Source organism: Macrosteles quadrilineatus, unplaced genomic scaffold (assembly GCF_028750875.1).
Source record: "Macrosteles quadrilineatus isolate MER2022 unplaced genomic scaffold, UCM_ALF_1.0 Scaffold_1__1_contigs__length_201487025, whole genome shotgun sequence".
In the NCBI taxonomy this organism is placed as follows: Eukaryota; Metazoa; Arthropoda; class Insecta; order Hemiptera; family Cicadellidae; genus Macrosteles; species Macrosteles quadrilineatus.
Window position 1 is genome coordinate 129,895,136 of NW_026542594.1, and position 122,346 is coordinate 130,017,481.

The window sequence follows — 122,346 nt, forward strand, 5'->3', positions numbered from 1 at the left end:
GTATAATTTATATTACATTTCAATTACGTTATTTTAAGAATAGATTTTTTAATCGTAAAAAAATAGATTTTATGTAGGAATAGCACAAAACTGTAGCGTCTTGCACAAGCCCAAAACAAATTAAACATATCCAAGAAATACCCAGTTTTTAGGTATTTACCCGGGCCTGGGGTAAATACCCGGGTAAAAACCCAATTTATATTTACCTACCCACTGGGTATTTACCCGGCCCACATCACTATATCCAAGCATCCCCCAGGTACTTATTTTAATTAATAACTTCAACAGTTTTAACTTAGGTAATAAAACCGGTTGAAAATAACAGTCCTCATGGTATTCAGAATGTATTTAATAAAAAATGTGATATGATTACAGCACAACAAAGTCAAAGAAAACTAAAAAATTAAACAAAGAGTTTGATTCAAGCTACAAATATTATCAGTATAGCTAGAATTTCATTAGAAAAGCCAGATGATTTCACTTCTCAAGATACATGAATGATTTACTTATTGATGTTAATTTCATAAAGATAGTCCAGAATATCTCACAGCAAAACAATTCTGCAATATCTCTTGTTGGTTAGTTTTAAATGATAGGATGAATGCTTGTAGATCGTAGAGAAATAAATATTCTGGTTTGTGAAGCTAGTTTTACAAAGAAAAGTGATTGAAGTTTAATATAATGAAGAGAGCATACCTCAATTTCTTTATGTATTATACAAACATGTTAGTTAATTGAATAAAAAAAAAAAAAAAAAAAATAATTACAACAAATGGGGTTATGACGAATGAGACGCTCTTTATTCAGTACTGTAAAGTGAAACATAGTACAGTTGCAAGCTAGAAGTTAATGTTGTAGGCTACTGTTGTTCTGGCTAGGTGTTCTGTGTCTTTACCTGCAAATTTATTGTGTCCCCATCTCTTAATATTCATATGAGGGGTGGACAAATTGCACATTTTAAAGGTTTTTGATTCCGAAGCAAAACAAATAATGCAATACCCTTTTACTTTTTGAAGACTGAATATGTTTGAGACTGTTGTTAGGTGAATAAAACTACTAATTTACAAAAATTCAGAATTACTTATACACATTTTAAGGGCTTTTATGAGAATTATTTAGAATATATTTTTAGATAGAATTTTCAACATTTTGGTATTTTTTTTAATCGTGTCTGACAATTTCTAAAAGGGTATAGCCAATATGGTAAGTTTTCGAAAGTTTGAACTAGAATGTTAAAACTGCTAGCCTTTATGTTTTAAACTACAGTATCAGTAAAATATTTACAATATTTACAAATATTAATTTAGGCGTGCTTATGTTAACAATGCTATTGAAAAAATCTAGGAGGAATTTTACTCGAAAACTTTTGTCTGGACCACTCCTCACTTAATATCAAACTACTGAATTAGAAACATGTTTTGCAAGACTAGAGTCTTTAAAAACACATTTTGAAGTTTAGTGCTACAACCCATAGACTTCAAACTCTGGTGATGTTTAACAGTGTGAAATGCAGAGTTCTTTCTGCATCACGAGCAAAATTATTAAACTAAGAGTCATGTTTCCCGTCAAGAAACTGTCAATTCCAGAGGATGATGTAACTGTTTGAAGGTTGGAGTTGTTTTGTTGATTTTTTTAGACAAATTAAACTTTTCTTTTAACTCGACTGAAAACACACATCTTATTTTCATTAGTAGGGACTAGAAACTTTTAAGGCGAAGTAAGAGAATAATTTTAATGCAAGCTTGTCGTGTAGCGGTAGCGTAAAAGTAAGCAGGAAGCAGACAAGGAGCTAGCAGAGACAGTCAGTCAAGTCATGCTGGGTTAATTGTTACCAAGTCTTTAACATTAAACACAAAATTTAATCCAAAAAGAGGAAACAAAACTTCTACATAAGATATTATTACACTGACACAATATTTTTAATTAGTTTCCAGTAACATTCTCATTCTGGGAGTTAAAGCCACTATGCGTGCAGAAATAACTTTTAGTTTTTTTGTTGTTGAAAAAGTCAAAATCCCAGACATTTAAAGTTTTGCCAAATATACCCCCCCCCTGGAAGTTTTTTATTTACCCAAAAAGAGGGAAAAAAGGGGAAATAAGGACGTCTGGGATCCCTAGTAGAGTGGGACGGCTGAAAAAGGATGTAACAGGGAAAACCCTTATTGTATTAAGTAGATGTTTGGTAAAGCTTCCATGTACTAGAAAACTTAATAAAAAAAAAATTTAAAAAAAAATTAAGGGAATGTAATTAAACAACCTACCATATAATAATAATATTTACTAGTATTTATATTTTATATTCCTTAGATAACCTGTTTGTGACAACCACTTAAATACATAGGGTAATCTCGCTTCTCTCATTTGTTTTACTGTTTTACCTGACCTGATAAAAACTACTTCTAACTGTTATAGTGATTATTGTAGGCTATACAGAACTGAATTTATATTGAGGAAAATGCCGTACCAAACCGACGGTGGTAATACCGATGGCTAGAACCGTACCTTACAATTTTTTTTGGTGCACTGCAGAACTCTACCCAGAACACAGTAACACAAAGCTTAACAAAATTTATATTAATTATAATAGTAAAGACAAATTTTAATAAAAGAGCTTCTTAGTTTACAAACTGCTAAATATTTAACTTAACAGCTGGGATAATATTCATATCCGTTTAAGTCCTCAAAACACTTCTAGTCCAATCTCATCACATAATAAACAAACAAAATGCTTAGATGTAATTTTTAATGAAGGTGGTTAAAAATCATTGTTTATGATAATAAGCACTTATAAAACAACTTATCTATAATCAATTATGTTCTAACTATAAGGAAAAAAGATTATGTAACATCATCATTAAATTATTCTCACTGGTTAAAACAAGAAGAGTGAATAGATCACTTAACAACCTGTCTCGCTTTCTTGATCAGTAACCTTGAATGTGGATGAAAAATTCATTAATAAGTGTCTACTTATACAATCTCTTATAATACTGCTTGAGTTGCAGTCTTGGGTCTGCATGTTACTTGAAGGTAAGTTTCTTCTTGGTGTTTGGTGGTTTAAGGTCTATTCCCTTGTGCTCTGGAATGTGCAGGTTAAAGCACTTGCCTCCGTAAGAACAGCCCATTGTTCTCCAGTAGAAACACTCTTCTGTCTTGGGAGGTGGTCGGGGTTTCCCAGGACTTGGTTTCTCCACCACTGGTATCTTCTTAACAGACGCTGAAGGTCTTACAGATGTAGGAGCTTGTGTTCCCCAGTGTTTAAGAATTAGTTCCGGGTTTTCCCTAAAGCAAAGTGAAAATTTAAGAAAATACAAATATTTTACATTTTGATTCCTATAGTTTTGGTATTAGAATATGGGACATAGTCAGATAATATAGATATATTTTATGCTCTGTGTGGTAATTATTGAAAAGAATAGTTATTTGTGCAACTAGTGAGAAAAGTGAGCAATTGACTCACTCGAGAGAAATCCTTACTCACGAGCCGTTGGCGAGTGAGGAATGGTTTCTCGAGTGAGGCAATTGTACTTTGAGCTCGAGTTGCACATTATACTTTTCCTACAGTTACCATAAAACAAATAAATTGGTGAAGAAACATAACCTATTTTTACACAGACAGAAGTGAACTTTTAATATAACATTTAATGTGAAGTGACAAATACAACAGTACAACAGCTGACCAGCTGATTTACAGCCAGTGCTGCCAACGTATTTCGCGCGCATAACGTGCTCACTATTTCGAGCCTTCACGTTGCAAATCTGGGGCCCTATTTTTGAAATGGTTGACTGTTGAGTTGAGTGTCGAGTCATTCTATTTCCAATCGTTTCGTATTTTTGAAACGGTTGACGGTGGACTTATACAACCAAAACTACTCAACACCTATCGAGCTGTTGAGTGAAGGTTGAGTGCACTTTCTTCTTCCTCTCTTTCGGCAAAAAATTACTCTTTTTGAGACGACGCCATATTGTTTTGTTATTGCTTTAATTTACTAATTGCGATTTAGAGGTTATGTATTTGTTGTCAATGTATTAGCACCCAATTATGCGATTGTTTTCTGTAGATTAATCACATTTTAATTTTATTTACTGTGTCAATACTAGACTATTTAATCAAGGGTTTTATTCTTGTTGGAATGTTTGAAATAGACTAGGCATACTAATTGAACTTATTATAAGATAATTATTGTTATTAGACCTATGATTTAAGGTATTAAAGATTGTGGTAGAGAGAAACAATATCATAGTTTGTTTCAATACCATTCACCTAATAAAGGGATCAAATTAATTTAAGTTACGATATGCTTTCAGTGCAATGGCAAATAGCCGCTTTAACCTAAATAAAAAACAATTAAAAATAACATAAAACAAACCGATGAAGGAAACTAAAATAAGGTGATGTGTTCCAAAATAGAGACGAAGAAAGCAAATAATAATGTATTTAGGATGAGTGTAGGACCTAAAGTAAAGTGCAGCCTATGCCTAAACTTATAATTAGCTACACCCTAAAACAAACATCCATAGTAAATTTTATTTTTTATACTTAAGTTTATTACTTTATTTAGTTTACTTTAGTTTATTACTTAAGTTAAGGTACTTTGCAATCACTAAGATTAAGCAAGACATAACCTCAATCTCAATCTCTCAAGAACGGAGTTGACAGTTTACCTCAGTGTCTCGAAATATGGCAGATTGAGATTAGCTGCCAGATTTTAGAGTAAGAAGAGGTTAAATTGAAGTCCACAAGAACTCTGCATTGTGATTGGTTCAAAATGACGTCATCTGAATTTTTGACGGTCGTATGCTCTACATTTCCACCACGAGTCTCTCAACTAGCGATTCCCAACTCGCTTCCCAACTGTTGGGTTTCAAAAATACCAAATCATGTTGTTGGTTGAGTTGAGTGCTGACGATTGACTCAACAGTCAACCATTTCAAAAATAGGGCCCCCGGAGTGAGACAAAGTAATTAGATTGAGACAATGTTAACATTGTCTCACTGATGAGCGAATTGGCCACTTTGCTTTCTCAAATCAGTGAGAGAACATGTACATTGTTTGGTAACTGTAGGAAAAAGTTTAATTTAACAATTTCTATAATTACTTGGCATTACCACTGGCCAGTAGCCACAATAATAAACATTTCAGTGCAACTCAACTATGACCTTAACCTTAGACAGTGGATCCTCAATAACAAGTGGCTCTTGATTGCAAGAGTTATTTTTATAAACCCTTGATTTTTTATATTACCCTTAATTACATTTCATTGCAAACCTTAATAACAAATCTTGATGATCTCCATGAGAGACTTGTTATCGAGGTTCTACTTTGCAACATCTTTCTGAGAGCTGGTGGCATTTTTGAAAAAAAAAAAAGTTTTTCATTTGATTTTACTTTATTAACTGCAAATTTATTTATTCGATATGTATGTTTCAATAACTTTTATCATGGGATGTTTGTTTCATTACTAATATTAGTTAAGGCGCATTAAAACTAATTGAAACAACTTCACATGAGAAGTTCTGTACTTACAATGTAGGTATCATCATTCTGACGACTTTGATGGGATATTTAACAATGAGTGGCATTGTACTTAGAAACCATCTTGATGACTGCAGCGCTTCCATAGCCTGTCCTGCCGCAGAAGCTTCTTCATAGTTTACAAAAGCAAAGCAACTCGGTTTAGTTGTGAGCTTTATACTCTTTATATCACCGAATCTGAAAAATTTAATGATTGCAGCATTCGTTATATCACCGAATCTAAAAAATGTAATGATTGCAGAATTCAGGGCATTATAAATATTAGAATAAAAATCTTACTAAAACATACATAACGTTTAATGCTTTCAAAGGGATTTTTTTTTTAAACAGGTTACACATATTATTAATATGAACTATTGAAAAAAATCTCCTTTTCTTCTCCCCTTCGATGAAATCTTGTAAACAAGATGGCCCCTAATATTCAACGGTAAAATTCATCTATAATTCATATATATTTTTAACTTAATTTAGAGGTTAATGTTAAATGGCACTTTTTTAATAACTAACCAGATATCCTTAGAAGGGTTGCAGCTTATCCTCATCAAGAATTTGTATTGATTAAAAACATTGTTGTTTCTAGTTTAGAGCAATTATTCTTGTAACTTATTGAATAACTTGGTGTATCATCGTTTACAGTTTTTTATATTTTAAGTTTTCAAATAAAAATAAAACGACAGGGTTTGATTATTCTTCTTGTAATATTACATTTTATGAGTAGTAATACCATAGACTAAGCAACACAAGTAGACTTCTCATCCCATTGTAAATTTTGAAGCTTGTTTTTCGTGTCTAGTTCATGTACGTCGATACTGATCGCTAGTGTAGACAAAATTTTGTTTCTATTATTTTAGTGTGTTTTTAATGATTTGTGCTTTACTATTGTTTATATAACTAGAAGACCTGTTATTGTTTATGATTAGATTGTTTTATTTGGTTAAACAAGGTTTTAAATTACTAAAATAACAAGAAACAAATTGTAAACAAAATACGACCCCTACAGTGCGACGTACAGAACTAACAATAAAATTGGCTTCAGCTGTTCCATTAGGATGACAAATCCACTAAGGGAGTATGTTTTATCTATGGTAATAGATCTAAATCAATAAATTAGGTTCATTTAAATGTTAGTTTACTTTATTTAGTGTTTAATTTTATTATTTGTATCCATGTTAGTAATCAATGCCAATAGTTTTTAGCAGTCGTAGGTTTACAAACTTTTTTCCAATATAAAGTGAATTAGGTGAAATTATTTCTCATTGAAACTGATAAGATCCTCGTGCTCATTTAAGCGGCCCACACACTACACGTACATGGCATGCCGTGCCAGAAATAGACAAATCGTGCAAAGTTTGTGGGGAACACTGTGCAAGCACCGCAATCATTGGCATGGTTCGGTGGAGATCAACGAGTTTAATTTTTGGTGCGCTGTGCCAATGCCCGCCATGCTGATTTGCTAGTGTGTAGGCAGTCCCGTGTCACGTGCTAGTAGTTCAACAACTTTAGTTGTTCTGAGCTCTGAATAACCGAGACTATCAACACTGAGGCTATCCTAATTACTATCGACTCCTGGAAAATCCCAGCAACCTGACTCATGCGATTCCTGGAACTTTGTCGATTGTTAAGGTGGTGGAATTTCCTGCATTACCATACGTGTTTTCGCCTGCAGGAAATGAACTGTTTTATGCCAAACTTTCAACTTTGATAGCTGTACAACTTCTCAAATTAAGCATAAAAAAAAAAAAAATGCTAAAACCTTGGATGAATGCTGGTTTGCTCAAGGCTTTTACTGTTAGAGATAAATTATACAAGTTACACAAAAGAAATCCATCCCCAAAAAATAGAGATAAATTTGTTAGTTATCAGAACAAAATAAGAGATTGGATTAAGGCCTCTTGCCCACTATACGATTTTGGTCGTACGACACTGTGTCGTAGGATATTTTTATCGTATGTGTGGTCCTCGCCCACTATACGACACTTTATCGGATAAATGACCAGTTGCTCGGTAGCCGAGGAGGAGTGAGTGTGTTGCGCAATATCTTAACAGTGGTTTTTGTATCAAACAATGAATCCGTTACGTGTTGTTGCTATGTGGCTGCTATGGCGCAGAATTAAGCGTCGTATGATTAAGCGGAAGTATTGGATTCACCCTATTAATCAAAGTAGGGAACACACAGGATCATTTCAAACTCTTTTTGATGACTTCGGCGTGATGATAACAAATTTTCAACTACTTCAAAATATATGCTGCGTCCTTTGATGAATTACAATAAAAGTTACAATTGCTTAACAAAATACTAAACTGAGGAACTGTATCACTTCTAAAGAAAGGCTAGCTATTACGGTGAGGTTAGTAAGATTATATTGTATATTTGATACGTTTCGTTGGAAGTGGTCAATGTGGGGCTACATCATTAAAAAAGTAATTATCTTTCATGTGTGAATTATTTCTTAAGTTAATGTAGGTTAATGTTAAGTTAATGTTCCTATTTAAAGACGTTTTAAAATTATACGAGTCCGTGCCATTTAACAAGTTTTTAACTTTACCAATGTTTGTTATATAACTTTCATAGGTTTTGGGATAGTCTTGGTCAAAGGTTTGTATGTTCGAACATGTTTTGTATTGTTTTTAAATATTAATGCTATTTGTCACTATCACTCAGAAGTCAAAACAAACGCATGTGAAGTGAACGGCGAGAAGGCTCAGCGCGAACTAGGACTAGGAGGACTTGGGGAGAACACACGACATCTGACAAAAAAGGGAGCGTTGCACGACGTCCAATAATATTTTTTCAGTGCCACGACGTCCAAAACATCATTTTTGAGTTGTTGCACGACGTCCAAGTACCACGACGTCCAAAAGTACAGTAACTGCCAAAAATATAGTCTTTCTACAAGCTTTGGACGTCGTGAAACAGCGCACTGTAGAATTGTAAAAAAGTATCATTTGCACCACGTCCAAAGCCTCTGCCAGTTGCACGACGTCCAATCAATATTTGACTGTTGCACGACGTCCAAGTGCCAAGACGTCCAAAGTGCCTGCACACTGTGAACACTGTTTGCCGACCTCAGTGCATACAGTTCACATTGTTTAAGGCAACTAACATTTAATTATTGAAGGCAACTAGGCCTAGTCAACTGTTTGAAAGTTGTCAACCGCTTCGTCTTCGATTAATGTTTAAATTATTCAATATTCAATGGTTCTAATTGAACTAATTATTGCATTAACTTAAATTTTTTATATGTAAAATAAATACTATGTCACCGTAAAATATAATGATGTAGTATTTCTGTTGTTATAATTGCATAATTTATTTCTACAAAATAGAGCTATGTCATAGAAACGAGATAAATAAATGACTACACTATTCACTATACTGTATGACTAGCTGTTTGCCCGTTCTACGTACGGGAATCTTGTAGTAAGTTAAAACCTTATATTCAGAACAGGAGTTGGTTTGCATATTTAGTGTGCATTTTAGCGAATTTCCCTATAGGGAAGTAGCTATTACCGTAGGTGGCACGGTAAGACCTAGACCCGGGACCGATTTACTTTTTCATTTTGATGTCCCCAGAGGCCAAAAACACCATTCGTTCAAATTTTTATATATGTATATATATATATATATATATATATATATAGACTTATATATATATATATATATATATACGTCCGTGAACGCGATAACTTGAGTAATTTTTGTCCGATTTTGATGAAATTTGGTTTAAAGGTGTAAAGCAGGATAAACTTGAATGAGTTCGCGAACCAGCACGATCGGACCATGGGAACGGGGCTTTACGGGGGGTTTTATAGGGTAAAAATTGGTTTTTCTCACTTTTGACCCTCAAAACACAAAATTTCCCGATTTCTCTTTAGACCTTTTTAAAGAGCTTAAAAAAACAAATAATTTAGTATATAAAAGTATTTTTGTTCGATTATTAGTAACGGAGAAAATTAAAAAAATTGTAAATTTAAAATTCCCATGTTATTCTTATGGAGAATATTGTCAAATGTTGTAGTTTGCTTGTTTATGGATATATTTTGATCAAACTTGGCAAATTTATTTATTTTGTACTAAGCTATCAATATTTTACTCAAAAACACACTTTATTAGTTTCCTTGTAGCAGCAAACCTAGGTACTCGTTAAACCTAATGTTATTAAAATATATTTCACTGAAAATCAATTCAGACAAATGGAAATTCGCTTAGTCGGCAGGTTTGCTGCGGCGGGGGTATTTCCAGATATGATGGCAAAACTATAACTGTTTAGGAATACATATAAACCTTCTCAAATACAATATCTGACAGTTTCAAAGCCAAAACAAATGCTTCGCAATTAAATGTCACCCAATCGTGTTAGTCCATACTTTATATCTAACGATGAAAGGAATTGCTTTACAGTATAGATCTATGAGGCATAGCCCTAAGGTAGGCCTGTAATTGAAAGTTACTTTTCACACTGGTTAAAAGTAGTTAAAACACTACCTCAACCTCACTACTGCACACTTTATTCGGGTTGAAATTTGTATTAACAATGGTGCTATTGTCTTTTCCACGAAAAATAAGGACACTAATGCATTACCAATAGACATACACACACAAATACAGAATTGAGTCCACACAACATTTTGGAGTCCAGACAGAAAACGCTAAAAATTATACAGTAAGACGTCAATTAAATTTAATAAGCAATAAGGTGCAGTGTTTATAAATAAATAGTGAAAATAGTGATGTGTTTGTATGTAAAAATTATTCTTTTCCTACTGTTCTGTTTTGCTACTTTTCCTTAGAACTAGTGGTAGCAGTACCGGTACCAAAAACCAACGTTTACATTTGAGAAAAGAACTGTAGTACTTACGACTAATTCAAACTGTCCTTCTAATCAAACTTTATTATAGGTGTTAATCAGTTGGCAATTATATAAATAAATAAATACACACAGACCACAAAACATGTAACATGTAACGTAAACAACGTAAAGCTTTGAAAACTCACTATGGTTTGCTAAAAAAAAAAAACTTTCACTTGATGTGGTGCTGTAGTACCGGTACCGAAGTTATTAATCTCATTTGGTTTTATTTATTTATTTTTATTTTTTTTTTCGAAAATCAATGTTATTTCCTATTAATAGCATTATTTGTAAGCAGCTTTTAATGTTAACATATTAATGACAGTTTGAAGAAACCACCTTTATCCAAACAAAGGTTTCTTAAGATTACGTAATCTCTAAACGATAATCGGTACATATATCTAGCAAACATTCGGAGGAAATGTGACAAAAAACGCACAAATCTGGGGTTTTGTACGTTTGTAGTTTTATTTCCTAAGTAGGAAAAGTACCGATATCGTTGTCGAAATGTAAGTAAGTAGAAACCAAAAGTGACACATTGGAAAAGCGAGTTTAGCTACATCTGTTAAGTTAAACCTCTGTTACGGTACGATCACAGCGAAATCAGAAAGATCTTCCAAGATCGCAGCAACATCCACGATCACTCACTGCAGTCGTGATTTTTTACTTTGCACTTTACACAACTGTCCTTGAAGCGCCGTCAATGAGTGGAAACCTTTGTAAGCTACGGTATTGGTGACGATGATTAAAAAAATGTAAGTTTCCTTGCACTAATACAACACTGATTCACGGTATTTTCCCCGGTTATCAAAACTCAAGAACAATCGTTGCACTTGCGATTAATTAAACCGGTTAAGTAAGGCACAACGATTTTAATCTCACTTGGTTTGGATGTGCTGACAAAACTTGATCGGAAATGGTTGCGGTATTTGTAAACAACTTTTAACGTAAACACATCGGTGACAGCTATAAGTGAGAACTAATCCAACAGCTGATCGTTATTTCATAAAATGTAATGTAATAGTAAACATTGGGAGAAAATTTGACAAAAATCGAACAAAATTGGGTTTTTGGTGGTTCGTTATTTTGTTTTCGAAGCAGCGAGGCCATGTTTTTATAGCCAAAGACACTCTCACCAATCCAGTAAATACAGAAAGATGATTAAAACCTTGATTGGTACTCTAGTTTTCTAGGAGTAGGCCGCGTAAAATGACATTTTGGCGTTACAGACGGAGTCACAGAACGGACAGACAAACAGACAGAAATTGAGATAAGACTCGTTTCGGCTTTCTTAGGCTATGAAACGTAAAAATAACCAAAAACCGCATGATTCTAAGCAATGTACAGACAAAACTATAATTTTATTATATAGATTAATACAATAAATTAATCACTAGCCCAAAAGTAAATATGGTAGGTTTAATGTGAGTAGTGGTAGAATTTTAAGTACTGCAGTAGAATAGAATTGCCGTACTATATCAATTGGTAGCGAATTTACTCGCAAGATAAAATGTATACACAGTTTTATAACAGCTGTAAGACTTCCCATTTAAGTACCGGTATCATTGAAATTGCATAACTTCCATTGAACAGAAATGAGATAAGTAGATATTGATACACAGATATATGAATGTTCATACACTTATAATATGACGAATTCAAAAAAGGTTTATCTGTCAAATGTGCTAAATATTATGTGAACTATCACTTATCAACTTTTTAAGCTATAATGGTGTTACTACAATGGTTAAAATTGTTTCCTGTGAAACATGTATTTTTTAAACTAAAAGAAGGTTTTCTTTTAGTACAAACCTTGCTCTATTAGTGTATACGAAAAATAATTTCACTATTTTATGAGATCAATGTTTGACAACAAAATGGTTGAAGCAGATATTCAGAGAGTGTCTCCAGCTGATGCAGTAATAAAAACGTATTTTAGCCATAGCACAGGCAATATATAATACTATAATAATCTATCTATCTATCTATACTATTATAAAGAAGAGGTGGTGTCTGTGTGTATGTGTGTCTGTGTGTTTGTATGAGATAATCTCAAAAAGTACTGAACCGACTGGGCTCAAATTGCACGCAAATGAAGCTACAGCTCCGAGGATATATATTATACAACTATTCCCTCTTCGTTATTGTCCTAGGGCTCTGCCCTGTGGGCTTTCAAAAATTTTGGGTGAGAGATTTTAAAATATTGATTGATGGTATCCATGGTAACAAGAGCAAACCTACAAAATTTAATTTTTTTTAACAAGTATTTATTTACAATCTATTCTATACTAGAACAATAAGTAAATTTCATGACCATTTTAACATGGGTTAGATACACTCCATCAAGTGCACTAACATACAAAAAAATTTAAAAAATTGAACTAAAAACGATTTGGAAGGTCTATTGGATTAACTCTTTTGAGCCTATAGCCCAGTCAATAAATGTTTTTTATCGCAACTAAATGGTGGAAAGCTGGATTTTTTATATGTGGTAGAACCAGATGAGAGGTGTATTTTCCCAAAAGTCCCCACTTCTACCCCTTGAGCTTTCCCCCCCGGCCCCCTCCAAACATAGAAATTGCAATGATTTACTTAATTGATTATAATTCGAATGTTATGTAAGCTATCGAGCTGCAATTTGTTTTGTTTTATTTCTGATTAGTTTTCCTACAACTTTTGTATTTATAACATTTTTCTAAAACCAATACTTAGGGAGATATAAAATTTAAACTTCGTTAAAAGCTTTGTTTCAGAGTGCAAAATCTTGTTTTTCTCTATGTATACTTTTAAATATAAATAATACGCAAATATGGTTCAAACAAAAGTTTTAGTACGTTTTTCAAGGTTTACAAATATATTATTGGTTAGTCATCTAGGTGACCGGGTGATGAGCTGAGCGTCGGCAAAGTCATCGCATCTAGCCCAGCCAATAAACGCACCAACTGCCTTTTTTCGTAGCTAAATAGTGGAAAGCTGAGATTGTTATATGTAATGGAACGACTTAAGATGTGTATTTTCTAAAAGTTCCTGATTCTCTCCCCCCCAACCACCCCTCTCAACCCCCCCTCAAAACCTGGAAATTACAGTCGCTCACTGTACTGGATATAATTCAAATTCTACGCATGCCATCGTAGTGTAATTTGGTTTGTATTTTTTATAATTAGTTTATCTACAACTGTTGTACTAAAGATTTTCTTATAAAACTATATCCACAGAGATATAATGATTATTTTTTTTTTAATAATGTTTATGTTTATGAGTACACAATTTTGTTTTACCCTCTATAAATTTTTTTCCAAATAAAATACGCAAAATTTTACAAACAAAAATTTTAGTATGTTTCTTAAGCTTTATAAATATATATTTGATTAGTCATCAGCATCCGCGCAGCCCCGCCCGTCAATACATAGCCTAATAAGGACCGGCACCGGTAAGTTCTCAACTGTTTTATATAAATCCTAAGACTTCCTAATTTGTAGCCTACATTACTACCAAAACAATCTGTTTCAAAGCTAAACCGTGACTAAATGAATCACCTCACGGTCAGTAAAAATGTTTCGTCGACTCACTAATCCTTGATACAAAACTGCGTCCTATCGTTGATATGTCCCTCTCTTCACGCTTCCCGCTAGCAAATAAAATATGGCTGCTCTGCCATGAGTTGTAAGCCTGTGTTTAAATAATATCACGAACAACGTAGAAAACTGTCGGTAGTATTTATAAGCCATTTTTAATCATGGTAAGGAACACAAATTAAAACCAGTCAATGTTAAAACTAACTTTTTTATTAAGTCTATATAGAGGAGATTTTAAAACACTTGATAAGCGCCTTCATCTTTATTAGCGATGTTAAACGTTTGCATAATATCTACCAAAAACCAATAAAGAACTATTATGCTGACTAATTTTTTAGATAACATGAAAACAATAAAATATTAGAGAACAGAACCTCACCAAGATTCACAGTATAGAGTCTCTAAAAATGATTGATCTGGACCACGTATTAGTGCCGTAAAGCAGATTCGTAATACATTGCTGCCAATTTTTACGAAAAAAACCTCAATTTGATTGACACATCTACACAATATGTTAAGAAATTTGAATAATCTGCCTGTATGTATCCCGTAAATAGTCTTGCCTGCATGTATGGGGACACAAATAGTTTTTTACTTACTTATTTATAAATTTTGGATATATGCCTTATTACATTAATTAATTGGAAAGTAAATAAAAGAAAATACGTCTAATAGTCTAACACATAAATTATAAATTTACACTTATAATGTTACAGACAATACTGTAAATATACATAAAAGATGGTAAGTGGTCGTCGATTTCGATTCGACACTCCAATCATCCTCAGACCCATAGGCGAATTGGATCATCTCATCATTGGGTTCAGTATGTTTCTTACCCAGCTTCATGCAATGTAATATACAGGGTGTCCCGGAACTCTCTACCAATATTTTAGGGCATTGTTCCTGGGTAAGAAACATATCTAAATATCATATTTAAATTGTCCGGAAGTCCTTAGTTACTCAGATAGCCGCCATTTTGTTTTTTTCACTTATTAATTTTTTTCTGAAAATTTGTTAAACATACTAATTTGAAACTTTGCACAAACATTTATGACAACTAGACAAAACTACAAAAATATTATGACGATTTTTCAAATTCATAAAACAAAATGGCGGCTGTTTAAAATTTTGTTTCTTAAATTACTCGAAAACCGTTGATTTTACAAAAATTTTACAAGGATAACTTTTTTAAGGCAATTTTATTAACAATCGATCGACACCTTAATCTTTAAGATCGGACGAGTATTAACTGAGATATGGTAGTTTTAGTGATACGTGACCGCTTTCAGCATGCGCTGCAACTAATATCCGGCGGTCACTTATCACTAAAACTACCATATCTCAGTTAATACTCGTCCGATCTTAAAGATTAAGGTGTCGATCGATTGTTAATAAAATTGCCTTAAAAAAGTTATTCTTGTAAAATTTTTGTAAAATCAACGGTTTTCGAGTAATTTAAGAAACAAAATTTCAAACAGCCGCCATTTTGTTTTATGAATTTGAAAAATCGTCATAATTTTTTTGTAGCTTTGTATAGTTGTCATAAATGTTTGTGCAAAGTTTCAACTTCGTATGTTTAACCAATTTTCAGAAAAAAATTAATAAGTAAAAAAAACAAAATGGTGGCTATCTGAGTATCTAAGGACTTCCGGACAATTTAAATATGATATTTAGATATGTTTCTTACCCATGAACAATGCCCTAAAATATTGGTAGAGAGTTCCGGGACACCCTGTATGTATCCATGTATATTATTGTCAATAAGTTTAGCCATTGACAGAAATTATTGAATAAATTATTATTTTAAATTATAAACGAGTTAAAACCAACAATAAATTTAAGCAATGTACAAATGATTAGGTTTCATCTAATTAGTATTTTTTTCAGTTTACTATTTAGATCTTTACTGACCGCGAGGCGCAGTTAGTATAAATCTTGTGGGGAACAAAGCGAGTCCCATTGGTGGTAGATAATGGAAAGCACATTGTAACGTAAGGAAAAGCAAAGAGTATGTTTATAGTGATTTTTAAAGTGTTTATTAGGCCTAGTGTTCCATACCTCAATCTATCAAACTTTCGTTGGTCAAATATGAAGACATCAAGTATTAAAAGTATTGCAAGTATAACAAGTAAGTAGGTAGAGATTAATTTACCTGAACCAAAACTGGTTATAAAAAAATTATTGGGTTCCATCTAAATAATAATTGTTTTTACTGTTAACGGTTAAGCTTGGATACAGATTGTTTTGGTAGTGAACTAAAAAGTACAAGGCCATAGCATTTGTAATAAACCTTTGAGAACTTTAGCGATGTCGGTGCCTATGACGCGACGCATCGACGGGCGGTGCTGCGCTGCGCGGAAGCCTGCACCCGGTGTCTTTGCCGACAATGCCGACGCCCCACACTACATCAGTTTTTTTCAGATGACTAATCAAATATATATTTATAAAGCTTAAGAAACATACTAAAGTTTTTGTTTGAAACATTTTGCGTATTTTATTTGGGAAAAAATATATAGAGGGTAAAACAAAATTGTGTACTCTTAAACATGAACATTGTAAAACAAAGTTTAAATGTTTTATCTCTGTGGATATAGTTTTATAAGAAAATCTTTAGTACAACAGTTGTAGATAAACTAATTATAAAAAATACAAACCAAATTACACTACGATGGCATGCGTAGAATTTGAATTATATCCAGTACAGTGAGCGACTGTAATTTCCAGGTTTTGAGGGGGGGTTGGGAGGGGGGTTGGGGGGGGAGAATCGGGAACTTTTAGAAAATACACGTCTTAAGTGGTTCCATCACATATAACAATCTCAGCTTTCCACTATTTAGCTACGAAAAAAGGCAGTTGGTGCGTTTATTGGCTGGGCTAGATGCGCTCACTTTGCCGACGCTCAGCTCATCACCCGGTCACCTAGATGACTAACCAATAATATATTTGTAAACCTTGAAAAACGTACTAAAACTTTTGTTTGAACCATATTTGCGTATTATTTATATTTAAAAGTATACATAGAGAAAAACAAGATTTTGCACTCTGAAACAAAGCTTTTAACGAAGTTTAAATTTTATATCTCCCTAAGTATTGGTTTTAGAAAAATGTTATGAATATAAAAGTTGTAGGAAAACTAATCAGAAATAAAACAAAACAAATTGCAGCTCGATAGCTTTCATAACATTCGAAATATGATCAACTAAGTAAATCACTGCAATTTCTATGTTTGGAGGGGTGGTGGGGGGGAAAGCTCAAGGGGTAGAAGTGGGGACTTTTGGGAAAATACACCTCTCATGTGGTTCTATTACATATAAAAAATCCAGCTTTCCACCATTTAGTTGCGAAAAAGGGTGTTTTATTGCATTCATTGACTGGGCTACTATATGTAGCTTCACTATTATCGAGGAGGTTAACTGCCAGGAAATTTGGATGGATTTCTAATTTTCTTTGATATTTTTCACTTCGTTTTTTTATTTCTTCTCTAACATAGGGTAATTTTGTATCTTGATGAATAACTTTATTTGTGACAAACCAAGGTGCTTGTAAAATCTTTCTTAGTGTTTTAGATTGAAATCGTTGAACTATTTCTATGTTCGAGTTTGAAGTGGTTCCCCAGAGTTGGATACCGTAGATCCGAATAGGTTTCAATATAATTTTGAATTTTGACCAATAAGCCAATTTAGTTTGTTTGTTTTTAAATTTAAATGAAGTCGTTTGTTCTAAATGTGTGAATGCCATGTAAGCCGTCTGTCGAGATGCGTACCAAGGTACTTAACTTCGTTGGATTGTGGAAGCATTACATTATTCAATGTTACTGGGGGGCAAGTTCTTGTAGACATAGTAAATGTAACTCGAACGGATTTTGTTTCATTTACTTTAATTTTCCAATTCTGTAGCCACTGAGACAAATCGTCTAATGCAGCCGAAAGGTTTGATGATGCTAGAATAGGATCCTGATTTGATGACAAAAAAGCAGTGTCGTCTGCAAATGTTGCAACTGTAATACCCTGAGTACTTGGAAGGTCATACGTGAACAAAATATACAAAATAGGTCCAAGAACACTGCCTTGTGGTACACCTGATTCAATTTCATGCACATCTGTAACTACATCTTGATATTTAATTTGAAAAAAGCGTTTGACAAATACGATTTCAACACTCCATAGTGTGTATGGGGCAGCAAAGTTTTAATTTTGAACAATAGTACTGTGTGCCAGACTTTATCAAACGCCTGGGCTACGTCCAAAAAGCAGATGAACAAAAACGTTTATTTTCAAGATCTTTTTTGATTACATTCACTATTCTATGCACTTGCTCAATGGTGTAATGCTTTCGGCGGAATCCAAACTGATGGGAAGGCAACAATTCTTTTTCGTCAATTATAATTTGGAGATATAGGCCGATACGAGGATGCTTGATTTAAAGGTTTACCAGGTTTCGGAATAACAACAATTTGTGAAACCTTCCACTGTATTGGGAAGTATTCGAGGCATAAAACTGCATTGAAAAGTACTGTAAAGAATACTATTCCTTTTCTAGGCAGCTCATTCAACACTTTACCTGTTATCAGATCATAACCGGGGGCTTTTTTGCCGTTTAAATCGTCTTTTATTACTTTAGCTACTTCGGATGGTGTAAACAATTTGATCAGTAAATCAAGTTGATTTGGTGAATCGAGGAATTCCAAAATTTCTTGTTCAACGTTTGAATTTATATTATATGGTTTGAACACTTCTTTGAAGTATGAAGCAAAGACATCTGCTTTCTCTATGTTGTTTTTGGCCCAAGAACCGTCTTCTTTTAGAATAGGTGGAATGCAAATTTGTGGACGTTTTAAGTTTTTTGTAACTTTCCAAAGGGAGTAGTCACTAGCTTCAGATGGAGAAAGGTTTGATGTGAAATCTTGAAATCGGTCATTGTTTAATTTAAACAGTAACCTTTTTAGTTGTTGAATGGCCTTGTTTAGATTTCTTTTATCCGTCTGATCTTTAGAGTTTTGCCATATTCTACGGAGTCGGCGTTTTTCGGCAATTTTCCTATTAATTTCAATTGGATAGCTTATTTCTGATTTTATATTACAGTAGACTCCCTCTTATCTGGATACCTTTTAACCGGACATCGGTTTGACCGGACTACACTCGGCGGAAATGATATCTCTTTAACCGGACAATTTTTATCAGCACATTGTTAACCGGACTAGATCGGCAGGAAGTGGACAGTACTGAAACGACTGTTCTCGTGGGAAAGACTTGAGACTAGTGATCACGTGTTTAAATACAATGCTCTCCTAAATTTAAGTTGAATATCACAGTAAACAGTCCGTTTTAACGTGTTTTGGGGGACGTCGGTTTAAGTGGAAAACCCGTTGTCCGGACTGGCCTCGGTCCCGAGGAGTCTTGAATTGTTTTGTTGAAATGTTCAACAGCAAGATTCAAATCTTCTTCCCTCTTCAAACACACAGAAATCTTTAAATTTTGATCCATTAATTCACGAAAATAATTCCAATCTGTATTTTTGTTACATAAATGTGGTGAAATAGGTTTGAATATAACAGTTGAAGCGATCGTTAAAATTACAGGTGAGTGGTCTGAGGAAAGGTCCAGAGATTGCTCGATTGTCACACAATCTCGGGATACACCTTTCGTAACGAAAAAATTAAGAAGGTCTGGTATTTTTTGACGATCAGAGGGCCAATATGTCGGTTCACCTAATTTAAATTTAAAAATGTAAACAACCAGAACTAACTGTCAAATGAATTTTGATTTCACAATTCCACACAGCTGGTTCAAACATATTAAATAATGCACGAATATTAGAGCAGAGAGGGTAAGGATTATAAATTTAAAATAATGATGTTACTAGCCCGAATGTAAACATTATTTTACATTACTTAAATGTAGCTGTCAAACCATACGTTAATGTAATTTAATTAGTATATGATTCTTTCAGTTACTTCATTTGTTTATGTTTATGATCTATTATACTGAGTCTGTTCTATTTTTGTGAAATGCTGTAATAATATTTTACTGAGAATAATTTGTTTTAAAAGAAATCATTCATCATGGATATAGGAAATAATTAAGATTCTATAATCGTTGCCCTATCAACCTAGGCCCTTTTCCTGAGTGTTATGAGGTTTGTTTTGATTTATTTTTGTGTAAACCGTAATATAATCCCCCTGCCACAGCAAATCTGTAGACTGAATTTCCATTTGCTTGATTATATAATTTCACTAAAATATGTTAGAAAATTACCCTATTTTCCATATTTATTCATATTTTCCTATTTTTCCATTTGTCGGTTTGGAACTATTGTGATAGCTTTATGTTTACAGTGCAAACCATGGATGTATGGATGGATGGATGGATGTTTGTGACAAGCAAACGCGAAAAATACTAAACCGACAAGGTTGAAATTTGGTATGATGATAGATGACATCCCCGATTAACATATTCTTACCTCAAAAATTCTTTTAGTCTCCGCCCCGGTGGCTCTGGCTCTGGAATTTCTCATGTTAACCTTATGAGTAGGGATGGTCAAGTCTCGAAATTTCGGGAAATTTTCGGGAAATTTTAAATCTCGTTACATGAGACAAGATTTCTTTTTGGCCGAGATTTTTATCGAGACAAGAATTAAAAAAAAAAAAAAAAAAAAAATTAAAAACGCCTGCAGAAAGTCAATGCAATACCCGCAATACAGGAGCGTGTTGTAGTTGCGTTTCCTTTGCGAAGGCGTTCTTATTTTATTAATTCTTCAAATGTAAATATTACTTTAATTATTTTAATAACATTTGAGAAGTTTTGCTAAGTGTTAGCAGTGTGAGGAATGTTTTATTACTATAAAAAAGTCAAAACAAGTAACTATTTTATAAAAATTAATATTTTATTTTATGATTTATTTTATTTTAGGATAAGTTGAACTCTATCCTAACTGATATCACTATGTTTCCTAATAAGTTAGCATTTTTAATAAGTTAGGCGTGATTAATAAAAAAATGTTATGCTGATGTTTTTTAATAAAAGATTGTTAATATTCTTGCCTATTATCATTATTTTTGTATTTAAACAGTCATCTAACAATGTTACAAAATCAGGTAAAAATTCCAAACGTGCATTTCCCGTTGTGTATGAGAAGGGAAATCCCGTCTCGATCTCGTCTCAAAATTTTATGAGAAATAAAAAATCTCGTCTCGTCTCGTCTCAAACTAAAAATCCAATCTCGTCCATCCCTACTTATGAGTATTCATATTTAAAGAAATTAAAGAATTTTGTCAGCCGTTTCAACTGTACAAGTTGGTTCTATGATATTAAACAGCATTAAAAAGTGATAAGGCTTGCCAAACAGGGTGCAGCACTATTATGTTGTTTGTTTGCATTAATGACCACAGCTAATTTGAACCAACTAGCAAAAAAAAAGTTGTGGTACACAATGAGAACTTTACTTTTTTCCATGGTTTAGGTGCAGTGGTAGAACATCAGGACTATGGTAGATGTGTGCTACACTATAGGATACCGTATAAATTAAAAGACCAATTTTTTTTTTAAATCGTGTCCTCTCCCATAACTGCAATAAGTATTTATACTTATATGCCAACCCCGTACGAAGGACGGGTACTCTGCTAGTAACATAATAATACAAATACAGTATACTAATACAATAATACTGTAGGTTTCCGTAGTCTGTGGCCATAGGTTCGTTTGAACTGTCAATCAACTCTGAGAAATTCACAGTTGTAAATTCTTACTAGTCTTTTTCTAAGTTCACGTTGCACTCGCAATTAGTTAGGATATTTTATCTAGGAAAGCAGGCACCCCCTAAGTCATACCCTAAGTCATAGCATTTGTAGGTTAAGTATAATAATAACAAACATGCTTATCGTAGGTTTGTAGGCATACTTGTTCAAGAATATGCCGTGGTAGGTTTTGTTTATAAATTTTATTTTTTAATTCTTGTCTAATGACGATATTGATTTGTATTTGTGCGAAAATGTTAATTTATTTGTCAAGGGCATGAGCGGCCCTCTAGTCTATGTATGTTACATGAAGCACAAAATGAAAAAGATTAAAGGAAGGTAAAAAACGGATCAGTTGCTGAAGGTCTAAATCTCGGAAGGTCTAATCAGACCTTCGACACACATTTTGCAGTTTGTATGTGGTTTGTACTTTATGCTGAGGATCCCATGAATCCTGTTGTTAAGGCCCAATTGATATAATCCCAATATATATAATCAACCCTAATAAACTTTCATATTATACTGTAAAAAGCAGAATTAGAAACATATGTTAAAAAGAACCAAAACAAATAGTACAAGAATTAGACTATATTGTAAAAATAAAGAATTGAATGAAGTGAGTGTTACATTTATGTCTAACAAAAGTGTATTTAAAAATCAATTTATCAAAAACATTATGGTCCTTCGAGCCGGATTCATTGTGCACAGCATCTATTGTAAGTCCATTTTTATCAATTTCTACAGTTTGAAGATTACTGTTTTCTACCAAGGAATCAACAGATTCACATTGTGCTGTTTTCCCATCCAGGAATCAACAAGTTACACAATCCTCTAAGCTTTGGGATATTGGACCTGAATTTACATCTCTTATTCATTTTCTGTTCTTTTGGCCCTTTTCAATTACTTTACCTTGTATGTACAGCCACAATTGGTACCATTGTTAGACTACAACAATTCATGCTAGTTTCTTCTAACCCACTTCTAGTAACATGACGGATGAAGTAGTTAAGAAACTTAAAAGCCAACTTGATGCAGTCCAGTTTCGTAGAAATTGTGCTTTAAAGAAAATAGACAAAGTTTATAATCTAGGCTTAAGCTTAGGAATAACCACCGAGTCTGAAGATTGTGAATCCTTTAAAATTCGTAGTGCATCCATTCATGAGTTATTTGAGGAATTTAACACACTCCAATCAGAAATAATTGCTTTGAAAAGTCAATTAGAAGAATCAGATTATAGTAAAGTAGAAGAGCTTTCTGATAGTGTTAGTGACAAATATTACTACATTTTAACTATTATGTCAAAGATTGTCCCTCCCAAAATTGAACAAGTACAACCACCTAGTTCTAGATCTGAAACTAACCATTTGCCCGTACAAAGCCAAGCAAAGTTACCTAAAATTAGTTTGCCTACATTTTCTGGCAACTTCAAAGAATGGCCTACCTTTTATGATTTATTTAGACAACTAGTGCATGAAAATAAATCATTGTCAAACATTGAACGGTTCATGTACCTTATTGGCTCATGTACAAATGATGCATTGAGGTTAGCAAAGAATCTCCCCATAACTGATGTCAATTATACCATTACTTGGAAAAGTTTTGTATCTAGATTCCAAAATAAGCGTAAACTTGCTACATGTTACTTGGATGAAATACAAAACATATCTTCAGTAACTTCAAAATCTCCAAAGGCTTTGAGAAACTTCATTGATACCTTGTCTGAAAATACAAGTGCTTTAAAAACACTAGGCCTACCTGTTGAGCAATGGAGCTTTCTCTTGCTTCACAGTGTTGTTTGCAAAATCGATCATAAGATGCGCAATGATTTTGAACTTAAACATTCTGACATTGAATTGCCTACTTTTGACCAATTTTTGAGTTTTCTAGATGAACAGTGTAAAGCTCTTGAAACTGTTCACACTTTTGTGACTGAAGTTTCTAGAAATAAACCGTATAATCAATACACTAATAATAAGCCTTATTTTCATCAAAGAGCCTGTGTATCTAATCTCAATGCAGTTAAGTGCTTATTTTGCAAGGAAGCTCACACAATTTATAAATGCGAAAGTTTTGGACGACAAACTCCTGCTCAGCGTAGGGATTGGATTAAAACACAAAATTCTTGTTTTAATTGTTTACGGACCTCGCATAAACTAAATGAGTGTACTTAAAAAAATAGCTGTTTTAAATGTGGAGCAAGACACAACAGTTTACTACATAATGATGACATTGGCCTAACCAACAAGGCTCAGGTTAGGATAGGGCAGAATAATAAAGTAGGTCCTAATGAAAATTCCATTCAACCAGCTGAAAAACTTAAGTCAAGTCCCTTGCATGCATGCAGCAGTGTTAGGTCTTCTTTAGTTTTGTTAGGAACTGCTTTAATTCATATAAAGGAATAAGGATGGATCAGGTCAATTCCAACCAGTTAGAACTTTGATTGATTCTGGATCTCAGACTTCCTTTATAACTGAAGATTGTTGTCAGCGCCTGTGCCTTCCTCGAAAGAAATTCAATGAACATGAATCTGGTATTGCAGAATCTACTGTTTTATCTACAAAAGGAGTTGTATCGTGCACTCTGAAACCTCGTTTTGATTCTGAATTTCGCCTTCAGACTAATGCTGTGATTCTGAAGAAAATTACATCTCAAATGTATCAAAGACGGATACAAACATTTAGAACTTGCAGATCCTACTTTTGACGTACCAGGAAAAATTGAATTTTTGTTGGGTGCAGACTTGTACCCTGAGGTAATAGATGGCGGGCGGATGCCTGCTCCCAAAGGTTACCCCGTTCCTTACCAAAGTAGTTTCGGATATATTTTGATGGGTCCAATCAATTTTAACGGCAAAATACAGCCATATGAACAGCTTTCATCTATTGTTTCCAATTTTGTAACCATTGAACATTCTCTAGATGATCAACTTAGACGTTTTTGTGAATTAGAAGAAGTCCCAGACCATACATCAGTTAACCCTGAAGAGGAAAAATGTGGGATTAACTTCTATCTTTGTTTATAATATAACTTGATAATAAAATATGAAAAAAAAAACAATATTTATGTATATTATTTCATTTTTATATTTCATTTTTCATTTACAGGGTGGGAATAGCCTCAACTGTAAGAAAGAAGAAAATACAATTGTTTTTTATCAAGACATTCTTTCCCATTTTTATAACTATTGAAATGACTATAAATAGCTAAATTACAAAAAGTGTTGAATGGAACTTAATATAAAAAGATTATAAACAAATCAATTAACATACATATCACAATTTTAGAGCCTGTTGACTGGCTTAAAAACTGCAAGAAAGAAGAAAATAAAAATTCTATGTTTCCACAATGCAATATGTATCATTCATTCCCTCCCTCCTAACCTCCTAAGTACAAAACCTCACACTTGCAATAGCATTATTAGTTACAGCATCATAAATGCATAAATCTATTATTGGCACTAGTAGGCCTACAGCTTTACATAAGAATTATTTTTATAGGGCCTAAAATTGTAAAAGGCTAAGGCACGGGTCACACTAGGCTGGCATCAGCGGCGAATTGAAAGAGGCCGCGACTGTCAGCTTAATGTGACCACAAAATTCGCAGCTGACACTGAGCTGCTGATCACCAGCGGCTGGCGAACACCCTAGTGTGACCCATGGCTTAAGCAACATGACAACTCATTGAAGAAATATTCATATTCATATTCTTTATTCATATTTTTTGTACAAAGGTGGTACAATGAATAGCGTCAATAAAAAGAAATACAATTACAATGATATTAGTAAGTATTAACAAGTAAAACAATAACAACAAGTCTTTAGTTAATTAAGAATGAAATACAAAATTAAAATAACTTATAGTCTGGCAGAAGCTCGAAGGACTCCAGCGGATTAGGCGACCCTCACTCACACACTCTCACCAGCGGCGGCCCAGCAGTACCTGCCCCTCCCTCCCCCGGCGGCCGGCAACTCACCACTGGCTTGCGCCAGTAAATAAGATGACAATGAAATTTTTTAATATTTTTCATTTCAGTTGCAATTATTTGTTTTCACAATAAAATTGTGAGTTTATCAAGCTAAAATTCGACTTGATCCCACGACTTCAAGCTTTCAAAAACACTATTTTTATTTCTAGGTTGTATGAAAAGTGTGTTGCATAATATTTAGTTGTGATGAGTAAGCTTTTGATACGCACTAATCAAAGGTCTTTAAAATAAATTTAAGTTCCTTGAAAAAATCTTTTATTAATCTCTAATATTATGATACGCAATAAGGTAGAGGACTTAGAAAAATACAAATGTACAATATATACATTTGTAATAAGCTATAATACTCAGTACAACGTAAGAACCAGTTTGATAGATATTTTTAAACATAGCTATTATACGACTTACGACGGGTTTTCCTCGGTGTACGGATGATGGTCCGGCTTTTCTTTGAAACAGGTGTTTCTTCATCTTCGAAGTCATTTGTAGCACTTTCGACCCGGCTTAAAGAGCCACATTCACTTCCGACGTCCTTCGTTACTTCTTTCAGTTCAGCAAATAATATTCCATTTTGCGAACGCAAAGCTACAACCTCCACCGTTAGGGGTTACAGAGCAAACCCAAACTCTAAAAAGGGATAACTTAATCAAATCTCTATTTAACCATTACGTTTAAAAAAATAAATATTAAGTAGTAAGTACAGATTATTTTAATGAATCTTTTTATTCTAAGTTTTTTAAAGTTTAAGTTGGTTGCCAATTAGGAAATATTTGACCTACAACATTAACTGTACATAGCTATACATAGTACTTATCAAAGCTAACTCACATTAATAATATATTATGCAAAAACCTATACCCCAGAAATCAAAATACTGTAGCCTACTGAAAAATACTGAAGCGTTATAATTCAAAGCTTAAAGTCGTGGGATCAAGTCAAATTTTAGCTTATTAAACTCACAACTTTATTGTCAATTCAAATAATTGCAATTCTATAACAAAAAATGTTAAAAATTTTAATTTTCATATTTGTTATGGCCGCAAGCCAGTGGTGAGTCACCTGCCGGGCGGGCGAGGGATGGGGCAGGTATTGAGCAGCCGCTGGTGAGTGCGCGTGCGTGGGCGAAGGGTCGCCTAATCCGCTGGAGTCCTTCGAGCTTCTGCCAGACTATAATGCTACCTATGCCAGGGAGGTGGAGAACTCTTCCATAGAATAAATAGCTAAATTTAATATATAATCTTTGAGTAATTTTTTAAACTTATTAAAATCTGTTTCTTTTTTTATATTTTTGGGGATAAATTTTAAAAATCTTTGGCCTGCATTGGACGGTTATTTTCATAAAACTTGAGTCTATGAGGTTCAACAACCCCACTTTTAGCGAATTTCCCATATAGGGAATAAGCTATTACCGTAGTACTCATGGTAAGACCTGGACTCGGGACCGATTTTTTTTTCGTTTTGAGGTCCCTAGAGGCCAAAAACACCATCCGTTCAAATTCATATATATATATTATATATATATTATATATTATATATATTATATATATATTATATATATATATTATATATATATATATATATATAGTAGACCCCCTCTTAACCGACCCTAATGGGACCGGACCTAGGTCGGATAACTCAAAAGGTCGGTTATAACGGGCAATCCCTAAAATCATAATATAATGAAGTGCTATTCATTTGGAATTATATAATCATTATTTTGAAGTCATACTTACATTATTTATAAAATAAACTACTCTTATCTCCTTTTTCGTATTGACAGAAAAGTCACAAATAAACACAAAACACGGTTAAGTCAAATAGGCCTACTTTCAGTGGAATATATTATAGTACTAGGCAAGAGTCAATAAAAATTTATCAATAAAAATATTTCAATAACAGTACTGTAATGTATTAATTGATACAGTACAGAACCTTATGTCAAAATTAAAGATGCATGCAACCATTTTGTTACAAGACAGGATGTTTATAACCTCTCAATGGAGGCTCCAGGCAAAAAAACTATCTTGACCTTGGAGTTGTAAACCCCCTTTCCCTGCCCTGCCTACAAGTTCTGTTGTTTCTGTTTGTTTACTCCAGTGATAAGATAATCAGGTAACACACTTTATGATGTTATAAATTTGCCATACAGATAACAAATCAGATCAGATGTGCTCGCGCTAAGAACGATGATGACAAACTGACAATAGGCTATGCTATAATTTTTGTGATCAATACAAAATAATTTATTCTTAGTCATATCCTGTGGCGATAAGCGTATGGTTCAGTTCTCATCGCCCAGCGTGGGAGCGGAAATGCCGAGATTCCTAGAAAGCGGCAGTTAAACCGAACTGCTCTCAAAGCAAGGTCGGTTAAAACAAACTGTATTATTTTACGATCGAAGGCGGATAATCCAATTATCGGTTAATACGAGGTCGGTTAAGAGGGGGTCTACTGTATATATATGTGTCTGTTAGCACGATAACTCGAGCAAAAATGATCCGATTTTGATGAAATTTGGTATAAACATGTAAACCTACATTTATTCGAACGAGTTCGCGAACCAGCATGATCAGACAACGGGAAAGCTGTTTTATGGGGTAAAAATAGGTTTTTCCCATTTTTTACCCAAAAAACATAAAATTTTGCAATTTCTTTCCAAACCATTTTGTAGAGCTTAAAAAAACAAATAATTTAGTATATTAAAGCGTTATTATGCGCCTAATGGTTACGGAGAAAATATAAAAAAATGTAAATTTAAAATTGCCATGTTATTCTTATGGAGAATAAGTAAACTGTTGTAGTTTGCTTGTTTAATTTTGATTAAATGTGGAAAATGTTATTAACATTTTACAAAAAAAATACCCCCGCCGCAGCAAACCTGCCGACTAAGCGAATTTCCATTTGTCTGAATTGATTTTCAGTTAAATATATTTTAATAACATTAGGTTTAACGAGTACCTAGGTTTGCTGCTACAAGGAAACTAATAAAGTGTGTTTTTGAGTAAAATATTGATAGCTTAGTACAAAATAAATAAATTTGGCAAGTTTGATCAAAATATATCCATAAACAAGCAAACTACAACATTTGACATTATTCTACATAAGAATACATGGGAATTTTAAATTTACATTTTTTTTAAATTTTCTCCGTTACTAATAATTGAACAAAAATACTTTTATATACTAAATAATTGTTTTTTTAAGCTCTTTAAAAAGGTCTAAAGAGAAATCGGGAAATTTTGTGTTTTGAAGGTCAAAAGTGAGAAAAACCAATTTTTACCCCATAAAACCCCCCCCGTAAAGCCCCGTTCTCATGGTCCGATCGTGCTGGTTCGCGAACTCATTCAAGTTTATCCCGCTTTACACCTTTAAACCAAATTTCAACAAAATCGGACAACAATTACTCAAGTTATCGCGTTCACGGACGTATATATATATAAGTCTATATATATATACATATATAAAAATTTGAACGAATGGTGTTTTTGGCCTCTGGGGACATCAAAATGAAAAAGTAAATCGGTCCCGGGTCTAGGTCTTACCGTGCCACCTACGGTAATAGCTACTTCCCTATAGGGAAATTCGCTAACAACAAAAAAACAGTTTTACCCTCCCTGATGCAGCAAACCTAAATACTTGTTAAACTAATTCTATTTAAATAGGAAATAAATGTTATATTTTTAAGTAGACATTTTAGTGTAAATCCAATCATGCAAATGGAAATTGGCTTAGTCTGCAGGTTTGCTGCGGCGGGGTATTTTTCCTAAGCTTATAGTTGTGGCTGGTCATCGGTTTTTCACGGAAATCTTTTTCTAGCAATAAGAATAACTTCATATATATATATTGTCCATAAACTGTAAAATTGTTTAGATGTGCAAAGTGTTGTTTGGCTGAATCATCCCCCTTTAGCTTGAGCATTATCCTGATAGCTTTTTTTTGTTGTTTTAAAATAGAGTCCATATTTCTTTGTTTTGTTGAACTGTATAATGCTATACCGAATTGGATATGGGAATGTACATGAGCAAAATATATATTCTTTAAAGTGTTTATATTGCAATAAAAAGACATTTTTGATAGAGCATAAACTCCAGAATTAATCTTTAGCAGGATCTTTTTAACATGCTTATCCCAATTTAGGTACTCATCTATCGTTAAACCTAGAAAAATTATACTACTTTCCCTATTGATGTTTTGTGATTTATATTCTAGTGTTGGATCTGAAGATTTTCGGTTTTGTTGTGTTTTAAACGTTATGAACTTAGTTTTTTCAGAATTTAAAATAAGGTTATGATCATGTAAGTAGTCTCCAATGTTATTAAGTTCTTTAGAAGAAAAAAATTTGTATCTCCTCCAATGAGTCAGCTGATAAAATTAAATTTGAGTCATCAGCGTAGAGACATAATTTTGAATTTTGTTTATGAATTATCATATTTTCCATGCCCCTCAAGTAACACAAAAAGAAAAAAAGGCCCCAGAATAGAACCTTGAGGCACCCCAAATTTGACTGGTCTATAAGCTGAGTTTGATTTCATTACTTTATTTTTATCCGTTAGATGAGATATTTCTACATATTGAGACCTATTTGTTAAATATGAAGTGAACCAATCAAGAGATCTTCTTGATACTCCCAGAATTTTAAGCCTTTCTAGAAGTTTAGAGTGTTTGACACTATCAACAGCTTTTGAAAGGTCCATGAATATACCTGTTGTACACTTACTGTGGTCAACTGAGTTGATCACGGTTTCAACAAAAGATACAGCTGCACTGACAACAGATCTCCCCCTTCGGAAGCCATGTTGATTTTCATCCAGCATTTTAAAACTCCCCAAATATTCATAAAATTGTAGATACACAGCTTTTTCATATATTTTGGAAATGGACGGAAGTATAGACAACGGTCGATAATTTGATACATTTGATGTATCGTTCTTTTTATGTAATGGAATTAATTTTGCTTGCTTTAAATTTTCTGGGAATATTCCTGATACAAATGAAGAATTTATCAAATGGCACAGAATTTTATTAATGTTATTTTTAACACCCTTAATCACTGTGACTGGGATTTCGTCATGGCCACAAGAATACTTGTTTTTTAACGAATTTATGATTCCTTCCACCTCCCTCTCACTTATTGGTTTAAGTTCAAATTTTTGCTTAATGTACAAGTCATCGCTAAAACTATATGTGGGTACATCACAATTCACAGAATTATTATTACCAGTCAGATCAGTTATAATATTACTGAAATGCTCATTGAACATGTTTGCAATTATATTTGGATCAGACACAATACCAGAATCTTGCTTTAAAGTTATATTTTGTGATTGCCTCTCATTTTGACCAACTTCAGAGTTAATTATAGACCAAACTGTTCTTTGAATATTAGTGGAATTTTTAATCTTTTTCTGAAAATAATTATGCTTGATTTAGTTCAGTTTTATATAATTTTTTTTCTTTGTCTAGATAACATTTTAAGCCCCTACTCTTTTTACTCCGATACTCCTTAGTTGTTTCTATTATCTGCTTTTGTTTATCCTTCAGCTCTTTAGATATCCAGGTACATTTCTTCTTTCTTTTTGTAACCAGTAATTTTGGAAAAGCCTGATCAAAATAGAAGGCAAATAATTAGTAGAATACATCATATTTATTTTCAACCTTTACACATCAGCCCATGTTTCCTGGGAAAGTAGCTTTAAAAAAGATTTATATTTTCTAATGAGAATTTACGTATTTCTTGTTTTATTGGTAAATTTAAATTTTTTATCTAATTTTGACATTTTATTTTTAGTAACTGGCCATCGTGATCAGATAAAAAAGTAATCAGACCCTCTACAAAAAGATATTGTGTAAACTGATTTACTATAAAACTCTAAAATAGTATTTGACACACACATTGTTTACGGTATAATTACTAAGGACTGTACAAATTGCATATCATGTCATACAGTAGCATAGATAGACCTACAGCACAGCAAAAGATTGAAACCTAAAAATAACTGAATTTTGATAACTAATAAATTAAAAGAACTAAAAATCCATAAGCTCAAGTCAAGATATTGTTTATATCACAATTAATTAGGTGCCCTAAAAGGAACTTTTAACTAATTAATATATAGAAGATTATATTAAATCGATAGAAAAGAAAATTAAATGCCAACTTGGCAACATAATGCAGATACACTAGTGCCCTAATTAGCAACACAGGTCAATGTTTCTAAACTGTAAGTCAATGTTTTTGAAACTGTAAGGGCCTTTTTCTTGGAAGGAAGGGTAGCAGGATGTAAACAAACCATAAATCACTCTCACCAGCGAGGCAGGGGGCACTCAAGGTCATAGACCCTCCCCCTCCCATCTTGCACCACCATTTGCTCCAATTGCTAACAAAATTGTGTAACAAAACAAGGAAGTAGTGGACAAAAATATATATTTCTTTATTAAAAAACATGACTGTTATAAATAAATGTTATAGATAATAATGTTACAGATTATTTTCAAAGAAAGTAATTCATGGTAGTTTGTGTCTTGTAAACTTTTTTTTAGAAAAAAGCCATTTCACAATTGTAAAATACGAAAATACTGACTAGAGTTACAGATTAAATTTAACAGCTATTATACAAACTATTATTTTTATGATAAACTAGAATTTGGATATCAAAACAATTACTACCTAGTAATAAATGAAAGTGATAAAATATTAATGAATTTGGGACTGCTGATGGCTTTTTTATTGCATCACTACCCTAGTAATAAATTATGAAGATCTTAAACAAACATCTGATAAGCCTTTTATGTGCTCGGAAAACTGCCTGAAAGTAGTTGATTATTAAAATAGGTTGTAAACTGAAAGTAGTTTATTATTAAAATAGGTTTTATTTGGCAAATTCTGTATGATTTTTATAATTTCCTTAATTTTCACTTCTCTGAAATTAAAATTTAACCTATCTGGAACTAATACTTTTTTACAGCATTCCACTGCTCTTTCTGGCAAACTTTGAATATTTAATTTTTGTTTGATGTTAATATAGTTCTGATTAAAATAGTTTAGAATAACTTTGGGGTTATTGATAATGGTTCCATCAACTAATACTTCAGTACACAGATATTTAAATGCTGACTTTCTACATAAGACAACACCATCCATTGTATAAGGAAAGTTTACAATAGTTTGGCTAGTTTTCCTTGTTTAAGTCATAATAGCACATTTTTTAACATTAAATAATATATCATCTTTACTCCAAGCAATTAGTTCATCAATATAAGTTTGTAGCTGTTGAGAATCAAAGATTGTGTCAATATTTAAAAAAAATTTAAAATCGTCAGCCTACATTAAAATTTTACTATGTTTTACACATCTGGTTATGAATATTGACTGCTAAATGTTCTAATTAATCTAATATCCCTGTTTATGTTTATGTTGGTGTTAGGGGTTTAATTTATTTTAATGTTGGTTGTAAAAAAAAGTTGTATTCAAGTTAATAATATTCAGATAAATATTTATGTTATGTCAGTGTCAGGAGTAGATCTCTTTCGGTTTTGATTGCATACTTAACATTTTATTATTACCTATATTTTTTGTAACCTTGACCTATTTAACCAGCTAAGTAAAAAAGATTCGCGTTTAGGTTTTGAGATTCGAGATTTGATTTTTAAAAGTTTCGGTTTCGGTTTTGAGATTCAAAATTTCTGATTTTGACCATCAATAACCTCTATGGTTAGGCAATGTCACAGTATAGTGTATATTACGACATCAATAAACCTTTATGGTTAAAGCAATGTCACAGCATATGCCTTATAATTCTATTTAAAAAAATCATTTTATTTTTATTTTTGAATTTTGTTAATCGAATCTCGAATCCGAATCTTTTCTTAAAATTTGGTGGATTCGAGATTCAAATTCGACACATCCCTATCGCAATTATTTCATGTTTAAGTTCAATGTTCTTGTTATTTGACGCAGGTTACAAAAATTACGTTATTTATTGTACACTTGAAGGTTTTTGAAATTCAAAAATTTTACCAACTATGCATTGAGCCCAGTAGGCGACTCATGGCCAAAACCCAGAGCGGCCGAGCGTAACAGTCCTAATCCCTCAGCCGCCTCGAATATTTCCGCGGAGTAGAGATTAGTTCTTACTTGTAATTCAAAATGAGTGATTGACGGCATCTTTGTCACCACATTTCTTGCCAGTATTTATTGATGCATACCGCTATCATCCTTGTTTGTGGAGAGTAAAGACTAAGGAATATGAAAAAATAAAAAAAAAACCCCTCCGAGTGTCCCTTGTTTTGGCCTTAATGTCTGCCTATGTTTTGCTCATTTGCAAGGTTTTATTAAAACGGATCTGAGAAACTTGAAAACAATGTTAATTATACTGTTCTATATACCATTTTGTTTGAAAAATCATGGGCTTCAATATTATACATAGAACATAAGGAACATTTGTTTCAAAAAAATTTTTTAGGTAAAAAAAAATATTTTGGAAAATAAAAATTTTGTTCTAAATTTTATGAGGATTACAAATATATAATAATATAAGGAAGTAGATTTGCAAATAAATAAGTTATGGGCAAAAAACTGATTTCAGTACATACCGGTAACGTTTAGCTAAGAATGCATAGCCTAACCATAGCTAGGAATCTGGCTGATAATTTACATCAATATCACTACTTACACACTATATACACCTACTTCTTCAGGATCATCAACCAGCCCTTCAAAATCACTTAAATCTTCTTATAATGCACCACGTATATCACTACTTTTGATTTTTAACACTAAAACAATGATAAACGTAATAAAACACATCAGTCATCGGTCCGAGGTTAACAAAGCTGTTTACAAATACGCACGTCAGCTGTCTGCTACAATATTTTCGGAACTAAAATGAATAGCGCTTAGAGACAGACCTCCGGAGAAAGCTCTGAATCTCTCAAATAAAACGATACCTAACTCGATCCAGTTCAATCCGATTTTGTCAGTCATAGAGCCTTCGCCGTAAACAGTGTTTGTGAGTCGCTGCAGCGACACAAAACACTCGGAGGGTTAAAACAAAGTGCCAACCAACACCTCAACCTTTGGTCCATGTTAACCTCCTCTTGCGGGTTTTCTTCTTTTCTTCATGAATCACACTTATCGCTATAAGTGGCAGAGCTTGCTTTAACTTGTTTAATAGCAAAACACTATCAAAATAAAAGCACAGGCACTGATTATTGTGGAAAAAGCATGTCGCAAGCTACACTGAAGCTCAAGTGTGTGGGCAACAACGTGCTAAGTCAGAGAACAACGTGCTAAGTCAGAGCACAGCGTGCCAATGCCAGCCAATATAAAAAATGGCACAGAGTAGTATTGTAGTATTGTATAGTAGTATTGTAAAAAGCACGTGTAGTGTTTGTTTGGGCCGCTTTAGGAATTAACTCATAAGTACTTACGTTAATTTATCATATTTTTATCAAAAAATCCTCAAGAATTAGAATTAGAATTTTCTATTTTTACTAAAAAATTAAGTTAAGAGACATTGTTGCAGTTGTAAGAAAATAGGCTATAACAAATAAATACACATAAGAAAATGAGCCGCAATTACAGAACTGAAATATTTAGATACCCAGAATAGATATGTATATTGCCTTCATGGCAAACTTACTTGATAAAAACATTGTGGACTTCCTGATAAGTTATGTCTTTCTTTAAATTTCCAACAAACAAAGAACTGCATCCGATTGGGTTTTTAGGGCTGTAACACAAAACAAATTAATAACAGTGTGGTACAAATACTACAGTAAAAAAAAAACTATGCTATTTTACATTAACAGTAGAACCTCAAATATCTGGGGTCTAGGCAACTGGGCGGTGGAACAACCGTGCCCTCTAAAATTACGTTACATAACCATAGTAGGCTATTTCAAGAAAAATTCAAAGAATATTTTTAATGTTTTACTTCTTAATTGTAGTGTGTAAAATAATTGAGAAAAAATTACTGGCTAATAAATTACATGCCTACAAGATCAGGCAAATACAATTGTTGATATTAATTAACATTGGGGAAAACACAGAGACGACAAAAGAATAAACCATGGTTTAGTAGCAGCTGTGAAGATTTAATGCTATCATACAACTCAGGAAAGTAAAGAAGAAATCCCTTTTGAGTAGTTAACAGCAATGAAGAAAGAGAACAACTTTACAGAACTTAATAAACAGATAGAAAAACAAATTGAGCAAAAAAAACCATTAGGCCTATTACTATATTTATAAATATTTATTTTATTTATTTCTCACCCTACATTTAAATAATATCCAGCCTTGTCTAACCCTCAACTGCCTTTCCAGTTATTGCACAAATCTCAACATGAGTACCTAACTTATTTAGCATTTCTGTGTTTTCATTAAATTAATTACTTTCAAAATTATCTTTGTCATAAGGTATTGAATAGTATTGAATGATAGTAGTAAATGAGTTTATTACTTTTCCAATACTAATTTAGCTGATATGTTACAGTAAACCTTCAATAGTTCGACACTCCTTGTAGTTCGACACAGACTGAGGCTACCTGTCTAAACATTAGCGATTAATGTTTTGTTTTGACACGTGCGCCGGTTAATGACCAGGACCAGTTCTTTCCAGTTATAAGAGTGAAAAACAATCGAAGATCACAAAATATTTTTTCAAGTGATATTTAATGGTTACTATTGTGTGATGTAAGTTGACTTGAACATTAATTTGTCATTTATTGTTGACTTGAGACTAATGAACAGTGAAATTGTTAAGCTTTTTGTATTTAATAAATTTGGGTGATTTCGATATAAAACTTGTATTTTTACTTTCCTGTATATTAAACTCCATTTACTCCCTATAATTCGACATTTCGATAGTTCGACACCTCCTAATTCCACAAAGTGTCGGACTATCGAGGTTCTACTGTAATTGGTTTTGCTCCTCCAATTATTCAACATTATTTATGTTGGAACCACGGAGTCAAGGAGTTGTGATGTTCTATAGTTAACCCTCCAACTGGCAATGGGCGAACTCTGTAGTAGCAAGGCATTTTAGGCGATTTTGCAGTCATATTTTCAAAAATTCATATAAACTAAACCAACAGAGCAAACCTATTGAACCGTATAGGCCTACTTGAATTGTTCGTAATGAAATGAAGAATTTGAAAATGGCAACAGAATAAATATTAAGGCAGTAAGTATTGTACATATGTAGAATTAGTAGAAATATAGAATATAGGTAGTACATTATGTAGAAATAATATAAATTTTTTTTATTTTGAAATTTTAAAAGTAAAACTTTGATTTGAAGATTTCAATCACCATTTTGTTTTAGAAAGGTATGACCTAAACACAAAAAATGGCAAATTTCACAATTTTGCACTAAAAATTTCTAACAAAAACCAAATAAATGTTTTCTCAAGAAATGTAGTAAAGTACACATTTTTGTAAAGGCAATAAATAACATTGGAGATCAAAAGAAGTAAGATTTCTTAATGGAAGATCATCATTACTATTTAAATCTTTATGGAAGATAAGATTTAAGAGAACTCGTTCCTCACGCACAGGCTTTACCTATGTGGGGACCATCCATTATTTTTTAGCATTATTGTAATTTTTTGAAACAATTTTTATTTTCATGGAATAAATTAGTCTATATTTGATTTTTAATTTTTTTAATTTTTGATATGGCTTTTAATACCTTAATACTTTTTTAGAAAAACGTTTTGTTAAACACATACCCAAATACCAATTATATCAATAAAAGTAAACTTATTCCCCTACATAAAAATATATAGTTATAAAGGCAAATATAATGAAATAAATGTTTTATAGTGTCTTATATAAAATTCTGCTGCGCCTTTTTCATGAGGCGATCAAATTGTTTATTCACTATGACAAAATATTTCAAAAACAGGCTAAATGTAATGTCCCAAACTTCAAATTTAGTAAAAAGTCCATACACAAGAAAAAGTTTACAAACTAAATACAAATTTACATTTAATAAATATGATTCAAAGTGATGAAGTCACAGCCACACCCATGACATTCGTTGTTGGTAAACAGGCAATAATGTTCACAAAAACCGGGAAAAAAAGAGTGTCTCAAGTTTCTAAAAGTAATGTCACATTTCAGTCAAGGCACAAAAATATTATCCAAACAAAACATTTACAAATTTACAGCTTATAATCACGATGTAAACTGATAAAGTAAAATCACACCAAAACTCAACTTGTTAGTAGATGGTCAATAGAGATGGAGGTCAGACAAATAGTCAAGAAAAATAACGGCTGATAACTTCAGCACCAGTTGTGCAATCTAAAACAATTAAATACCACAAAGCACAGAATTTCATGGACTTTCTAATGAGATATTTTATCATATGAATAATTACATATTTCAGTGAATAAAACGGTTTTTTAACGTGTTTTTACGACTGTGTCTATTATAGTCGCTCTGCCACTTCACGAGCATGTAAAAATTGATTGATATGTTTTTAGCGAATTTCCCATATAGGGAATAAGCTACAGTAGACTCTTGATAATTCGAAATTGGTGGGCCAAGCATTTAAATTTGAATTATCAAGAGTTTTGAATTATCAAGAGTTCGATTTATCGGGAGAAAAATAAACCATTCGAATTACAGAGAGTTCATTTTTTAATACATACAAAGGTACAGCACGTTACAATAAAACATCATACTGTACCGTATTTTAGTACACTTTTAAACAATCAACGGCTTATTTTTCAGTTACTTTAGTTGCAAAGAAGTCTGTTATTTAGCGCTATATATTTCGCCAATAGCTGAACTATCAGCTGTCGACAACTACGTTTGTGCTCAAGGAGATGTCGCGCAATCTAGAGATGGGATTGCCAACTTAGAAAAACAAGTCAGTGAACTAACTCAGACTACTGCTCTAACTAAACAAACATCAAAAAGTCCAACAGTAGCCTACCAAAGAAACAGGATGTACTGTACTGTATAGTTTCCTGTTATAACAGGAAGAGATCACTTCGAATTATAGAGTGTTTTGCCGACTAAACTTCGAATTACTGCGTGACTTTAATTTATAGAGTGTTTTTTCGACGAAACTTCGAATTACAGCATGACTTCGAATTATAGAGTGTTAACTGACGAAACTTCGAATTACTGAGTTACTTAGAATTATAGAGTGTTTTTCCGACGAAACTTCGAATTGCTGCGTGTTACAAATTGACCTGCCCTCTATTTAGACTTTGAAATACCGAGTGTATCAAAATTAGGGGTCTGCGGGTCAGACTTTTTTGGTTCGGGTCGGGTCGGGTCGGGCCAATAATTTTGGTCCTTGGGTTTCGGGCCAAAATCGGGTCGGGCCAAAAATTATTAATTACCGGATTTTTTTTCTTTTTTTAACTCCTATCTGTGTTTATAATATTACTTGAAAATAACATATGGAAAAAGATTGTATTTATGTATATTATTTCATGTTCATAACTTATATACAGCTAACTTAAGATTAGGAGTTGCCTCAACTGCAAGAAAGAAGAAAATAATTTTTTTTATCAAGCCATTCTTTCCCATTTTCATAACTGTTGAAATATCTAAACAGCTATATTACAACAAGTTTGTAATGGAACTTAATATAAATGGATCATAATCAAATCAATTAACCTTATCACAAGTTTAGGGCCTGTGGCTTCAAGACTGCAAGCAAGAAGAAAATAAAAATTCTATGTTTCCACCATGCAATATGAATCATTCATTCCCTGCCTCCTAACCTCCTCTCACACTTACAATAGCATTATTAGTTACATCATCATAAATAAAGAATTATCTATTATTGGCATTAGTATGCCTACAGCTTTATATAGGAATTATTTTTTATAGGGCCTAAAATAGTAATAGACTAAGCAACATAACAAGTGGAGAACTCATTGAAGAAAAGATATTGTGTAAACTAATTTACTATAAAACTCTAAAACAATAAATAACACACATTATTAAGGAAATTGACAGGAAAGCAGGCTTACCTTTAAATAAGTCCATAGAGACACATAAAACATCACAAAATTAAAAGTAGAAATTTTCGTGGTCACTAACCACTTTTTCAACCACTGGAGATTGGAAGCCTGCTTTCCTGTCAATTTCCTTAATAATTCCTGGCAAATGCCCTATCTTTTTATAAAATAACACACATACATTGTTTATGGTATAGTTATAGTAAAGACTGTAAAAATTGCATATCATGTCATACACAGTTATAGATACACAGTTATAGGCACAGTTATAGGTATTGCAAGAGATTAAAATCCTAAAACAACTGATTTTAGCTAATAAATGAAAAGAATTAAAAATCCATAAACTCAAGTCAAACAATATCACAATTATTAGGTACCCGAAAAGGAACTCCTAATATATAGAAAATTATATTAAATCAAGAGAAAAGAAAGTTAAATGCTAATTTGGCAACATAAGTAGACAGCAGAGACATTATAGTGCCCTAATTAGCAACACAACTCAATGTTTTTATACTGTAAGTCAATGTTTTTGAAACTGTAGGGTCTTTTTCTCGGAAGGAAGGGTAGTAGAATGTAAACAAAAAACCATGAATCACTCTCACAGCCGGGCCCCGGGACACTCAAGGTTACAGACCCTCCCCCTCCCCTCCCCTCCCATCTTACACAACCCGAGCCAGGCCCGGGGACACTCAAGGTCATAGACCCTCCCCCTCCCCCGCCCCTATTACACCACCCGGTTGTTCCAATTGCTGACAAAATACAAGTAACAAAACAAGGAAGTAGAGACAAAAAGATATATTTTCTTTATTCAAAAATATAAAACTGTTACAGGTAATTTCCAAAGAAATTAATTCATGGTAGTTTGTGTCTTGTAAATATTGTATTGGATCTTAGAAATATCTTTTTTGAAACTCAATCTAACTTAAGAAAAAAATAATTTTACTGATGAAAACTTTCATAAAATTATAAAATATTTAGGCCTAACCTCTTTGTAGACTTGTTGATACTTGATACTTAAAAAAAAAAATTAAATGGTGACCATAAAATGCCGAACCAGACGATCAGAAGTGTTGTTTTGTTTTGTTACTGAATGACAAAAAGGACAATAGGAAAATAAAAGAACAAGATACAGATCTGTACACTATATCAGATATTTCTTTTGTTTATAATTTATTATGTAAATAAAATACTAAAATGTAATTTAAACTAGGTATGGAATAAACAATAAATAATTAAACTGGTACCTCTGGATAAATAGTCTTTCTTTTGACTTTGTTTTCTTTGCACTGTTGCGTCACGGCTTTTGTTTTATCAGTAGACGACTGGCTCTGGCTAGTGACAGTAAGGCAATAAATTGCTCTGTTGTGTCTTTGTTCTTAAACGTGAGCAAACCTAATATTTAATTCTAATTTTAACATTTTAATTCCTCTGTATTAATGTATATAAGAGTGTTTCTTTGAAAATTACTTATTATAACTTTAAAAATAGCCTAATAATTATTTTTTTTTGGCCCGACCCGATCTTGGCCCGAACAAATCTCTGACCCGACCCGGTCTCTCGGGCCTTCCGCTGGCCCGACCCGACCCGAAAAAATCGGGGACCCGCAGACCCCTAATCAAAATGCATGGTAAAAATTTGAAATATTGAGAGATTCTCTAGGGACTGAGCCTTCATTTTGAATTATCGAAAGTTTTGAATTATCAAGTGTTTGAATTACCAAGAGTTGACTGTATTACCGTAGTACTCATGGTAAGACCTGGACGCGGGACCGATTTTTTTTTTCGTTTTGAGGTCCCTAGAGGCCAAAAACACCATCCGTTCAAATTCATATATATATATATATACATATTTATATATTTATATATATATATGTGTCCGTTAGCACGATAACTCGAGCAAAAATGATCCGATTTTGATGAAATTTGGTACAAACGTGTAAACCTACGTTTATTCGAACGAGTTCGCAATCCAGCATGATCGGACCATGGGAACGGGGGTTTACGGGGGGTTTTATGGGGTAAAAATAGGTTTTTCCTATTTTTTACCCAAAAAACATAAAATTTAGCAATTTCTTTTCAAACCATTTTGTAGAGCTTAAAAAAACAAATAATTTAGTATATTGAAGCGTTATTATGCGCCTAATGGTTACGGAGAAAATTCCAAAAAATTGTAAATTTAAAATTCCAATGTTATTCTTATGGAGAATAAGTAAACTGTTGTAGTTTGCTTGTTTATGAACATATTTTGATCAAATTTGAAAAATATTTTTATTTCTTACTAACTATTAACATTTTACAAAAAAAGAACAGTTTTACCCTCCCTGATGCAGCAAACCTAAGTACTTGTTAAACTAATTCTATTTAAATAGGGAATAAATGTTATATTTTTAAGTAGACATTTCAGTGTAAATCCAATCAGTCAAATGGAAATTCGCTTAGTCTGCAGGTTTGCTGCGGCGGGGGTATTGTAAGATAATATGTAATTATATCAAAATAATTTTTGCACCATAATGTAGGAAATTTCTTCGTTTATTGCAGTGGTGCAACCCGTTTTTTTTTTAGACGAAAAATATCCCTTGTTACAATTTTTTGAAAACACTGTATTTGGTATTTGGATCGATTTTACAATCGTACAATTTATTTGGAGTTAACCAAAACCTTGCAAAACGCGACTATTATAGTCGCTGCCACTACAGAAACCACCTACCGCGACTATTATAGTCGCTGCCACTACAGAAACCACCTACTGCGACTATTATAGTCACGCTGCCTGTTGGAGGGTTAAAATACACTGCTGTTAGAACAGCTCATAACCATCTAAGTCATAGCCTATTACTTCCTTATCCAAAGACTATTCTTTTACTACTTGTAACTCCCAACACATCAACCGATTAGGGGTGTGCGATGCAGCATATTTTTTTCGATTCAATGCATTCAAAGAATTCCAATTCAAATCTATGTGATTCGATTCGATGCAGCACGGCATGATTTTCTTTAAAAACTAAATACAACATGTGTTTCTGTAATGGATTGTTTACCTTAAAAAGTACAAAAATGTACTAAATAAAATTATGAACAAGAGGATAGTTCTAACCTAACCTCACTAATGGACTCTGCTAATTTAATGGTTGGCCTAAGGAAATTCACCCTTCACTAACAATTAGAATAAGCCCATATATCAATAAAGCAATCGTTAAGTTTATTATTATTGACCTGTATTAAATAAAATAGTTTATTTTATGATGTAGTATTGTAACTTAATTTATACATTTATATTTGTTGGCTTTCAATACTTCTGGTTCATTCTTAAAATCAGGACGAACCAAAAAAGTTGATCAGTTAATCAGTTAAGGTAATCAGTGTTTACTGACTATTTGATACATTATTGCATGCTATGAATAAATAGATGTGAAATTAAAAATAAAGATTGAAATTAATAAAAGTGTGTGTAACTAAAAGGTTCAAAGAGATCACTGAGTAGGCCTACAAAAAGATAATTGTGTTATTAATTAGAACTTAAATCAACATTTGTTAAACTATGAAAATAAGTCACTAAGTCTAGCTGAAAACACATTAATAAATTACGATATCTTTTAAATACAGAATAATAAAACAAACCACATTTTTAAAATTTTTATTTCTTAACTTTTTCCCTTGAACAGGGTGAGGAGGCCAACATTTTTTTACTGATTATCAACCAAAATTATCAATTATAATTTCACGAAAGACGCTGATGAGTTAGCTGTAAAGAGCAGACAGTAATAGAATGACGTCACTACCACAGCAACTCAACTCTACTGCGAGCGTTTAGTGTGAAGTGAAGCACCACCTCCCCTGTCTAACGGGACAAGGGGTAGGAAAAGAGAAAGTTTGTCAGAATGGCAGACTTGCCCTTTGTAAAGTCTGGTTCACATGCCCTCCCTCACCCTCAGTTGCTTGCATAATTCTACTAAACAAAAGTTTCTGAGTGTTAATTTTAAAATAAATGTTTGAATTCAATGACTAAAGCATGATATCTGATAAACTCTACTCTAATTTATAAATGGGCTTATCAGATTTTATCAGCCATTTGTCCGTTTTTTTTTTTATTTCTTTACTTTTATATGTATAAAGATATCTTTTAATTTAGCCTACAAGAAAAGAAAGATTATGTTTTGTTTGGGACTTAAATCTCCTTAAAAAATAGAAAGGCTGCACATTTGATACAATTAATTTCAATAAGTTAATGTGCAACTAGGCGACGATTTTTTCTTAAAATAAATAACAGCCTCAGTGGTAAAAGAATCGTGTGCACTGTGCAGCAAAATATGTTTCTTTGGGTGCTTTTAACAAACATTCCATAGTTTTAATTAGTAACAAAAGTGTTTATGTTCCCGATGATACCAAGAGCAAGGCTGGGCAGAGTGGATTCACTGTGAACCAGCCGGGTACGACGTAACTACAACCATAGATAAAACATACTCCCTTGTGTTGGTTAGTCTATGCTACAACTTCAACTTCCTCCCGTGCGTGAAGGGGTGGCAACGATCGATTGGAACAATCGATGTTTTGACCCAAAATTATTCATATTGATATAATAGAAAATACCCCCGCCGCAGCAAACCTGCCGACTAAGCGAATTTCCATTTGTCTTAATCGATTTTCAGTTAAATATATTTTAATAACATTAGGTTTAACGAGTACCTAGGTTTGCTGCTACAAGGAAACTAATAAAGTGTGTTTTTGAGTAAAATATTGATAGCTTAGTACAAAATAAATAAATTTGCCAAGTTTGATCAAAATATATTCATAAACAAGCAAACTACAACATTTGACAATATTCTCCATAAGAATAACATGGGAATTTTAAATTTACAATTTTTTTAATTTTCTCCGTTACTAATAATCAAACAAAAATACTTTTATTTGTTTTTTTAAGCTCTTTAAAAAGGTCTAAAGAGAAATTGGGAAATTTTGTGTTTTGAGGGTCAAAAGTGAGAAAAACCAATTTTTACCCCATAAAACCCCCCGTAAAGCCCCGTTCCCATGGTCCGATCGTGCTGGTTCGCGAACTCATTCAAGTTTATCCCGCTTTACACCTTTAAACCAAATTTCATCAAAATCGGACAAAAATTACTCAAGTTATCGCGTTCACGGACGTATATATATATATATATATATGTCTATATATATATATATATACATATATAAAAATTTGAACGAATAGTGTTTTTGGCCTCTGGGGACATCAAAATGAAAAAGTAAATCGGTCCCGGGTCTAGGTCTTACCGTGCCACCTACGGTAATAGCTACTTCCCTATAGGGAAATTCGCTAAAATGTATGTTTTATTATAATACCTATTATATAAAGCCATAGGTCAATATTTAGTTAACTGACATAATTGAACGTCAAATCTAGGTCTTTGTGAGACAAAAAAAATCACACTGTTTTAAACTTGTAACCTAAATTTCTAATTTTATACTCTTTATAAACAAACACGTCCTACATATCGGTTCTCGATAGGCCTATTTATCAATTTATCTAAACCCTTCCCACAATAATAGACTCACAAAAAACGACGTCTAAGCAATCGTCATTTGCTCCATTGAAACACGAACGTCGATTGGCTGACATGACAGTGCAGCGTCGCCTGTCGACCAATGAGAACTCTTGTTACATACTTTGATTTGTCTTAGATTGTCAACATTCACCATTCATTTTAATATTACAAAATCGACATAGACTATTTGTATGATGTTTTTCAATCAATACTTTGTTACAGTAGCACTTAAAACTTCACATAAACTCTTAAACTCTAGGTAGATAGTACAGATATAATATGGATATTTTCTCTAGATAGTGATGATGAACATTACAGTGTTCTACTGTCCTACATGATCCCCTTGAAATCCCCATGGATCAAAATGTGAAAAGTACCTCTATAAGTCAAAGGTTTAAACTATTCCACCCCAATAAGTAGAATTTTAATGATTTTCGATCAGTAATACCCAACCTCAATAAATCAAAGTTTATGAATCGAAGTTTAAACCATGTGCCTCAATCACTCAAAGTTTCCCGATACAGTGCAAGTCAGTTGAGTTTTGATTCCTGTAGAAACATGAAAATCCAACTTTTTTTGTTTGTTTGGCAATGGCTATTAAAATAAGCCTGCCAGTTATTAGGATTATTTTGTGAGGGTCGGACAACATGTCTATAAACGTTTAAGTGTAAAACGACGACAAAGGACGAAAAAGGAAGAATAATTAATGCAGTTGATAATGGGTTAAAGAAAAAAGGTGAAACCGCCAGGGAATTCGGAATTTCCCCTACACCTTATCGACAATTTTGAAAAACCGGATTAATCAATAAGAAAAGATGTAAGAACAGTGAGTTTAAAGACGTGGACCAATGTGTTTTAACATGGTTAAAAGTGTCGAGATAAAAACATTCCTGTATCAAAAGCGATTGTGCAAGAGAAGGCCATACAGTATGCAATTTGTATGCATAATTTGTTTTATTTTGCTTCCACGGTTACTCTTCAGTGCATATAAAAGAGCTTTAGCTCAATTTATAAATGGATTGTGCATACAAATTGAGCTATAAAGGTCGTGACGAAACATCATTGTTAGAATCCAACACTTTGGTTTCTCGAATTTCAGGTAGGCTACAGCATCTTCATAACTCGAACCTCGCTAACTCGAAAAATGAAATTTTTATCATACCTCCTTCAGATTCGGGATATGGAGTTTTATGTTTGAAGTAAATACATAAATTGTTAGGTAAATTAGTTTTATAAAATAGAACTGAACTTATTTCATGAGTCAAAATGTAGAAACAAAAACAATAACAAAAACAAGTTGAAAGTCAGCAGCTGCAATTTAAACAATGTTCAAACCAAACATATCACTTCTTTACGGTGGCCCTGAAGGGTCATTCCAGTTTCTTTTTGTCTTTCATTCACTTTGACTTTTATCTCAAAGTACTTCGACTTTTATCTCGAAGTACTTCGACTTTATTCTCGAAGTACTTTGACTTTATTCTCGAAGTACTTCGACATTATTCTCAAAGTACTTCGACTTTATTCTCGAAGTACTTCGACTTTAATCTCGAAGTACTTCGACTTTATTCTCGAATGTGCTTATTATAGTTTGTTATAATTTTACGGCAACCACAACCCAACTAACTGTTGATGTAGGGGTGTTTCTGATGTAGACATATTTTTGATAAGAATTGACAGATAGAAAGGGGTTTGAGCTTTAGGACACATAATGGAATATGACATCAATGAACTGATTGAACAATATTTTAGTTTAGGCCTTCAACAGCCTGAAATACTTGCAATTCTTTTATTGAAGCATAACATTTGCATAAGTGAGCGAACACTTAAAAGGTATACCAAGAAGCTCGGACTTCATAGAAGGAAACACTTTTCTGATATTGACTCTGTCAAGGATTTTATTAGGTCTGAGTGCGACAGAGACGAGAGACAGTGAGACAGCAGACAGAGAAAGAATCAGAAACAGAATAGAATGAACGTATTCGTATTGAAGTTGAGTTGAAGCAAAACTAGACTAGATAGAAATGTCGAAGTACTTTGAGAAAAAAGTCGAAGTTAAATGAAAGAAAAAAGAAACTGAGTGTCCCTTCAGGAACGTCGTACTTCTTTCCACCAAGTTTAGGCTTCTTCAATTAACCTCCTCTGTGGCCTGAAGGTCCTTGTTGATCTTCGCAGTTGAGGAAGTACATTCGGGTGTCATGAAGCTTCTGCAGGGGATGTTCTAGGTCGTAGCTGAGGAGGGACATTCGGATGTTGTGAAGCTACTGCAGGGAATGTTCTAGGGCTAGGAAGTACAGCTGGTGATCCATGGTTTTCTGAACTCCGAACATGTACTAATGGATTTAGTACTTTGAAATCTGACGAAGACAGTAGAGGTATTTTTTTAATGCAAGGGTCGTCTTCCTTTTCCGATTCATTGTCTTGGTAGCATTTCCGAATTTGACTTGTATGTCTTTTAGTGTGTCCATTAGAAACAATTAATTTACTACTTACTTTCCGTGTCCGGAAATCAGACTTCGCTTTTCCAAAAATTAGCTACCGATATGGCTTTGTCATTCGCATGTAAAAGATCATCTAATGTGCAAGACTGGTCTAGGCGTGGGCAGATCAGCACGGCGATGGCCAGGATCCTGAACAACACCACACGCGCACAAGAAGTTTCCTTCGTCTGGTAAGAGACCCCACTTCTGCATGTTTGTCTTGCATTTTGGTACCTCGACCCTAATTCGATTTAGGGTCTTCCACACCGTGTAATGAATCCACCAGGAGCCAGTTCCTCCCTGGCTGGTATGGGAGGGTTAGTCAACGTGGCCTCCCTCCTTGCCACCCGATTGCTTGAGAGTGATCCATCCAGGACTTGTGTTCGTGATAAAAAGCTCTTTCTGGACCGAAGCCGTCGCTCTGCAGGTTGGTGGCCGTGTAATGGGTGTCGAGGGTCTGTCTCTTGCTTAGTCCTTTCAGCGTCGGCAGCGACATCACGTCAGATTGATGGAGGGGCGATCCCTATGATAGGATAGAGTTTGTGTACTGGGGTTGGTTTCAAACACCCAGTTACAATCCGAGCCATGTCATTGACTGCAATGTCAACCTTTTTTGCATGTGACGATGCATTCCATACTGGTGCAGCGTACTCCGCAGCCGACACACTGAGCACTAAAGCTGAGGTTCTGAGGACATTAGGGTTAGCACCCCAGCATCTGCTGGTGAGCTTCCTGATGATATTATTCCTCGCTGAGACTTTAATTAATTTACTTAAGCTCATTCTTGGAAGTGAACTTTGGAATCCTGACCTTGAAATGTCATCAACTTCCTTGGAAACCCATAAAGAATCACTTTGTAATGAATTAAGTGGCAATTCGTAGATTTTAAGCTCCTCGATCCAGTCTCTACCTCAGGGACGTATTTAACTATCTGCCGCCTCTAGGCAGGGAATAATTAAGGGCGCCCCCTCCCCCCACCATCGTCAGTGCGCTCACCGACCACAATAAAATTACCCCAAATACATGCCCTGCCAGCTGTTTTTGTAGAAAAGTAATCGGCAATCAATTGCATGCTGCATCGATAAATCTAATAAAATTTTGAACCCTCTTTTACAGACATTTTTGTTTCCCCGTTTTTATGCAAAACGCGATTCTGTTTTGCATACATGAAATGCAATATTGTTGTATCCAATCTGGAAAGTCATAATCGCTACATCTACATTTGGACAGATTGATTAATGATCTTCTTCTTTAATTTCTTCTAAAAGCCTTTAGTGGAGGGATTTTATTAGTTTTTTTTTTTTTTGACATTTGGACATCAAGTTCGAGTTTAATATAATTTTTGTTCTAATCTTAGCTGGGGGTTTCTTTATTTTTCAAGTCTTGCCTTGACACTTTCAATATAGGATTTATGGTGTAGACCTACAAGCTCGTCAACGAAGCTATCTTCAACATTACATCTGATAAGTGATCAGATCCATCACTAGCTTCCCTTAGTTTATGTCCATATTACATATGTCATACGCGCTGCTGCTGCGTAGTAACGAACGATAGCAGGGGGAGGTAGGCCTACACTATGCGTATGCACACAGTGGCTGGCAGCCCACGCCCGGGAGCCGCGACGTGTCCGCCAGATCGACAGGGCAGCACGGAAAAGAAGGCAAAGCCATATAATAAATTATCGACTTTGACTTGAATGTGTTCTGAAATCATTTTATACTCAGTCAAAGTATAAAAAATATAATTTTTGCAGTTCTAAAAATTAATTTCTCAACATTCAGTATTTTTTTTTTAGATTAAAACCTCCTTATTGATAATTTATCTTTCAAAATTTTTGAAAAGAATTTTACTCTTTCGTGCAGCTTTAAACTTTACTGGCTTGAAATACTTTATCATAAGTTCATAAAGTTGTTTGTAAGTGAATTCACTAATCACTTTTGGCTTGCAAATAGTTACCACTGTTTTAAGAACTGTACTATCCAGGCAGTCAATGAATAAACATCTTTTAATATCATAATTTGTAATATTGCACAAACATAAATTTGCCTTGAATTTAATATTCCAAACATCAATGTCGCATGAATTAGGGTTAAATTTTTCACATCTAGGTTGACTTACCAACATAGGATTATCAAGAGTTGCTGGTAATGTATCTTTAGATATTATAATGAGTTAGACTGTGGAATTGAATAAACTATCTTGCATTCTAAGATTTCCATAAAATAATCCTTATTGCCAGTTTTATGTTTGAAGTAAATACATAAATTGTTAGGTAAATTAGTTTAATAAAATAGAACTGAACTTTTCCAAAATTAGAAACAAAAACAAGTTGAAAGTCGCCTACTATTTAAACAATGATCAAAAACATCAGAGATCCTACTGTATCACTTCACTTAGAAAAAACTTAAGCTTAGATAGTAAAACATTCCACCAAAAACTCTTTTGAGGTCCAATAGACAACCAAGCATTAAATACTTTATCAAAGAAGAAAACTTGGCAGATTAACTGAATCTTCTAAATGTGTGCATATTTTAATGTTCAAGATGGTACTTACTCTGTAAGTATTGGACTCTTGTTACTGATTTCAATAGGTGTGTGATGTTTGTTTCCTGATGAGTATGAAGATTGACCACTGGCACTCTCATTACTTTCATCTTCCTCACAATCTTCATCTTCTTCACTTTCATCTTCATCAGAATAATATAGTTCTTCGGTGTGTTTACCCTCTTCAAGTTCATTTAAAAATGTGATTGCTTCATCAAGCTAAAATAATATTATCATAAGTTAAAGAGAATGTTCAGTAACATGATTGTTTGTATCATAGGTACATGTTTTACAGTTGGGTCTGGGTGTGTCTTGAGAGACCCCACCCCATTCACTGTGATTCCTGTCAGGAATAATTGTATAGGCTACTAGCAGAATACCCGTCCTTCGTACGGGGTTCGCATAAAAGTTAACAAAGAAAAATAAATTATGAAAAATTTGCAAAAAATTATAAATTATTCATGACATTAAAATTAATACCCCCGCCGCAGCAAACCTGCAGAATAAGCGAATTTCCATTTGCCTGATTTGATTTTCAATTAAATCTATTCAAATAACATTAGTTTTAACGAGCACCTAGGTTTGCTGCCTACAGGGTAATAAAGTGTGTGTTTTTAGTAAAATATATGCATAAACAAGCAAACTACAACAGTTTACTTATTCCCATAAGAATAACATGGGAATTTTTAATTTACAATTTTCTCCGTAACCAATAACCATACAAAAACACTTCAATATACTGAATTATTTGTTTTTTTAAGCTCTTCAAAATGGTTTAGAGGAAATTTTTATTTTGAGGGTCAAAAATGAGAAAAACCAATTTTTACCCCATAAATCCGCCGTAAAACCCCGTTCCCATGGTCCGATCATGTTGGTTCACGAACTCGTTCGAATAAACTTGGGTTTACACGTTTGTACCAAATTTCATCGAAATCGGATCATTTTTGCTCGAGTTATCGTGCGGACACATATATATAAATATGAACGGATGGTGTTTTTGGCTTCTAGGGACATCAAAATGACAAAGTAAATCGGTCCCTGGACTAAGTCTTACCATGAGACCTACGGTAATAGCTTATTCCCTATAGGGAAATTCGCTAAAACATAACTGTAAACAATCCTACTTTGACAGTTCTCCTTGAGCATCACAGTTTTTTGTTGCTGCTTGGTTAAAATTAGCTGTTTACATAAATGCAAAAAAATATTAGTGCTAGTTCTGCACCCTGTTCGAAAATCTTATAGCTTTTTAATGCTTTTGTATATTATAGAACCAACTTTTTTAGTTGAAACAGCTGACTAAATTCTTTAATTCCCTTTAAATATGAACTAGTGTACCTGTTGCTCGAATTCGAGCAATTACGAAGCATTACAGGCGTTATTTTCAAACGAATAACAGTCATAACTTCCGATGACTTTATAAGAGTTGACTCAAAGATTATGAAAATACTCACGATGTACACGACAGTTAGATATAATCAAAAGAGTTGATGTTTGTAAATATCTTATCTTTTTTCAAAAGCTGATCTTGTTTTTTAGTGTTTTCTATAAATGATTCCTACTCATAGCCGCATCACGTTGGCTATAATAACGATTATAAATGAAAAAAGAAAAAAACAAACATTATTTCTATTTCTTCTACTTGGTTGTGTTCTATGACTTTCCTATGTTTCCATTGTTTGCAAATCGGCTCTTTCAATGATTGCTCAAGAACTGTAGCACAGTGTTAATTCAGTTTTATTTGTAGTATATAAAATTGTCCAGGCTTTCTCACTTTTTCCATTGTAATAACTACACCCACCTAAGTATCGTCTACAGATGCAATACGCCAAAGAATATTGTCTACGTGCAACACGCCTACGTACAATCTCTAAGAAGTGGTAAAAAGAGCAGAAACCAACCCATAAAATAGATATAAGTTAACTCCATAAGAAATAACTTTAACAGTTACTGTGGTATTAGGATTGTCCACTGATTTGGTAATATAACGTTACATTGCAAAACATGACATGATGCAGAAGAAAATCAATTTTAAAATCAGAAAAAGTCATTGCAAATACTTCATTTTGACAAATTCAGTAAATCGCAATTAATTTAAATATTAACAGCTGTTCATTAAAAAGTAGTGTAAAATTACGCATATGGTCGTAATGTAAACAAATCTGAAGAGGGAACTTAAAATGCCTCTGAGGCAGAGCCCCAAAGGAATTTACCTTGTTTCTCTTTTGATGGCTCATCTACAGACCAAGACCTTTCTTTAGAGACCCCTACCAAGTTTCTACACCCAGCCGTTCTCTGAAATTAACTGTGCCAAAAACTCGTTTTTCTCCCATAAGAATAACATGGGATGGGAATTTATAGGCCACTGGGGCAGAGCCCCAAGGGAATTAACCACGTTTTTCTTTTGATGGCTCATCTACAGACCAAGCCCTTTCTTTAGACACATCTACCGAGTTTCTACGCCACGCCGTTCTCTCAAAATAGCTATGACAAAGAAAAACAGTTTCAAATTAATATATAGATACTCATAAGGTTAACATGGGGAACCACAGAGCCACTGGGGCGGAGCCCGAAAGGATTTTTGAGATAAGAATATGCCTGTGTGTTAATCAGGAATGTGAGCTATCATCATGCCAAATTTCAGTCCAATCCGTCCAGTGGTTTGTGCGTGATTGAACTTCAAACAAACAAACACACAAACTTTCACATTTTTTATAATATTAGTAAGATTGAGGTCAAATATCACTCCCAGAGATAACCACAACTATTTAAGTGAAAGTTGTTCAATACAACATTCATATGTTTTCATGTCCTATACTTAAAACTCAAACAAATATTGGAATTAATAAAACATATTTGAAGGCTACAATTAAGTTGTTTATCCAATTAAATTTGGTGTTATTCTAATGTAATGTTTAAAAATAAATAACCAATACAAACATAGGGAAATATATTTCAAAATTATTAGGCCTACTTCACCAAAAATTTACCTATAGTGGGTTTCCTCAAAATTAACTTTGGGAAAAACAAAAAAATGTGGAATGTTTTTTTTTAATATTTACCGCAAAAAAACAAATATTTAGGCTAGAAATTACTCTTAATTAAGGTGATAAGAAATTGAGTTCACTCAATTTCAAATTGGGTTAAATATGTGGTGTCATGATGATAAAATTATGTGTCGTTTTGTGTTGTAGGTTCACACAGATGTAAAAAATTTCATCAAAATCAGATAATTTTTACTCGAGTTAAAAAATGGACACATACGGACACGGAATAAGAGACACATCGCGCTAACGGACACATAAATATATATATATGAATTTGAACGAAAGGTGTTTTTGGCCTCTACGGACCTCAAAACGAAAAAGTATATCGGTCACGGATCCAGGTCTTACCACAAGTACTATGGTAATAGCTTATTCCCTATATGGGAAATTAGCTAATATAACCAATTAACTTGGTCAGTGATAAGAGCCTGTGGGCCCCCTCTCCAAAAAACATTACCAGTTATTATCACTGTAGAATCTTAACAGCTGTTTCAATTAAACAAGTTGGTTCTGTTCTATGATGTTCAATAGCATTTAAGTTACAAGGATTACCAACAGGGTGCAGCACTATTATTTTTTTTAAATTTATGACAACAGCTAATTTGCAACCAAAAGGTGAGTGAGCGTAGCGAACAAACTTCAAACTGGAGGCGAGTTAGCGTAGCGAACGAGCTAACCTGAAGGCAAGTGAGCGTAGCGAACGAGCTCCAACCTAAAGGTGAGTGAGCGTAGCGATCGAACTTCAACCAGGACGTGATTGAGCCATGCGAACGAGATCATCTTGAAAATTAAGAAGTTAAACGGGACAAAGCCCGCAGGTACAGCTATTTGTTTATATTACTGTTTTGTTTATTTCAGCTTAACTTAACCAATCAAATACTTTAATACTTTTCAATGAAATGGCGACCATACAAAGTAGGTATTTTAAGCCAAGTATGAATGGAGATGAGTGTAGAAAACAGTATTATTAATACTTATGAAGTCAAACGGGGTGAAGCCCGTGGGTAACAGCTAGTATCTTATCTTACTAATATTATAAATGTGAAAGTTTGTGTGTTTGTTTGTTTGTTTGTTTGTTTGTTTGAAGTTCAATCACGCTTTAACTACTGGACGAATTGGGCTGAAATTTGGGATGATGATAGCTCACATTTTCGATTAACATATAAGCATATTCTTATCTCAAAAATCGTTTCGGGCTCCGCCCCAGTGGCTCCGGTGTTTCCCATGTTAACATGAGTACTCATATTTAAATGGAATTAAAGAATTTAGTCAGCTGTTGCAACTAAAAAGGTTGGTTCTATGGTATGCAAAAGCATTAAAAGTTATAAGATTCACCAACAGGGTGCAGCATTATTATTTTTTTAATTTATGAAAACAGCTAATTTGAATTAAGCAGCAACAAAAACTGTGATACGCAATGAGAACAGCGCCTGGTACACACAAACGCCTGGTCTGTACGCCTGGTTACAGTTTTGTTCATGTTTTTAATTTCACAAATAATTTGTGATGTTTTATGAATCTTTAACAATTTATTTTTTTCTATTGTTTAGGTGCAGTGGTATCAACGATCACATAAGACCAATAGATGGAGCATGTTGGCCGCGACGTGAAGCCAGTATTTTTCACTAATCTTAACTAAGATGGCGGCTGCCGGCTGTGATGAGCCCTAGTACCGCGCGCAACTAATTAAATGTTAGTCGATAGCAATGGTATCCATGACAATACGCCTTTGTATTACAAATATTTCTGTTACTAACACAATGACCTTCAAAATACGCTTTTGATTTTTCTTCTAGCGTTTACCGTTTCTTAGAAAAAGTTAGTTTACATAATTAACAACAAAAACTTTTTGGGCGAAAGGAAAATTCTGAAAAGCTACAAATCTGTTTATAATATATGTATCTACATCGCAATAAAGTTTGATAAAGTTCTGATGTTTGGTTTACAATCTACGAATTTTCAAAGTGACAAGATAGTTTCTGAAACTCTTTATACAACTCTCCTTTATATTCAGACTGTAATATTAATTTTTATGAAAGAGCTAAAAATGTTAATTTTTAGATGAATACAAAGAATAAAACGAAGAAGATTTATATGTAATCCATTTTTTTCTAATTAGTTTAGTAACTTTTCTGTATAGCTCCAAATTTGAGTATCTAAACTGTATTACAAGAGTGAGGTTGTATGCAGAATCTGCCCGCATGATGCCACGCGGCGCGGCGGGTAGCCCCTATATTACAATTTAAATTACAACCAAACTACACCAGCTAAAAATTTAAAAAAATATGATCCAAAAGGTTCAACTCTTTAGCTACAAAATCCACCGTTTTTTAACTTACCTGACCAAAAAATAAAAAAAGTAGCAGCCGACGAACTTTTTCATGTCATATTTTAAAACTCATTTAAAAGTACCGACTTTATTTGAAGATTTAAAATAGAAAATACTAACGTTTAAGCTTTTAATTAAAACCAATAGTGTCATAGACTTATTGACTTCACTCATACGAAGTTTCAACCATATAACTTAAGTCTAAGTAGGCTAAATGTCGAGTTATTTTGAAGCGGAACATTGAGTTTTGGTGCCGTTTTCATCGACATCTAGCGCTTCTATCCTACAGTAAGATGGCGGACCTGGCTTCACCTGCTTTAATGTTAGTTAGATAGGCGTGCTCCATCTATTGGTCTTATGTGATCGTTGAGTGGTATAAAGTTATGGCTATGGTAGATGTGTAATACTATAGCATACTCTAAATTTAAAGAAGCAAATTTTATCATACTGTGTCCTCCCCCATTGCAAACGCAAAGGTTGAGTAACTGTACTAAGCATTTTATACTTATATGCCAATCCCGTACGAAGGACAGGTACTCTGCTAGTATATATATATACATATATATATTTTGTACCCACCCGGAGAGGCAGTCACCGCGCTGGTAATTTACTTGGTGTGGCAGTCACCCGCCCGAAAGCCAGTCAGCTCTCCCAAAAGCCAGTCAGGTATGGCTTCCCGTGCACTTTATACGTTTGAAAACAGCTTAACCGGTGCTGCTGCCTGTGTCGATAAGCGTAACTGCAATACCAATGCGGAGACTGTCTCATCGTGTGTTCTACCGTGGAGTAGTGTAGCCAGTACGGCACCCTCCTCGCCTACTTTGTAGCGGTAACACCCAGCGGTCGGTAACCTTCGTTTACTCCCTGTTACTTACTATTGATGTTGGGATAGTGATTAATTACTTGTTAATGGTTAAACGTGTTCATATACAAAAATAAAGATGATGCACCTATAATAAGGAACTACGAATATTAATTAATTATAAATGGTTGAATCTTAAAAACCTACCCGGTCATCATCCCAAATTTTAAGTTTTCTTTTTATCCACCTTCAGTAGAAATTTTAGTCAATATCTCCTTTATTGACATACAATATTTACAGTGTGTCCACGGACCGGGAAGATCGGGAATTATACGGATTTTCTTTATCTCGGGAAATATATGTGAATCTTCTCCGAGATACGGAAACTGTTTTTTTTACGTTATTGCGTAACGCGAAGGAGGAACTATTACATGTGGCAACGATATTATTTTATCTGATAAGAATAACCACGAAACTACACTCGATAGATAAAAGATGTTTATAATAATTTTAATTTTACAAACAAACCATTACAGGAATTCTATTTTGGGACGGCTGAAAGATAAGGAAGCAACATAAAGTGGTCACGAGTGCAAATACGGGGGGGGGGGGGGGGGATACCATGACAAACGCCAGAAACGATTATTTGTTTACTTTTCAGATTCCTTATCAAATCTCTCTCTCTCTTTCTCTCCCTCCCTCCCTCTCACTCCCTCTCTCTCTCTCTCTCTCTCTCTCTCTCTCTCTCTCTCTCTCTAACGATGTACAGTTTGTGGACTTTACTATTTAAGTTTCCCTGCAATTATTTCAGTTCAATCCTATACCTATCCTTATGGTTTCCTTTCTATTGTTTTTTTTTTTTTTTTATAAATAGTAAAGCTAGCTAAACTATTTTTTATTTTGTTTTCTTAAAACCAAACACTCTTTACCATCCGGTATTCTGCAGAGTAAAATGTTTAACACTGTGTTTATAAAAATTGAACGGCCTCACAATTTCGTGTTTTATTTTTTTAAGTAATAGTAACTTGGATATTTATATATACCAATAAGTGCTGCAAGCTGTAATGAATGCTTCTGTTTAATATCAAAATAAGTTATGAATTAGTTTTTGATAATACATCGGTCATTGAATACTAACCATAATGTGATGGGGTTTTCTATTTGTAACTTAAACTTGCAAATACATTAGAACCTCGCTCAACTGGGATCGGATCAACATGATGCCTATATATTATATAACCTCAGAAATCTCAAGAAAATGTTTTATGAATTGTGTTTTTCAGTCTAATATTTCGATATGAACTATATATCTATTTACGGCAATTTTTATCTGCAGTAGGTTCCCCATTATTGAAACATTACAGTTCATTTGACAAAAATAAGATGGGAGCAAAACGGAGAAATATCGATCAGTACCTTCAAGGTCAAGCTATACGCTCGCACCTACAGACTGACAATCTTGCACTGACACTGACATACTGACAATCGTCTGCTCCTGTCTGCGGTCACAACACTACAACATTTTGTGGTTGGGTCGTTGGGTGATTAGTAACCATGACAACTTGTGGATGGAGAGAAACCAAAGAAAGAATAGAACAAAGAGAAATAATAAGAGGGGTTTTACATCATTGTTATCTTTATCTTATTTTCATCACTGTTGTTATTACCAGAAAGACTTAAGTACAGTACTATGATTTTATAGTGTTTTATGAGTTATTTAATATTTTTATCACCATACTTCTGTTCTGAAACATCATGTAGTAGTAGCCTATGATGACTAAGGTATCAGTAGTCTACTAGTCTAGATTTCCTTTTGTTTTGTTCTTTACGTATTTTATTGATGTACAGTAAGCAAGTTTTGTTTGAGTAAGCACACGGTGTAGTTTTTATTACTGAACCAAGGTTAATAACATAACATATCATGGTTGCGCAATACCTATTGTATTTTGACTATGTAAAATGCAAATTTATAATCACGTAAACGTCCATTTTTACAGAGTGTCCCGGAACGGCATTGTTCCTGAGTAAGCACATATCTAAATATCATATTTAAATTTTCCAGAAGTCCGTAGTTACTCACACAGCTAAAGATTTTTGGGCCTAAATCATTTGAAACCTGTACATAACATATTTTTGGTCGAGTTTTCGACCACTAGTTAAATATAATTGTATTAAAACAATCTTTATAGTAAGCAATATAAGCTTGAATCGGACTTATCTGCCTTCAGCTAATCCATCATATGATAGTACGTTAAAGAGTTACTATCAGTTACCATGCTGAAGTTTTACTTATACTTGAAGAATGACTTAATTTAGTACCAAGAAAAAAATCACACCTCTTTCATACACTGTACTATGCTGTTTTAATGCTTTGTAGTGGGCATATTTTGATCCAGTGGCGGGTGTTTGGTGTTTTGAATACGAATACTGAATTGCTCGTTTTAAGATGTATCATTTTAAGATTTTCTTACACGATACAGTTACAGTTTCCATTTTTAAATTTCTCAGGTACAAATTTTATGAAATAACATTATTGCATTGTTTGACAATAATATTGTACTTAGGAACTTAAATAAAATTCAGGAGGTCAGTTATCAAACATACAATAGCCTTAAATAACGTTAAGCAGGCTACAATATTACTAATTGACATTAATCAAAACCAGTAGTCAATATTTAGGTTTGTTGCACTAGATTTAGACACTTAACTTTATTTTGGTAACTTTTAATTACGTTACTGATCAAAAACGTACACTGCGGACTTGCATTTGATATTTTATATTCAGGTCGGATTTTTTTTTTTAACTAAACAAATACGAACTCATTCGTGGTCCAAAAATCCCCCTCTTCCAAGTAAGGCTATAACGGCACATTACAAAACGAGAAAGTTGAAATTCTCAGAACTCATCTGAATGTTCCTCTACCTCTGCGGGCATCCCTTGCAGTGATTCAATGGTGTCAGACTCCGACCAGCTTGTCGTGTGTCGAGTGCTCGAAACTGTGCAAATTTGACTAGTAGAGTAGCAGTCATCTTCTATAGAAATAAAATTACAGTTTTGTCTGTCCATTGCGTAGAATCATGCAGTTTTTTGGTTATTTTTACGTTTCATAGCCTAAGAAAGCCGAAACGAGTATCATCCCAATTTCTGTCTGTCTGTCTTTCTGCCATTCTGTATGTACCGACAAAATGTAAATTTATGCTGCCTACTCCGAGAAATCTAGATTACGGTATGCTATAGTATAAACATCAACCATATCCATAATAAGGTTCTACCGCTACATCTAAACAGCAGAAAAAAGTAAATCACCAAAGATTCGCACAATACGACAAATTATTTATAAATAAAAAACATAAGCATAACTGTAAACAATCCTGTAAACAATTTTGTCAATTCCAATTGTGTATCAAAGGTTTTTGTTGCGGCTTGGTTCAAAATAGCTGTTGTCGTAAATGAAAAAAAAGTGCTGCAATCTATTGGTAAACCCTATAAATCGTTAATCCTGTTGAATATCATAGAACCAACTTGTGTAATTGAAACAGCAGGTAAAATTCTTTAATTGATTTCAAATATGAATACTGATAAGGTTAACATGGGAATTCCCAGGGCCACGAGGGTAGAGCCCGAAAGGATCTTTGAGATAAGAGTATGTCTATATGTCAATATATCGTTTGGTTAGTTAGGTTAGGTTAACCTTACCTAACTAACCAAACGACATAAAGTTAAAATACTATACCTCAACCTCGCCATTAAACATTCAGGTTGGATATTTCACTATCAAAGGTGCTCTTTTCCTGTCTGTACGGAACACTGAGTAATATGCGCTACCAACTTATAAATAATTGTTTAGGCCTACGAACCCAAGAGATGGGCAATTGGTCTATTGGCTGTATGGTCCAGCGAGCAGCACATAGCGTTGAGAAGACACATTGGAAAAGTGATTTGAGCATAATCCGTAAACCTCTCTTACAATCACCCACTGCAGTTGTCACTGTACACTTTACACAACCACCATTCAAGTGCCATCAATGAGTTGAAACCTTTTGTGTAAGCTATTGGTAACGCTTATGTAAAAAATATAAGTTTCCCAGCCATATAGAACACTGATTCAAGGTCTTTTCCCCGGTTATCAAAACTCAATAAAAATGTTATACACAAAGAAGCTCTTTTTTCATTTACGGTTACCCTACACATTATTGCATTTGCGATTAATTAAATCCGTTATGTAAGGAAACACGGTTTAAATCCAACTTGGTTTGGATTTGCTTTTGAAACGTGATCGGAAATGATTGCGGTATTTGTAAACAACACTCAATGTAAACATATCAGTGACAGCTATAGAAAATAATCTTGATCCGAACCGCTGTTCGCTATTTCATAGATGACTATGTGATAAACATTGTGAGAAAACTTGACAAAAATCACACAAAATTGGGTTTTTAAACGTCCGTAAGTTTTTTTACAAATTAGTGAGGCCATATTTTAATAGCTAAAGACACTTTTGTCAATCCAGTGAACACATTAAAATGATTTGTATTTTGATAGGTACTCTTGTTTTTCAGGAGAAGGCCGTGTAAAATGGCTTTTGGTCCGTGACAGACTGAAGACAGACAGACAGAAATTGAGATGAGACTTGTTTCGGATTCTTGAATGTATAAAACGTAAAAATAATCTAAAAGTAAAGACAAAACTCTAATTTTATTTATATAGATTTGTACCTCTGGTGATTTTTATTAGAAGTTTATTGAAGTAAATAAAGAACAATTTACAAACCATCCGACCAGTGTTTTTATTTAAAAAGTACGTAGGCCTATTTGATTGGCTTTGTTTTCTGAACTAAAATATCTATTTTCTTATCTATTTTGAGTTCCTGGTTTCGAAACATAATTTGGCAAAACAATTATTTATTCATTAAACAACTTGATCGGAAAATAATTTCTTAACATTGGAGGACAATTTTAATCATAAAAAACTTTTGAATTCCAATAAACCTAGCTCCTGTACCCGTGTTTTGCATCGGAGAGGATTTGGAAGAGAAAAAGTTTGAAACACGTCACATATATCAAATCCCACTCCAAACACGTCATGTTAATACGTTTACTTCCTTAAATTAAGAAAGTCACAATCTCCAATTAACAGGCTCGTAGCAAAAATTAAAAGTTTCACAATTCGAATAGTTTCTACCTTTTGGACCGTAAAATCAAAGCACTGCATTTACAGCTGACTTCGTTTAACATTCTGTTATCTACATTCTTCAAAAATGTAAACATTGTGAAACTTTGAAATCCCATGGGGCGTAACTCAAAGAAAACACGTTAAAAGTAATTGGTATATGTGTTAACCAGGAACAGGGCTACCTCTTGAATTTATATAGATAATAAATCGAAAAATAAAGAAAATATAAGTTGATTGATTATTGGCCGTTATAAGATAAACAATCACGAAACATGATTTGATTAAGTAACCACACATCACTGAGTCTATATCTTCATTCTCATGTAAAAATCGCTTCGATTGTGGCTATATATATTAGGGAAGTAAGATTTCACTGTACAACGAGCTCAGTAAGCTCGAGAACCAGCAATAAGTTGGAAATAACCGGCTGAACCTTTAACCATCCACTGGCCCGCTAGTCGCTACCCCAGGTCGGTCGGTAGGTAGCCCATCAATGGAACCCGTTAGGTTCGCCCCTGCCTCTCGCCGCAAGAGACAAGAATTTTGCCTTGTTCCCCCCGCCCTCGATTGTTTGAGGCGGGAAAACTATCTATGTGCTACGGCCCGCGCAACACAGGATATTGTTTTCGTATTATAACTGTGAACTAGCTTTTATGCACTCCCTTGGAGAATAATTCAAAACTGCATTCAAAAGAACATTTCTAATCCCACAGTATACTAGATATTTAAACTATAAACACTTTGGTGTTTGAAAAAATATTTTTGGACGATAAATTTTGCAATGTTTGAAATTATCCAAGATGGCCGCTTGCCTCCAAGGACTCAACAATAGGCCTACTTGTGCGACTATAAAGCAATAACTCCCCCCTTGCGCTTGCTAATTAGCTCGGTACATATTTTTATCCACAGTTGGCAGGACGATCGCCATTAAGATGACCAAAGATTACATTGGCATTTAGGTATTTAACCTGTAGAATAGTAATTTTTAACTAATCTGGAAGACAACTAATTAAAATGAAGTGCGAAAGATTGGTTATGAGAGTGCTCAATGCTTGAAGCATTATCCGTTTGTTAGAGGTGCGGATTTTCAAGCTTGTAGAACAAATAAATATTATACAAAGTAGAAGGGCAGGGGTGAAATTGACTGAAGTGACGGGATACCCGGTGGATTTTCAGTGACTGGATTCCAGTGGTATGCGGTAAAATATATAGTGACTGGCTTAGCAGCACAAATTTTACGTGACTGGCTTTCCCGTGCAAATGTGGTGGTGACTGCATTAGCATAGCAGTTTTTACGTAATTTATATTTTAGTATTTTTAAGAAAAAAAGAGATATATACATTCAGAAATGTCTAGGCTTAAGATATTTACCAATATATATTATATATATATCATAGTCTTGAAATATATTGGGGGGTGCAACTGACTGACTTCCAGTGTATATTTCATGTGACTGACTTCCCGGGTGCGGCCGTGTATATATATATATATATATCTATATATAGATATATAAAAATTTGAACGAATGGTGTTTTTGGCCTCTGGGGACATCAAAATGAAAAAGTAAATCGGTCCCGGGCTTAGGTCTTACCATGAGACCTACGGTAATAGCTACTTCCCTATAGGGAAATTCGCTAATACCCCCGCCGCAGCAAACCTGCAGACTAAGCGAATTTCCATTAACCTGATTGGATTTACACTAAAATGCCTCCATAAAAATAGCACATTTATTTCCTATTTAAATAGAATAAGTTTAACGAGTACTTAGGTTTGCTGCAACAGGGAGGATAAAAAAGATTTTTTTTATAAATTGATAATAGTTTAGTAAGAAATAAAAGTATTTTCCAAAATCGATCAAAATATGTTCATAAACAAGCAAACCACAACAGTTGACTTAATCTCCATAAGAATAACATGGGAATTTCAAAATTACAATTTTTTTGAATTTTCTCCGTAACAAATAGGCGCATAATAACGCTTCAATATACTAAATTATTGGTTTTTTTTAAGCTCTACAAAATGGTTTAAAAAGAAATTGTGAAATTTCGTGTTTTTAGGGTCAAAAATGGGAAAAACCTATTTTTACCCCATAAAACCCCCGTTCCCATAGTCCGATAATGCTGGTTCGCGAACTCATTCAAGTTTATCCCGCCTTACACCTTCAAACCAAATTTTATCAAAATCGGACAAAAATTACTCAAGTTATCGTGCGGATGGACACACATATAGATATATAAAAATTTAAACGAATGGTGTTTTTGGCCTCTGGGGACATCAAAATGAAAAAGTAAATCGGTCCCGGGCTTAGGTCTTACCATGAGACCTACGGTAATAGCTACTTCCCTATAGGGAAATTCGCTAATAGATTTCAGGAATTGGAGCTAATCGGTAACAATCATGAATATAACACCAGAAATCGGGGCTGTTTCGCAATGAGCTCTCACGCTCTCGAACTTTTCAAAAAGAAACCTTAATATGCTGGTTCAAAATTGTATAACAAAATTCCAAAAAGCATAACAGATGAGGTGTCAACAAAAAAATTCAAAATTAAATTGAAGCAGTACCTCATCAACAAAGCTATTTATTCTTTTGATTAGTTGTAGGAAGTAAAGTCAATTTTTGAATTGTTAATTCTAAGAAACCTTTGTTTTTCATTTTTCAATACCTGTATTTTACACTATTTATGTACGCCTATATATTGTATACTACTAACGAATAAAGATTATTTGAATTTGAGACAACACTGTTCGGCAAGTAGCCGGTCAAGGTCAATTGACATGCCGCTTGGTTTCACTTGGTTATCACTAAAAAAGCAAGCGACATTTCATAATCAAACATTTGACCACAAATTATAATCTTTTACCCATAATGTACTAGTAAATCTTTGTGTTTTATTGTTACAAATGTGTTGTTTTTTTTTTTTTTTTTTTTTTTTTTTTGTGAGTGGATGTATAGGTTTTATTATTGTCCATGTTATTATGGGTCATTTATAATTACTCATAATAACATGGATAAAAATTACTATCACATCACTCAAGAAAACAAACAAAAAAACACATTTGTAACAATAAAACACAAATATTCATGGATAAAATACGTATATTTACAGCTCGCATCCAAAACTCACGAGACGTGAACGCCGCACAACAGTAATGGCGACTGTCACCAAAGAAACAGCTAATTTATGCCGTATCAACAGCAACCGTGTCCCGTTTAAATTGTGCGTCTTTATTTTTAGCTACAGATCAATATAAATTACATCACGCTAACAAAATCCTTTATTGATTTATTAGTCATTGCCTAAATGACGATTCTCGTCATTTCAAATGTCAGCTGATTTATAAATATTATTTCCCAACTTGTCTGACATTATAATCACGTTGTTCTTGATACAAAAATAAACTCCGGAACAAAATATTACTATTGGTACCAACACAACTCGTTTCATGCAAGATTATCGGTGCTACGATTTATTGAACATGAATTAATGAATAATGAATTGACGCGCCCACTCAAAATCGTCTCGCGCCTAAATTTGTATTCAAACTATAACTGTAATAAAATTGACCTGTTAACCCATTCCCAAATAAAAAGAATGAAAGAATGTTGAAGACGGGTGGCGTCCGTTCTAGCACGCCAGGTTACAAAAGACTAAAGACGGGCAGTGCCCGCATAATACATTATTATATCTTGTTCTCATGACTAAAAACGGTCAGTCCTCTATGTTTTATTCATTACTCTATGCGTTGTCTGCTGGTAGCCTGCAAGTTTTTTTTTTATTATTGATTCGTTGTCATGACATTGTATCCTAACCCTAGTTGTGCAACAGCAGTTCGTTTCGTTGTTGTTATGGCGTTTCGTCGCAATGATTTATTCTTACAAAGTGATCGTTTTGCTCAGTTTGCTGATGATATTTTAGCGGAAAGTGGTTGTGAAGCGAGTGGTGATGAAGAGGACGAACGAAATATCAGTGATGAAGATGTAAGTTTTCTAAGTGTGTCTAGTCTACCTAGTTGTAGTTCGGCTTACCTAGCAACCTTGAATCCTACTCTTGATGAATATGAAGTTGATTTTCCGAATGTTGAAGAAAGTGACAATAAAAACATTCCAAATAATGTAAATATTGAAAATCAAGCTCTGAGTCCTAGGCGTAATAGGCGTAGACCTAGGCGTGAACCTATTCGCAGACGTAACCGTGTGAACCATAATGAACCCACACATTTATGCTACAAGTAATTTCTATGGTTTTTTCATATACAGTAACAATACAAACCCTGGTAATGTTTTCTAACTCGACCGCTTTTAGTGACATTAATTGAAACATTCTACTGTCAATTGTGTAAGTGATTTAAATCCTATATTGTAGAACAGATAACAACTAAGACTGATAACACTAAGACAGACAGATTAAGAAGACTGTGTGATAGTCCTGAAAATACAGTAATTAAACAACATCTACAATACAGTAGGCTTACAGTTTTATTTTTTGATTTTGTAAGGGCAGAAAATGCTTCATTCCTGTTGTAACCCATTTCTTCCAGTTGTTTGATATGAATTGAAAATAAACGATTCTGTGCTTTTTCACGATATAACTCATCATTTAGAAGTCTTGTGAACGCTGATTCTGCTTCAGTTAAGTTCTGAAACAAATAAGTGTTGATAGGTGAACAAATACTTTTCTTAAATTAAGATCAAGCTTAGGCCTAAACTCTATAGTTCAGAAAGATAGTGCAGACTATCAGCAGACCCTACCAACACAGACATTTAGGGTAATATGCGTTTCCTTGAGTGTTTCACCACTATTCTGGCCAGTCTCTACCTCTATATGCTTAGTATTGTTGTACTGTAGTAACTTACAGTAAAACCTCACTAACTCGACAATTTGTCGACCCAGAGGTTGTCAAGGAATCTATTATATTATTAAAGTGGTACAATCAAATTTTATGTAAGCGGTTAAGGTCATTTACCAAATAAAAATATAGGCATATGGCACATCAAAATGAAGCTTAGTGTGTGTAGATTTGCCGAAAAGTATTGATATGGACGAATTTCCTAAGGGCTCTGCCCCACAGGCTGATTTCCAAAGGGCTACGCCTGATGGCATGCTTCCAATGTTTAAATGATTAAATTTAATTTAGATAATGAAACAGCTGGTCAGTACAATGAACTGGTGTTTGTTTATTTACTCGAAAAAGATATTTGTGACGCTTTATGTAGATTAAAGAGGGTTATTTTTGGTTTTGAAGAAGTGAGGTTGTATGAGTTACGTTTTGTAAAGTATTGCTCAAAGTTTCATTTTTTAATTTATATAGTAAGACATGTGAAGAGGTTTGACTAAAATTGAAGAATTCTGTTAAAACATGTCATTCATGAAGCATCTATATGAAGCAATTAATGCTATTGCTACGCTAAGTTATGTTGTAATATTCTTATGGGTCTATTAATATAAAAGTAGGGGTTTGAAGGTAAGTAGGTTTACGCTTTTGAATCCTTTTTTTATTTCCAAACTAAATCATAGAGTTGCTGTATTTTAAAACACCAGCCCCACCACTTTAATGGCTCTCTAGGTCACATTTTCTTCCCGATGCAAAGCACAAGTATAGCAGCTTGTTAAATATTACTTCATTAACTTTTAAAAAAAAACATTTCACAAATCCAGCGTCAGCTGGTGAAACGGGTGATATTGTCAGATCTTAAACACTACAAAATTAAACTAAAATCTACACAGCTTAAACTAAAATACATTTACTTATCATTTAAATATTCGGAAATCAAATTATAATTTTTCTGTAAAAGGTAATGTTTGAAATCATTTTTAAATTTGAAACACTGTTAATTTCTTTGAAATTAGTGGGTAGACTGTTGTAAATCCTTAAACCCATAATATGGAGATTTTTCATATAAACATAGGATATTGTCCTGGATATTGAAAATTGTTGAGAGTGTAGGATACAGATGACTAATTTGTTTATCATTGTACATTTGATAATTAATTTTAAAACTCACCATAATTTTAAATATATAAAGTGAAGGCATAGTTAATATCTCATATTTAGCAAATAAAGCTTTGCATGAGGTTCTTTTAAGTAGGCATAAATGATCAAATCCTTATACTGTAATATCTTTTGAATTTTGAAAACTGCTTTAGAATAAGAAGTTGCCCCCCATAATTCAATCCCGTATTGCAAGACAGAAAATAACATTGCATAGTATAGTGTGAGTTTAGTTTTTAAACCAATTACATTTTTCCAAACATACATGTTAAGCAAGCAGTATTGACAGTGGCGTAACTAAGTCTGACTGCGTCCCAATGCAAGTATTCCTCATGTGCCCCTATTCGTAGACTCATACTCCCCCCATAACCTCCAACGAAACTAACAACGACATTTCTCCGTACTTCCACACTTCCTGGATACTATTTCACTACTTACGACATTGTACAAGCTCTATCCAATTAGAGAAAGATTATTCAAAGAAATATAAGTTATTATGTACGTAAAAAATTAACTGAAAGTAAAATTAAGTTACCAAAGATTTCCAAACACCATTAACATAGGATTACATTACATACTTAAAATTAATTAATGTACTTTTTAGGACAATAAAATATAGACTACTTCTTACTTTACTTAATACTAGCTATTAGCCCGTCCAACGTACGGGAATCAAGTAGTCATATAATACTGAATATAATTCAGAACTGCTAGTTTACACGCATAAAGGAAAATTCTGGCAGACTTAATATAGAAAATTTCTTGTTAATACCACGTGACCATCTAATTCTTTCGTCTGATTTTAGGCTGTGATGCCTAATTCTAGGGGGGGAATAAACTAGTATTCACCTAAGTCAGGCTAGGCCTATCCCTAGAACCGGCCACACTCAAATTTCTTCCCCGGAGTGCTCAGAAGGAGCCGAGAAAAATCCAGGGGTCGATACGAAGTTGTCATGGCTTTGACTGATCAATTTATTTAAATTTAATCGAAGGCTCAGAGTTCTAGAAGCACTCAGGAAATCCTGCAGACGCCCAGTTGGAGCTGTATCATCCCAGCCTTCATAAAAGTGTTTTGGTAAATGTTGCCTAACTTTTATACTGACTCTGTAGGACCGACAAGTATTCTATCTTATCCAATTTGATAGAACTACTCGTGTGAACTTTGAAACAAATGGTTAATCACGTTGGTAATTGATACTATGAAAAAGTCACCAAGTCTAGCTGAAAACAAATTCATAAATGAGGATATTTTTGAAATACAGAATAACTAATCAAACAACCTTTTTATTTTTAACACTTTTATTTCTTATATTTTCTTCCTTGAAAATGTCAACAGTTTTTCACTTATTTTTAATCAAGATTATCACTTAGCCTATAATTTCTCGAAAGAAATCTACGTGTGAGCTATGAAGAGCAGACAAGAGACATACGTCACTGCCACAAAAATTATTCTCTACTGTGAATGAATGAACTGAGTGTTTATTTAGTGTGAAGCCCCGCCCACCGTCTAACGGGACATGGGGTAGGAAAAGAGAAAGTTTGCTCTAAAGCCTGGTTCACATGCCCTCCCTTACCCTCGGCGTCAGTCGCTTGCAGATTGAACACCATCCGTTCAAATTCATATATATATATATATTTTATTTTTTTTTATATGTGTCCGTTAGCGCGATAACTCGAGCAAAAACAATCCGATTTTGATGAAATTCGGCACAAACGTGTAAACCTATGTTTATTCGAACGAGTTCGCGAACCAGCATGATCGGACCATGGGATCGGGGGTTTATGGGGGGTTTTATGGGGTAAAAATGGGTTTTTCCCATTTTTGACTCAAAATACATAAAATTTTGCAATTTCTTTCCAAACTATTTTGTAGAGCTTAAAAAAACAAATAATTTAGTATATTGAAGCGTTATAATGCACCTAATCGTTACGGAGAAAATTCCAAAAAATTGTAAATTTAAAATTCCCATGTTATTCTTATGGAGAATAAGTAAACTGTTGTAGTTTGCTTGTTTATTAACATATTTTGCCCAAATTTGGAAAATGTTTTTATTTCTTACTAACTATTAACATTTTACATAAAAAACACTTTTACCCTCCCTGTTGCAGCAAACCTAAGTATGTGTTAAACTGATTCTATTTAAATAAGGAATGTGATATTTTTAAGGAGACGTTTTAGTGTAAATCCAATCAGGCAAATGGAAATTCGCTTAGTCTGCAGGTTTGCTGCGGCGGGGGTATTTTATATAATACAAATTTCAATATTAATCAACATCAAATATAATAATTTATTAGTCTTTGTTTTTATAAACAGATGGTTTATTTTAATTTATTTTAAACAATTGAGAAGAGATGTGTTAAGAATTTAAGAAAGTGGTCAAGAACATAAGTAGAAATGTTAATAAAATATTAACATTCCTTAAAGAGAAATGTTATAAAATATTTGTTATGTATCAGAATTAAATCGGTTCTTTATTAGATAATATTTTGTAAAAGTTCTTTATTTCACACGAGTTCTAACATAGTGGCGACCGTGATAGGACATTTTATAGTTAAAATTCAGAGTAGGACTAAGCTTATATTTTACTTTACAATGGATAAGCTGAAGTCATTAAAGACAAAAAGGACTCAACTAAGAAGGACTTTTACAAAGTGTAGTAATGAAATGGATAAATTACTGGCAGAGGATATTAAAGATGAAGCAGCAATTAAAAGTAATCTAAACAAGTTGCAAGATAAAGCTGATAGGCTTTTTAAGCTAGATGAAGACATCGAGGAAGCCTTGTTTGAAGATCCTGCAACAACGGAAGAGGACTTAGAAGCTGAGTTTGATATTACAGAATCTTACAGAGACATGTTATCTTCAATGAGAGCTAAGTATGACCATTTCATTAGGCCGGACGCACACAGATCAAGCATTTCACCTGAAGCAAGTGTTGCGAGGCAAAATGTTTCGCTTACGAGCACCCCACGTATTTCAATGGGACGCCGCACACTGATCAAGCAAATGTTGCGAGGCGCCTCGCAACGCCTTGAAACATTTGAGCAGTTGCTCGACGAATGGATCCCATACAGCACGATGTTTGATGTTTCAAGGAGCAAAACGTTCTGCGCATGCGCCAAATCCCTTCTAGCTAGTAAAGCTTAGTGGCTTTCAAAATTCAATTGACCGTTTGTTGATTAAAAAATAACTCTTCTTTGAAAAATGAATTTAGAAGTTGCGTTTAAACTTAACAATTATATTTTGAATTTATATTGAACAATACTGTTGTTTAATTTTTCTTGCTACCATTTTGGTTGTCATGCAAAGTAGTAAAATAATTAAGAAATTACCAAGGTTATTCAGTTCATTAATATATATATTATTACCTATTTACCTATTTATATAACCATCACGACACTATCTAATAATAATTTCTTCGGTATTTAAAACCCTTTCTATAAAATAGTATAGCATTTATTCGACAATGATTGTAAAATTTCCCTAAATCTGATTTAATTTCTGAGAGGAAAGCTGTCTATCAACAGATTGATTGGGTGAACCCAATGTTGTCTTTCTATTTAGTCCAGCATTTTGCAAAAACTGACATACAGCAATAGTCGACTTCCTCGTCACATATGTTCAAACAATACTGCAGTATAAGACGAGTAGACATAATAAGTAATTCTAATATTTATTTTACTTAATTTTGCTTGAAACCAAATGCTGAATCATGCTTGAACCTCCCGCACACTGGAGAAGCAAATAAACGAAACGCTTAAAGCAAATCGTTGTGCAACATTTTGCTTCAGGTGAAATGCTGGATCAGTGTGCGCCCAGCCTTATTCAGGTTGGCCTAAGCCAACAGTCAAGAAGTGAAGTCGGGGATACCATTCACAGTCTTAAATTAGTATCTAAGAAGGGGTTAAGTCTACCTAAATTACAATTAAACCAGTTTGATGGAGATGTAAAATATTGGATAGGGTTTTGGGGGCAGTTTAAGAAGGTCCATGAGGATCCTGATCTAGAACCTGAGGATAAGTTCCAATACCTCATCCAATCTTTAAAGATCATCCCCTAGGGAATTACTGTAGTAAGAAGTTTTCCCCCATCTGGAACTAATTATGTAAAGGCTCTAGAACAATTAAAAGCAAGATTTGGTAGGGATGACTTTTTAATAGAAGTATATGTGAGGGAACTGCTCAGTTTAGTGCTCCAACAAGTAACACTAGGTCCTAATACTAAACTGTGCCGACTGTATGACAAATTAGAAACACAGTTAAGGGCACTTGAAACTTTAGGAGTCACTTCAGACAAGTATGCTTCAATGCTGTATCCTCTTGTAGAATCTGCTTTGCCTGAAGAAATATTACGAGCCTGGGAGCGGCATCGTTCAAGTAGGTTACTACACACACCCTCAACTTCTACATTGTCAGATCTAGTAATTTCTAGTAATTTTCTAGAAGAACTTCTTGATTTTATAAAGGCTGAGGTGGAGAGTGAAGAGAGGCTGGCGCTTGCTCGTTCGAGTTTTAAATCTGCCACTCCAGGAGACAACAAAAGCAAATGCAGCAGCCATAAGAAAATGTCAACTGTACATGAAACTCGTCAGAATGAACCTACGGTAGCAGCTCTATTGACAACTGGTACAGAGGGTCCTAGAAGGTTGGTGAGTAACTGTACTTATTGTTCTAAAGGAGGGCACAATGCTCAAGATTGTTCCTATTTTCAAAAATTAACTTTAGATGGAAGAAAGGAGCATCTGAAAAAGAAAAATTGCTGCTTTGTGTGCTTGAAACAAGGTCACTCAGCAAAAAAGTGCAAGGTATTTGTCAAATGTCTCTTCTGTTGTAAAAGGCATTATGGAATCATGTGTAGGGACTTATATGAAAGTAGGCCTCGATCTAAAATTGATGTTGACAAGCCAGACTTACTGCAGCAAAGTATAACTAAGCCTAAGTCAGAGGTTCTCAGTAATTTTGGAAACGGAACAGGAGAAACTCTATTAGTTAAGGTTGCAGATGAGAAAGGTAAAGAGTATTTGGGAAGAGTACTTTTAGATCCAGGTTCACAGAGATCCTACATTACTAAGGACTGTGTCACTAAATTAGGTCTACAAGAAACAGGTAGTGAAGTCATAAATCATAGTTTGTTTGGTGGTGTAAATCTAAAACAAAAATCTCACAAAAATTACCTTGTTACTCTTCAAAATGTAAATAATTCTTTCAAGATCTCTATTCCTGTGACAGACCAAGAAACAATTTGCAACCATGTACCTAGGCTTAAGAGTGAAGAGTATTTTGACATCTTGAAAGAAAAGAACATTATTTTAACTGATGTTGGTGAAAATGTACCAGGTGTAAAAATTTTACTTGGTGCAGATGTATTAGTGGATTTGTATACAGGAACTATCCAGAGGATTGACGACAAATTAGTTGCTATTGAAACGTACCTTGGATGGACCGTGATGGGAAAACAACCACTCAGTGGAAGTCATAATACGTCTCTTCTAACTTTATTTTGCCAGAGTAAACCAAATTTCACAGATCTAGGGAGCTTGGAGACAATCAGAAGAAGGGATCCTATTGGGGTGAAACAGAGAGACTCCATTGATGCGGAAGTGTTTCAACATTTTAAGGAAAACGTAGCGGTGAACGTTGAAAACCGATATGAAGTTTGTTTTTCATTGAGCAGAAGATTAAATACACCAAACGAATTGAGTTATTGTGATAAGGTCTGCCAAGAACAGTTGAAGGAAGGCATGACACAAAATGTTTCAGAACCAGCAGAGGCGACAACGGTTAATCAATTGCTGCATCACCCAGTGATAAAAGACAGTAGCTTGAATACAAAAATACGCCCAGTGTTTGATGCGCCTACAAAGAACAAAAGAGTTAATTTTTCTCTAGGTCCAAATTTGGTAAATTTAATTCCATCTCGTGTAATAAAATTCAGAAAGCAGTTGAATTGGAAAACCACGAAAGAGAAATTTGAAATCCATAAAATAATTTGGAAGTTCTGTCCTCCGAGTACCCCATGGTGGGGAGGTATAATATGGAAACAATGTGTGAGAAGGATGAAAACATCATCAAAGAGATCAAGATTTAAGAAAAGGTATCATGCAGTGCTTGTATATATTGAAAAAGGAAGAGAAGTCATCTTTCTCGACCCCATGAAAATAAATTCAAAAGACATGTCAAGGAAACAGGATGTACATATTGAAACAAAAGATAATTCATCAACACCAAAAGAATCAAGAAGATGTAGGAAGATAAAATTCCTGAGGAAAATGGACTTGTGAACTTAAAGAAATATGTAAATAGTTTTGTTTGAAATTTTGATAACGTAAAGCAAAATTCCAAGGTGGGGAGGATGTTGGAAATTAAGTTGTTTTTTATATAATACAAATTTCAATATTAATCAACATCAAATATAATAATTTATTAGTCTTTGTTTTTATGAACAGATGGTTTATTTTAATTTATTTTAAACAATTGAGAAGAGTTGTGTTAAGAATTTAAGAAAGTGGCCAAGAACATAACAATTTAGTTAAAGAGAAATGTTATAAAATATTTGTTATGTATCAGAATTAAATCAGTTCTTTATTAGATAATATTTTGTAAAAGTTCTTTATTCCACACAAGTTCTAACAATTCCATTACACAAACGTTTCTGAGTGTTAATTATTTTAAAACACTGTAAATGTTTGAATTTGACTGTGATGAGATCTAATAAAGTTTCCTCTAATTTATAAATAGGCTTAGGCCTACAAGTGTGCCGTGTGTATGTGCTCAATGCTCAACGGCACTGTTTAATTTGTTGTGTGGTTGGTACTACTGGCCGCGTCTGCTGGACGTTCGTCGGATGACATTTTGTGGCTCCCGTTTTTCAGACTTTGGGTTTGAGATTGTTCCAAAACTACGGGGTTTTCTTCCGGAAGAGTTTTCTTTTGTGAACCCTGAAGTTTTTACCTTCATAGGTCCCTTTCCATCATCGTCAGCATGACGTACTTTGGCTAAGAGTTTTCATACCACGGGTAAGTTGAATTCGCCAGGCCTAGTCCTCGCTTATTTCATTTTGTTTCATTTTCCACTGTTTCACTATCGTTCAGAAATGTTTTATAGAGTCATTTTGATGTTTATTGTACTGTTTTCTGAGAGTTTCGAGTCCACTAGATAACACAATGTGCATGCCTCGTTGAGTTAACTTTGTCAGTACAAGTGATATTAAAAGTTGAGCCAATTTTCATGTTTAAGGTTAAAAGACCAAGTTAAAGTGTTAAAGTCATTTTTGTGTAATTTTTGAGTCATTTTGTGTAATTTCTGTGTTTAACTGTGAGCTGGTCTGGACCCAATCATGTCAAAAGTTTCTAGGCTAGTTCTAATTTTGTTTGTGCTAGTAACTTTTGCTAGCCTAAATTGTTGCTCTGTTCAATTACAGTAGCCTAGCCAAGATAATAACTTAAATATCCATTTTGTTTGTCCTAAACTTGTGAATAGTAAGCAAGCACATTCATGCACTTTTATTCATGTGAGATCATGTTACCTTTCTCTAGAGAACCATGTTGATTAGGCTAGACTACAGAACAACTTTGTAAAAATGTGGTCGCTGACTGCAGGTAAAGAGAATGTTTTACGCCCTTTGAATTATTCAGGCCTAGTGCAACCTAAATATATGGACTCCGAGACATGTTAGCTTAATTAGGCCAGGTCAGTGATCTATACTTTGTATCAGGGTCGGCGACTCCACTTGAAACCCGCCACAGGGTGTCCACAGAAATTTTGTCATAAATTTCCCTGACTATCCATGACCATTAACCATTGATTTCCATGACTCACGAACTTAACTCAAAAATTATAATATACCGTACACACACGAATAATACTGCCTAGACAAGTTATTTCACAGAAAATATTGAAATATATATTAACAGATAACAATGGAGTACAATAGGTAAAAAAATGAACTAATACAAGCTCAAAACCCATAAACTAAGACAACTGTATAAATTGAAATTGTTGTACATTTGTGAAAAATTTGGAAAAATGCTACAATAGTCGCGGTTACGGCTGACTAGAGCATTGAAAGGTCCCCTGAAATCCATCCATCATTGGGGATTTCCATGACTTTCCATGACTTTTTGCCTATTTCCATGACTTTCAATGACCATAATTTTTTTCCACGACTTTCCATGACTATCCCTGACTTTCCAGAATGTGGACACCCTGCGCCACCATTAGAATGCTAACAACTGCACCACGATGAGCCTTCTCCCGGGCGGATGGGACTGCGTCACACCACTGACTGTGCACCACCACCCACTGATGGTGACACCTACGCAGCTAGGCCTATGTCTACTCCGGCCTAATACCGTGCTGCAGTGTCTGGGAAGCGGCCACCATGTTCTCGGCCTACTTCTACTTCCTGCTAACTCACCTGGATGCCAGCAAGGTTTTACGGTCAGGTCAGTCCAGTCCATTTGGAGAGTCTCATCCATCATGAAGAAATCTCACTCAACATAGGCTTTTATTTAACTTATATAACAAAATCTGTAATCTTTTTACCTGCAATTTAACTAATTAGTCTTTCCTCTCTAAATTTACTTACTTAATTTTTTTTCCTATTTTAAATTCTATTCCTTAATTCTGTTTCACACCCCTTGATTGAGGGTAAAACCCTTTTTTTTGCCCTTGACGGTTAATTTTAACCGCTTGGAATATATTTTTGCGAGGCGACCACATTTGTTGATATGTGTAAATGTTTTTCATGTTCGTTTAAATGTAAAAATTATTTATTTTAATGTAGGCCTAGGACTAAAGGCATTAACTTAATTGTTTTAAATGATTCTTATAAGGTGGCCACCTAAGCTAATTTGTTTTAAATTTGTTTGAGTTAGTATACTAAATGCTTTTGCAAAATGTCACTTACGCCTAATGTCACTTAACTCGATTTTCATTTTTAAATTAAATTGTATTTTTATTAAAGAAATTTTTAAATGTTTTAAAAGCTTTAACTTAATTATTATCTTGGCTAGGGCAATGTGTTATTTATTATTGTTATTTAAGAATCATTGTTGCATTTATATATATATATTAGAATGAATAAACTTATATTTGTGTCCAGCCAGCTCTTGTGTTGTTATTGTTGGTCCTCCACCTCAGCAATATTGTGCCGGAATCCCACCATTGATTTTGCGCTTCCAAGGGCTTCACCCTTTTGATCAATGGAGTTGGGAATTCGGTTACACAAGTATTAATCTAAGTCATTTGACAGTGTTTTGTATTTATTTTTAAAAGCAATTGCAGTTGTACTTAAAAAAAAAAAAAAACTACATACATCTTGACCTATAAATACTTTTTGTAAGGAGAGTCTTTTCTCTATAGTGAGTAAAAACGATCGTGGTCAAGGAATGACTGTGAAATATCGATAAAACTCAAACATTTTTCTTTCTTATTATTTACTTGTCAAATATCAATTTGATATTTGACAAGTAAATAATAAGAAAGGAAAATGTTTGAGTTTTATTTAATCCCTTAACCCCTTTCAATATTGACATACTAGGCCTAAAAATATTCGGCAACCTAGACATCGCTTGCGTCATCCATTTCACTGACAGCGACAGCTGACACTGTGTGATGGTGATAGTGATAGGTAGTGGTGTGCACTGCAGCGAGTGTGATGTATTGAAATTTCAATTCGATTCTAAAAAGGGATGTGTCGATTATCGTCATCGATACCACCATCCATTGGTTACCACTTGGACATTGGTATCGGTTCGGTACCAAGACTCGATTGTCAAAAGTCGATTCCGACAACACCGACACCCGACAGGGATAAATATTTTATTTTAACATTTATTAACTTTATAGCTACAGTATTAGTTTTGTAATCCCGGTTAACAATTTTTATAGCCAACTTAGAAACTATCTAGTTCAAAACAGCTACGGTGCTGGTGACATAGTTTAGCTTCAGCTCATTGCACAACACAATCTACATTTCAAGATGTCAGACTCAACTCATGAGACAACCGGCGCGCGAATGTCCTGCCAACACGAAATTAATTAAACAATGTCTGTATCAATAAGTCAGACATTTAGATGTATTATTTTTATTTTTAGTACAAAATAAATAACCTAAACACGTCGAAATGTTCAGTTTCCTCCCTGCAATATTCAACAATTAAACTTTAACATCGTCATTGTCGTATGGTTAGGCTTGCTTTATATTGCGCCAAAAAGTAGGTCCATATTTATCTGTACTATCTACCTGATTAAAGAGTTTAGTGAAGTTTTAAGTGCTACTTTGACACAATGCATTTATTGAAAAATATCATAAGCCTTAGTCCATGTAGATTTTGTAATGTTATAACGAATGGTGAATGTTGACAATAAAAGTATGTAACAACAGTTCTCATTGGTCAGGAGGCGACAATGCAATACCATGTCAGCCAATCGACTTTCGTGTTTCAATGGAGCAAATGACGATTGCTTAGACATCGTTTTATTTGCTTATTGTGGGTAAGAAGGGTATCAATAATTTATCGTGATTCGAGATCCAATATGTAGTACGTGTTCGTTTATGCATAATGAGTATTAAAGTATAAAAACAAACTAGGTTAGTTACAGACAGGTTCAAAACATCGACGATTGTTCCGATCCATTTTTGACACTCCTACACGGAAGTTGTAGTGACGTCGTGCATAAGGGCCAGGCAGGCCGGTTCACAGTGAATCCACTCTGCCGAACCTATACTTTTGGTATCATCGGGAACATAGTCAAACACTTTTGTTACTAAATAAAACTATGGCATGTTTTATAAAAGCACTCTTTTGGAGATTCTAGTCCCTAAACATAATCTTTATTGTAGGCTAAAAGTAAAACTTATCTATTGCCATACTTTTCTCCACAGACGTCGACTCATTCTACAATCTCTTTAAAAAATACCAGGTTTCAGTCAAAATACTTTTGTAAAAACTGACAGTGTGCTGTTTAAACACAGTCATTCCTTGACCACGATCGTTTTTACTCACTATAGAGAAAAGACTCTCCATACAAAAAGTATTTATAGGTCAAGGTGTATGTAGTTTTTTTTTAAAGTATAACTGCAATTGCTTTTAAAAATAAATACAAAACACTGTCAAATGACTTAGATTAATACTTGTAGGCCTAAGCCTATTTATAAATTAGAGGAAACTTTATTAGATCTCATCACAGTCAAATTCAAACATTTACAGTGTTTTAAAATAATTAACACTCAGAAACGTTTGTGTAATGGAAATCTGCAAGCGACTGACGCCGAGGGTAAGGGAGGGCATGTGAACCAGGCTTTAGAGCAAACTTTCTCTTTTCCTACCCCATGTCCCATTAGACGGTGAGCGGGGCTTCACACTAAATAAACACTCAGTTCATTCATTCACAGTAGTGAATAATTTTTGTGGCAGTGAGGTATGTCTCTTGTCTGCTCTTCATAGCTAACACGTAGATTTCTTTCGAGAAATTATAGGCTAAGTGATAATCTTGATTAAAAATAAGTGAAAAACTGTTGACATTTTCAAGGAAGAAAATATAAGAAATAAAAGTGTTAAAAATAAAAAGGTTGTTTGATTAGTTATTCTGTATTTCAAAAATATCCTCATTTATGAATTTGTTTTCAGCTAGACTTGGTGACTTTTTCATAGTTAAACAAATTTTGAAGATATATAACTGTTTCTATAAGCCTATTTATAAATTAGAGGAAACTTTATTAAATATCATTGCTTTAGTCAAATTCAAACATTTACAGTAGGCCTATTTTAAAATAAACACTTAGTTCCGTATTTTTGCAATTGTTTTTTGCAATTAATAATAAACCTTTAACACCAAAATATAAGTTTGGTACACATACATATTGTGTTTTTTTATGGTATAACAGTTTATAATATAACAGTTTTTAGTGGAAGAAACTGTGCAAAAAAGATAGGTATCGGTATCGATAGGTATCGAGAGTACTTTGGTGGTATCGGTATCGACAATTTTTGGTATCGGCCCATCTCTAATTTAAATCTTTCGTTTAACTGTGAAATAAAAATATCAACAGCTCTCAAAAATACCGTAACTTTAAAGCATCGTATGCATCTTATGTCTCATTTTCAGTTGTATCTCTTTGCTCGTTAACCATCTGTACTTTTACTTGCAATGCTAGCTTCTTTCTTTTTTGGTTTGTCCAGAGTCTTATTTTTACTCACTATTACAATAGTGACCATTGATTATTATACCATACAAGTATGGCACTATTTATTAATATTATTACATGCCTTGCTATTATGATTTGTATGCATCTTGTTTCTCTTTCAGTATTATTATTATGCCTTTCGCACGTTACCTGATATCCTCTTGCATATTTTTTTTGTAATGCTAGCTTCTTTTGTTCATAGTCCACCTGTTACTAATTTTGTATGTTCTATTCAGTAGTATTACTATCCTTATGGGAATGGGCACACGGGAGGGACTAAGGCTAAAGGTGTAGTGACGTCATATCTCTAGTGTCTAATGTCTTCTCTTGAGGCGACACGATTACCGTTACGAAACGATGTGATTTCAGCGGCGTTCTTGGCATAGTTGGTAGCGTTTTGGATTGGTGCTCAGGAGGTCTCGGGTTCGAATCCCGCTGGAAGCACTAACTTTTTGTCAACAAATTTTTCATATCAGCAAGTTTGGTTGGTTAGGTTAGGTTATGACAGTTTAATTTTATAATACTAAATTTAAAAATTAATTTTATAATAATTAAAATTAATTTTATAACAATTAAAAATTATAAGTAATCATTAATTAGATTTTTATCTTATATAGTTTTTATATTATCAGCAAGTCTGGTTGGTTATGTTATGTTATGACAGTTTAATTTTAAAAATTAAACATTTATTTTATAATTTTCAAACAATATTTTATAATTAAAAATTTATTTTATAACTAAAAATTTAAAACAAATTAATTAAAATTTTTTCAACTTAGCAGTTCTAGCGGCGAACGCTGGCACTACAAGATATGTTAGCCTTAGTCCCTCCCGTGTGCCCAACCGTTTCCTTATGCATCTTGTGTTCACCTATTGTATTATTTAGTATTTATTATTGCTTGTTATCTCCCGTATGTAATGGCATTATTGTACAATGGCTTCTGCCGTGAATAAACGAATTGAATTGAATTGAAGCAATGCACAGGACTGACAGACAAGTGGTCGTGGTTACTAAAATAATAATGAGAGATTTTATCTCTCTATCTTTGTAGCTAACAACAATAATCAAACAAGAGCAGTCTTTTTTTTATAAGAACGCGATAAGCGCAGAAGTGCACAGACGCGCCGTGGAGATTAAGATGATAGTAAACAAAAGAGTCATCAACATTCTGTTGTGACTGTAAAGGAATAAAGTACTGTACCACAAATATTTTTTTACATGTATTTTCGGTAAGCTACATGGAGTTTTGCCTCAGCATATTTTTTTGATAAAAATTTTCCAGAGTATCAGATTTTGCATCTCCCTAAGGCCTGTGCCCCAATGCACTGCATTGGTTGCATTGGCGTTATTTACGCCAACTGAATAAACTGAATATTTAATTTACAAACTACCATTTTTATGGGTGTTTTCCATGTTAAATTCTTATCGATGTAAAAGCCCAAAAATGTTGCATTTTCAGTAAAGGATATAATATTATTAACATAAGATAGTGCAACAGTGGAATTTTGCATATTCTAAATATTTGAAATAACATCACCTGTGTTTTAGAACTATTAAGGTTTAACCCATTGGCTGTAAATCAATTATATAAATTAAGAGTGGGAAGACTTGAGGTCTTGTTTAAGATTCTGCAAATTATTTGATTTTACTATTGACGTAGTGTCATCAGCATATAGGATAAAGTTTGACAATACTTTTCGAGGTAAATCATTAATAAATATTAAAAATAGCAAGGGGCCTAATATTAAACCTTGCGGAACCCCACATTTAGTGTTAAGCCACTGTGAAATACATTTTTAAGATTTTTTTTAGATTGTTGTTCTTTGATGTCTGTTGGTTAAATATGAATGCATCCAAGTCATTGCCAAATCAGAAAATTTATAATATTTAAGTTTACTCATTAATATATCGTAGTTTACACATTCAAATGCCTTGGATAGATCAAAGAACACCACCGCTGTGCTCTGTGACCCATCCAAGCCATCTGACACCTGATTTATGAAATGTTAGACAGCAGATAGTGTTTTTTTCCCAAATTTAAGACCAAATTGTTTATTGGTAAATAAATTATAAGCTTTGAGTCTATAACTCAAGCAATATGGAACATTCATTGTAGGCCTAGATGTACACATTCTTATGCAAACAAAAAACTCAGTGAACATTTTAAGCCTACCTAAACCGGTTTTCGTTGTCTCAATTTAATTTAATAAATTATGTTAAAATGTATGTCTTCTTGAAGTATCTTATTTTTCCTTATAGGCTAACCTAAATAATCTATGTAACCTTATTCAATAGCAATGCAGTTATCTTATTGTAAAAAGAGTAAATAAAAATAACATGCTCCTTTATTTATAGGGATAGGGAGAAGCAAACATAAGTTATAAGGGTTATTAAATGAATTTTTAACAGGTATCGGTATCAAGTGCAAAATCGTGAATCGAAACCAAAGTTGTAGAATCGGAATCGACCAATTCAGGAATCGGCCCATCACTAAGAAGATTTCATTAAAACTTGAACTGGCAACAATGTTTTCTGTACTTGAGAAGCCAATACTATTATTAAAAATACTCACTAATAAGGAAAAACATCCTTCCCCAAGACGATAATAGGCATGAGGATTGTTGGGAGAGTATTGAATCACCTTCTTGGCATCTCTAACAGATCTGAAATAAAATATTTATAATATATTGAATTTTAAAGAAGAAAAAAATGTAATTCAGTAGTTATAAAATAAGACATATAGGTATCACAAGATTTTTAATTTTCTTTATATTTCAGCTATAAAAAACATCAATGGTTTATAGGTCTACATTCTTTATACATTCTTTCAATGGTTTGAACGGGATTGAATTTTGAGTTTGGAACAGGACAGGATGGGATTTTTTCTATGTGCAAAATAGGCTTTTTAAAAAAATCTTGAGTAAGCTTTTTAGATATTAACACGTTGACCGCGCGTGCCGACTTTAGTCGGCGTCGCCAGCGCTCCCAGGTGGCGCGCGCCGACTAAAGTCGGCACCAGACCAACAGAAATATATTGAGTCAGTGTGAGCTTAGCCTCAGACGGAGACGTTATAATTGTTGCTAGCCTGCCAGCTTAGAATGCGAGCTTTACTTTGGTGTAGGTTGGTACTAAAATTTCCCGTAAAGTCCTGTCTGGCAATGCTTTTGTCCCGGTTTCGGGGATTTTTTCTCTTCAACCCACATTACAAAGACACTGGATACGGATCCGTGCAGTGCTGCTACCTTTGGGTGTTTCAGTGAACTACATCCACTCTCGGGGTAACGCAGCACAGTCACCACTGCTCTTTTGTGATTCGTCAGACTGAAATATTTGAATGCCAATTGCGTTCGCTGATTCGGTTGCGCGCCGGGGCTCCGCCCGCCACTGGGGAGCGCCTGTAAAGTCGGCGCGCGCAGTCAACGTGTTAAACATGACAAACATATCATGACAAATAAAATCAATTGTCTGCCTTTGTGGGACTGATTTACAAAAACCAACATTAAGTAAAAATGCACAGATAATGCTAAAACCTTACCACAAATTTTCAAATTGGCTACAATTTAATTGTGCATCATCAGTCACATTATAAAACCACAAACAGGTAGTTAAACAGACTATTATTTCATATTTTAAACTGTGTAGAGTTTTAAGGACCACGTTCGTGACATCATCCTGGACATGTCTCACGGTCACGGCGCCATTGTCAATATGACTTGCGGTCACAGCAGAATCACCAACATGACTCGCGTTAGGGCGCAATCATGAACTTGTCTTGCGGTCAACGCGTCTTTGTTGACATGTCCTGTATTCACGTCACCTGCCGACATGTCCTGCGTTCACGGCACCATCGCCGAATTACATTACTAGCAGAGTACCCGTCCTTCGTACGGGGTTGGAATATAGTATAAAATGCTTATTGCAGTTATACTCAAGCTTTGCGTTTGCAATTAGGGAGGACACAGTTTGATAAAATTTGTTTTTTTTTAATTTACAGTATTCTATAGTATTACACATCTACCATAACCATAATGTTCTACCACTTCACCTAAACAATAGGGAAACATAAATTATCAACAATTCGCAAAATATCACAAATTATTCATGACATGAAAAACATAAACATAACTGTAAACAATCCTACTTTGACAGTTCTCATTGCAAATCACAGTTTTTTGTTGCTGCTTGGTTTATGCGTGATTGAACTTCAAACACACAAACAAACAAACAAACAAAAACACAAACTATCACATTTATAATATTAGTAAGATAAGATTATTTACAGAACTTCAGTCTAATATTTATTTTTATTTTTGTATCTGTTGAGCGGAGCGAGCGAAGCTCTTATACGTCGACTCTTATGCATTTCGTAATACGCAAACTCCACCTAGACGGCTGAATCAATCGTTTTGAAATTTTGCATGGTGATAAAGTCCATATCGGTGAGTGCCAACATCTATATAGCGTTAAAAAAGTCTCTCAGGGATTCGCCCCACTGGGTCTCAAAGTTTCAATGTAATCCTTATGGAAGCAGTATTTGACACATAAACAAAGACATATGATCAGCTGTTGACTTTTGAATGCGGTAGATAAAGAAATAGCAGATAGCATTATTTCACAGATATTAGAAAATAAACGGTATGGATCATAAATATAATCAAATGACGGCACTAGCTTGAGGTCCGTGACGTAGGAAGTGGTGAAGAAAGTAGTAAAGGAGAGGAAAGTAGGAGTAGTAGTAGGACTGCTCGTCTGGAGTGTGGAAACTGTTTATGACGATTAGATTTAGGTATCTGCATTCCTAAAATTCTATGGGAAGGGAGGAAGGGAGGAATGTGTCCGCGACGTAGGAAGTGGTGAAGGAAGTAGTCAAGGCGAGCTGTCCGGAGTGTGGGAACTGTTTATGACGATTAGATTAAGGTATCTGCAATCCTAAAATGCTATTGGAAGGGAAGGAAACAGGTCCGCGACGTAGGAAGTGGTGAAGGAAGTAGTAAAGGCGAGCTGTTCGGGGTATGGGATCTGTTTATGAACATTAGATTAAGGTATTTGCAATCGTATGATGCTATGGGAAGGAAGGGAAACAGGTCCGTGAGGTAGGAAGTAGTGAAGGAAGTAGTAATGGCAAGCAGTCCGGACTGTGGGAACTTTTTATGAAGATTAGGTTAAGGTATCTGCACTCCTAAAATGCTTTGGGAAGGGAGGGAAACAGGTCCGTGACGTAGGAAGTGGTGAAGGAAGTAGTAAATGCAAGCAGTCCGGAGTGTGGGAACGTTTTATGACGATTAGATTAAGGGATCTGCAATCCTAAAATGCTATGGGAAGGGAGGGTAACAGGTCCGAGACGTAGGAAGTGGCGAAGGAAGTAGTCAAAGCGAGCTGTCCGGAGTGTGGGAACTGTTTATGACAATTAGATTAAGGTATATACAATCTTAAAATTCTATGGTAAGAGAGGGAAACAGGTCCGCGACGTGAGAAGATGTGACGGAAGTAGTAAGGTGAGCAGTGTGGAGTGTGGGAACTGGAAACCGTTTGTAGCGGTTAGATTAATGTATCTGCAATGCTGAAATGCTATGAGAAGGGATGGAAGCATCCCCTCGACATAGAAAATGGTAAAGTAAAGGCTAGCAGTGCGGAGTGTGGGGAATGAAGTTTTTATGACGATTAGATTAAGGTATCTGCAACCCTAAAATACTAAGGGAAGGGAGGGAAACAGGTCCGTGACGTAGGAAGTGGTGAAGGAAGTAGTAAATGCGAGCAGTCCGGAGTGTGGGAAATGTTTATGACGATTAGATTAAGGGATCTGCAATCCTAAAATGCTATGGCAGGGTGTCTACTACATTCTGGATAAAAAATTCATGGACAATTCCCGTACATTTAAGGACACTTTGCCGTAACCTTTGTCGGTGTCATTAGGTCTACCGAATAATTTTCCTGATTTGTCAAACTGTATTAATCTTGTTATTCACTGTAGTTGTACCAGAGAGAAAAGTAAATAATAATAGATAAGAGTTAAAAATTACAAAATAGAAATTTATTGAAAGTAAACAAATATAGGCCTACCTACACTTTAGGTAAAGCTTTTAGTGTAGCAGAGAAACGCAATCATTGTCTCCTGCGATAGCAACAAATATCTCCATCCGTCACGTAAACTTCATAACATAGCTTATTCGATCCAGGCGGATTAATTTGGCATGATTCGCCCTGGCACAACGTTAGGTTCTCGACTACTTTTGTAAAAAAATCTTTAATGCATATTGTTACTCAATTCTTAGTACAAAATCAAGGTATGGTAAGCGGCTATTAATAAGCAATAAGCACAGAGTAAGATTATTGTATTTTCATTTGTAAAGTTAATATCGACACATAGCAATCATTAGTTGTTTATCTTATAGGCTCAATTACATTTTCTTAATATATTTTACAGCTCTTTCAAGAATCAAAATACCCAGGCCTAAACCTAATTATTTAGGAGGGCCTATATAAACTGAGTAACAAACAATGAGGTTATAATAGCAGCAAAGTTACTATCATAATTCTAGTTCACAAGATTTTGATTGCTTAAAGCATACAACTCAATAAATAAATATATGGGAAACAAAAAACATTGAAACCTGAATAGCCAACAATATAAGACAAAGATACAGAAAATGCAATGACATAATTTGAAACCAAGCAGGCCTACATAGTGATAAAACATTAATGCAAACAACAATGCTTGTGGTTTTGTCAATTGAAAGATAAAATGTCCATAAAAAAGGGGTTAACTTACAAAATAAGACTGTAGATTATTTACATGTTTAATATGAAACCATAAACAATTTTATGGCACTAGGCACTGGCCGCGGCAAATTGAATCTTCAAGCCGAAAGTACAAGTAAGAAGTGAAATTTAACAGCCATTATAAAGCTATTATTTTCACGATAAAATAGGTTTGGGATCTAATAATAATTACCCTAGTAATAAAAAAAGAAGTTGTAAAGGAATAAAAGTGATACAACTTTTATGAGCTAGCTGCTGAGACCACAGTTCTTGGAAGTACTTGACTTGACACTTGATTGTCGTGATAAAATATTAATGGGTTTGAGATTGTTAATGGGATTTTTATTGCATAATTACTCTAGTAATAAATTATGAAAATGTAAACAAACATCTGATAAACCTTTTATGTGCTCCTAACCAACTAGCGATCAATAAAATTATGGCCCATTAAAAGTTTAAGGACATTGTCTGGCATTTAAGGACAATTCCCGTACATTTCATGGCCAGTAAAAATTTAAGTACAATTCCCGGTTTTCCCGGATTTCCCGGTTGGTAGACACTCTGTATGGGAAGAGAGGGAAACCAGTCCACAACGTGGTGAAGGAAGTAGTAAATGTGAGCAGTGTTGAGTGTGGGAATGGATTAATGTATCTGCAATGCTAAAATGCTATGGGAAGAGACTGTAGGTTAAAATGATTACGAAGCACGAATCGATACATATTTCGATACATGCAATTGTTTACAATAGAAATTTACAACTGAGTTGACAACAGCCGATTTTTACTCCATAGAGGCTAAAAACGATTTTTACTCCCTAAAGAGTAAAAATGCTACTTTAGACCCGCAACGCATGCATTAAAAATGACTGTTTTTACTGCAGTATGACAAAAACAATATAATATGAACCCCTTGATGACTCCGCTCAATTTTGTGGATGCCTCTGCGAACGCCACCTAGTATTTTAAATGTGTGTTTGGGTTTGCATGTGTTTAACTGTGGTGACAACTGACAAAGGACTGAGTTCTCCTGTTTTTAAAAAGGTGAGTGATGACCAAAATTATCTATGTAAATGAATTGATACCTCACCTGAAAATACTATGTCGTTTAAAAAGGAAAAAATTTACTAAATAATAACCCTAAATCATACAGTTAAAAGCATTTATAGTTGAAATATACTTACTTTTCAAATTTAGCCAGCTGAAAATAATAAAAACTGCGTTTTAAAATTAGTTCTATACTTTCAGGTTTTAAAGTAATCGCCTCAGATAAATACTGTACGGCTTCTTTAAAACACTGGCTGTTTTCGTATTCTTGAGCTTTATTTATTAAGAAATCTATGTCTTTCGCTTCTTTTTTAACTTTTTGATCATCAGGTATATTTTTTATATTTTTAACCTTTTTAACAGCTTTACTGACAAAAGCTGCATTGATATCTAGTCCTTCTCCATTATTCCTGAAAAAATTAACAAACATTACATGACAACCCATATGCATTTTGATAATTACTGCACAAAAAATCCAATTCATACACAATCAGATTAGTATCTAGGCCTTGGGTGAGCGAGCTGGTCTAGTAATTAGGTCAAATCCCACCAAGTCACCGATAGATGTTATCTAAGTGATAATGCCGCACTCCCTGAGGTCAACCCTGAAGTAATGTGAAAAACAATTACGGGCTCGTGCCTAGCGTCCTCGGACGACAAAAAAAAGTATCTAGGCCTTAGTTATGCCTATTTTATAATATTTCAGAGGTATGACAAGAGAGATACACACAAGGAGAATATTGGGAATTATTTTTAAAAATTTCATATCATTTTAAGAAACTTGACTTTGTAGGAACACAACTTGTATACAACATAAGTATAATTATATTATTATTAAACTTACTGTTCTAAGGCAAATGCATTATTGAAATTTTCAGAATCATCTGGTACTTTATTTGTAACATTGTCATTGTAATTGGTATTGACTGTTGTATCCTTCTCTTTGGCTAGCATTTTTTTCAATTTTTGTCTTTCTTTTTTAGCTTTTTTCTTTTCTGCTTTCATTTTGGCTTCCTCTTCTTCTTTAATTAATTCCTCAGCGTTTTTCTGGGCAATTTCATAGTAGTTATTTTTCTTACCTTGAAATCTTTCACAAGGCAGAACTTCTATTTCTGAAAGAAAAATAAAAAAAAACTTAACCAACACTTGTTTGTTACATGAAACACACCGATGAACCAGAAATAGTGAGGGCTTCAGCTAACATCCTCGTTAGTCGTTTGTAGGAATATCCAGCTTGTAGGTTGTTCTTGGGACATGGGAAATTTAATAGAAAAGTATAAAGATAACCGGTCAATAGGTTTTTCCCACACAATATCTAACGACTTTGAAAACAATCGCCACATGTCTGCGGGAGTGGCCGTGGTTTTCAGGAGAAAGTTTGGACGGCCGCAACGAATTGACTGCAAAAAAACAGTAATGGGGCCACAGTGTATAGCCTGATTACCAAGGCTGAATATTCGGGGAAACCAGATAGAAAAGATTACGATGAAGCTTTCAATCAATTAAAAGATTTTTTGAAAAAAGAACTAAAAACTCTCATCTGCTCACCAATGGGATGCATAAGAGACCTCATCTTGCCAGAAAACTTTGCCAAAAGGATTGTGGACTTCCATCGTGCTACTGGTGCTACTATCTGCATTGTAACCTCTGATCAACCTACAGCAAAGAGAGTTCTGAGGCGTGGGCTTTCCCAAGAGGAGTTTGTAACACAGTTGATAAAGCTGATCACCACCGAAGAATTTTCAACCCCTCCACAGACAGACATCACAACCGAACTATCTCCAGACATCACCCAACCAGATGATTCTCTTGTTATCGTTTCAGCAGATGAGCCCTTTGTCACCATTTCACCAGATGAGTCTCCTTTAAACTTTAAATTACGAATCAGACCCAAGATAAATGAAATTAGTTCAAATATCAGATTGTTTCATCAGAATATCCAAAATTTATCTACTCGTATTGAACAACCAGAAGTTATTTTAACAGAATTAGATCCACACATAATCATTTTAACCGAACATAAAATGAATGGAACTGAATTAGAACGTTTTAATCTAGAAAATTACTCTCCTGGTCACACAATACTCCCGCAGCACAACAACCGGTGGGGGTACTGCAATCTTATGCAAAGAGAGTTTGAAGGGGAAACAGCTGGTTTCTGATGAAATCGAAGTACTATGTCGGGATAAACTGTTTGAGTGTTGCTGTTGTACTTTTTAGTCAGGCAGCATCAGCTTCACATTGGTGGGAATATATAGAACACCACAATTACATAATTCAGAGTTTTTAATCCATTTGAATTCTCTTATTAAAATTCTGTTACATAAAAATAAATTTTTAATCATAATGGGAGATTTTAACATAAATATGCTTGTTGTATCACCTGAATTAAAGGAGTTAAAGAATATTCTTACACGACATGGTATGGATTATTTGATAGATTTTCCAACTCGAGTCACAGATACCTCTAAAACCTGTAATGTTTTAACAAATTTTCATAAAGAAACCATAAAAGTAGAGGGTGTAATAACTGCTTTATCCGATCACGATGGGCAAATTATAGAACTATTATTATTACCTAACAGAATAAATCCTCCAAGCATTCACTTTCGGGGAAGAAGTTTTTCAGTTGATAATATGCTATTATTTAAATCACTCTTGGCGAATGAAAACTGGATATCACTCTATAACTCGCGAATTGAAGACAAAAAACTTCCATATAAATACAAATATGCAAATATACAAATATTGGTGACAAATATAAAACTTCCATAATATATTTCACTACTATTTTGATTTATCATTTCCGGTTATTCAGAAAAATATCACAAAAAATACAAACAATTGGATTACAAATGAATTAAAAGAAGAAAAAATAATCTTATTGGACTTAATAAAGTGGCAAGATCATCTGGCTCAGAAATCCTAAAAGCTGAATTTAAGGGAAAAATCGACAATATAAATTTAATCTATTAAAGTTAAAAAGGGACTATTATGACAATAAAATTAAAAACTCTGAAAATGTAAGTAAAGCCTCATGGGAAATCATAAATAAAGAAACACAAAAAAAAATACAAAGAGAATAAAAATTATTATACTTTAAGGTCAGATAATGGTGAAATTACAAATCCCAGGGAAGTAGTCAATAGTTTTAACAATTATTTTGTAACTATAATAGATGACTAGATGATATGGTAAAAGACATGACACCGACAAAGGATGGTTGTCATGATAATGATAATGGTTTTGATAATCATATTCCAAATTTTAGATGTCCGCCAATGGAAGAAAAAGAGCTAATTGCCATTTTTGATTCACTCAAAAATAAGTGGTCTAGTGGCTATGATGGGGTACCAGTTAAAGTAATAAAATTTAATAGGGGTGTGCGAAGCAGCAAAAAATTTTCGATTCGAAGCAACGATTCGATTCAAAAGATTTTCGATTCGATTCGATGCAACTCGATTCGAAGCAATACGGTATTTTTCTATTCATAATTGTCAATTGAGTGGATTAACAATAATTAAAATTTATCACATTTGTGTAATACAAATTTTTGTTGATGTGGTATTAGGCCTATTCATACTTACATATGAATTTTAGGTGAAAAAATATTTATTTTCAATCATATGTATTAGAATAACTGCTGGAAATACCAGTGAGCTGCTTTACTTGCCTATTTCATAATTTTTACTTGGAATTGGCTCAACTGCAAGAAAGGAGAAAATATTTTTTTTATCAAGACACTCATTCTCATTTTAATAACTGTTTAAATAACTAAATAGGTACCGGTAGCTAAATTACAACAAATTTGAATGGAACTTAATATAAAAAGACCATTAAGAAATAAATTTACATATCACAAGTTTAGGGCCCGTGGACCGGCTTCAGGACTGCAAGCAAGAAGAAAATAAAAATAATATGTTTCCACCATGCAACATGTATCATTCATTCCCTGCCTCCTAACCTCCTTAGTATAATAACCTCACACTTACATTATTTGTTACATCATCATAAATAAAGAATTATTATTGGCATCAGTAGGCCTACAGCTTTACATAGGCATTATTTTTATAGGGCCTAAAATAGTAATAGGCTGGAAGCAACATGTCAAGTAGAGAACTCATTGAAGAAAAGATATTGTGTAAACTAATTTCCTATAAAACTCAAAAACAGTAAATAACATACAAACATTGTTTATGGTATAATTAATAAGGACTAAAAAATGCATATAATGTCATACAGTAGTATAGACCTACCGGTACTGCAAGAGATTAAAATCCTAAAACAACTGATTTTGATAGCTAATGAATGAAAAGAATTAAAAATCCATAAAATGAAGCTAAACAATATCACAACTAATTAGGTACCCGAAAAGTAACTCTTAAATAATATATAGAAGATTAAAATAATATTAAATCAAGAGACAAGAAAGTTAAATGCTATCTTCTAGTGCCCTTGGCAACACAGGTCAATGTTTTTAAACTACCCTCAATGTTTTTGGAACAGCAGGGCCTTTTTCTCTTAAGGAAGGGTAGTAGTATGTCAACAAAAACAATGAATCAGTCTCACCAGCCAGGCCCGGGCAACGATGTGTGAATTCAAGGTCATAGACCCTCCCCCTCCCCTCTTACACCACCCGGTTGCTACCCAGTTGCTTCAATTGCTGACAAAATGCAAGTGATGAAACAAGGAAGTAGAGACAAAGAAATATATTTCTTTATTCAAAAACACAAAACTGTTAGAGATTATTTTCAAAGAAATTAATTCAATGTAATTTGTGAGTTGTATATATTGTATTGGATCTTAGAAATATATTTTTTTAACACTATTTAACCAAGATACAGATCTGTTCACTATATCAGATATTTCTTTTGTTTATAATTTATTATGTAAAATACTAAATATATTTTTAATTAGGTATTGAATGAACAATAAATGATTATACTAATATGTCTGGATAAATAGTCTTTCTATTCTTTTGACTCTGTTTTCTTTGCACTGTTAGTGTTGCGTCACGGCTTTTGTCTTGTTACTCTTATCAGTAGACGACTAGACCTGGCTCTGGCTAGTGGCAGTGCGGCAATTGCTCTGTTGTGTCTTTATTCTTAAAGGTCGTGAGCCAACTTAATTTTTAATTCTCATTTGAACATTTTAATTCCTCTGTAATAGATATAATAATATAAGAGTGTTTCTTTGGAAATAAATTATTCTTTTTTTTCTTTTGCCCCAACAAAAATTCGGGGACGGGGACCGACAGACACCTAACAAAAATACCAAATGTATCAGTCTATAACATTGATCTTACTAGTTAAGTATTAAGTAACAATTTTTCAGACTTATTTTTAAAATGATTTTGGAGTAACCTACCTTGTTTTGGCTAGGTTCACAGTAGTAAAATATTTCACACACTGCTTACATCAAGACAAAAAACAAAACCTCTAATCATTTGCAATGTCAAAACAAAAAAATATAAAACAATTAAAGCTATATTTAATGCAAAGAATGTATTAAATAAGAACGCCTTCGTAAAGGAAACGCAACAGCAACGCGCTCCTGTATAGCGGGTATTGCATTGACTTTCTGCAGGCGTTTTTCGTATATGGATACTGACTCCCTCGTGAATCGAATCGTTTTTTGACCACCACTGAATCGAATCGCGATTCGATGCATCGAATCGAATCGAAATTTCGATGCATTTTCGATGCATCGCACACCCCTAAAATTTATTAGGGATCCACTCATCAAGCCTTAAGTTCATTTAGTCAACGCTTCGTTCATTTCAGGAATTTTTCCAGAGCAACTCAAAATTTCAAAAGTGGTACCAGTCTTGAAAAAGGGAGATGACACAGAAATTCAAAATTATCGTCCTATTTTTATTTTACCTTCGATATCAAAAATTTTTGAAAAAGCCATGTATTTAAGATTGGTAAAACATTTGAACGATAATAATCTCTTTTTCCCAGAACAACATGGTTTTAGACAGGACAAATCTGTCAATACCGCTCTAATTACTTTCATTGAGTCAGTAATTGAATCAATGGATGAGAAAAACATAGTAACTGGAATTTTTATGGATTTATCTAAAGCCTTTGACAGCATATCCCATACCAAAATTGTTGAAAAATTAAGTAGTATAGGCGTCAAAAACTCATATTTAAATTGGTTTGAAAGTTACCTTCAAAATAGGAGCCTTATGTAGAAATATCAAAAACGGAAGGAAATCAAGTGATAAAATATCAATCAATTTTGCAACCAATCAAACACGGGGTACCACAAGGGTCAATACTTGGACCTTTATTATTTATTTGTTACATCAGGGATATGGCAAACTATCTTAAGTAAACTTAAGGACATAAAAAATCAACTCATACTATATGCAGACGACTCTATTCTTATTATGTCCGCAAAGACTGGCTTGGAAATGGAAATCAATTCAATCATAGAATTAGGTAAACTTCAGGATTTTTTTTCATCCAATAATCTAATATTAAACTCGCAGAAGACTAACTACATTCATTTCACTACGAATATACTGTATAACACTATGACTATACTGAATACAACACTATATTGGATGTAAAACGCTAAATAGTATTATATATTCAATGCTAATTCGTAATGATTGTCATTCAAAAGTCTTTGGGAAATTACAAGAAACATATGATTTGGTAAAATAAAACACGTTCAGCTCGCATGTGACGTCACTATGCACACACCTTCTTTTATACGCCTTGATTATGATCTATTGCATGTGCCCCACGTTTTTTGTTTTAAATCTTACAAGTATTTATTCTCTCAACATAATATATATAAATTATTTTATACTTTTTAGAGCATTTAAAAACGTGGAATTTTTTTAAGTATTTTTATCGATAAGTTATTTTCTAATTTTTAGTCTTTAATGTGTAAATATGTTATATCTATTTTAAATTGCCTGTTAATACATAACCAAAAACTTATTATCTGTAATCAGATGTTTTATCTTTACTTTGAAATGCTTGTTTTATATTTTTAGAATATCTCGGTAGCAGAACCTGTACCACTTAACCTCTGCTCTTCTAACTGTCAAATTTAAGTATTTACAGCTGACTTAAATTAATTTATATATTTACATTCTTTTGAAATGTTAACATAGAAAATTTGGAAACACGTGGGGCGTAGCCCAAGGAAAATATGAAAATTAAAATATATAATATTGCATTGTCATCCATTTGTGAGCTATGTTTCAAGTTTCAAGTCTCTAGCTCATCAGGAAGTTAGTATAAAATTGATTGCAAAATTTGTACCGGACAAGAAAAAAATGTTTGTGCGAGCTAATAAAAACTTTTAAAAAAAGTTTTTATCTTGCTTGTTTTTACAATCATTCAGAACATCAACGTTGAAATTACCTGCTATATAAACAAATTTGGTTTTGGTTTCCTTTTGTAATAAAACAAAAAATTGTTTTAATTTTTTTTTTATAATTTAAAATTACTAGCATCTAGTACACGGTATATTGAAATTATGACTGATTTTGAACTTGGTATCTCAATACAATAACCCTCAAATATACTATCTACATTATATACATTTATTAAATCATTTCTCTCCTTGACTACTACATCAGACCTAACTAAAATACAGGATCCACCATGTAAACCTTCTTTTCTATAGTAAAAAGCAGCTAAGCTAAAATAATTTAAGGCAGAACAGCTATTTGATCAGGTTTTAGACAATGTTCTACGAGACAAATCATGAGAAACTAACCCTAAAATAATAGAAACACAGTGTAAGCAAAACTCACCTACAGTACACTGGACAGAACTAACAATAAAATTGGCTACAGCTGTTCCATAAGGATGAGAAATCTACCAAGGAGTATGTTTTATCTATGATAATACAGTAGACCCCCTCTTAACCGACCTCGTATTAACCGATAATCGGATTATCCGCCTTCGACCGTAAAATAATACAGTTTGTTTTAACCGACCTTGCTTTGAGAGCAGTTCGGTTTTACCGCCGCTTTCTAGGAATCTCGGCATTTCCGCTCCCACGCTGGGCGATGAGAACTGAACCATACGCTTATCTCCACAGGATATGACTACGACTAAGTTATTTTTTATTGATCTCAAAAAATATACCGTAGCATATTGTTAGTTTATCATCATTGTATGTAGAGCACATCTGATCTGATTTGTTATCTGTGCGGCAAATTTATAACATTGTAAAGTGCGTTATGATTTTGAGAACTGATTATATTATCGCTGGAGTAAACAAACAACGCAACTTGTAGGGAGGGCAGGGAAGGGGGTTTAACAACTCCAAGGTCAAGATAGTTTTTGTGCCTCGAGCCTCCAGTGAGAGGCTATAAATAAACAAACATCCTGTCTTAACAAAATGGTTGCTTGTATCTTTAATTTTGACAAAAGGTTCTGTACTGTATTACGATGGGTTTGGAAAGCATCAATTAATACATTACAGTACTAAAGTTATTAAAATAGGAATTTGTATTGACTCTTGCCTAGAACTATAATGTATTCCACTGAAAGTAGGCTTATTTGACTTAACCGTTTTGTGTTTATTTGTGACTTTTCTATCAATACGTAAAAAGAGATAAGAGTAGTTTATTTTATAAATAATGCAAGTTTGACTTCAAAATAAGGATTATATAATTCCAAATGAATAGTACTTCATTATGTTATGATTTTAGGGATTGCCTGTTTTAACCGACCTTTTGAGTTATCCGACCTAGGTCCGGTCCCATTAGGGTCGGTTAAGAGGGGGTCTACTGTACTCTGAAAATTCATATTTTCCAACTTATCTAGGTTGTTAGGTCGATAAGTGGGTGTTGACAGTTTAAAGTTAGATTGAACGGTGGGTGTTTTTGGCCTCTGGGGCCTCATGGTTGTAAACTTACCTTACAATATTCATTTTAGGCTAGGCCTATTTTATAAATGTTTAAAGTTAATAATAACAAAGATATACGAATTACAAAAGGTATTTTATTGAAACAAATGAACAAACATGCAACGAAATTTAAAAGGCTAAGTTACGTTATAACGAAAGGACTGACAATGGAGTGTAGGCTGAAGTTATAATGAAATATAAGATTAAATAAAAGTTCAAATTTACAATAGTATAATTTAAAATGGGCTCTATCTCAGGGTAGGGTGTCGTGCTGGCTTGAATGCTAAGAATTAATAAATAAAACCGTGTCCAAATAATTAATTTGTTAAACTTAGTACAATATTGCAACAATGAAAATCAAATTTTGAGGTTGTCCAAAAGGTAAGCCCAATGTGCACTGAATTTAAGTGAGTTTAAAAGAAAAGTTTATACTTAATTTTGAAAAATAGATTGTAATATAACTTAAATATAAACTGGGTTTTCTTGATGAAATTAATTAATTTAACTTAGATGAAATCTGGACTCCTTCTTTTAACAGTTTCAACTTTCAACTATGGCTTCCCTTCTCTTTTCAATCTCATTTAAGAAACTTAAATAATGAATGAATGAAATGAAATATTACATGGTAACGAAAAAGTATGTCCCGGGTCTAGGTCTTACCATGAGACCTACAGTAAGAGCTTATTCCCTATATGGAAAATTCGCTAAAATGTGGTATGAGAACAAACTTAAGCTCATGGCCTTGAATTAGTTACGGTATAAGTTTAGTTTACATCTAAACATCCACGCAGGAACCTGATAAAAACTTTTAAAATCCAGGATAAACCTGGATTTTCATTTTGGAAAAATTCATAGGTACACCCTTTAAATACATGACCTTAAACGCTTTTTTGTTTAACACGTTTTGTTAAACTATCTTTAAATACATTTCTTACATTATTACTGTACTGCCCTTTTAGATAGTAGCCTAAATTGATTTTTTTTTTTGCCTAGATAACTTGAATTTGCACCAGAGAAAAATGTCTGAGACTAAACAAATTTTTCAACTTAAAAAAAAATATGTTGGCGGCCTCTTTAACCTAGCATTTGCCCGTCCACATAGACTAACTGTGCATGGAGAATATCAAGCAAAGCAAGGGGTGAGCCGGTACAGTACGAAGGTGAACTGTACTGATAAATGTTTAAGGCAGTGACCAGGATCCGAACTCACAACATCGCTGTCTTGGGCCCGAAGTCCGTGACGCTACCGACTGAGCCACTAACTCACCAACTCATATTATGAAGGCCGCAAAATTAGCTATACAGTATTCATTTTGGAATGTCATCTTTGGTCTAGTATTAACAAGCAAAAGGGGCATTAATTAATGTGTATTTTAAAACTTCTCTAGAAGGACAACGAATAAGTTTAACCTTAAAATGTACTTTAATGACCAAAGGTCTAAAATCTTGTCCGGGGATAAGATCCTCTTTTTTGGTGTCCAACCCCTTTTTGCTGGAGGGAGGTTGAATCCGCCCCCAGACCCCCTTGGCCCAATCCTCGATCCGCCTCTAAATACAATGAAGGTTATACTTTTTTCTATATAAATTTGGTGGATTTTAGTTTATTAATTCGTACTAACCTACTTAAAAATTACATTTGGATTAGGCGGTCCTAGTATATCTTTCCGTTGTGAAGCACAGATATAGCAACTAGTTGGTAATAAAAACTAGGCCTACATAGACCACAGATTTCTCAGAACTTTAGTAATCTCTGCAGCAACTATTCATTTCAACATAATAAATCATCCAAAAAATTATATTGATCTATAGGTCCACAGTTAAATATTAATAAATTTCCCTAACTTTATATTATTTTCAAAAATTTCCTTGACTTGCGGCCTTTTTTTAAAACTTAACCCTAACCATTGATATGTTTCTCGTACTTTCCAGGTCAGTGGGAACCCTGATTATATGGTTTGGTTTATCTCAAAACATCTGTTACTTTCTGGATAGCCCTTGAGTGTTAACTGAAGGAAGTACTTCATGAACATAGGCTAATTTCTGTGAATCCCTATATCTATTGCACTCGAGGAACCATTCAGCACAAGAAGCCTAGGCAAGAAAACATATCTCTAAATTGAAGCTAAGTTCCACTTTGCACTATTTCACAAATAGGCCTAAGTTTAACGATTACATTTATCTGATGAATAAAATTACATGCATCAAACAGTGAAAACACCTATGAAAACACTATGGGGCTAATGATTATTTTTCTGACATCCATACTGCATTGGAAATAGTACCGGTATTGGCAGTTTAACTTAACCCTTCCCGGACGGGTGACGGATATATCCGCCTTCTCTTCAGACAGACTGGCAGGTGCTTGAGCAGTAACCAGATGTTTCGCGGTACCAAGGCGCCACTTTCCTGCTCTCTCCATGGCTGCGCTCTCTCCCACACTTCCCCCTCTCTCCCGCGCCTCCCCCTCTCCCGCGCACCACCCATCTCTCCTACGCTCCCCCTCGATGTTTCGCGCTCAACACTACGTTGTCTTTATTCATTGTTCTTTATTTATTGCCTCACATTGTCATGGTCATATCTTCAAAGACGGGTGGCAGAATATCCGCTGCTTTTCTACTCATCGAGGTAAAATTATTTTGACAGTATGAAGTGTTCCATTGTGTTTATTTTATGTATACTTGTAGGCCTATAACAAAACACAAATAAGGAAAATTTATTTTTATTTTTTCCTATAATTTTTTCCCGTTCTATGTCACGATTTTGCCCGTCCGGGAAGGATTAAACTTTATTCTTAACAAACTATCACTTACCTAACCCAGATTTTTGTAATTTTTTTACAGAAAAAACACAAACAATATGGTAACTAAATGTGAAAGAAATGCTAACCTCCTTTTCTGTAATCTGGCGAAATACTTCTTTTTCTTATAGGTGATAGTTCTGGACTTGTACTGTATCTTCTCTCTCTCCGACATTCTAATCTAAAACCCCCCGCATACATCATGGCTTCAAATAACATTTTGGCACCATAATGGTCAATGTAGAAATCGTCGTCATCCATTATTCACCTAAAAAAATTAAGAATCAACAACAATTTGCTCATTTGTCAATGTTTTCCACAACAAGAAATCTGAAAGCCAAAAAATATCAATGTACCGTAGGTCTACTAACTTAACTTGTAAAGTGTTTTCAACCTACACCAAATTATCAGGTTAGGTTAGTATTGAGTACGAAAAGTAAAAAAATTCATAATCTTACGCAAATTGTAGCACAAGCCCAATAATATTCTTATCGCTTCTCAGACCTAAAACTAAAATTTATAATAATGTTACTTATCAGACTTTCTTTACACATGACTATTAGTAAGAACTGAGTTATCTAGAGGACTGACTAGGTTTAACTTAATGTCCGACTATAAAGGCAGTTTAGCAGCCTAGAAAGTCAGGAGGCTATATGGATTATGGAACTGGGTAACTTAAGTTATCCCAAAAGTTCCTGGAGGCATTTATTAAAAAACAAGAAACAACAATTCTAGTTAAGTTACAAACATTGAGAAACTTACAACTGCAGCAGATGAGTTTATGGCCTAGTATGAAGCCTGAGGGTCAGGGCGAGGACCCTCAGAGCCCTGAGGCCCATTATAATTGCTACCGGTTAAAAGCTTACGTTTAATTGTGATTGTTTATGGCCTAACTGCTACCGGTATTTATTTTTGTATTATCTTATTTAAGTTTATACAATTGGATTATTTATCAGTAAACTATATTGATAGACCAATGTTATTTTTGTTAAGTTAAACAATTATTTTGGCTTCCTTATGATCAGATTATGTCAGTCAAATATAAGCCTATATATCAACAACCGTTTAACTTAGTTGCATCCAGTCCTGACCAAAAGGACCTTATTTGTCTAAGCTATACCGGTAGATTTAAGTAAAATGTTATGGGTATTAGAATAAGCATAACATGGGCTATTAATTAACAGCTGTGTCTAAGGAATATGTCGGCCTTAGTCACTAACAAGACTACAAGATCGCACCACTTGTCCTAAACTCATCTCCATTCATACTTCGGCTTAAAATAACTACTTTGTATGGTCGCCATTTCATTGAAAAGTTTATTGAGCGGAGCGAGCGAAGCGAGCGAAGCTCTTTGGGATCAACTTCAATGCAAACAATATAACACCATCACTCAATAACGGCTGAACACATTTCAGCCAAACTTAACAAGACTACTTAGACTAATAATGAGATGGTTTGTAAACAAACAAATTTCAATTAGATAATGCTAATGCAATTTAAAACGAACTTAAATTTTTAAATTTTTAACATTAGGCTTATGGGACTAAAGTAGCTATGACAGTTTTTTTGTTTACAAGAAAAATGTAAACAAGAGAATCATAAGGTATTTCTGAACTTTCTATACTTTTCTTTTAAACGTTTTTAAACCATTCCTATGATTTTAATAAACAAGAAAATGCTGTTACAACATTTTTTTAAGGCGCGGAATTCACTGAAAATCGAGAAAATATACGGAACTACTTTCTCAATGCGCGGAGCATAAACAAGGAGCGGAGGGATACGGACCAGTGACTACTTTCTTGGGATGGGAACCTATTTGTGTTGCCAGCTGATTAGAAACAGCCTATGTTAGAAATCAGGATTTAATAAGCGATATATCGAACCACATCGAAATCGATATTTAATCCGATAATACATCACAGATTATATTATGTTGAATTACATCGACGGTGCAGTAAGTTATTACACTTATTAATAAAACGCAGATTGAACACTGATCTAATTTAGGCATGTGGGGAAGGTAGGTCGGGGTTTATGAGTACTCGTGACTACATTAAATGTTTTGAAGTAAGGTTAGATTAGGAAGGTAAAGTGTAGGTTATAGGTAGGTGATCGAGTTGTTTATTTGTGTTGCACCATATAATTTTTATCTTTTGGAATAGTTGGTTAAATGGGGAAACGATTTCAAAAATGTTTGCATATGGTCTTAACAAACCATCTACTGTATTCTAGCATTGACTTTATATAAAGTCAATGATTGTAGCAAATTACTACATAAAAACCAAAAGAAAAGAACATTTGGATTTGGACCTTTGCCCATTGCAAAACTAACATATAATTTATGAAATGTGAAAAGTTGTACATCATTAAATACTATTCTGTAATATTAATAATTGTTCGGCAAATCCTCATTTTAATGGCTCGGCTGAAATGGAATCTGCATTTTATGAAACAGTAATTTGGTAACAATTCAGTAATTTCAAATGTTGATAACAGTAGCCTATCCTATATAAATACTGTTATTTGATTGCCAAGAACGGACTATACATACGTCCAGTTATAACCGTAATAAGTAAATAATTAATTACCTGTACTTATAGAAGTACACTTTTAACCACGGTTATCTTTGACTATCAATACAACTAGACATTCCATCCCCATGTTAAATTTATAGCCAGCTTTTTCATCAAAATCTTCTGTATCCAATGGTCAATGGTTTTATTAAGGCCAGTATTAAAATGCCGTCTCTAAATCGTCCCAATAATGGTGGAAGACCTACATTCCAGTTACATTACAATCATATCAAGAATTCTTGGTATTAACAATCATAAATTATTTTCAGCAAAGAAAGCTGATTTTAACCGATTGCAAGGGTTGAAATGAAGACCAATGTTTATGTTGCACAGTTGAATTTAAATGTCAAATTTTCCCTCCTGATGTTATACTTTAATACTCACGTGTTTTTTTAAATAGTTACTGTTTTTTATACTTAAATACTTTAAACCGATTGTAAGGGTGAAAAATGAACACCAATGTTTTTGTTGTAGGCTAAAGTTGAATTTGAATGTTAAATTTCCTTTCTCTTTTTTATACTTTAATGCCCTTTTTGGATGTTAATATCAGATTCCAACTACTGTAATATTTTCCTGGTCAAAACTACCAATGCACTTCTGGAAGAGGTGTCTGAATAACAAGATGTAGTAAAAACAAATTTGAATTATTACAATTATAATCAATAAAACAAGCATTAATACATCTATTGACTTTTTTACATTTAGTTACTTATACAAATATCAAATCACGTTTGTTCCGCTCAACTGGCTTTCACCTCTCTGAAAGCAACCCTAGTTAAAGTATTCTATGGGCATTAGGCTTTAGATTACCAAAGGCTGTGATTTGTTTATTTATTTATTTATTTATACATGCCAACGGCTAAGCCAATACATAGATGAAAAACAAACTGAACAATAGTCAATAATTCAATACTCAATAGAATACAAAATACATAGATGAAAAAAAAACAAGCTGAACAATACAATACTCAATCTATATAAATAAAATTAGAGTTTTGTCTGTACATTGCTTAGAATAATGAACTTTTTGGTTATTTTTACATTTCATAGGTCAGAGAAACCGAATCAAACCTTATCTCAATTTCTGTCTGTCTGTCTGTCTGTCTGTCTATCTGTCATTCTCTTGGTAACGCTAAAATACGCACTTTATTACAACTACTCCTCAATAACTATAGCACTGTCCCGCCTGAAACTTATTTTCCAAATACTATACATATATGAGATGGTTTTAGACGTATTTCATCGAATATGAGACAGTTAGATATTTAACAGTAAACCCTTGAAAATCAAGTTTTTGTCGATTTTTGACGTGGAATTTCTGGAAGCCCATGTTAACCTTATGAGAAATGAAATTATTGAATCTTAACAGCTGTTTCAATTAAACAAGTTGGTTCTGTTCTGTGATGTTCAATAGCATTAAAGTTACAAGGATTACCAACAGGGTGCAGCACTAGCACTATTATTTCTTTTACATTTATGACAACAGCTAATTTGCAACCTGGAGGCGAGTGAGCGTAGCGAACGAGCTAACCTGAAGGCAAGTGAGCGTAGCGAACGAGCTAACCTGAAGGAAAGTGAGCGCAGCGAACGAGCTCCAACATACAGGTGAGTGAGCGTAGCGAACGAACTTCAACCAGGACGTGATTGAGCCATGCAAACGAGATCAGATAGTAAAAATAAAAGTAAGCCTACCGTTATAGGATCGACCGGCAGACACAGAGGTAATTTAACCTTTTATTGATTGTCATACCGATCCGGAACAACAAAAAACAACATAAAATGAAGCTATGTATAATAGTTTGGCCAGCATATCTTAAAATATGCAAACCAACTGCTGTTCGTTATATAAGAAGGTTTCAACTGAATATTATAAGATCCCCGTGCGTAGAACGGGTACACAGCTAGTATAGAATACAATAAATAATCTGACAATTAATAAGTTAACAAAGACTATAGATATAACAATAATAAATATAACAAAGAGCAAATACAACAATAGAAATTTTTTAACAAAGAATATATATAACAATAGGAATAGAGGCGTTGAGGCTAGTCCAACATCTCCACCAGGGTTGCTTCGGTTGTCCTCCTTATGGGTGTAGCTGTCGGCGAAGAAGTCGACATCACGAGCAACTCTGTTGCCCAGCCTGAGGATTCTTGCCAGAGGACTGTGAAAGTCATAAGTGGTGCCTCTGAAGCGACGGCCGAATAGGTCCCTGGATCTTGTTATGGTAGGGATTCTGATGTCTATTTCTAATAGCAGCTCTGGACAGCATATATGGCCCCTTAGCAGCTTGTACAAGAGACCAACATCAGCAACGCTGCGCCTCATGTGTAATGGCCGGATTTTCAGCTCCTCAGCCAGAACATCCGTTGGCACCTCCCGATAGGGGTATCCCTGACACACTCCCACCAGCCTCAAAAATCTTTCCTGGATTGCTTCTAGACGAGTGCGTCCACCAACTGTATACGGAGTCCAGATCGGGGAAGCATACTCCAGACACTGTCTCACCATTGCACAATACAGAGTTTTCAATGCAGATGGGTTATTCATACCTTTGGTAGAACGAGAGATGAAACCAACCAGCCTGTTAGCCTTGCTGACTATAGAGTTTATATGCTCGTCGAAACTCAGATCGCTGCTGAATATCACCCCCAAATCTTTTGTGGACGTGACTCTAGGAATACTGTTCTCTCCGAGTATGTACATGAAGATGTCTGGATTCTTGGAACGATGGAAGGTTAATATTGAGCATTTTCCAGGATTGATTTCCATCTTGTTGACATTGCACCAGGCAAAGACACTGTAAAGGCATATTTGAAGGTGTATTGAGTCCTCTTCCGTCTTAACCTCCGCAAACACCTTGAAATCATCAGCAAACGCGAGACATCCAACCTCGATAGAATCCACCAGATCGTTGATGAACAAATTAAATAGGTAGGGTCCCAAATGTGAGCCTTGTGGTACACCTGAGGTCTGGTGAAATGGTTGCGATTACGAAGGCCCAAGCCTAACAGTCAACGTGCGCCCAGTTAAGTAGTCCTCCAGCCAGGCAAGTAGTGGTTGTAGAATGCCATAGTCCCTAAGCTTTGTCGCGAGGATCTTGTGGTCTACTTTGTCGAACGCTTTGGCGAAGTCGATATAGGCGACGTCTAGCTGGAGACCTGCTCTAAAGGCGGACAGAGCTCTCTCTTGAAGCAATAATAAATTTGATATTGTAGATTTTTGGGCGACAAAACCATGTTGATTTGAGGAGATAATACCTTCGATGAAGATCTTCTGTCTGTCCAGAACCAAGCTCTCGAATACTTTACCAAGTGCAGAAAGGATAGTGATAGGGCAGTAATTCTTTATATCACTGTGATCACCAGATTTAGGAAGGGGAACGACATACCCATGCTTAAAGGCTGCAGGAAATATGCCTTCAGCCAAGGACTGGTTGAATAATAATTGCAAGGGTTCAGCTAGCAGATCGCAGCCGAAGCGCAACAATGAAGGTGGTATGTTATCGGGGCCCGCACCCTTTGAACCATCCAGTTGAGATAACTTGACCCTGACCTCAGCGAGTGAGAGACTAACACTGCAGATGGTATTCACTGAGTAAAAGTCAAAAGAGGGGGTTGTGTCTGATGCAGTAGAAAAACCGATCCCAGATGCTTCGCAAATAGTTTGCATTTTTCCTGTTCATCCTCGGTAAAATATCCATCCAGATGCATTTCCAATGTGGCATACCCAAAGATTTCCCGGTAGACTTTACATGACTCTAGAAGGCACGGAGATTTGTAGGAATACTAGACTCCACTGCATATATGTAGTTAGCATAGCACGCTCTTGAGAAGTCCTTACACCGACAACGAAGGAGGTAGAAATTATTATAGAAAGTCATACAAGGATTTTGCTTATACCTCTTATGGGCTATTTTCTTCTCTATTGTAAGTTTTATTAGCTCCCGCAAAACCCATCTTGGGAAACGGAAAATACCCATCCTCTTGCTGGGACTAAATTGAAGAGCAGCGCACCTAAGGAGCGAGGTGAAATGGTCGAATTTTGTGTTCACATCCACTGAAGAATATATGAAGTCCATTGGAGAGCTGGCAATTGACCCGAGAGCGGCCTGCAGATTACATTTTCTAAGGTCCGGCACCACGACTCTAGTAGATTTAGCAGACACTGTGGCGTGGAGAATAGTGGTAGACAGGGGAGGATGATGGCAATCTGGATCCAGGAGAAAGTCCACAGACTCAGAAACCCGAAGCGATGGATCCAAACTAAAAACAAGGTCTAGCGTCACACCTCTGTAATTCGTAATAGAGTTGACTTGAGCAAGGGAATGGAAGGAAGCCATGTCTAGCAATATCCTTGAAGAGTCTGAACCGTTAGGATATTCTACAAAGTGAGGCAAGTTAAAATCACCAGCTAAAAATATGTGAGCAGGGTCTTTAATTAAGAAGAGTGCTTCATTGATCTGAATATTGCACACAAGCTGACGAAGGTGAACCAGGAGGAATGTATGCACAGCTGAGGAAAATGTTGGTGCAATAATTAGTTTTAAGGGCTATGCACACACACTCGAGATCATCAGCAGACAGAAGAAGACGACTGGGTAAATCCCTTTTTACAGCCACCAGCACACCGCCCCCGGAAGATTTATTACTAGTGAAGACGTCTCTGTCACGCCTATAAAGAGTATAATCCGCATTTCCCACACATTCAAATGAGGATATTTTCAGATGATAAGTTAGTTTCACACAACATAACGACATCATGTACACAAGTAGCAAGTGCATTCTGAAAATTCACCAACTTTGATCTCATACTATTGACATTTTGAAAATAAATATTAAGGTTTTTATTTGGCTTGCTGTTGGCAACAATTAGTTTTTTGAAACGATCTTAGGCGTACCATTGACGTATTTAATCGTGAGATTTTTTCACCGGCCTCAAGACGATCTTTAAGAATATTCCTAAGTTCTTGCAAAATATGTCTTTCTCTTGGAGTGCGGTCACGTGATAGGGATAAATTCTTTAAGATATTATTGCCATCAATATCCTCTCTGCCAAAAGTTTTGATGATCTGGGACTGGGATACATGAGATTCGGAGAGCATATGCAAAAGCAGCGGCCGGGTTTTTCCTTGTGAAGTTTTACCCAGACGAAACCATTGTGTTTCATCAACAGTTACAGTGGAGTGGACTTTTTCCAAAAGAGCATTAACTACCTCCTTGTCTCGCTGTTTGGATCCATCAGAGGTGACAATTTCACTTTCATCGACACCATGAATAATGATATTCCTTGCACGACGGCTGCGATCAGAGGATTCATCGATAACGGCATCAAAATCAACTGGGTCTGTGCTCTTCTGACACTCCTTTAGCTGCTGGACTTCTGTTTCAACCTTAGTCAATCTAGGTTCAAAATCATTTATCTTTTCCACGACTACTTTTAAGTCAGATTTGATTTGGATAATGCCATCCGTTAAAGTCTTTAACTCATCCTTAGTAGCCAACGAAGATAATTTATTGAGGAAAGTATCGATCTTCGATTCTAAGGAGACACCAGGCAAGGTGGAAGTGCCCGGGTCGCAATCCGCTTGGTCGCAGAACCACTTTTTGTTAGAGTCGCTGGCATAAGAGTTGTATATTGAGGTGCTCATAGGTATACAGTCCTTGTGAAACCATCTGTTGCAGTTTCCGTCGCACTGTAAGGACTTGGCATCGTCGCTGACAGTTTTCACACAAATAGGACAGACCTCAATCGGGAATTTTGATGCCATGTTTGCGAATTCAGCAATGTAAGCAGAGATTAGACGAAAAACTAGATTAATTGAGTCCTTATTGGACTCAGCTTCTGCGAAGATCGCCGAAATCTAGAAGGCTGTGGAGACAGTCTAACGCAGGTTCGTTGGCTCAGTCCAGTTCAGTTCATCCGTTCCAACTTCCAATCTTTCAGTTCCAGTCCCAAAGCAGAGGTTATGTTCAACAAGTAGGTTAATTGACGTCAGAGACGGATAGGGCTGGACAAGTTAGGCTGAATACACGTAATTAGTTGATGATAATGGGTTGTTAATATTTTCCCACATCCATCTTACTTTAGATTCAGCGATCCAATACAATTTGTTAACAAGAATTACGGAACTATCCAACAACGGTAACTTTTGAACCGTAATTTTTACAGAAATGGGATTTGTAGGTACCATTTTGTTCAGAATATAAAGGACTATAACATACTAATTTTTTATCAAAATCGTTCGGGCCATTTTTGGGAAAATCATATTTTTCCGTTATTTTATGGGGTTTTATGGGAAAATCCCCATTAAAAATAAAAATTTCTAAAAAATTAAAAAAACTATCAAAACTGTAAAGACTATAACATACTATGTTAAATCAAAACCGGATTTTTTTCAAAAATCCTATTTTTCGTTATTTTATGGGGTTTTTATGGGAAAATAACATATTTGACCATAACTTTTGAACCGTAATTTTTACAGATATGGGATTTGTACCATTTTATTCAGAATTTAAAGGGCTACAACATACTAAATTTTTATCAAAATCGTTCGGGCCATTTTCGAGAAAATCCGATTTTTCCGGTTTTTTATGGGTTTTTATGGGAAAATCCCCATTAAAAATAAAAATTTCAAAAAAATGAAAAAAACGCCTGGAGATACTATTGATTAGAACCTACATACCAAATTTCATCGAAATCGGACCACAGGTGTGGTCTCTAGCTCTGTACACATCCAGACACACAGACACACACACACACACAGACATCACTTCGAAAACCACTTTTTTGGGTCCAGGGGGACCCAAAACGAATATATCCACTCAAAACTCAAACTCGAAAATTTTGACGAAAACAATACTTTCTCCATATACTATGGTATAGGGGGAGAAAGTAAAAAGAGGGTATTTGTTTACTTTAGGGGCTTCTAACGAATTTTGAAAAATATGTTTTTTTCTCATTATTTGGCCTATTTTGAACACTTTTTACATTTGGCACTTTTGGGGCAAACGCATATTTCACCCTGAAAATCGCGTTTGAAAATTTTTTTCAGCAATTGCCATTTTTACTTTGAAAATCAGGTTTTCCCCCCCCCTTGCCTTTCTTTAAATGTGTTTTTATTGTAGTAATAAGCAGATGTTATGATTATTATAACCTAACCTTGGTTTAACTAAAAATCCGCTATTTTCGGCATATTGCTAACCTAAGCATTGGTTAGGTAGGGTTGGGTTAGGTTAGGTTAAGTTAGATTAGGTTAGGCCTAAGTTAGGTTAGGTTAGTTGAAATATAGTTAGGTTAGTTTAAACGTAAGGTTAAATTAGGTTAGGTTAGGTTAGATTTCAAATATTCAGGTGATTTTAGGCTAATTAAATTAAATAATAACTTAATAACTAGCCATACCTTACCTAACCTAACCTTGGTTTAACTAATAATCCGCTATTTACGGCATATTGCTAACCTAAGCATTGGTTAGGTAGGGTTGGGTTAGGTTAGGTTAGGTTAGAGGTTAGATTAGATTAGATAAAGTTAGGTTGGATTATATTCAGTTCTGTAGGTCCCAAGTAATAGTAAAAACACATTAACACTTAAAAGTGCCGTTGACATGTTTGAACATGAAAATTGCATTTATTTCAATGTTAAGCAATGGCGGGAATTCCCGTCATCAGCATCCAACGTGTTAAGAGTAAAAACACCACTCAAATTTTTAGCACTTTTTGCAATTTTCAAACGCGATTTTTAGGGTGAAATAGGTGTTTGCCCCAAAAGTGCCAAATGTAAAAAGTGTTCAAAATAGGCCAAATAGGCCTAATGAGAAAATTACATTTTTTCAAAATTCGTTAGAAGCCCCTAAAGTAGGCTAAACAAATACCAAAAATAGGCCTAACTTTTAAGGTTCTACGCCTATTTTATCGCTGTATAACTTAGCCTAATCCCATAAAAACCTAATCTTCTCATTTGTGGACTGTAGACTAAAAATAAGGGTAGGCCTAGGCCTAGGCTACATAGGCTAGGCCTCGGCCTAGGTAGGCTACAGAAAGTAATAATGCCAATGCCAATGGGATGGTAAAATGTTGGCCAATAATAAATTATTTTAACCTCACCTTGTAGCCTAGGCCGATTAGCCTAACTTAGGGTCAATAGCAAAATGAAGCCAACTTTAAGTACTTATTTAGAGGATTTATGTATTAAACTGCCTTATATTAAGCTTCCTAATCGTACCTGTAAATCAAAATTGTTTTTAATTTAACACTTTTCTAGCGGTCAATCAACTAGGAAAAATCATGATCAGGTTTCATTTTTTTAACGCGATTGACATTCCAACTCCATATTGGACTATTGACTATTACTATTGACGACTTATTCCCAAAACGTTAACGATCAGGATCGGGAAACATTAGAGAGAAACAGAGAAGTTTTTTGAAGTCTATTGATTTACTTCACTCACTAGTCACTACCTAATCACTACACTACACTCAACTGACTCACTACACTACTCTACTGGTATTCAATTCACTTCCGTTCTTCCGTTCCGTTCACGAATAGAATTATAGCTCAGTGGTTCCGTTCCGTACGTACGTAGCACGATTACTACGTGATTGAATCCATTTGAAAATGAAATTGAGGAGTATGTTTTATGGTTTTATCATAGATAAAACATACTCCCTTTTATCTATGATGAAATGTTTCAAGTTTCAATTTAAAGTTTTCAATCGCAGTCCGCACTCCGCAGATTTACTCCTCAGTCTCATAGGAGTCTAAACCTTCGCTATGGCTTGGCTATTAGCATTTGGCTATTAGCTATATCATCACGATGTTGATGTTGTCCTTTGGCACTGCGGAGTGGGGGGAAGCACAATTTTTATTTCAGCTGCAGTGTTTTTAATACGGACAAAATGACACCATTACCGCAACGATACCGTTTATAATCATCGGCCTCGGTGGCCCAGTGGATAACGTGCCGGGCTGAGAAACTGAAAGTTCCAGGTTCGAATCATAACTTATCGGTGACAATAACTTTTTGTCTAAGATTTTTGCATTATCAGCAAGTTTGGTTAGGTTATGACAGTTTTATTTTATAACTAGCTGGCCCGACAGACGTCGTCCTGTCCTAATGTGGTTGTGGTTTTATGTCAAATGCTCGTTCATTTTCAAGATGAGCTCGTTCGCATGGCGTCCTGGTTGAAGTTCGTTCGCTGCGCTCACTTGCCTCTTGCCTTCAGGATAGCTCGTTCGCTGCGCTAACTCGCCTCCAGGGTGCTCCAGGTTGAAGTTCATTCGTCGCTACGCTCACTCACCTTTTGGTTGCAAATTAGCTGTTGTCATAATTTAAGAAAAATATAGTGCTGCACCCTGTTGGTAGCAGGGGTGCCCACAAGGGGGGGCCGTGACGCAGACTGCGTCATTGAAATTCTTGGGGGGGGGGGGCTCAAAAAATTCAAATGGGGGGGGGGTTAATAGCAACAATGTTCAACGTGACGACAATCCAAAATACATTACGAAGTCGCCAGATAGAAAGTGGATTAATTAATGACAATAGTTATATTATTGAATTAAATTAGTTAAAATAGGATTTTAGGATAGTTTAGGATTCGTGTAGAAAGTTTTTATTTAAGATTAGCAAGACGTGAGATCTAAGAGGGAGCGCACGGGATGGCTCAACTGCTGTGATAGTTAAAAGATAACGCGTGGTACAGACACGTCCAGCTACACCGCGACTTAGCACAGCAGAACGCTTTGTTGACATAAAGCTCGTTAAAATACAATCAAGTAGCAAGTAGCATAGGCTACAATACTTTACACTATTGTGTAGATACTCGATTACCTGAGTTAATAGGGAGAGGGGGGGAATGAAAAATACGGTTAATCCAATATAGTATAAAAACAGATGACAAACTCATTAAAACGCTGTAAACAGCCATAAACGTCACGATTTACATTTTTATAAACGAAATTCAATATTGCACAATCATTATTATTGTAAATTTCAAATCATTTATCTTGGTTCAGTTGTACAAACGGAAACGTTTAAAATTGTAGCTAACTCAAACTCAACTAATCACTAGCCAAACATTGTATTGCTATAAATAACGTAAATTATTAAAGGAACCTTTAGAAAGTGTTATAAGGTACTGCTCATGATAGACGGATAGGCTACCGATAGGTGCTGTAACACAGCATAGGAATTGATAGATAAGTAATAAAAAATTGTAAAATTATATTGAGAGATAATTAAAACACTCTTAAAAAAGAATGTAACGAGAACAATCTTGTTATTCTCTTTCTTTGTTCTTCTGTTCTTTAATAGGTTTCTCTTCAATTCATACACGAATTCAACAAGTCGCCATATTTAGGTCTACTCATTGGCCAATCACAGCCTTACTAAAGTTACCATGGTTATCACTCAATCACAGTGTACTAAGCATTATATCGTCATCATTCCCTAGAGCTGTTGTATCTGAAATCTGTTGTAACATAGCGCACAGCAGACAGAAGTGTACGGAGCAGACGATTGTTGGCGCAAGCGTTGTTTCCATTTCATTTTCATCAAAGGAGCTGTGATGTTTCTAAAGGGAGGGAGAGGGGATCGTAATATCGAGAAAGACGCTGACAATTCGTTAAGCAGGTTACGAACGCTGTATGGATATTCTGGCAATAAAAATTCCTTAAATTGAGGTGATTTATGAAACTCTAATTTTATTTATATAGAAAGATAAGTTTTCCAGTCCTGTACAACACTGATTCACGGTCTTTTCCCTGTAATCAAAATTCAAGTACAATTTGATACAAACAGAATCTCCGGTTCCCGACCTGGATGATGGCTAGTTTGCTAGTTATTTAATTTAATTTACAGTTACATATTAGTACTCGTGATAAATCAAACCCGTTATGTAAGCCAAAGCCACACGGTTATTAATCTCACTTGGTTTTGGATTTGCTTACAAACGTGATCGGAAATGGTTAGGGCCTACACAGTATTCTTAAAGAACATTTATGTAAACATATCAGTGACAGCTAGGAAAAGGAATCTTTATCAAAACAGCTGCTCATAATTTCATACATGACGTGTTCTCATAACAGATTATTAGTATTTCATAAATTAATGACGTATGTAGTAAACATGGAGAAAATAAACTTGAAAAATCACACAAAATTGTGTTTTTGATCGTCCGTTATTTTATTTCCAAAATAGTGAGGCCATATTTTAATGGCTATAAGGACTCTCTCGCCAATCTTGTGGATACAATTAAACCATTAGAATCATAATCGGTACTCTAGTTTTCTTTAGAGTAGGCCATGAGTAGGCTGCATAAAATGCATTCTGGGCCGTGACGACAGACGGACATAAATTGAGATAAGACATGTTTCAACTTCTTCAATGTATAAAACATAAATATCCCAAATTATGTACAATTCTGAGCAATTTTCAGACAAAACTATAACTTTATTGATATAGATTAACTGGGTTTGAATTTTAAATATCTAAAAAAATTATAAAACTTCTTTTATAGTTTTACAAATAGTGCTGGGCGGGGGAATAATGTTTCTAATTTGTTGTGTACATCATTTATGGGGGGGGGGCTGTTGCTCAATTGCGGGGGGGGGGGGTTGCGTCATGAGTCTAGGGGGGGATGGGCACCCCTGTGGTAAGCCTATTAACTTTTTAATGCTATTGAACATCACAGAATCAAATTGTTTAGTTGAACCAGCTGTTAAGATTCTTTAATCTATATATCTATCTATCTCTATATCTATCTATCTATCTATATATTAATAGGCAAGCATGTTTCTTTAAAACCTTTTTTCTCAGCTCGTGTGCATCGTAGGGAAAATCTACGCATACCGTTGGAAAGCTATTTTCCTGTAGGTGTGCAGAATCCCTTTATAAATTTAAATAGGCTCAAAGATAAGCACAAAAAATAAGTTTAAAAGTTGTAAAAAATTAACATGGATCTTATGCGTTGCTATGCTGGTTACGAAATAACAACGAAATATAAACAGAAAATCAAAACAAATGGAGGAAACTCCAATCACATGTTTTATTTACAGTGTGGGGTGAAAATAGTTAAGTGAGTACATTACATATTTTTGGTCGAGTTTCGACCACAGGACGACCACTAGTACTTATTTAATACGCAAGCACCCAAGCAGGATTTTTGTGACAATTAATCCTCCGAAACTACTGAACCGATTGACATGTTTTTGGTCTCATTGGATAGATTGTAGCCTGAAGTTGTGCAGGAAACTTTCTTTTTAGGGAAATAATTAGAGAGTGAGGCCCTGGGGCCCTTTAAAGTTTCGTATTTCTCCATAAGATTAACATATGGGAAACAAAAATTGTTATGAAACTCCAGCTGTTGTCAGAAATTAAAAGTGAGAAGAAGAACATATGTTGTAAACCGTTAATAAGTTTGCTAATTTAACAGTTTGCTACAAACATTTACTGACTTGGTTGAAATGAAATGTTTACTATTTGAATTTAGGTTGGCGTAAATATTACAATGGAAAAAGTGAGAGAGCCTGGAAAAATTGATATCTTAAAAAGAAAACTGAATTAACACTGTGTTGCATTTCTTATTTATCATTGAAAGAGCCCATTTGCAAACTATGGAACCATAGGAAAGTCATAGAACACCACCAAGGAGAAGAAATAGATTTTTCCTACAGTTACCTAACAATGTACATGTTCTCTCACTGATTTGAGAAAGCAAAGTGGCCAATTCGCTCATCAGTGAGACAATGTTAACATTGTCTCACTCTAATTACTTTGTCTCACTCCAGATTTGCAACCTGAAGGCACGAAATAGTGGGCGCGTAACGTGCAGGCAACGTCGTATCACTGAGCTATAACATTATAACTGGAGTAACCACTCTGTGTTCAAAAAACGTACCACTGTTTTTGCTAGTTTTGTTTTAGAGTTTCGTTTTGTTAGGTTGGCCGGGTGATCGGGTTGGTGGGACTTGTCAAATTACAGGCAAAATCAAGATGGCGTCATCCTGTTTTGTTGATATGTGGTAAACAAAAATCTCTGCCAACTCAACATTATGATTGCAATATAAGTTTATTTATTTATTTTACGAACAAGAGCAACCCATTTAAACCGATGGTCGTTATTTAATCAAATGCCATAGGCCTATTGGCCTAAACCAATATCTCCAAACCAGGAAACTTGACTAGCCTATATTTACCACATAGTTTGAAAAGAGGTAAATAAGTTAGTATTTATTTACTATCAAACAAAAACCATTTATAATATAACTTTAAATACAGAGGTTTTAACGTGCAATAACTTGAATAAGTTTTTGATACAAGTCCTTGAAATAACGGATAACATAACCCCAAATGAATAGTATGGTTAGGTTAGAATGAATTGGAATTATTTGACAGCATCCCACCAACCGATCACACGGCCAACATAACAACACGAAACACCAAAAACAAACCAGCCAAAACAGTGGTACGTTTTTCTCTAACGTTTAACCAGAGAGTAGTGACTCCAGTTATAATCTATATCTCAATGCGTCGTATGCGCGCGAAGTACGTTGGCAGCACTGGCTGTAAATCAGCTGGTCAGCTGTTGTACTGTTGTATTTGGCGAGCGTTTCAAGGCAGGAATTGGACTAGCCTACTGCGCATGCGCAAACCATAAAATTGAGCTGATCTCAATGAACGACTTTCGTACAATTGAAGCAAAAGAGTTGTTTACTGTTATGTCGTTCTGTCATCTGTCTCTGCCCCTGCCGTGTCCCATAGATAGCGATTGTAGTTTTCAAAGTCTTAAGGGAGCTCGGTAGGTTAAAAATGAAAAAAATTCACTTTTTATGTTTTATATACTATTTTTTCCCCCTTTTCTTTACGAATAGTTTAATACTAAATAATATATACTTATCAAAGAAGAAATACTAATTGTAAGCCTTTGTTTACAAGCGCGACATCAAAAAACCAAATTCAGTTGAGAGAGCCAAGCGCTCACGGTCGTTTATCACTCTCATATAGTATTGTTTTCATATTTCACGGCTTTTTCATTTTGCTGGGTTGGCTAACGTGGCTGTCTATGTGAATATCTAATCTACTGATTCACCAGCTGTTGTTTTGTTGTTTATTATAACCTAACAAACTTGCAAATTGCTTTGGTTGACAGTTTTGTGTTTGAAGTTTGAGTTTGTGTTTTGTGTGGTGAAAATGCGGAAAGGTGAGAGGCGCAGAACTATTTTCAAGAAAAGAAGGAATGTTGGTGTACGTAAAGTGGAGGTTATTAGTTCTTCAACTAGTTCAGGTACTTGTTATGAAGTGGAAAATGTACCATTACCGGTAGGCCTAGGCCTAAGTCAACCAACCAACCAAGTTCTTGAACCTATCCCTATTCCAGTGATTACCAGTGCTAGTAAAAAGAAAATTGGTGACATTGATAGTAAGTACAAGGCCTTAGGAACAGATAATGACAGTGAAAATATAATTATAGATTTGAATATATTGAATAATGTGCTTAGTACATCTGTAAAATGTACCGAATGTGATTCAATCGGTCTTCGAATGTCATCGCATAAGAACTACGGCTTATCATCAGAGCTTGAGCTGTTTTGTGATGCATGTGGATTTACCACTAGGTTTTTTTCTTCCCCTAAACTGCCTTTTGAACAGACAGGCCAAAAGACATTATGACATTATGACGCTAATGTCAGGCTAGCCTATGGACTTCGGTCCATAGGTAAAGGGCACAAAGCCGCGAAGATTTTATGCGGCATCATGAACCTTCCTCCGCCTCCATCTAAATTTGATAGATATAATGAAGTTATTGGCTCTGTAGTTGAAGATGTTTGTTTCAAGTCTATGGATAATGCACTTGAAGAGGCTGTAAGCTGCAATGATGGCATAAGAGATATTGCTATAGCTGTGGATGGAACGTGGCAGAAACGGGGTCATGTATCTTTGAATGGAGTCATATCGGCCACTAGTGTGGATACCAACAAGGTAATAGATGTTGCTATATTTTCAAAATTTTGTAAATGCCCTAACAAAAATGCCCATACTGCTAATTGCTCCGCAAACTACCAAGGAAATTGTGGAGGAATGGAGGTGGCTGGAGCGACTCAAATTTTTCAGCGGTCACTAACGAAAGGTGTTCGCTATACACAATATCTAGGTGACGGGGATTCGAAAGGGTTTTCTGCTGTTGAAGAACTTGAATTGTATAAAGATGAGGAAGATAAGGTGATCAAAATTTCAAAGCTAGAATGCATTGGACACGTTCAAAAAAGAATGGGGTCGCGATTACGTACATTGAAAAAAAATATGAAGGGTAAAAAACTAAGCGACGGTAGGTCTCTCGGAGGTAAAGGCCGTCTCACTGATGGAGTCATTGATCAAATACAGAACTACTATGGCCAAGCCATAAGAAATAACACCACCAGTCTGCCAGATATGCAAAAGGCAGTATGGTCGATATATTACCATAAAATATCAACCGATGAAGAACCGCATCATGGTCTCTGCCCGAGTGGAGTTGACTCGTGGTGTAAATTTCAGCAGAGTCTTATAACTAAAAGGCCATATCACCACAGGAACTCCATTCCTGTTATTATAATGGAGACAATCAAACCTGTATTTCAAGATCTAGCCGCCCCACAGCTCCTAAAAAAATGTGTCCACGGGCAAACGCAAAACCCAAATGAAAGTTTGAATAGCGTCATATGGAATAGACTTCCAAAAACAGTTTTTGTGGGCCTAAAGACATTACATTTTGGTGTTTATGATGCAATAGCATCATATAATGAAGGCTACATTGTGAAGTGTGATGCACTAAAGAGACTGAGGATAAATCCGGGGAAAAACATGGTCCAAGCTATGCTGAGGGCCGATAAGGACCGTGTTTACTGGGCCCAACATCATTCCCAAGAACTCTTCAAGAAGTCAAGGCAGTCCAGAAGGCAGAAGAAGAGGAAGGTAGAAGATGAAGAAGCCAATGTGGATGACCCCAGCTATGGTCCTGGGCTTTTTTAAAGGTAAGACTCTATAGTAATTACTCTAAAATGACTGATTGTTGATTTTCATCGCGGTTTCCTCGGAAACTACTTTTTGTTACACATTTACACACTTTTCTCAAGAATGGTAAAAGATAGAGCTTTGAAATTTTTACCAGAGTTATAAAATGATGTGATACATGGTTTAATGAAAGGTTTTTACTATATTACCTATGAGAAAAAATCTATTAATTTGTATAATGTATAAAAAATGTAAAAAATTTAACAAATAAAAAAAAATTTAAAAAATATAAATCAAATTTTTCAAAAATTATTTCCTCTTGTTAAACTGTACAATACTATGTTGGTAACAAACTGTGAAAATTTGGAAGTGATATCTTTTATAGTCAGAAAAGTGTGCAAGAACCATGTTAATTTAACATTGCGGTAAATGGCCCTACTGAGCCCCCTTAAGTGTTTAAGCTGAGTTTTTTTTTTAATAATTTGAGGTTTTATCGAAGTATCGTATGTTTTGAAGTCGGATTTGAGTGTATAAAAGATTGTTTATTGTTATGCGTTCTACCGTGCCAGCCCCGTGCACCGCACCCTTGTAAGTTAGTTTTTTATAGTCTTTAAGTGTTTGTTTTGTTTTGTTCCAAGTGTTGTCCAAATAAAACAATAAGCATTAGCTGTTATTATGCTATTGTATTACATTTACTTAGTTTAGTAGCTCTTAAGTAAAATTTTATTGCTGTATGATCACACAGTTAGGACATGGTTAGGACTAACTTACCTACCGACATTTCCCATAAACATTGCAAAGGATGAATCTTATAATTATATAAGAACTGTCTAGGCTGTGTGGTAAAAGTCACTTACAAGATAAGTTACCAAGCGGTGTAACTTTCATATTAGAAACCCTTGGGTGAGTTGTATAAAGGCCTAATCTTTAGGTTGACACATTTAAACCTATAGCCTGTAAACCATTAACTGCTTGGAAAAAAGTCTATGCCGTAGGCTAAATATGGTCCTTAAGCCAATTAAATGTGTAGGCTAACTAACTAACATTATTAAAATAACTTAGGCCTTGGCTAAGTTAGGCTTTGCATTACCCTGGCGTAGGGCAAGGCTAGGTTCCGCTAAGGCCTACACTAAAGTACCCTACTAGGTTACTATTATATTATACTTATTGGGTATCTCATTCTTTGGCAGTTTCCTGTTAAAGGGAACATTCATTATTATCGATGATTTCTTTTCGATATAAGCTTACCGGTATCAATATTTTTGTTTTACTTAACGATCCATAACTTATTCCTTCTTTTATCTTCAAACACATTTAAATTATCCAAGTTACTAATTTAGAAGTAGGCCGAACCTTGTTTAGGCAAACATTTAATAGCCTATTTTATTGGATCAAACTAAGCTAAACTAACCTATAACATAACTAACCAAACTTGCTGTATAGGCTATGTTACCATTTCAAAATTTTGTTAACAGAAAAGGCATGGGGAATGGCTGTCAAACGGAATTTTGAAACGTTAGGCCTAAGTTACATCAAGTTTAGTTGGTTTTGGTAAGTTTAGAACATTTTCAATTCAATAAGTTCTTATAGTTTAATACCTTATTTGTTTAATTGTTTGTTGATAGGCTACTAGACAATATTTATTATCCTTATCGAAGCTGTCAACTGATATGTTTTAATTGGTATTAGGCTATCAATGTAATGGACAGAAAAATAAAATGTCGATATTCGAAAATAAATTATATATAATGATGAATGTTCCCTTTAACAGGAAAGTACCCATTCTTTACATTATACTTAGCCTTTATAAAGGCTATTCATACACACATATAACTTAGGCTCTAACTTAATAACTTAGAATGCTGTAACCTTTTGAAAGAGGCATTTCCTCGCGCTGTTGTAATAGTCAGAATATTAAAACATCGTTTGTTTAATTTAAATGGCGGTTTGTTTGAAATTATTTAGAGTAACATGGCCATGAGAAACATGCTAGGCCTATTTGAAACTCCAACGACAGAAAAATATACGTTAAGTTTAAAAACGATTAAATTGTAACTTAGTTATTTGTAGCGCCCAAAAACGGCTGCACTTTACTTGACGTCCTACACTCATTCGAATGAAAATATCGATCGATATATCGATTAATCGATTGCTTCATTCGATATATCGTTTGGTTAGTTAGGTAAGGTTAACCTAACCTAACTAACCAAACGATATATCGAATGAAACAATCGAATGAAAATATCGAATCGAAAAAACAATCGAATGAGTGTAGGACGTCAAGTAAAGTGCAGCCCCAAAAACTGTTGTGCCGTTACCTACTTTTAAGAACAATCAATCTGCCCTCTATATTTAGTGATGTAAAAATCATTATATAGGTTGTTATGGTCATATTATTATAAAGATCAAAATAACTAGGCCTACAATTTTTCCTTTAGTTGGGGTAATTTTGATGAAACAATACATTTACAGTCTTCATTTTATGCTAGAATGTTCTACTATAAACAATGTAGGCTATTAAGAACTGAAGAACTGAAGTCCTTTAGAGAACCTGCAATCATTATTGGGTGAAATATCAGTTTGTTATACAAATCGTACTTGATATTATTCCCTGCGATATAAATTCCGATTTTTGTTTTGATTATTAAAGGTATCGTGATATGAATATTTAAAGCCATAGAGTCTTTTCAAATAGACTTTCACACTGTGTTGTGGTGGTTAAACAAGGTTAGTTCAGTTTGGTTTAGTTTATGTTAATAAAAATCAGGTAACACCTAAATAAATACAAATTGTTCCAATAGCATCATCATTGGGTTGGGTTAGTGTTGTACAGTTTTGTATCAAAACTGATTGTCAAAAGCGCCAAATTATACCTAGTCGTGTCTTTTCATGAGTAACTTAGCTTATAGAAAAAAGCTAAACATTTTGTTAATGATACCTTGTTTGTTTATAAACTATAGGCCTACTACTTTCAAAAGAACCAGCGCAGAACCATGGCTGTCTCGCGCACGTAGGGGTGAAGGGTGATGGTGGGGAAGGGCCTGGAGCAGTGGTGGGGATAAGTAGTTGGGCGAGGTGTCTTTCCACACCACTCTGACTCTCCTGCTGTCCTACATGCACGACTCAAACAGGTGCGTGGTTTTTTTCTATGTGGTAGGCCTATAAGCTAACATAACCTAAACGCCGCAATGGTCTGTAAAAGATTGGCGGGTGGTCCTCTTTTTAAAAAGACCCATAGGCCAAAAGATTAATAAGCAGGCCTATTTCTTTCAATATATTTTATATAAATTTGAAGCTATTGTCAGTAGGCCTATTAATTTATAGAAACTGAAAATTTGATAGGATAGGATACATTAAAGTTTCTCTGCAGAACTTTGCCCCATAACATTGCTGTTGCAGTGCAATGTAATTTTCAGAATCAGTCTTCTTCGCTTTGTATTTAGGCTAAGTAAAATTGATTTTCCTTGCTGCATATTAGGGAACATTATTACCGTACCATGTTTAATAGCCATGATAAGATACAGTAGACTCCCTCTTATTCGGACGCCTTTTAACCGGACATCAGTTAAACCAGACAACACTCGGTGGAAATTACATCTCTTTAACCGGGTAATTTTTATCAGCACATCGGTTTAACCGGACTAGGTCGGCAGAAAGTGGGAGGTAAGCGTTACTGAAACAACTGTTCTTGCGTTCAGGATATGAAAACAGTGATTACTAGTCTAAATACAATGCTCTACTACATTTTAGTCAAATACTGTATATACAGTATACATTTAAACGGTCAGTTTTAATGAGTTTTTGGGACGTCAGTTTAACCAGAAAACCTATTATCCGGACTGGCCTGGGTCCTGAGAGTCTGGATGAGAGAGGGAGTCTATTGTACTGTATATTTTACTATGTTATAGTGACACAAATAAAAAAATAACAGCCAAAACTTCATGCAATAACCCCATAGTACCACATACAATATGTTCGTTAGTGTGAACTATGCTTTAGGCTTCACAAAGAGAAAACAATTTGTAGAAATAGAATATTTTAAAGATCATTCAAGATATTTGTACAAGGAAAAATTTGCCTCTCGTCCATTACCAGTGCGGTACGGTGTCCCCCAGGGATCTATTTTGGGTCCTTTACTGTTTCTATGTTACCTGAAGGGTTTACCTGAATTGACATGGGACAGAAATAGTAAAGTGTGTCTTTATGCGGACGATACTAATGTAATTGTTTCTGCTAAAACAGTAGAAAATGTTGAAATGTCATCTTTAATTGGCTTATCTTTAATAAAAGACTTTTTAAATAGTAAAAATCTTTTAAATTCTACTAAATCAAATTTTGTGTCATTTTCAACTAAGAGAGCGAGAAATGAGACAAGTCCAACAATTTTCATTGAAAATGAAATCTTGAACCATGTAAATGAAACTAAATTCTTGGGTCTAATTATAGACGAACATTTATCATGGGACAACCATATTGAACATGTTATAAATAAAACATCTAGTGGCATACACGCTTTAAGGAAAATGGTCCACTGGTGTAATC

General features: G+C 34.4%; 2 protein-coding genes across 3 annotated transcripts; both read right to left on the minus strand.

The window, feature by feature from the left end:
• Positions 1-337: 337 nt before the first annotated feature.
• On the minus strand, positions 338-110,246 carry LOC128984907 (uncharacterized). 2 transcript variants are annotated; one of them, XM_054404280.1, is made up of 10 exons: positions 110,043-110,243; positions 99,335-99,513; positions 88,407-88,674; positions 87,700-87,972; positions 82,332-82,422; positions 66,051-66,215; positions 50,238-50,446; positions 35,323-35,412; positions 5,528-5,713; positions 338-3,282 (listed from the first exon to the last, which is right to left on the minus strand). In XM_054404280.1, exons 2-10 carry the CDS (start codon positions 99,504-99,506, stop codon positions 3,021-3,023), a joined length of 1,716 nt encoding a protein of 571 aa, XP_054260255.1. In that variant the 5' UTR covers positions 99,507-99,513; positions 110,043-110,243; the 3' UTR covers positions 338-3,020. The 2 variants fall into 2 exon arrangements, with proteins under 2 accessions (XP_054260255.1, XP_054260263.1); XM_054404288.1 differs by lacking the exon at positions 88,407-88,674 and having other exon boundaries at positions 110,043-110,246.
• On the minus strand, positions 100,032-104,594 carry LOC129000582 (uncharacterized). The gene is made up of 2 exons (XM_054427545.1): positions 103,878-104,594; positions 100,032-100,073 (listed from the first exon to the last, which is right to left on the minus strand). Exons 1-2 carry the CDS (start codon positions 104,592-104,594, stop codon positions 100,032-100,034), a joined length of 759 nt encoding a protein of 252 aa, XP_054283520.1.
• Positions 110,247-122,346: the final 12,100 nt, after the last annotated feature.

What these genes read in the sequence shown, in the direction of transcription:
- LOC128984907 (XM_054404280.1), bottom strand. Translation starts at nt 99,506, where the DNA reads ATGGATGACGACGATTTCTACATTGACCATTATGGTGCCAAAATGTTA. An exon ending in GCCAGATTACAGAAAAGGAG is followed by an intron (nt 88,675 to 99,334) that starts GTTAGCATTTCT and finishes TTTTTCTTTCAG; the next exon opens with AAATAGAAGTTCTGCCTTGT. An exon ending in AGAATGATGATACCTACATT is followed by an intron (nt 3,283 to 5,527) that starts GTAAGTACAGAA and finishes ACTTTGCTTTAG; the next exon opens with GGAAAACCCGGAACTAATTC.
- LOC129000582 (XM_054427545.1), bottom strand. Translation starts at nt 104,594, where the DNA reads ATGGAAATCAATCCTGGAAAATGCTCAATATTAACCTTCCATCGTTCC. An exon ending in GAAGCAACCCTGGTGGAGAT is followed by an intron (nt 100,074 to 103,877) that starts GTTGGACTAGCC and finishes AATGGGCCTCAG; the next exon opens with GGCTCTGAGGGTCCTCGCCC.